At 41.3% G+C, this 144,179-nt stretch overlaps 3 protein-coding genes across 7 annotated transcripts; 1 reads left to right on the forward strand and 2 right to left on the reverse strand.

Moving 5' to 3' along the window:
* Positions 1 to 27,234: 27,234 nt before the first annotated feature.
* On the reverse strand, positions 27,235 to 74,982 carry Tmem67 (transmembrane protein 67). Of its 3 annotated transcripts, none has more exons than XM_055603242.1 (29): positions 74,739 to 74,982; positions 73,947 to 74,035; positions 68,907 to 69,000; positions 64,936 to 65,035; positions 63,168 to 63,237; positions 63,000 to 63,074; positions 61,047 to 61,109; positions 58,282 to 58,436; positions 58,057 to 58,165; positions 57,273 to 57,350; positions 56,723 to 56,788; positions 55,067 to 55,223; positions 54,432 to 54,555; positions 50,706 to 50,811; positions 47,154 to 47,210; positions 45,943 to 46,041; positions 43,469 to 43,567; positions 43,167 to 43,253; positions 42,690 to 42,789; positions 42,470 to 42,609; positions 40,367 to 40,507; positions 37,759 to 37,839; positions 37,045 to 37,161; positions 33,692 to 33,808; positions 33,484 to 33,588; positions 32,814 to 32,916; positions 29,502 to 29,644; positions 28,606 to 28,712; positions 27,235 to 27,515 (listed from the first exon to the last, which is right to left on the reverse strand). In XM_055603242.1, the coding sequence occupies exons 1-28, from the start codon at positions 74,959 to 74,961 to the stop codon at positions 28,632 to 28,634; spliced, it is 2,979 nt and encodes a 992-aa protein (XP_055459217.1). In that variant the 5' UTR covers positions 74,962 to 74,982; the 3' UTR covers positions 27,235 to 27,515; positions 28,606 to 28,631. The 3 variants fall into 3 exon arrangements, with proteins under 3 accessions (XP_055459217.1, XP_055459216.1, XP_055459215.1); XM_055603241.1 differs by having other exon boundaries at positions 27,235 to 27,594; XM_055603240.1 differs by having other exon boundaries at positions 27,235 to 28,712.
* Positions 74,983 to 81,132: 6,150 nt separating this feature from the next.
* Positions 81,133 to 88,166, forward strand: Rbm12b (RNA binding motif protein 12B). 3 transcript variants are annotated; one of them, XM_055603243.1, is made up of 3 exons: positions 81,133 to 82,850; positions 84,414 to 84,463; positions 85,010 to 88,166. In XM_055603243.1, the coding sequence occupies exons 1-3, from the start codon at positions 82,824 to 82,826 to the stop codon at positions 87,576 to 87,578; spliced, it is 2,646 nt and encodes an 881-aa protein (XP_055459218.1). In that variant the 5' UTR covers positions 81,133 to 82,823; the 3' UTR covers positions 87,579 to 88,166. The 3 variants fall into 3 exon arrangements, with proteins under 3 accessions (XP_055459218.1, XP_055459220.1, XP_055459219.1); XM_055603245.1 differs by having other exon boundaries at positions 81,133 to 81,581; XM_055603244.1 differs by having other exon boundaries at positions 81,133 to 81,314.
* A 2,883-nt stretch (positions 88,167 to 91,049) lies between these two features.
* On the reverse strand, positions 91,050 to 116,022 carry Cibar1 (CBY1 interacting BAR domain containing 1). The gene is made up of 9 exons (XM_055603248.1): positions 115,684 to 116,022; positions 114,998 to 115,232; positions 112,834 to 112,902; positions 112,127 to 112,228; positions 109,967 to 109,972; positions 108,397 to 108,501; positions 97,672 to 97,785; positions 93,410 to 93,529; positions 91,050 to 92,198 (listed from the first exon to the last, which is right to left on the reverse strand). Exons 1-9 carry the CDS (start codon positions 115,914 to 115,916, stop codon positions 92,115 to 92,117), a joined length of 1,068 nt encoding a protein of 355 aa, XP_055459223.1. The 5' UTR covers positions 115,917 to 116,022; the 3' UTR covers positions 91,050 to 92,114.
* Positions 116,023 to 144,179: the final 28,157 nt, after the last annotated feature.

A 144,179-nucleotide genomic window follows, 5' to 3' on the forward strand; every position in this document is an offset into this window, starting at 1 on the left:
CACTACACTTCTTTAAAATGCACCCTATCTGCTCTGTTGTGCTATGAGCAATTAAAAAATGGCCTAAGGCATCCACCAAGCCTAAGCCTTGGTGAAACATGGGATGTTTGAGAAGTAGCATAAGAGAATTTATGTTAAGGGATCAGCTCAAGCAAAGGCACAGAGTCACGTACAGTGAGTTCTCATAGCGAATCTTCCATCTGATGAGCATATTCATTGGGGGTGTTTTAGTTGGAGCTTTCCTACATAGAGGGAATACAGCGTTGAGTTCAACAGAGTCCTGCTTTCATGGAGCTGCTGTTTTCCCAGCAGAGTAGGTAAGCAAACAGAAGAGTAAAGAATGCAGCATGTTAGGTGAGGTGTATGAAAACAAAGGAAAGGAAAAAGTAGAGCCTAGTGGGGAGATAGGGAATGTCCAACTCATTTAATGTTTCTAAAGGACGATATGCAAGAAAGGGGGTCCATTCACAGTCATTTCTTCCCTTCCCTCTTCACTGTCCATGGGCGTGCCCTTCTTTCAAATGTTTGCCTGAGGGATCATTCAGAAACCAATCACATCCCTCCTGTGATTATAATCATTTGGAGTTCACTGGGTTTAAACAACTTTTTTTTAAATGTGGGTGTATGATGTGTGTGTGTGTGTGTGTGTGTGTGTGTGTGTGTGTGTGTGTGTCAGGGCTGTGTTTGGGGGGCTAGGTATATATGTCACAGATTGCAAGTGAAGGTCAAAAGAAGTTGGTTTTTTCCTACCATGAACCTCGGGTGGTCAGTCTCGTATCCTGTCCTGAGCAGTTTTTATTGTCAACTTGACACAATGTAAAATCACCAGGAAAAGAAATCTCAATGAGGGATTGTCTAGATTAGGTTGGGCTGTGGGCAAACATAAATAAAGGTGGAGCCCTCCAATGTGCTGGGCCCCGGACCAGATGAAAAGGAAGGAGTGTTCCAAGAACCAGCAGGCATGCCTTAGTTCATTGCTCTCTCGTGTCTGTGGATGTCATGTGACAGCCCTCTTGCCTTCCCCACAGTGAGGTACCATACTGGAACTGTGCTAAATCCTTTCTCCTTTAAGTTGCTTTCATCAGGGCATTTTTATCACAGCAACAGGAAACAAAACTGAGATGTACCAAAACCACTTTTATTAGGCCAGTCCCGTTCACTGGCTTAAGGGTCATTTCCAACCTCTTCAGCAAGCATTTGTGATGTATTCTTTCCCTACCTCAAGCGCCCCTCCTTCCGGGGCAGACTGTCTTCTTCCTTTTCACACTTCCCCTCAGGAGCCAGGTAACTGGCTCCAAAAAAGGGAGCCACCGCAGCCCTGGCAGCAGAGCCTACCAGCCAATCCGCATACCCACAGCTAGCCAGCGTGTGAGACTGTGAGGACTGTCGATTCAGAAGTGGTCCAGTTAGGACTGTCCCTGGAATGCCGGCATGTAGAATCCTAACCACACACTGTGCATGAAAGAGACTCCTCTTAGGGAGACATCGGTCACCCCGGGGAAAGTTACAGGAAGAGTCAGAGTATGGAGGGAGCCAGTGTCGAAGCTTTGAAGACGCAGAAGGTGTATGAGCGGGTGAGAACATCTGGGTCTTGGTGCAACCCCGACAAAAGAGCAACGGCTAAAAAAACAGATTCTCAGGCCCCACCCCAGTACTGCAGAACTAGAAACCTGGGAGCAGGGTCCAGCCACCCGCATTTCTATAAACTGAGCCAGTCAATTCTGATGCTTGTTAAAGTTTGAAAGCCACGGTCTTTTTCAGTTACCTCATCCAGTAGATAGGCTTACTGGCATAAGGCAGCTGAGTTGGGCTTTTACTTCCCCGTGTCACCTGTACTTTGAACCCGTAGGATTCTGATGATGCAATGGCTGCAGCTGTAGTTGTGTCCTTCATGTCCCTAGGAATCTGCTCAGTGTGGGGCTATGCTTTTGCCTCTGTGTGGAAATTTAGAAGAATAGCATTCTCTTCGCCTTTATTCTTCTTTTCAAGAGTTTTGCTTATTAGCACAAAATATACATACTATAAAATTGTATCCCGCTGGCATGGGTGTACAGATCACTGGTATTAAACTTTCTCAGTGTTGTGGAGATGGTATTACCTTTCACCCCAAATAAGTGACTTCCTATGTCTCCCCTCCCTAGTGCCTCGTAGCCATCATTCTCTTTCCCTTCTCTGTGTCCATGTGTGTCTTATGTCTTGGAGTTTCTTGTCTGTTGGGAGGCTGAATGACAGTCTGCTCTATGCACACTCCACATTTTGTTCATCCATCTTTAGGTCAACACATGCTTGGCTGGCTTCCAGCTCTCGGCTGCCAGGAGAACACAGGCGCAGATGTCCTCTGGCCTCTTCGTCCTCATCCAATCGTTCTTTCCTCAGATGCTTCACAGATCCACTCTCATCCTCTACCCTCTTTCTCTTTTTACTCTTTACCTTTTTACTCTTGAGTACTGAAATTGGTTCTGGACACTTAGAATATTTTTATTCTAGTTTTAAAAGACTTTCAGAGTAACTTGGTGCCCTGTTACTAAACTGAAAACACATGCTATCCTGTTGTTATAGTTCTTTAAGTGTGAGTCATAGCCCTACCCTCAAAGAAGGGAAACTCATAGGTACTTAGGAAACACAGCGCTGGCCCCAGAAAGGGCTTTCTGTGTCTTTATCTTATAAAATAGGTGTAACAGCTTTGCCAAACAAGGTCTCTTATCTTTTACAGATGAGGAAACTTAGTTTCAGAGAGGACAAATAGCATCTCTGGTCCCACAGCACCAGATCAGAATCCTAACACAGTTCTGTGGGTCTGCAGAGCAATTATGTAATATTTTCAACCTGCTTCAATTTTATGTCCAACTGGAGAAATGAAACCAAGTCACAGAATATTGATGATAAATCTTTTAAAAAATGTTTACAAAGATCTATTTTAATTTTGTGTGTACAAATGCTTGGTCTCCATGTATGTATGCACACCATGCACAAACAGAACCTTTGGAGGCCAGAAGAGGACATTAGATCCCCTGGAACCAGAGTTACAGATGGTTGTGTGATGAGCACACTGGGAACTAAACTCAAGTTCTCTGTAAGGGCAGCCAATACGCTTAACCACTAAGCCAGCTCTCCAGCCCAGTGATCATAAATATTAGGAGTGAGAATTCTTACTCACGGGTTGGAGAGTAATGTGTGTGTGCTGGAGGCTAAACTCTCTCAGGACCTGGAAGATTCAGTGACGTTTATGTCAACAGCAGTTAAGAGAGAAAACAAGTCTAGGGTGAGGACTGCCCTGGGGCGAATGGGGGGGAGGAGTTAGCAAGAGCTACGTGAGGGCAGAAACTGGCCCTTCCTAACTGGAAGACGCCGATTATAGAACACTGTGCAGTAAGTTTCCATCACAAGGTCCCGTGAACGTGAGGTCAAAACTGGAAGTTCAGCCGCTTTCAAAGCAGCATGGCCCACACCTGCATCAGCTGGAGGACTGCACATAGGACCTCTGCCTATCGAACTGGAAATCTTGGACGAAGTCATGAAAACACACATATCTATTGTTTCCTTATCTGAGAGATTAATAGCCACTCCGAACCCTGTTGTAAGAATCTGTGATAACGGGTGACTAAAGTGTTTGTTCCAGGCCTGGCGCATAACCGCTCAGTCGCTGGAGAGGTTGCTGTTGCTGTCATCAATGGGCTTATACACAGCAGAGTATGCCAACCGGGAAGCACGGCACTTCCTGATCTCAAGAATATTGACCCAGTGACATTTCAGGGAAACTTCTTGATGACAGATGTCAGGCTGGAGTGTAGAGGTGACATCAGTGTCAAAGGGGACATAGAGGGAGCTTTATGGTTACCAGGATGTGAAGTTGTTAGCAGGGGGCTAGAGAGGGTAGAAAAAGCTGGAGCAGAAATGGAAGAGTTACCGGAACCCTCCAGAGCTTGGGAGTATAGCCTTAAAGAGAGGAAAAGTCTAGGATAACTCCACACTCCAAGCAAGACAGGAAGAGGAAGGACAAGTTGGGGGAAAAGGAGAGAGGACGATGAGAGAGGGCGCCACTCCCGATGAGTGGCGTCAGGAACCCAAACTAAAGTAGGGGAGCTGCTGGTCTGGAAGACGAAGTGGGCATCACAAGGACATTGTCATAATCCGTTCCAGAATGTTGACTTTGACATGATGACAGGACACTGAAAAGAGCAAAGGGCATTTTGCTTCCACACCAGGAATGAACAGCTGATACCAGAGACTATGACAGGAATCCAGCGCTCGTGAGAGACAGAGCACAGGAAGGACACAGAGGGCAGAGCTACGAGAAAGGAAAGCAGCACTCTTGACTTGCCTAAAATAAATACAACAGAAAAAAACTGGGCGGTTGTTTCTCTTGTGGGGAAGCCACAGAGACCTCATGCAGTCATTCTTCATTTACTTAGCTCATAGGATGGCTCCGTGAGGCAAAGTGCCAAGTGGTCTGTGCTTCTGGATGAAAGAGGGAAGGGGTATTACAGCAAGTTGCAGGAGCACTGATATTTGTCTACATATTCCTCGTGTGTGAGCCATACGATGAGACATGAATATAGCACCTATTCTCATGCTGGGATGCCAGCATTCAATGAATATTTTTGACTGGAAATTTCCCGAACATTTTCTGGTTGCTAGGCTACTCATCAGAGCTACTGCATTATGTATTTCTTCAAGTGTTCCTGTGTATCCACCCGTGATTTAATCATAGTCCATCATTTTTTAAAAGACAAAATGGAATTCATTTGGTTTAGCCATATGATTTTAGTCATATGATTTTAACATCTTAGCGTGTGTATGTGCATATGTGTTTGTCTGCGTACAATTGCACTCTTGCTCTGCATGCCTGCCACGATGTGTGTGTGGAGATCAAAGGACAGCTTGTGGGAATTGATTCTCTTCTGCCCTGTGGATTCCAGGGATGAACCTCAAGCCATCAGGCTTGGCCACAAGCACTTTGTTTGCTGAGCCTTATCTACAGCTGATTTGGCTTTTCAATCAAATTCTATTTTGGTAAAAATTACCCAACCCAAGAGTTATTCTTACAGTGAAATTTCTCTTTTGCTTTTCAATCGTGTCTGATTATTTCCATGTAAATCACAATGTTTATCATCTCTCTAAGGTCTTAGAACACCACAATGTAGTCCATTTCTTATCTGAATGAAATAGCATGCATCACTAGTTGAATTCTTGAAGTGAGTCTCACTGCTATTACGAGTTAAAGCAGATGGCAAATGAAAGTGATTACATCTTCTGTAAGCAAAGGTGCCTTCCGGTAGGACGGGGGGGAGGGGGAAGAAGAGATTGTATTCCTGCTCTGGTTTCAGGACCACACTTGACTGAATCCCAGCTTTTAAGTCAGCAGTGTTCACACCACTAGCGTTTCTGTTTAATGAAGGTTGAATTATCCTGGGCTAGCAACCTAGGTGAAGCAGAACACCAAGCCCACAGGAGAGTGTTTTGACTTTCATTTACAGAATTTGAGTAATACATCCAAGGTTTACAGATGGTGATCCTCACAGGCACACTGCCTGGCACAAAACACCGTCGTGTGTTTATGTTTATTTCACTCTTCTTGTGCCTCATTGTTGGTTCTATAAGGAAGAGACCATGTGTGCCCCGTTCAGATACTCTGTTCAGTTCTTGGGTCAATAGGATCATGCGATACGTGTTTGACTATCGAAGTCAGTGAGTGAGGATAATAAGCTACTTCACATCATACATATTTCTTGATTGTGTCAATGCAGTCATTGGCATCATCCATTAGAACCAAAGCCACCTGCATCTATAAGGCCTCAACGAGCTATTTGGCTAAGTGTTTCTCAACTGTAGATGCACAGTGGAATCACCTGGGGGTGATGCAAAGTATAGCAATGCAGCTGCCGTGGGCTGTGGTCCACGTTCCCGCAACCATGAGCTTTCCCCGGGGGTTTGTAACAAACAGCCAAAGCTGAGATGTCCAGGCTGATCGTAACCTTTTGTTTTATGGATAGAGAAGCTGAGACCCAAAGAACTTAAGTAATTTGCTTTTCAGTGAACTTGTGGCAAAAAAATGAAGGAGCACTGGCTCTCAAGCCAGCGTGCTTTCTGCTGCACTTCTGTTTCTCAGATTGGCTCAATCAGAAGCCGCTTGTTCTTTTTAAAACTTTATATTTGTTATACACATGTTTATACTGTGGTTGAGCTAGTTAACATACGCATTACCTTCACACTTACAGTTTTGGTCATGAGAAGACTAAACATCTATTCTTAGCATGTTTAAAGTTCTCTTATTTGTGTGTGTGTGTCTGTGTGTGAGTCACTCAGGCCACAAGAATGATGGAAGGTCAGAGGATAACCTAATTTGGGGGAATCTGTTATCACCTTCCATTTTGTGGGTACCAGGGATTGAACTCATGTTGCCAGGATTGGCAGCAATCACCTTTACCTGCTGAGCCATTTCTCTGCCCCCTCTGTTTAAGCATTTTTAAAGAACACAATGTATTGGTATTCACTATAGTCACCATGCTATACAATAGATCCTAACTGGAATCTTATAGCCTTTGACCTCTTAGTCCTTCACTCTAGCTGGGGGTCGGGGTAGGGATTTCCATTTTATGTTCTTACTCTATAAATTCAAGAATTGTGGATTCTGTGAGATCTTGTGGTGATTGTCCTTTAGTGTGTGGCTTATAGTATTTTGAATATTGTCCTCCAGGTTCATCCATGTTGCCACAAATGGCAGGATAGGATTTTCTTCTTTTTAATACTGAATAATAGTCTATTGTGTGCATACGCACACACACACAGATAGACACACAAACACCATTTTCTTTATTCATTCTTTCATTGCTAGACGTTTTTCTGGGCCCTGTAGCTTTTCTGGCTATTGTACTAGTGTCGTACTGAAGATGAGGCATGGACATCTTTTTGTTAAACCGGTTTCATTTACTTTTGATCTATATCCAGAACAGAATTCCTGAAAAAACACAACACAACAAAACAAAACAAAACAGTTGTTTTCTTTTTAGATTTTTGAGGATGTTATGAAGTTTGTGACCCCCCTGGGAAAAGATAGATAGATTCGATCCAGTTATAGTTAAAATACTTTTTAATTGCTGCTAGCAGGATGGATAATCTCTGGGCCAAATTTGAGACTGCCTTGAAGGAGGGGTTCAGGTCGTACAGCACTTTTCCCCATGTCCTCACAACACTGTTGTCCATTTGGTGAGCCATTTTAATATTTGTGAAGTGCTATCTCATCCATCGTAGTTTGAATTCTCACCTCTGTGATGGTGGGTGATATTTTTTTTCCATTGACCTTCTGGTCTTCTTTTGAGAAATATCTACTTAGATCATGGTCCAATTCTAGTCAGGCCTTTTTTTTTTTTTTGAGGTTAATGTATAATTTTGGCTAACTACTTCTCAGATGTATGGTTTGCAAGTGTATTGGGGGGGGGGCTGGTTTCATTGGTTGTTTCTTCACTCCCTTGGTTGTTTCCTTGGCTGTGTATACTACTTTTAAGTTGCAGAAATCTCACTCATAATTGATTTTTGCTTTTGTGGCCTGTGCTTTGGGATTTGGATTAAAATTTAAAAAAAAAAAAAAGAATAAGCATCCAGATCAATATCACAAAGATTTTCACCATGTTTTCTATTATTGTCCTTAAAGTTTAAAGTCTTAAGATAAATATTGAGTTTATTTTTATGTGGTATGCAGGAAGGGCATTAATTTCTTTGTTTTGCTTATGGATATTCACTTGTTTAGTGACAAGATTATCTTCTGTAAAGACAAAATGACTGCGAAAGCACGTGTTTATTTATTTTTTATTTTATGTGCATTAGTGTCAGATCCCTTGGAACTGGGGTTATAGACAGTTGTGAGTTGCCATGTGGGTGCAAGGGAATTGAACCCAGGTACTTTAGAAGAGCAGACAGTGTGCTTAACCACTGCGCCATCTCTCCAGCCCCTGAACACATGTGTTTATTACTGGGAATTCTAGTCTGTTCCATTGGTTAATATGTTTGGTTTTAGTCTGGTACCATGCTGTTTTGATTACTGTGGATTTAAAGTCAGGTAGTCTTATACTTCTAGATTTCTTCATCTTAAAAAATGCTTTCTTTTTATTATTTTGAGTTGTGTGTATATGTGCATAAATGCAGGTGCCCTATGATGCTCTAGGCATCGTATCCCTTGGAGCTGGAGCTATAGACAGCTATAGACTCCTGGAATGGGTGCTAACTCCAATCCTCAGAAAGAGCAGCCTGCACTATCTCTCCATCCCTCATTATTGAATTTGATTTGGTGATGTTTTCTTGAAGAGTTCATATCCAGCGTCATCAGGGGTATTACTCTTTAATTTTCATTTACTATATACAATGCTTTTTGTTTGGCTTTGGCATTTGGGGAGATTTTGGAGTCCTAAAATTGGTATTTCTTCAATTTTGTGGGGAGCCGGTAGAGGGGGCCCATGCCTGTAATCCCAGCACTCAGGGAGGCAGAGGCAGACAGATTTCTGTGAGTTCGAGGCCAGCCTGGTCCACAGAGCAAGTTCTAGGACAGCCAAGGCTACACGTAGAGATCCTGTCTTGAAAACCACACAGAACAAGCAAAAATGAAAAGAGAGAGAGAAACAATCCAGCGGATACCACAGAACCACAAAGGGTCCTAGGAGAACCACCACCCACAGCTGTATACCAAGAAACTAGAGAATAATACATCTGTGGGCCCAGACGGCCTGCCGACTGACGCACAACAAAGCGTGTGAGATAATCTGAACAGACCGCTAATGAACAAAGAGAATGAATCAATAATGTCCCTCCTAAAACAAACACCTAGAATCTGATGACTCCACTGCATGTGTGTGTGTGCGTGGGGGCATGTGTGTTCTATGTGTTTCTGCGGATTTGACATACAGTCTTGAACCCTTCCACTGAAGTTATAGCCTCAGCCCCACTGAGTTACATTTATTTATTTATTTTTACCTGCTTTTATTGAGCAGCTGGGATTGCACATCATGTGCTCCCCGTCACCACCAAGCTTGTCTGGGAAAGTCTTTATTATTATTATTACTGAATTTAAAGCTCTCCAAATTATTAAGGACTCAATTCAGATACAGACCACAAATGTCTAAGCGGTGTGTTCCTCTGTTCAGTCAGAAAGAGCAAAAATACTGGGTAGAATGAAGGCCAGAGAGGAGAATGGATGACCCTGTTCTGACCCTCCACTAAGTTAAATTCGACTAGGCCATGTTTTTTTAAGGCACAGTTTTTATTTTCTGAAGCAACATTTTTCTTATCAGATATAACTTCAGGGCTATGAACCAATGGCATATGACAAAGGGGAAAAAACTTAGTGTTTTTTTTTTTTCCTCTCTCTTTGGGACATATAAAAAATTATGTCCCACTCCCTAGCTGGTTCATTTCAGGAAATGCTTCTTGGAGAATTCCAGATGATAGCACGTTTCCTGGATTGATCGCTCTGTCCATAGGATGCAAACTTACTGGCCCTTATTCTACTTCTTCTTTGAGGGATAAAGAGTCCTTGTCTGCTGCTGCTGCTGCTCAAAAGCTGCCCAATAGACATCAGCTCTGTGACCTGTCCTCTCTGCTGAAAGCCAGCTGAGACCTGGGGTTCTGTCTCCAAGCATGTGATAACACAATCACTTTCCTTTCAACGCTTCGGCCAGGAGCTCTCCCCTGCCAAGAACTGAACGCTTTAATTCTGTGATTCATCAAAGCTGTTCCCTATACATGGTGTCAAATAACCCTTCTTTTCAGGAGGTCTCACCCAAAAGCCTCACAGACCGCAGGATGAAAGCGAGTGGCATGTACATGGAGGGCAGGAAGAACAAAGGAGAAACACTTTCAAAGCCGAGTCACACGTTACATAAGGCCTTGTGTTAGAAAATCCATGACCCATAAAACATTCACCTACTTTGTGAGGTTTAAATAAAGCAGAGTGGTGTTCCTTCCTAAAGAACTACTTTCTGTCAGAATTCCAGTTATTCTATGACTCAGTGGGTATGTGTCTCGCTTTTTAAAAACTCTTTTTTTAAAAAAAATATTTTTGGATAAGAATGAAGAAGTTTTCATATGAAGTTTGTAAAGGAAAAGTTTATGTAACAATGCGCTGCTTCATCAAACACATACACATTTTATTTTATGTTTGAATAAATGTTTTAAACGATCTTTTAAGAATTGAGGCTTACCCATAAAGGGGAGGGTCATTTTCTTTGGTCCATCTATCCGAATGGGCAGTGATTCATTCCTGTCTAGAAAATGATTGACGTCTGTGGCAAGGATGAGGGTAAAATATTTCTCCTTACTTGGGTGTTAGGATAAAGCCCACCAGATAAGAAGACTGATCCATTAATGTACACATGAGAGGCGTTTCCCCCGCTTTTCACACACCTTGTCTCTAGGCCCTGTTAGATCTCGCCTGCAGCAGAGCCTGGCGAGCTGCTCGCCTTGTAGACCTCCCTGGGCCCTCAGCTAGACAGCCTTTCCCAGAGTCCCAGCTGCTTCTGCAGCCCCTGACCACTCCTGTTCAATGGTGTATGTTCAGGTACATCAGGCATTCATGCTCCTCTGACTTGAGAGTTCTGTGCGATTCTCTCTCCTCAACAGTCCTCTAAAGAGAGCTGAAGTCACAAAACAAGTGGCAACATGCCAGTCATCCATGGGCACATGGCTGTGAACTTTGAGAAAGCGAGAAACAAAATTTTGTCATCCTAAATGGCTAAAGTTTGAGTATTTGCGTCGTCATTTTAGCAGCAGCTCCCAACGCATTACCATTGGCCTGCTCGTCTATCTTTGGGCCCCCCGTTCTTGTTTCTATTTTTTGTCATGATGGGCTCCCCCCTGACCACGCCCCGTGTGTGTGTGTGTGTGTGTGTGTGTGTGTGTATGTGAGTGTGTGTGTGTGTATGTGAGTGTGTGTGTGTGTGCGTATGTGTGTGTGTGTGTGTGTGTGCTTGTGGTGCCAGAGGTTTATACTTCGTTCCTTCCCTAGTCACTCTCCCTTCAGTTACACTGGCTCGCTATCAGGCTCTGGGGACTCCACCCAGGCAGGCTTGAACATCCAGATGTGTGCCACTGGGCCTAGTTTTCACATGAGTGCTGTGGATCTGAACTCGGGTCCAAATATTTTCACAGTAAGCATTTTACCCGTGCGATCATCTCTCCTTCGTGACTAAATGAAGGTTTCTGGAGGTGGATGTAGGATTAAAGCCTCTGCTGTGTTGTAATGATAATCAGGCTTGATTAATTAGGAGAGAAAGTTTAACCAACTCAACTTTTTAAAAAGCTTACAACTTAAATACTGAAAGAGACTTTTGTTGAAAAACTGTTTGTGTGGATCGTAACACAGACAATGTGATTCCCTTGTGGGAACCACAGCAACTATGGCTATCTCCACGCAAATGAGCCAGCAGACGTGTTCAGCACAACCCTGAAGCAGGAGCACCAGTGTAGACAGAACAGTGTTAGCCAGGGTCACTGGGCTGACCCTGATGGCTATGTGGCTTGTGGACATTGTGGCCTGTTGTCAAGCTGTGGGGGAAGACATCAGAACGGGAAAGGCGTCAGAACAGGGTGTGACTGGACAAGGCCTCCAAAAGAATTCAAGTTTCAAGAGAGCTTTAAAGAGCAAACACAGCTCCCAGCTAAAGTTGCAGTCTGACCTTGCTCAAGACCTTGCAACCACATTCTTTCAGCTCTGCGCAGTAGTTAACCCTTTCTCCTCCTTGCCTCTAGCCCCGAGATAGAAGCTCTGAAACTGGGTTCAAGGTAACCCCATTCAAAGTCTACCTCAAAAAAAATGGACCCCTAAGCAAATTACTCTAGAGTTAAGTAGAGACACTTAATGCTACTGTGCTCTGCAAATTGTGTTTTGACATAGGAATTTGTTTTTGTTTGAAAGTGGGGAGACCCCCACAGCCTTCCAGGTTTCAGACCCTCAAGTGAGGTTTCGTAAGAATCCACATCAACTCCTAGTTTTAGTCTCACCAACGCCCAGTGCTGTCCTCATCTGATCTATAGCACGTCACTTCCTGAGTACCCCACATGGTCCCACTCAGATCCCACCATCTTCCCTTGCTGGATGTCTCATAGACACCTCCTCCAACTATTCCCGGAATAAACCACATCACCCTGCCCACTCTTCCTTCTTAATTGTTGACATCACCATCTTCTTGATGATTCAGCATAAAACTCTGAACCTCGCTGAACTCTGTTATCAACTTTCTCCACGTCTAGCCAGTCCTGTTGGTAAGCTGTCCTAATTACCTCTTAAGAATCTTCTTCCTCTCCATCCCCATCACCCCTGCCTTGGTTTGGGATCTGGTCATCATCCACCATTACAAGACTCCAATCAACTCTTAGAACACTCTGCCTGACTGTTGCCTCTAAATTACAGCAGAAATTATAACAGTTGCTATTTAGTTGCAACTTTGTAGTTAACGAGCTGCTTACTTGTATATTTTCACACTTAAATCTCATAGTATTCTATTTTTAAAGCTCTCTTAATACTATATTTGGATAATTTCTGAGATTTTCACTCAATGTATTTTGATCCTGTTCACCTTTCATTCCTCCCCCTAATTCCTCTCAGATCCTCAGCACCTCCCCACCCCTCCTCCTGCTGGCTGTTCCCCTGCTCTCTTCTTAAACATGATCAACACAGTCAGTTTGATCCAGGCCTCCATTGAAATGTGGTCAGCCAGCAGGGGCCACACTGACGCTGCCTGTGGTCAGCCTAGCAGGGGCCACACTGACGCTGCCTCCTGAAGAAGTTTACTGTTCCTAGGTAGGAGTGGAGGCTCCTGAGCCCCTCCCTCACTCGATGCTACAATGTCCACGAGGCTCAATCTTTGGCAGGTCTTGTAGAGGCAACCGCAGTGCTGTGAGTTCTTAAATACAGGCCCTGACGAGAAGACACTGGTTTTCTCTGAACCGCCTCAGCTCTTGGCTCTTGCAATCCCTTTGCCCTGTCTTCTGTCATGGTCCCTGAGACATTGTGGAGGAGGCGTGTGATCCAGATGTAATATCCAGACACTTATTCTCTGCACTTTGACCATTTGTGAGTGTCTGCATTAACTTTGTCTCTTCTGTGGTCTGGGAGCTGTACTAGTTTGTGAGTACAGAGAATCGAATAATAGGAGTAGGCTCACCCCAGGAGCCTGAGAGCTCCCCAACCAGTACATCTCAGAGCATTCTAACAAGAAGATATTGTCCTTATTCTAATTTAAAACAGGAAATTGAACACTAGGCCTTCATAATAAACAATATAAAATTAAAAAAAAATAAAACAGGAAATTGAGCCTTAAATTATTGCACTGAACAAGCAGTCTTACAAAGACACAAAGGGCTGAGATTTGAAGCCAGTCGTGAAGACTCTGTGTCTGTGGATGACCCCTGAGGCACACTTCCAAGTAGGCATCACCAATGCCTTTAGGAGAATCCCAATGCTGTCAGTCTGGAGAGGTCTTCCCAACTGTGCCTTAGAGCTCTCTCATGGGTGCATAGTACAGCTTGAGATGGAAATCACATTCTGGTGTGAAACCTTGGATCAGCTGCACAAGGTCTCTCAGCCTCAACTTCTCCATCTGCAGAAGCTGCCCGCCCCCGCCCCCAGAACATGGGCCTTGAACAAGGCAGGGTATTCGATGCTCTCCGCACTTTGCCTGTGCTGAAGTGCTTAGTACTTCCTGATGTTGGTACCAACTTAACAGTCTCATTGTGCTGTTCAGTCTTATGTCAACTTGACGTAAGCTAGAGTCATGTGTGAGAGGGGAATGTCTCTCAGGTTGGGCTGTAAGGCAAGCCTATAGAGTAGTGATTCTCAACCTGTGGGTCTCGATCCCTCTGGGGGTCACGTATCAGGCATTTTCATTGAGATTCATAACGGTAGCCAAATTACAATTATGAAGTAACAAGAAAACAATTCTGTGGTTGTGGGGTCGCCGCAGCATGCAGAACTGTATTAAAGGGTAGAAGCACTAGGAAGTTTGAGAACAATTGCTGAGGAGCACTTTCTAATTAGTCACTAATGGGGGAGGGCTCCACCCATTGCAGGTGGTGCCACACCTGGGCTGGTGGTGCCACACCTGGGCTGGTGGTCCTGGGTTCTATAAGAAAGCAGGCTGTACAAAAAGCACAGGGATAAATATAGAGCAGAGATTGAGGGAATGTCTAACCAATGCCCAACCTGAGACCCAGCCCATGTGAGAGAGCCAACCCCTGACATTACTAACGATATATATGCTAGACAGGAGCCTAGCATAGCTGTCCTCTGAGAGGCAGCAGATCAAAATGGATGCTGAGACTCACAGCCAAGCATTGGGGGAAGTGTAGGGAGTCTTGTGGAAAAGCATAGGAGGGACTGGGGGGAGGAATAGAAGGACCTGAAGGTGACAGGAGCTCTACAAGAAGACCAACAGAGCCAACTAATCACGGTCCAAAGGGACTTGCAGAGACTGAAACATCAACCAAGGACCATGCATGGACTGGACATAGGTTCCTTACACATAGGTTCCTGCCCATTGTAACCAATGGGCAGCTTGATCTTCATGTGGGTTTCCTAGTAAGGGGAGCAGGGGCTGTCTTTAACATGGACTCTGTTCCTGCTTTTGATCACTTCTCCCTGGTGGGGCTGCCTCACCAGGCCACAGGGGACGAGGATGAGTTCAGTCCTGATTGGGACTTGATAAGCTTGGATAGGTGAGTGAAGGGTGTTTTGAGGAATAGAGAAGAGGGATGGGGAAGAGAGAGGGGGCTACTATTGGGATGTACAGTGACTAAATAAATTAATTACTTGAAAAAAAAAGAAAAGGAAGGAAGGAAGGACAGAAGGAAGGAAAGAAGAAAGAAAGAAGGCTGAGCAGGACATGAGGAGCAACCCAGCACACAGCACTCCTCCATGGCCTCTGCATCAGCTCCTGCCTCTAGGTTTGAGTTCTTGCCTTGGCTTTCCTCAATAGACTCTGGGTTTGTAACCCAAACAAACCCTTTCCTGGTCAAGTTGCTTTTGGTCAAAACAACAGTAATCCTAAATGAGACTCATCCCACCCCATTTCCTTTCCCTCTTCTACCCACAGGCAGACCAGGTCACGATCTGTTTCTTTCTCTATGAAGCCTGAAATCATCATGACCAGCTCTCCCCCACAGCACCACAGGTATCAGCCTCTAGGGTTAGATACATGGTCCTGTAAGAAAGTCCTTAAGATCAGGAATTTCTTCTGAGGCTGGTCAGTGAGTCTTCAAGAACATCCCTGCCCATAACAGACTTGAATTGCTCTTCCCGCAAACTCTCCTAGTCTGGTTCTTTCTTGTTTATCATATCTTTGCACTGCTATTCTCTGACTCCTCCCACCTCTGACTGCACTTTTGTCCTTGAGGCACTTTCTTGCTCCAGCTAGCTACCCCCGATGCCTGACTCCATCTGGAAAGAGTTATCAGACCTTAGCTTCAGGCCAGCAATGTGTCCTCAGGCGTACGCTTTAGGGAAATGCACATCATCACCTCATTGAGATACTACAAACTCTGCCTAGGCAAATTATTCTTCATATTGAAGGGCACCACGGACATCATTGTTGGGATGTCATTTGGTACAAACTTTACATAAGGCAACTTGATAATATGTGTCACTCAAAATACATCTTTTGTTTTTTCAATTATAGGATAATATTTATTGTAACAATAATGTATACTACACAACATAATACAGTAAGTGAAAAATTATTTGTAATTAATATATAGTAAAATAAAACAAGAGAAATGTTTTGTAATACGCTTTTCTGGACTATGGATAAGTGGGGGTGGGAAGGAAGCAATCAAACAGAATGAGCTGGGTCCTGAGAAGTGCTTACTCAAGGCTCAAGTTCATAATCTAAAAGCATCACTTTGGGTGTCTCTGTTGGCTAATGGGGGCAAACTCATTATCTTTTTTGAAGAATTCTCATTTCTGGAAAAACCAGAATAATGCTATAAGTGGTTTGTAAAAATAGTTTTCAGTGTAATAATCAGGGGAGGGAAGGGGAAAGAGGAGCCCAATGTAGTTCTGGGAGTCAACTCCTCAGCTACACTGAAAACCACAGGCAGGAGAAGAGCTTGGTCCAGCCACATGCTGCTTCAGTCATCCTCCAGCGGTGGGTTTTGCAGAACACTATGAGTACTGGATGAGGAGGCTGTTCTGTTTTAAAATATGTCTTTTTAATATATATATTAATTACAGTTTATTCACTTTGCATCCCAGCTGTAGCCCCTTCCCTCATTCCCTTCCAACCTCACCCTCCCTCCCTTATCTCCTCCCATGTCCCTCCCCAAATCCACTAACAGAGGAGGTCCTCCTCCCCTTCCATCTGACCCTAGCCTATCAGGTCTCATCAGGACTGGTTGCATTTTCTTCCTCTGTGGCCTGATAAGGCTGCACCCCCCCCCCCCTTAAGGAGAGGTGATCAAAGAACCAGCCACTGAGTATATGTCAGAGATGGTCCCTGTTCCCCTTACTAGAGACCCCACTTGGAGGCCTAGCTGCCATGCCTCTGTGCAGGGGTTCTAGGTTATCTCCATGCATGGCTCTTAGTTGGAATATCAGTCTCAGAAGACCCCTGGGTCCAGATTTCTTGGTTCTCTTGCTCTCCTTGTGGAACTCCTGTCCCCTCCAGGAAATGTTTAATGTTGTTAGTCATCAGGGAAATGAAAATCAAAACAACCCTGAGATTTCACCTTACACCCATCAGAATGGCCAAGATCAAAAACTCAAGTGACAATACATGCTGGAGAGGATGTGAAGAAAGGGGAACCCTCCTCCATTGCTGGGGGGGGGGGGAAATGTAAACTTGTACAACCACTTTAGAAATCAATCTGGCGCTTTCTCAGACAATTAGGAAAAGCGCTTCCTCAAGATCCAGCTATATCACTCCTGGGCATATATCCAAAAGATGCTCAAGTATACAAGGACATTTGCTCAACCATGTTTGTAGCAGCTTTATTTGTCATCGCCAGAATCTGGAAACAACCCAGATGTCCATCAACTGAGGAATGGGTACAGAAATTGTGGTAGATTTACACAATGGAATACTACTCAGCAATTAAAAACAAGGAAGTCATGAAATTTGCAGGCAAATGGTGGGATCTAGAAAAGATCATCCTGAGTGAGGTATCCCAGAAGCAGAAAGACACACATGGTATATACTCACTTATAAGTGGATATTAGACATATAATATAGGATAAACATACTAAAATCTGTACACCTGAAGAAGCTAAGCAAGAAGGAGAATCCTGAGTAAAATGATCAATCCTCATTCAGAAAGGCGAAAGGGATGAACATCGAAAGATGGAGAAAAGAGGGAACAGGATGGGAGCCTACCACAGAGGGCCTCTGAAAGACTCTATCTACCCTGCAGGGTATCAAAGCAGATTCTGAGACTCATAGCCAAACTTTGTGCAGAGTGCAGGGAATCTTATGACAGAAGGGGGAGATAAAATACATCTTTTAAAACACAATTGTCTTTTCAATTCAAATAGTCTCCTTACACCCATACACACACACACACACACTGTAAAAAAAAAAAAAAAAAAAAAAAAAAGAAAGTTTGTGAATTGAGTAAAGTATCATTTCTTTAAAAAGGGGCCATGCATATTTGGGGATCCTGCTCTCTAAATAGGGTGTGCCTTGGCACATAACAGAAGAGGAATGTGCAAACGCTTATGGGGAAGGACCGCTTTCCTGGATCCTTTCCCCTGCTCCACTATAGGACAAAGCAGAGTCAATGGGACAGCTAATGATTTGAGCCAGAGGTCTGAAGAGCTTGGATGGGGTGAAAATGAGGGAGAAAAAGAGGGGTATGAGCCCGGCGAGTTCTGTGGAAGAGAGGGAGGAAGGATTGAGGGAGCCAGAGGGGTCAAGGACACAACAAGAAGACCTATAGAGTAAACTAACCTGGACCATGGGGGCTCACAGAGACAGACCTTCAAACAAAGAGCATGGGTGGGCTGGACCTAGGCCCCTTACATATATGTAGCAGATGTGCAGTTTGTTCTTCATGTGGGCTCCCTAGCAATGGGAGCAGGGGCTGTCTCTGACTCTGTTGCCTGCCTTTGGATCAGCTTCCCTTAGCTGGGCTGTCTTGTCTGTCCTCAGTGGGAGAGGATGTGCTTAGTCTTGCTGAGACTTGAGGTGCCAGGCTGAGTGCCTCTTGGGGGCTTGCCCTTCTCTCAGAAGAAGGAGAAGGGAGTGTATGAGGGTGGGACTGGGAGGAGGGGAGGGAGGGGGCTGGGATCAGGCTGTAAAGTGATTAAATAAATGAAGGTTGGGGAAGAGGTACTTCTCGGCCCATCTGAGTAGACAAGTTCCAGGATCCAAAGGATACTCTCTTGTGCCACCTTCTGAGCAGCACATATAAATGCATTAAACAGAGATCTTGTTCTCATGGACTGTACTTCTGCTCTTTAAATGGTTAGTATACAGGTAAGAGTTTCCTAACAGTATTCTGCTATATTCACGGACTGGTGTCTAGCCCGGTAGTCATCAGAGAGACTTCATCTAGCAGCGTCAGGGCAACAGATGCAGAGACCCACAGCCAAACATTAGGCAGAACTTGGGAAATCCTGCCAAAGATAGGGAGGAAGGACTGCAAGAGCCAGAGGTGTCAATGACACCACAAGAAAACCCACCGAATCAACCAGCCTGGGCCCATGGGGACTTGCAGAGACTGAGCCGATGATCAGGAAGCCTGCACGGGACTGACGTGGGCCCTCTGCAAATGCACAGTTGTATAGGGTTGTCTTCCTAACAGGGATGTCTCTGACTCTTCTGCATGCCCTTGGGACCCCTTTTCTTATACTGGGTTGGCTGTCTCATCCAGTCTTAATACATGAGAAGGCGCCTAGTCTTATTGCAACTCGATATGCCACGTTTGGTTGATGTCCGTGGGCAGAAGAGGCCTGCCCTCTTCTGACTTGAAATGGAGGAAGACTGGGGGTGGGCAGAGGGAGGTAGAGGGAAGAGACTGGGAGGAGTCAAGGGAGGAAAACTGTGGTTGGGGTGTAAAAATAATAATAAGAGTTTAGGGTGGCAAATAAGGAAAAGGCACAACATTGAAAGATGGTTCGAGAAAGTGTTTTAATGTTTGCTAACATGAAGAGAAATTTATGCAATATATGTATACATCTGAATGAGAAATGCAAGGGGAAAAAGTGCACAGTAATCTTATTTCTATAAAAGCCAATGCATACATCCATATCCATAGACAGACAAGCTGTGAAGTGAGACAGACTTTTAGGCACTGGAATTAGATATGATGCAACAGCAAATATACAAACCCCTCTCATAGAACCCTCATTCTCACAGGGAAATATGTGGCATAAAAATCTATAAAAATCAGTTAACTGGGTAATATCAAGTTAATTGATATATAAAGCTTGTACCGAATACTGTTCTCATGCTAGAGTTAAAATTTTGTGAACTAAGAAGCAGGCATGGCCTCTGCCCTGGCAGAGGTCTCAGTCTTTTGGAGGGCAGATAAAGCTATAAAACCTGTGGATATGAATATGTTATCACATATCCACATACGGATATCACATATGTGGATATGTGATAACAGAGATACAGGATCAATGGCCTGGGTCTGAGGTTCAGCAGTGGCATCCTTTGAGGCGAAATCAGACAAGTTAGGCAGCTGAAACAGGAGAGTTCCCCCATAACAAGACTATGATGGTTTGGAAGCTTCCCGTAGGAAGGTAAGCTGAACAGACAGACAGACAAGCTGCTGGATGGTTGTTGATTCACTCCAAGAATTTATTCTCTGTCTGTGGTGCTTAGAGTTTGAATGAATGGAATAGTAAAGAGAGGCAAGAATGGAGAAGGAGTATATTTCTGTAGTTCCTAAGACTTCTACAAAGAATATATATTATTTTGCAAGTTGAAGGACATTTAAATGTATATGAACTGTATACTTAGGGACAGAAAACAGTGTACTAAGGGTCAAAAATCATTAACTGATCTAGTACTGGAGAAGAGACGTGGACTTTTCCAAGGAAATCAGCAGACTTGGTGATGAGGCTTGGATGAGATTTCAGAGTCTTTGAGATTATTTTTTTTTTTACCTAGATGATCTGAATGATAATTTTTATAGCACTAAAGAGAGCTCTGTCTTTTGGCCACGCAACATAATTTTCTTATTTCCTGCTAAATCTTACCAGTGCTACTAATATATGTACATATGTTTGCATGTATAACCTTGTTATTGCACATGACTTGGACCTTTGAGTCTGCGGGTGGTGGTTTCTAAACTGGGCCGTGACCGCTTTGGGGCTCACATATCAGATACCCTGCATGGCAGACAGTTACATTACCATTCATAACAGTAGCAAAACTACGCTTATGAAGTAGCAATTAAATAATTTTATGGCTGGGGTCACCGCAACCTGAGGAACTCTGTTAAAGGTGGCAGCATTAGGAAGGTTGAGAACCACCACTGAGTCCTAGCCATGTTTAGGAGAATTCTGAGTCACACCGGCTGCATTTGCTGAGTAGGGTAAAAACCCAAATTATTTCAGTCCTAAGGGAGCTTTCCAGTGAGGGGCTTGCTGGTGACCTTGGGCCTCCCACAGCCCCATTCACTGCCTCAGTTTTCTGAGCCACTAGTGAGTGAGGTAAGTGGATACAGCATAGACCCAGTAAATCTCATGATTTAGGATATTAGCTTCCCCTTTGTAAAACTTAGCAGTATTCTGAAAATAGAGCAAAGACTGAGCCCTGAATACTAATAACGCTAATCCTACTGGCTTTACAGAGGAACGCCTGAAGCTGGACAGTAGGAGCAATGAAGCTGTTTGAGGCATACCTGGAGGTAACTTTTGATGAGCTAGGCAAAGAATATTCTGGAAGGAAAGGCTCTGCAGAGGAAAGTAGACAGAGCAAAGAGAGGGGACTGGAGTGGCTAGAGGGGGGAGGCTGTGTCCACAAAGTGCTGTTAGCCCTTTCCTCCGACTCATTATGCTTTAAAGTTTATTCCTCCAGCACACAGCACAGCTGGACAGTTCCTCTCTCCACTCCTCCCAGTACCCCCATGAGCCCCCAACAAAAATTTTGAGGGAAGGCTAGGTTGGGAGAGCTTTAAAGGCATCTTATCCCATTTGGCAAGGACTTAAGAAGACAAATCTCTGGAGGGGGAAGGGAAAATGCAACTGTTTGTTCTTAAAAACAGTACCAACATATCTAGAAACTGTATCAAGAAGTCTATTCTACAAAACAGAACTGGTGCTCCCCCTAGGAAGAGTATTATAGTGGAGTAGCATCCTGACTGCTAATCAAGCAACCCATAAACTATGATGTAGCAAAGCAAAGTGCCAATTTACTAACCACCTAAAACTCTAGGATGATTCTTAAGTCCTTCAAGACAGGCATGGGTGTAATATTTGCATAATTTTAAGAGACTTTAATATGGCAGAAGGTGAATAACCATAAAATAACCAGTGAAACATAAACTTAGCATCGAGTGTTAGTTATAATAGGAGAATTAGATAAAAATGATTGTATGCCTTCTCAGCACTTAAATGTGGTTTTATGAGGTAATAAATATAACTCTTCAAAGCACCATTCATGGAAGTTCTAGTTGCTGCTGTCTTGGGACTGGATGCATGTTCCTGAATTAAGTGTTGCTGAAAGCCAGTTGGTTAAACCTGGTCCTGCAAGGAACACAGTAGATATTACTTAATGCTTCTGTTATGCCATTGTTGACAGTGATAACAATTAAGATTTCGTTTTGGAATTCGGTGAATGGTACATTGTTACATCAAGCTTGGAGTTGAAGAGGGCTCTGAAAATAAAGGGTTGACTGAATGTGACCAATGCTACAATGTCTCCAAGCCACCAATCGTGTGGCCAGAGAGCAGATGGGAGAATGTCCTCAGGACCAAAGGGTAAGGGTGTTATATGGTGGTTTGGGGGAGAAGAGGTACACATGGTTTACCTTGAACCTACATAGGCTACATGTAAGAGGGTCAGGACAGCCTGAAATGGTCAGCTTGTCCATGAAGAGGTGGTTTGCCACTTCTTGCTTGGTTGTTCCTGAAAGCACAATGCCGTGTCATCTTGATGGACAGCCTTCAGCACATTGGAATGAGTGTGGGAAAGCCTTTGCTTCGTTGTTGATTGAGTTTCATGCTGTGCATTACAATGGACTTCTTTTGGATCTTTTATCCCTCTGTTCTCTGCCTGCAACTCAACCTAGGGTACCTCTGGACCCTCTTCCATGTAGAGAAAGAGAGGAGAGGTAAAGCACAACAGAGGCAAGCCACGACCATTGAATGTTAGAACTGCATTGACCCAGCCAGTCAGACCTTTCCTAAACATGATGGGCTCAGCTTTGACTTTTGAGTTGGGTCTCTCTGACTTCTAGATAATGGTCTGTTAAAGCCATGTAGTGATGACCTTGAGGGAGTCTCTAGAATAAAAGAACTACTCCGTGTATCGAACCGCATTTAGCTAACTACAAAATCCAACCCAAAACAAAGTCTCCCTCTGTTTGTTGCAATGGGAGAGGCCAAAGGCACAGAATACATGGATAAAACACTTTTCTTTTTTTTAACTGCTTTAACATTTTCTGCTTGACTCTGAGCAAATTCATTCTCTGATGTCACTCAATGTCAAACAGTTCATTCAAGCCTCTGCAGGCCTTTTCATAAGTTGTTCCTACTATATGGAAACCTTCAACCTTATTCTCCTCACTTTGCTCATCTTTTGTCTCAATTAAAGTAACTCTTTCATGTCCTTTCCAGGCCACTCAAACTATTCAGGAATGCTGACTTCATATTTCTATCCTTGTATTCCACAGAAATGTTACACTTCTGATGGATAGAATATTCCCTCCCTTAAACAATGCCTACATTATAATCTCAGAATCAGTAAACATGTTATAAAAGTGACTTTACAAATGTTAATGGGGTATAGAGCTAAGCAGAGAATTCTCAATAGAAGAATATCGAATGGCAGAGAAATACTTAAAGAAATGTTCAACATCCTTAGTCATTAGGGAAATGCAAATCAAAACAACCCTGAGATTTCACCTTACACCCATCAGAATGGCTAAGATAAAAAACTCAAGGGACAACACATGCTGGAGAGGTTGTGGAGAAAGGGAAAGCCTCCTCCACTGCTGGTGGAAATGTAAGCTTGTACAACCACTTTGGAAATCAATCAGGTGCTTTCTCATACAATTAGGAATAGTGCTTCCTCAAGATCCAGCTATACCACACCTAGGCATATATCCAAAATATGCTAAAGTAAACAACAAGGACATTTGCTCAACCATGTTCATAGCAGCGCTATTCGTAATAGCCAGAATCTAGAAACAATCTAGATGTCACTCAACAGAGGAATGGATACAAAAATTGTGGTACATTTACACAATGGAATACTACTCGACAATTAAAAACAAGGAAATCATGAAATTTGCAGGCAAATGGTGGGAACTAGAAAAGATCATCTTGGGTAAGGTAACCCAGAAGCAGAAAGACACACATGATATATACTCAGTCATAAGTGGATATTAGCCATACAATATAGGATAAACATACTATAATCTATACTCTTAAGAAGCTAAACAACAAGGAAGACCCTAGGGAAGATGCTCAATCCTCATTCAGAAGGACAAATACGATAGACATTGGAACCAGGAAAAGACAGGGAACAGGAGAGGAGGCTACCACAGAAGGCCTCTGAAAGACTCTACTGATTGAGATATAGAAGCAGAGGCTGAGACTCATAGTCTTTGGGCAGAGTGCAGGGAATCTTATGAAAGAAGTGGGAGACAGAAAGACCTGGGAGGGGACAGGAGCTCCAAAAGGAGACCAACAGAGGAAAAAAAAAAAACACCGGAACCCTGGGAGCCTTGCAGAGACTGATACCCCAGCCAAAGACAATACATCAATGCATGGAGAGGACCTAAAACTCTGGCTCAGATGTAGCCCATAGACTCAGTGTCCAAGTGGGTTCCTTAACAATGGAACAGGGACTGTCTCTGACATGAACTCAGTGGATGGCTCTTTGATCACCTCCCCCTGACAGGGAGGTGGGGGGCAGGGGCGGGCAGCCTTACCAGGCCACAGAGGAAGACAAGGCAGACAGTCCTAATGAGACCTGTTAGCCTAGGGTCAGAGGGAAGGGAAGGAGGACCTCCCTTGGGGAGGGGCATGGGTGAAAAAGAGGGAGGGAGGGCAGGATTGGGAGAAAATTAGGGAGGAGACAAAAGCTGGGATACAAAGTAAATAAACTGTAATAAATTTAAAAAATGTGAAAAAAAAAAAACCCAACGTGGATTAGAAAGAGCAGGGACCCGTGTCTGGTTAGCTGAGGGGCCCAGCCCTGGTGCAGTATGGAGAGAACCAGTGAAGTGAGGATGACAGGGTGGGGAAGCTGAGGACAGGAGGGCGGCCAGTTTCTGTAGGCTCCGTAGCCCAGTGAGCACATCCTCCACGGATTGTTACTATTATTTTAAGAAAAGCCTCACCATGTCCTGAAAAGCGCCATGTGCTCTCCGCTGCCACCTGCTGTTGTGGGGAAGGCCTCACAGTGGTCGAATGGAAAGTTGCAGATTAAGATGACCTTTTGCTGTGGAAATAATATGAAAGCACATTCGTTCTAACAGCTCCGACAACACACGGCAATCCTTGAAAACTTGCCATCTCTGTGGCATCCTGGTGGTACCTTCTGGCTCTATCCTGCACTGTCATGCTCAATAAGAAGGTGAGCACGTCTCCATGCACTTACGCATACTTGCACATAAGCTACTCGGATCTTACCTACCACAATGTAAGCAGTTGTTAGCCTGTATTGTTTAGGAAATACGGAAAAGGATAAAGGTTATGTGTGTTCAGCCTGGAGACAGGAACTAGACTGAGACACATTGCTAAATCTTTGGATCTCAGATTTGGAGGGCTGACTGTATTTATTTGAAGGTGGAAAGGTTTGTTGGTTTCAGCCACCGTGAAAAAGTATTCGAGAAAGCTTAGAGGAAAGATTGGTTGGGTTTCCAGTTTCAGAGATGTTATTTCCCAGTTGGCTGGACTCACTGTATGGTGTTGGATGAAATGAGGCAAAGCATCACGGTGGGGGCCTGCAATGGCAGAGAGCAGCCAGGAAGCCGAGGCTGGAGGTGGCTGAGGACCTTTCAGAAGTACCCTTCCCTGCAAAGATGCCTCTCCTGATAAACCATGCTGCATCAGTTCGTCAATGGACTAAGCCACTGATAAGCTAAGACTTGCATGATCCAGTCACTTCTCAATAGTATCACCACTGACAACCAAGATTTTAACACATGGGCTTTGGGGGTGGGGGTCATAGTTCATATCCAAACCATCTAGGAAACTTAGCTTGACTAAGCTCTGCATGTGATTGACATGAGGCTTGATGCAGGGATCTTTAATGACGTGCCCATGCCTTCCAACCTCATCTTCTTCCCCAACCCTCAGACTGCCCTGTGCTCTTCTGTGCGATGGACAGCCATTAGGGTAACACATGGACATTCTGCTGTCAGGTTCTAGAAACAGAAGGCACAGTGCAGCATCACATGGGAAGGCACCAGTCAGGAGCACACACTGGCAGGGATCAGGGGAGTCACAGTTTTATTGGGGGTTTCTAAGGAAAAGGCAATGCAAGGCAAGGCAGCTGGTTCAGGAGAGCACAGGTTGAGCCATTGCAGGGTTCTAAGCCATCTGGGTGATTCCTCGTTTCCTGGCCTGGGGTGATCAAAGTAGAGCTGCCTCCTGAGGTGTGGCTCAGGATGAGTTAGTCTGTATAATACAGCCCAGGAAAGCTTCTACCTAAATCACTTGTTCTAAGCACTGACTCCAGGATGAACAGCAACTCCCAGCATGAAAGATTAAGATGCTTATCATAGCATAATAATAATAATAATAATAATAATAATAATAATAATAATAATAATAATAATAAAAAAACACCAATTCAAATTACCGTGCCGCCTTATCCATGCCATTCTAGTTCTGTTCCTCTTCAGAACCCTAACACACTAGGCAAGTCCTTCTAGCACTGCCTTACAGTCACAGACCCCTGTTACATGCACAACTGGTATAAATTAACATTTTAGTATACTCATCTTTGGGACACCCGAAGTGGTGAGCAAAGGGTACTACTTGTGGTAAAGATGTAGCAACTTTCCGGGGGAGGGAAAACCCTCTCAATTGAATTCAGAGCTGCTTCTGGTAAATCTGGAGCAACTTCCTTAAGCCATTCTGCTTCCTGCTCTCTGACTCAGATGTACTTTCTCTCAGGTGCTACTTGTTAATATTTACATATAGGAAAAAGACACAAGCTTCCTGCTTGAAGGCACTGAGTTAAAGTCATCCTGAATGCACCATATGCGGTTCTCCAGGACGGCCTTCCGAAGGCAGCAGCCTGTTTACACAGTATCTTAGGGGGTTGTCTATGAGAAGGATACAAGGTACAGAGCAATTTAAAGGAGCCCTCTTGGATTTGTTTCATTGTGAAGTCATGTGAGTAGGAAATGCAGCCAGTGTTCCTAGGGAATGCACAAAGCTGTTAAAGATGCTACAGAAATACACAAAAGGAAATGAACAGAGGGGGAAACCACGCATATGAGTACAGACTTAAAGTGGGGCACTGAGAACAATGGCTGCCACACTGTGTAGGACTGGAACATAGCACCTAACCGAGGTTTAAGAAATACTTTGGGCAGAGTGCAGAGAATCTATGAAAGAAGGGGGAGATAGAAAGACCTGGAGGGGCCAGGAGCTCCACAAGGAGAGCAACAGAACCAAAACATCTGGGCACAGAGGTCTTTTGTGAGACTGATACAAACAAGGACCATGCATGGAGATAACCTAGAACCCCTGCACAGATGTAGCCCATGGCAGGCCAGTGTCCAAGTGGGCTTCCTAGTAAGGGGAACAGGGACTGTCTCTGACATGAACTTATGGGCTGGCTCTTTGATCACCTCCATCTGAGGGGGGAGCAGTCTTACCAGGCCACAGAGGAAGACAATGCAGCCAGTCCTGATGCGACCTGATAGCCTAGGGTCAGATGGAAGGGGTAGAGGACCTCCCCTATCAGTGGACTGGGGGAGGGGCATGGGAGGAAAAGAGCGAGGGTGGGATTGGGAGAGGCTCTAGGAGGGAGCTACAGCTGGGATACAAAGTGAATAAACTGTAATTAATAAAAATAAAATTAAATTTAAAAAAGAAAAAATACAAAAAAAACTGATTCAGCATGGATTTTAAAGTAGTTTCCTTTTTATTCTCAGCAAGTGCAGTACAGATCCTGTATTTTGAAATATATTTAAAGCACTCACCTTAGCAGTAACTATTTTGGAAAGTAACTATTGTGGAAAGCAGGCTGAATGACTTCTGAGTAGGTGGTTTTAAAACTCTGTGCTGTTTCATTTATTCATCTCTGTAGCTTTTATAAAGACATCCCTGTCTTGTGGCCCTTCAGAAGCTACAGTTCCAGAGATTCAACTTTTTCTCCTTCCTTTTTCAGTCAACCGCAAAACTAAGGGAAAATCAAAGATTCAGCTCAGGCAGTGTCTGGAGTCCCTGTCCGGACAGTATTGCGTTCCTGAAGGCTAGTTCTTTTGGCATATGCAAATCAAACAGAAAATAGAAATACAGAATATTTTATTATACATTTTCACAAATATATGCAGTATGTACATAGCATTGCTTCTAGGCGGTTACACAGCGTCACCGTAGAGAGCAGTCAGACATGCTGTGGCGGGACAATCACCCTGCAGAACCAGGGCCTTTCAAGTACACGGTACGCCATGAAGAGAATTACTTAAGAGTATATTGACGGGAAAATAGAAAATGATTAACTCTATGGTTCAGGACTTATCTACTGACTCATGGAGCCTTAGTTTGCCTTGAATAAATTGGTCAACGTAAGATGATGTGTTTATAGCCTGTTATTTATAATATTTACTCATAATTGAACAGCAACACTTTGAAGGAGTACTCTTAAAATATTAAAATGTGTGGAAAATCCTATTTTGGAAAAAAATATCACCCAGTTTAACAAATGTAAATGACACGAGAGACCAGGTACATAACAGACTGGATTTGTACCTCTCCATGCTGTGTCTGACAGGGACCTGCCCACTACATAGAGGGTGAGTTATTAGAAAGAAGCCCACTCAGTCAGCAATAATACAAACCCACATTTTAAGTAAATATGAAAATATCTTTTAGAGTTTATTTAACCATAAATATAAATAAAACATACAAATACTGACCAGAACACTAGCTTTGAACCTAGTACCAAATAGATTTAAAACTCAGAAAATGTAGGCAGGTCATTTTCTGAGACGATGGCAGATAATGGGGATGAGTGTACTATTAAGACATCAAGACTGTCTCTGGAAGGCAGCATTGGCTTTTTTTGTTTTTTTTAACTCATGGTCAGTGTTAATGTATTATTTAGTAAATAAATATAATACATAATGGGGAAATAATATGTTCTACTATATGTCATATTTTACAAGCTATAAAAATAAGTCTGTTGATAAAAAATGAAAGAATAATATGTATTACAAGTTTTTTTTAAAAAATATAACTTGACATCACAGCTTGTGCCACAATCATACTTAGTCCTTAAGCTCTGTATCTCAGGTTAGATCAGAAATCTTTCATCCACTAGTGTCTTAGTTGCCAAATTCTTTTGTCCGACTGCATTGCGGATAAATCGAAAAATCTGGAAAATAAAACAATTGAAAAGGAAATTAAACATTCATAAAGCAATTAAATACATGCATCAATGTAAATATCTAAATTAAATTAGCTCATTTTCTCAATCATTTCTTGTCATGAGTGAGATACTTTAATTACTAGATACAATTCTTTTAAACCATAAAATAGTAGAAAATACTTTTATGCATTAATATATATTCATATTCATATGAATATACTTTTCAATACTTAAGAAATTTTTAAAAAATCCCTGCAGCTACAGAAACATCAAAAGCATCTTCCCAGTAAGGACAGAATTAATCCATGATTCTAGATTCCAGGTTCCTTTATGCAGGGGGTATTTGGGTGCTATTAAGAATGACATTCCAAGCACCGCTGCCATTTTTGAAGTGTCCGTCTCAGAGGTTCTACCCACCCGGTCATCCAGTGCCCACACAGTGAGGCGGTGTGAGCTTGGAGGGCATCCCTAAATGGCATCTGCAGTGCTTGCAGTCTGGGTCTGAAAGGGACTCTCAGAAAAACTAGTGCTCTCTTTAGGCCTGTGGGGACTGCCGGCTAAGTGTCTTCCCAGCTGCCCAGAGAGCCGCTTCCCACTGGCTGCTCGCACTTTACTGTCCCCAGGGGCAGAGTGTGGTCTGTTGAATGGCTCTTCCTTCCCTTGGTAGGGTTGCTCACATTCTAAACATTCACCAAGCCCTACGGAAACGGATGCTCTTTATATTCTGTTAAAATAAACACCCACACTTCTAATATTCCTGCTTTACAAGAAAACAGAATATGTTTTTAGACTTACCTCTTGCTGCAGGTATGTGAGGAAGGATGCTAAAACAAAATTCTGGCAAGCCAAGTCCACAACACAGAAGAACAACAGATCAAAGATAAGGAGCATGGCCTCATTTCCATAGTACAGCACACTGCTGAAAGAATGCGCTTCATCTGCAAAAACCATGGAGAAGACGTGTCAAACGGTGACAGAAGAGATCTGGCTACACTGGACGCAGGGTAAACATGCGGTGCTTTATGGCTTCCACCAAAGCAGGAGGTCTACAATGCTAGTCAGAGAACTCAGAAAAACTCAGAATCAGCAATTTTAACATCAAAGCAAATGCTGATAATTGTGAGAAAGGGGAGCGCACTATGAATGCCTTCCACGGGGCAGCAGCTGAGTGTCTGTTCTCTGCTTATTTAGCCAAGGGCTAAATTAATCTTAGAAATATTGTCTGAGATGAAGAATGAAAGATCAAATCCAGCAAAACATAGCATGAGTATTGTGGAATTTCTGTCTCAGTTTCCTGAGATGGAAGTCTTGCCCTCTTTGAACTCAGCACACAATTCTGTCCTTTCTGGGATGTGAATACCCTTTAAAGGACCTGGTAAGTGCTCCAGGACCCTTTACGAACGACCGGCGCCACCATCGAAGTCCAGTAAGGAACTTTATACAAGGTGGTGACATCAGGTGCTGTTCTGTCATGTTCAGATGTTAGAAGCAAGGATGATACAATTTGTGGAAATTTACTGGTCTGTCAACAATATCCTTACACTAAACGTACTTCTCTACATGCATGCGGGCATGTAGCACATATATAAGCAAAACAAAATGGATCAAGTTCACATACTCCCCTGGTGACCGCTATTTGTTCTAGCAGTGACACCCAGAATGGCTCCCTAGCTGATTGTGACCTTCTCTTTCCTCCAAGAGCTGCTCCCTTCTATTTTCTTAATGGCATCTTCCTAGATGGCCCAAGTTCCTTCAGGTACAACACGGCTCGCTCTCTTTCCCTCAGACCTGTCCTCACCTGCGTTTCCTGAAGGACATCACTATCAACCATGAAGTTCATCACCAAGAAAGATGGTTAACTTTTGTATTATTTTCCTTTCCTTTCTTCTAGCTCTTTTTTTTCTTTTAATTTGTCACGGGTGGTGGTGATGTGTGTGTGTGTACTCCCACGTGTGTGGGAGTACACGTCTGCATGTGCGTGATGCACATGGGTGCCAGAGGATGCATAAGGTATCCCGTTTTCTTCACTCTCTGCCTTACTTGCTGGGGCCAGGTTCCTCACTGTAGCCAGAGCTAGCCTGGTGACTGGGAAGCCCCACCACCTCTGCCGCAGCAGCAAGGTTACAGACATGTATGTAGTCACGGTCCGGGGGTGCCATGGGTCCTGGGATCCACACGAAGGCCCTCACGCACACACAGCCCCTTTCTTCTTTATTGATGAGCTCACTGTGTTGCTCAGGCACCTGAAACCTGGGTTCTCACCTCAGCCTCCTGAGCAGGTGGAACTACTTGAGTGGACCAGCTCTGCCCAATTTTTCTTTCCTATGCCTTTTCTCCTAACATCTCTGGTACCCCCCCGTCCTTTTTCTTTGTATCTATTCCTACTGCCTTAAATTATACTATCATCATCATCTCCTAATGAAGATGAAGACAGAGAAATGGAAGGTAGGAAAAGAAAGGGAAATGGAGAAAGAGCAAGTGAAAAAGAAGGGAACAGGAAGAACACGAGACAGCAACTGTCCTTTCAGAACAGCCCTCCCTGGGCAAATGTCCTAACATCCCCCTTGAAGTGTGCACTCTAGCACCCCTCTCCTGGCACCTGCCCATAACAGGCTCAGCTTTAGGTTCTTCACATATGATAATTCCACAAAATCTTTACAAGGTCATGCTTTACAAAGAAGTTCAGAAACGATAAGCAACATTTTGAAGTTCACAAAGATAGCTGAATTGGGTTTTAAGCTTAAGGCCAGAAGACTTTAAAGCTATATTCTTTTTACATACACACACATAAACACACACACGTATATATATAAAAGATTTGTGTATTTATTTTATGTATATGATTGCTCTATCTGCATGCACACCTGCCTGCCAGAAGAGGGCATAAGATCCCAGCACAGATGGTTGGGAGCCACCATGTGGTTGCTGGGAATAGAACTCAACATCTGGAGGAGTAGACAGGCTGCACTTGCTGCCAGCCTACATACTGGGTCAGTTTACACATGACTTCAACAGTCATGCTCATTAGCAGTGGCTTCTGAATTGCTTTTGCCATGTGTTCTCTTCACTCAATACACTCTTACAACACACATATCTTTTTACCTTTTATATTATAACCCTTAAAAATCCAGGTTAATAACGGAATGATACATTTATGAAATACTTTTAGTATTTCACACTTCCATGGATCAATTTACATATAGCTGGTGGTACCAGCTAAATGTTTTTGACTAGTTTAGAAGATAAAGGAAAACTCACAAAACAATTGTGTTTTTTTTTTTTTTTGAAGACAGGGCTAGAGCCAGGCGAGGTGGTGTTTACCTGTAATTCCAGCACTCTGGGAGGCAGAGGCAGGCAGATCTCTGTGAGTTTGAGGCCAGCCTGGTCTACAAAGCGAGTCCAGGATAGCCAAGGCTACACACAGAAACCCTGTCTTGAAAAAAAAGAACACAAAACAAACAAACAAACAAAAAACAGGACTGGAAAGATGGCTCAACAGTCAAGAGCCAGGCTGCTCTTTTAGAGACCTGGCCTTGAGTCCCAGCACTTATGGGTGGCTCACAACTGTCTGCAGCTAGAGGGTCTGCTGCCCTCATCTGCCCTTGGTAGGTAACAGGCACACACATGGTGCACAGACATCAAGCAACACACCACAAACAAACAAACAAACAAACAAACAAACAAATAGAAATATAAAAAATTTAAAAATGATTCCTAGTACCAATGTCAGTAATTTTTAAGACTTTGGCTAAAAAATGAATTAGATACAGAAGATAGGCCACTCTTTAGACATTTTATAAGTCTGCTCTTTAATGAATATCCCAATAAAGTCTAAATTTAATGTATTTGTTTTATGATCTGTTTGGGAGGTAGGTTAATTCTGAAATTTGGCCCTTTGGCTTTCTTGTATGTCTGTTTGTTTTTTTTTTTTTTTTTTTTGTTACAAAATAGAACCCAGGAATGACTATAATTTCAGGAGGTTGAGTTAATTAAGTTCCTGTGTTTCTATATAAAATTAAAGAAAGCAATGGAAAAAATAACTGCAAGCACTCGCCCCTCCACCTCTACTGAAAACAGGACAAAGCTGAGCAAGAGCATGGACGTCACCATTGTAGAAGATGCTCTTCTCCATGGGCTCCATGAACTCCATCCCAAGGATTCTCTCAAGAAGCAACTTGTCTTTGATAAAGTAATCCATTTCCTTATGAACCTAGTTGGAGAAGACAGTCATGTAAAAACCGTACCAATTAATGCAAACTTAGAAGCAGAAAAAAATAAGGAATAATATACAAAGAAAAACTTTTGTAAAATAAATCACTACACTAGTATTTATAATAAAAAATTACTTTAGAAATGTTTTAAATCTTAAATTTTATTAATATATTTAAGGCTAGAAATACTGAAAACTGACTTATAAGATGCTTTTTAAGAATACAATCATAGTGTAAGGATTTCAATGAGTAATAACATTTTGGTGACATAAAATTCTAGTATAGTATAAAGTTCAGTTTTATGGGATATATTTAAGAGAATCATCATTTGCTAATGGGTACATGAAAATCACACTTTTTTAAAATGTAATTTAACTTGATCTCTAAACCATAAATTGTTAGTGACTATAAATGTTTAAAAATTTTTTTTTCCTAAGTATTAATTGTGGCAAAAAACAAAAACATGGAGTTCACTGACATGGCTAATTGAAAATATACCCGAAATCCCATTTAACCTTTAAAAACAGCAGGCGGCCCTGTTTACATACAGACACTAGCGTACATACATGGTCAATGAAAGAGCCAAGGAACTTATTCATTGCGTGGTATGCTTTTATACTTTGTTCAAAAGTGCTTGCTGATGAACTCAGTAGTCTGGCAGGGCCATTTCTCTAGTATGAGAAAGAGAATGTATAAATATAACACACCTTATGCTTTGGAATTTAAATGACCTTAAATATGGCAAAGTGCATGTGAATAATACGATGTACAAACCCTTGTTAGTGTCTCATGAATTCTGTCATAGTGCTGTCTCAGCTGACTAGAAACCGCAATCTGAAAAGTCTGCCCATCCGTGTTGGGTACCAAACCCCTTTGGCTGCACAAATTTTCCTAAAAAAAAAAAATAAATAAAAATAAAAAAAATTAAGGATTTAAATTAAGATAGAAATGTTTGTAAAAAGCTTTTCTTATAGAAAGACCTGGAGGGGACAGGAAGCTCCAGAAGGAGGACAACAGAACCAAAAAAATCTGGGCACAGGGGTCTTTTCTGAGACTGAGGACCATGCATGGAGATAACCTAGAACCCCTGTATAGATATAGCCCATGGCAGCTCAGTCTCCAAGTGGGTTTCCTAGTAAGGGAACAGGGATTGTCTCTGACATGCACTCAGTGGCTAGTTTTTTGATCACCTCCCCCTTATGGGGGAGCAGCCTTACCAGGCCACAGAGGAAGACAATGCAGCCAGTCCTGATGAGACCTGATAGGCTAGGGTTAGATGGAAGGAGAGGAGAACCTCCCCTATCAGTGAACTGGGGGAGGGGCAGGGAGGAGATGAGGGAAGGAGGGTGGGATTGGAAGGGGATAAGGGAGGGGGCTACAGCTGGGATACAAATTGAATAAATTGTAATAAATAAAAAAATAAATTCAAAGAAAGGAAAGCATACCATTTTTCTTTAGTTAGTAGCACAATGTTACAAGACTCATTAACCTAGTGAAATGTTGCTGATACTATACTTGAGACAAAGACTGTAATATCATCCCAGACCCCAACCCCAGCTCTGAGCACATTCCATCATCCCAGCTTCCCTGCCGGTCTACATGCAGTCTCCTTTACTCTGCTCTACTGGAACCACCTAGTTCACTGGGTATGCGGGATTCCTAACTTTCCTGTGACTAACCTTACTGTTCTGGAATGTTCGTGAGAGAAGACTAAACAGTGACTGTTATGGACAGGTCGACTTCTCACGGAAGTGCACACTGACAGTCATGACACACACTGTTTGCCCTAGCTTACTGCCCAGACACTTTCCACTGATGGCTCATGGCTCCATCAGATTCTGATTCCGTGACACTTCTCCATTTTAAATAAAAATTTAAGTTATAAGAGGAGAGGCAGTTGTGGGTATTGTATAAACTATGAAGAGGTACCAAGAGAAAGAGATTAGCTACACATCTCAACATCTGGACTAAATATATTTAAAGCACTTCATCTCTAGCCCCTTTCTAAGCCATAAACGTAAGGACAACAACAAACCTGGGCTAAGAGTGCAGTTTTTTATTTACATATAAAGTGACATCACAGAGATAGCACCCATGTACTGTCTGAGAGCTCTGCTCATGGGTGATGATGAACACCCCACAGTCTTCATAGCCTCCCCGTGGCAGGTAGCATTGGGTAAAGACGGGATCTTTCGGACCTTGAGTTCCTTCACTGCAATGAGCGAAGGTCTGCCTCCCCCTCCAGCTCTATGATCACTGGGCACACATCAAGACGTGGGGTCCCAGGGGCCCAGCACCCCGTGGTTTGCTAGTCCTTGGTCATGTGTGGAGTGCAGCTAGTGCAGCTGCTGCCTGCAGTCGCTCCCCAGTCCTCCTAGGCATTCTCCAAATCATCTAGGCCTTCCCCCCCACATCTTCAAAACGAAATTGTCCTTTTTGTCTGACACTGTGTTCTCATCGCAGACCGGACAACTATGCACCTCAGCCTCCCAAGGCAGCACATGTGGTCTCCCATTTTTAATATAAAGTATTTAAGCACTTACCTCAGAGATTTTTATTGTAAAGATAAACTAATGTACATAATAATCTGTAACTTTCACGTTTTCCTCTTGTGTTAAAAATCTAGAGTCTAATTATCTATTTGTGTTTTGAGTTTTCCTTGAGTTAAATCTACATAATCAGTCAAAGACTATGAAGTCCCAAGGAGCTCCTGATGTAGAGTACTAAACCTTTTTCATTTGTAAAAACTTACAATGTTCTATGGGTGCCCATTCTTTAATGTTATTAACTACTAGCTTCAAAAAAGCATGGTGAGTTGAAGAGGGAAACCATGTTTCTGGATATTAATATCGCTAACATATTTGTTATAGGCACTTTACCCTAATTTGCTATCTTTTACCATGACTGAGATATGTGTACTATGACACTGAAGTAAACTGGAGTAAACTCAATCACTACTGGCTTGTTAAGGCTTTCTGTTATGCTTTTAATGCCATTCCTCAACTGGACATATCTTTTCCAGGGGCTTTTGGTTTAAATTATTACAGGTGACCTTCGATCTCAGTGTCATTTCGTAGAGCTAAGCTCCTAATTCTCCAAGTCACCATTCTGATGAGTAAGTGCTCACAAGTCACAGATGTGGGCTCAGTAAAACCCGAAGGCTTTCTTAAGTGTTCTGTGCCTGTTTGTTTGTTTTCTGAGGAAGTTATCAGGGTATACAGCAGAAAGAAGAGCAAATCAGTCACTCAGATTTTAACATCACCAGTATTTAACCAATCTTTGTTTCATTTATTGTCCCAAATTTGTTTTCTCTTAGCATATTTCAGAGCAGACTTCAGATCCTGTCATTTCAAATGTGGCTCTCTAATAAGGACTTAATAGAACATCTGCCATTGTCATTTTTATAACTAACAAAGTTAATCATTGCTTCATATATATAAGTTGACATGGAATCCATTATGTCAGACTTTTTCCAAAGCCTGATGAGGATCTGAAGTCCACACCTTGAGCTTCATTGCTTTGTGTCTTAGGCGTCCCTCAGTACACGGCATCTTCTCTCTCACACCATCTGCCCTCCTCTCCTTTCCTGCCATTGCTGTGCTTGGAGACAGTCATTTGTTCTGTGGCATTCCACACTCGGGATCTGCTAAGCACTTCCTTCAGTTCCATTTAAGTTATCCCTTAGTCTTTGCTACTATAAAACTGTAGCCAGAGCTGGAGATTTGATAATATTCAGGCTCAATTTCTGCATCATCCCAGGAAGTGCATAATGTCCTCTTGCTTCATTTTTAACTTACTGTAAAGGAGTCATTGTGTTCCCTGATTGTCAGCCTGACCCTTCATCACGATTTCCCAACTGACAGGCACTGGCTTTGACATCCGCTGGAGAGGGCAGCTTATACTCAGTCATCTATTCGCCACAGTGAAAGGGTGATTTCCTAACTCAATGTTCTGCTTTCCCTGCTGCCTATGTTATTGATTACTGTCAAATGCAGTTCACATGAAAACCACAGGACAAAACTAGACTCCTCTGACACTCAGGTGCATGACTTGGCATCCCTGCAGCTTTCAAGTCATCTGTGAGGACTAAGTTTTCAACTTAGAGAAGATGCAGAATACATTCCTACCGCTTCTCGCTTAAGGTTCATGTTCATTTCCTCCATGTTCGTGTCCGCATGGCCATGGACTGACCTGCCGTGGATGTAGTATCCGAAGCATCTGTGGGACAGCAGAAACACTGACACCTGCAGAAAGAGGAGGAGGAGAGCAACTTTATAGAGGAGAAGCTCCTCCATAAAACTACAAAGTGAGCTTTTGTTAAAATGGCTCCCCTCTTCCCAAAATAACAAGGATTAAGTTCTTAGGAAGTATATGAAGTGGAAACCAAAGTAGGCAGGATTATAAAGGTGCCTTTTTGTTTGTTTGTTTTATGTAGATGGAAAGAAGGCTGGAGCTCTTTTCTAAAGAAGGAAGACATTCTGATATATATATATATATATTATATATACATTATATATATATTCTGATATATATATATAAATATATAAAATTTTCAGGGGCTGCAGGATGAAGGAAGCATTAATTATTCATAATTGAGAACTGCAGATAAAGAAGAAAAAGCTATGGCAGGAGAATTAAATTGTAGAGCATTATATTTAGTCTTCATATTAACAGCTGGTTGAAAATTAGATTACTGATCTGGGCATCATAAACCAGCGTACGAGCCTGCAGCAGAACTGCTTCGTGACATATATGGACACACATGTAATGCTACTCTACGCATACTTGTCTTTTCAAAGTGGGGAAATAACAGTTGCAAGACGACCCCACCAAGTACTCACGTTACTCATGGAACACAGATCAACAAACTGCCGGATCTTGTCTTCTATGAATCTCTCGTAAAAGGCAGCAAAGAAAACAACCTGAAACAGCAAGTCACGATCATGGTTAGTTGCCTCCTTCCAACCAAGAACCTCTACAGGGCTCCCATGGAATAAAATCTGTGACTCTATCCTCAGAGGAAGGAAGACTCAGAAATATGCTGAGAGCTACCAAGTGAGCCCATTAAAACATCTGTGTTGATGAATCAAGGAAAGATGAAGGTGGGAAGAAAGTCCTTCAAATTCAGCATGAGTTAGTTCTGGGACTGGGCACGGTCTGAACTGTGCACGCTGCACTGGCACGAGGATGTGGGTTTGGACCCCAGCTCCTGCAAAAAAAGCCTGGTGTGCAACTGGCCTCAGTGTGCTGGTGCACGCTGGTGGATGCCTGGCTCACTGAGGGACCTTCAAAAGTACAGTGGAGAGTGGCTGAGGAAGACACCTGGTGCTGGTCTCTGGCTTACACATGTGCACACGCACCCATACCCACATGCACACCCACACACATGTACACACACACACACACACACACCCACACACACACACCCACACCCACACACACCTTTAAAGAACAGGAAAATACCAACAGTTGAGTGTAAAAATGAAGTGCACACTAAAGGCTGACTAGAATCCAGAAGAGGTTGCACACACTTGGGAAGCAGTAACAGGTAAAGGAACTCACGAGGATATCCGAGGGATGACCGTAGGACAGAGAGGAAGGCTTTCTTATTGGGGTGGCCTCATGACCAAGGTTCCAGCCAAGAAGACACTGACTGGTACTTTGCAAAGACTCCATTTTATTTTTTGAATGTGTGTGTGTGTGTGTGTGTGTGTGTGCGCGTGTGCTGGCGAGTATGTACATCACATGTGCATGCGGGCGTCTGCAGAGGCCAGAGAGGCCATCGTGGCCTCAGACACGGAGTTACAGCAGGTTGTGAGCCACATAATTTGAGTGGTTGGACCAAATTCTGGTCCTCTGCAAGAGTACCGCCTGCGGTTCTAGCTTCAATCGCCAGCTTGATATGGCCTATCACCTGAGAAGGGGTTCCAGCTGGGGACTGCCTAGGTCAGAGTGGCCTGTGGGCGTGTCTGCTGGGGACTGACTTGATTATTAAATGATGACGGAGAGTCGCGCCTATGCCCAGTTACCTATGGGCAACAGCACTCTGTGGGTAGGTGGCCTTGTGCTGTGTGAGAACCCTGGTTAAGCACGGGCAACTGGCAAGCAGCCTTGCTCCATGGGAAGGCTTCAAGTTCCTACTTGGTTTTCTGCCCCAACAACCCTTAGTGAGTTTAAGTTTAAGTCCAATCAATCTTTTCTTGTCCTAAGTTGTTTTTGTCATTGGTCTCTGTCACAGCAACTGAATCAAAGGGAACATGTTCTTAACCACTGAGCCATCTTTCCAGCTCCAAGACTTAAAAAGGGGGACAGACAAACTCGACTCATGATTTCCTCCTGTAAGCCCATCAGCCATTATGGACCAGGAGATGAGCTCAGGGGTGGGGGATACCACATGGCAGAGAATGGGTTCTGGGTCCTGAACACACCACCAAGCCACCGCTTCGGCCTCTGCTCTGGCTTCTGCTCTTCTTTTTTCATGAGCAGGAAGCAGAAGGCGAAGGAAACGGTCTTCATTTCTGACACTCCTATTTTGCTTTGTTGTTACATTTAGTGAAGTGGGGACTGCTCCACACAGCATTCCATGAAACGACCTACAGTGATGCTACCTTAAAGTCCGATGCAGCAGGCTTGGCCACAAACAAAGGGGCGCACGCGCAGCACTTCCAAACAGCAGGCCCACACTCATCAAAAGATCTCATTTCAAACGCTATCGTCCATGTGTCCTTCCTGCTAGCACATTTACAAGCTCTCAAAAGCCCCAGTTCTGTAACTTCAGGTTTGAACAGTGTCATCAGTGCTCAAAAGTCAGTTCTCGGGCTGGGAAAGTGGTTCAGTGATAGAGCAAATGAGCCTGGTATTTATGTAAGGCCCTGAGTTCAATTCCCAGCTTTGGGAGAAGAAGTCCACTGTGGAATGCCACTTAAATCCAATCCAAAGAAAAAAGATAACTTAAAAAGACACAGGGTAAAAAAACAGCATATAAAGAAATATAAACAAAAGAAAGAAAAGAAAGAATCAAGAAAGAATCGCAGTGCTTCTGCCCCTAGTTACATGTAAACTAGAGTCTGCCCTGGGACTGAGTCTTCAACAGCCCCTTCAGAATCCACAGCCGCCGACAAGTGAACTCTGAAACCAAACCGCCTGGGTTCAAATTCCAGTGCTTCCAACTCTAGCCATGTGACCTTACGCAACCCTTTAGCCTCCAGAGCCTCAGGCTTCCTCGCTTGTGACATGAGGACGCTGACTTAACCCATCTCTGAAGGCTAAAGTACAGACTAACTGGTTAATGTGTGTAAAGCGACTATTGATTCGCACAGTGCCTGGACCATGATACAACACAAACAGCTATTATTCCTGGCTTGGTCACCTTCTTCCTGCTGCAGAGCTCAGCATTTGAGTGAAGGGTTACAGACTGGCAATATGGCTTACGGAACAATCTCTTGTTACCTGTATTATTCCAATCACCAGCCAGATAGCAGTAGCCACGGCATATCTCAAAATGCGGCTGTAAGGAGCTATGTAGTCTGACGGGTCTCTAGAAAGGCTAGAGGATGGATCCATTAATGCTAAGTTTTTGAATCCCACAACCTAAAGGAAAAGGAAAAACGAGAATTTAAACAGACTTTGGTGAAGAAAACGCTTCTAGACTCAACATGAAATACTCTTCTCCACCTGCCTTGAAAAATGAAAACACACAAGCTTATGAAAAGTAGGAAAACCCAGACACAAATTACAAACCTAAAACTACCAATAAATTAAACAAACACCTAGCAATTCATGAGTACTTCACAGGCGTCAGGCACTATGCTAAACACTTTCTGTATTTCAAAAGAACACATCCGCAAATGTCTTCCCTCTTGGAAGAAGTGAAGCAGCAGTTAAGTAAGTTTGATGGGTACATTACTTTGACTGCTGTGTCTCTTCCCTGTGGAAAACAAATCTGTACAGTGAAGTTCCTACACAATTATATTTACTCTAGTGTTTTACAACGTTAACTGCAGACACATTTACTATCTTTCCAAGCTCATCAAATATTCAAATCCTTTTTACTTTCCTTTTGTGTTTCCTTGTGTGTTTCCTTTGCTTAGGCTAGGTTGGAACTTGCTATGTACATGGGCATGACCTTGAAGTTTTTTTTTTTAATTTTTATTTTCTTCTTTTTTTTGGGGGGGGGGCTGTCTTTGTTTTTAGCTTCCCATGGAGACACTCTAGATAGGTAGACATGCTGTTGTCACTAACCACTGAAAGAACAGATGTGCTTCTGTTAACAATCTCTAGAGCCTGTGACATCCTGCAAGCTCGTATCATCTCTATTTCTCACACTGTTACAGAGTATGATTGCCAGGTTTGAAAGTGCATTCAAAAAAGCAGGTGTTGGAAACTGAATCCTCAATGCAACAATGGTAGAGTGAGAGGCACAGAGGAGACATTTAAGACATGATGGCCATAAGCGGGGGGTTGGGCCAGCAAGATGGCTCTCTGGGATGGCCTTGATGCTTGATTCTCTTCTGCTTTCACCTTTGCAGAGTTGGGGAACAGGACTGCACCACCACGCCTGGCTCACCAAACAGTATTAAAACGCAAAACACTGCGGATCTGAGGCAACAGAATTGTTGATTAGTTTAATTCGGCCATTCTGCAATAAACACACACTCGTAAATCAGGCTGAACACAATAAACATATAATTTGTGTGGAGGGGATGTGCTAGAGAGGAAACTTGGGGCCTCATGGATGCTGAGTGAGTGCCTTATTACTGAGCTATATTGTCCTGCACAACACACACCCTTCCTATAACTCTTTGGAGACAAAGTCTTGCCAAGTTGTCCAGGCTATCCTTGAACTTACTCAGAAGCCCAGGTAGGCCTTGAACTTGTGACTCTCTCACCTCAAATTTCCAAGTAGTTGGGAGATAACAAACGTACAATGGTGGTCAGTTCTGAGGCAGGGGTGAGACTATGAATCATACAGAAGGGAGAATTTTGAAAATACACAGATGGAATCACCTAAAAGCTACTAAAGATAATCTGCAACGATAAGGAACACAGGTATTTCGCACAAGTTCATCAGGGAACTCTGCAGCAGGCCACTGGTGCAAAAGCTGGCCCCTAAACCCAGAGTACTCAAATTCCTGGGGACACAGAGTGGACCCGTGGTAACCCCAGCGCTGCTGGAAAGAGGAAGAGGTGACGGGTAACACGTGAACTGTTGTGTATGAATGGAGCGTCTGGCTTGTGCACGGTGAAGAGCTCTGGAGGGAGACGGTGGCGAGCATTTGTTACAACCAAGCGGACACCCACAGCACTGAACTTCGCTTTTAAAGCGGTTCAGACCGCAAACCTTCTAAGTGCCTCATCACAGCGCATTGAATCTTTTTGCTTTTGTTTGTTTTATATGGAAAGGTAAAAGGTGAAATGTAAAAGACATTTCTTTATACTGTTTGGACAATACTTCACCACAGAAAGCTGTTGCGCTGCCTGAGAACTTGACAGTATAGTAACATTTATGAAGCGCTAGGAAGCTACATCAAGGAATTACATTACAGTTTATACCTCCAAGAAGAAGAGCGTGGTGAGCACTTGAAAGAGCGGATTAATTTTTCTCACGGTCTGAATCTCATTCCATTCATTTGCTACGAAGTATGTTCTCCATATGCTCACCGGCACAGTGGCGCTGCGCACACCGCCCTCACCTGGAAGCAAGGCTCGGTGAGTAGAAGGCCTTTGCTCACCAAGGCAGCGAGAGTGCTGCGGCAAACACTGACCCCCGTACCTTCAACAGCTTTGAGGACTTTTCCTTTTGGGCGTTCCCAATCAATGAAGAATATATCTATGGTAATCTGGGATATGAGCTTATGCAAAAACTGCAAAGCCTAAAAAGAACATAACAAAACACCTGAGAAGAATCATCATTTCAGAGTAATTATGAAGCCTATATTTTTCTTGCAAAGCACAGCACCATCGTAAAACCATAACGTATGCTCAGAATCACCAAGAATACTGTCAAGTTAGCTGCAACTCATGATTGCCCAGGCCAATTTATAACTTCTCTGAAAAAATAACTTAAGGCCTAACTTTAAGTGGGCTATTATAAATGAAGACAATTTCCTGTGTAAGATAAAATAACTGATGCTTTCTTTCAAAACCAAACAAATTTTATACCCCAAATCTTAAAAGTATCTGAATTTAAAAGACTCACTAGCTTCTCAGCAGGCCTTTGAAACTGAGTAACTTGTCCTTTGAAACGTACCTTCATAGCAAAGGCACACCCCACGTAAGTAACAAAACGTTCTTCCTGAACTGGCATCGGCAGCAAAACAGAGACAGATTTCTGTGCCTGTAATAACAATCACATGAAGCTTTTTGTACACAATTTATAAGCCAAACGAAGCATCAGTGCAGCAAATAGAGATGTCCTAATACATGAAACACCACAGGGTGGAGAGATTAGCAGCTGTCTTAATGAGCTTGAAGAGAAATAGTTCTCTTATGAAAACAGATTGCCAGTTATTCAGACATTGACATTTAGGTTTAATTCAGAAACTCACTCACTTTGAAGAAAATAAGCCAATAAAGACCAGTTCCCACTGTGATGATAAAAAACACATTGGCCAGATCACCAGCGTAGTACACCAAGAATTTCATAACTGTCTGCAATTTAAAGAGAATTACAGGTGTTAAAGATTCCATTTGTTACCTGCTTATTACCTTTATTTCTGCAGAAAATTGAGCAGAAAATATAAGTTCTACTTCACTTTCATCACAAAATGGGAATAATAGAAGTATTACTTTTAAGAACTTATAGTATAAAATACTTTCTTCTTTGTGTGTGTGTGTGTGCGTGCGTGCATGTGTCCATGATCTGGGTGTGTAAGTGTTGAGTAACATGGAATGAATTCTGAGGTCAGAGGGAAACTTTATGGTGTCGGTTTTTTCCTTCTACCTATACCCCCAGGAATAGAACCCAGGTCTGAGAGCTTGTGTGGCAAGTGCCTGCACTTCACTGAGGTATTTTATTGGTCCATGAATATTACTATTTATTTATTGATTTACACATTTATTTTTATTATTTTTAACACTGTGTGTGTGTGTGCAGGTGCCTGCAGAGCCCAGAAGAGAGCATCAGATCTCCTGCAGTTCCATGTGGTTGTGAGCTGTCCAACATGGATGCGTGGGACTGAGCTCGGGCCCTCTGCAAGAGCGGTATACACTCATGTCTTTGAGCCTCTCTGTCTCACTGAGTATTATTTCTAATAATACTAATCTGTTGTTCCACTCATTTCTCAAGCCTGAAGCTTTGTTTCACGTGTCTATATACTCCCAGTTACAAAGGCCAACTGCATTTGCCTGATATATTTCTCCCGAATCCTTTTCATTCCATCCTCTTTCATCTCTCCCTTTATGAGAAAGGGGAAGCTGCTTTCAAATTTTCTTAGTTGGCTATTGCTACTTAAATCTATCTTGTATGTTTTCACAGTTATTATTATGTATTCTAATTATTTGTTGCACAAAAGGATTGAAGGTTTCTCATGCTAGGTATATACTGAGTGACATCTCTGGACCCTAGAGTTAGCTTTCTCAGATGTAAACTGGATTATGTCATGTTTTTCTTAAAAAATGTAAAATGATGACTCACTAAATTCTTAACCCACAAAATCCTTCAAGGCCAGCTTTCTTCTTGGCTCATATGCCAGCTTCAGCCTCTTGCTCAACGTTAACTGCGTCACAGTTCCACCTCAAACACTTTGTGGAAAGCAACTGTCTTATTGTCATCAGTCTTCCCTCTCTCCATCATGAGCTCGGAGGGCAGCCTCCATTGTATGTGCTATTCTCATGCTGCCCAGTACCTGGCGTTCCACAGCAGACGCCCGTGACCACCGTGGAATGAGCAGTCAACGCCAGCTTTGACTGTCCTGACAGCAGACGCCAGTGACCACCGTGGAATGAGCAGTCAACGCCAGCTTTGACTGTCCCGACAGCAGCGCCGGCCCTCCTGCTCGGACTCCGAGTACTGGCTTTGGGGTGGGGAAGACACCTTGGCTACACAAGTTACTACGGACCCTTTCTCATATTCTTGATTTGCAGAATGGTAATAACAGCTGCTGCTGAGTTACTGCAAACCTTAGCAGAAAGTCTAAGCCCTACCTCACTTCTGTCCTATGCAAAATGGGAATAATAACAATGCCCACCTAGACAGAGCTTTGAGAAGATTAAGTAAACTATATGCATAAAACAAAAAAACAGTAAATCTTCAAATATTCGGTCAATGTTAGGCAAAAAAAAAAAAATTCAAAGATTAAATGAAAAGTAAACTATAAAGTTAATGGAGTAAAATGTGGAAGAATATCTTTTTTGGTGTTGAGATGAGCAGGTTTTCCTAACAAAATGAACATGATATATATAACACACAAAATTCACGTGATAATGTGGAAACTAACTAAACGTTAAATGCTAATTATATGTTGAATGTTAAAGGTGTGGACGAATAACGTCCATAAATTTGCTCATAAATTCGCACAAAATATTTCAACATGAAAAACCAAAAGAGAATTAATATTTTGAGAAGAAAAACTCCATGAGAATAAGAAAAACAAGAAAACTAAAAAAAAAAAAAAGAGCACGAGATGTAACTAGTTCACAAAGAGAGCCTAAACATTTAAAAAGCACAGGTATACACGCAAGCAGAAAATCACATACATAAAATACAAATTTTAAAGCATATGAAAAATAAAACAAAGAAAATCAGTAATGCAATCCTAGTGTGTGCCACTGTCTTGGGCAAAAATGGAAAGGTTAAAAAGCATCAAGCACTGGCAAGGACCAGAATGAAAACGGCGGTGGGGACACTGTCAGCTCCGTGATGCTGGGAGGACCGGGAAGGTGCAAATGTTTCACGAGCTCAAAATCATTTCCCTAACTTAACTCCGGAAAAATCAAAAATTAACTTAACTTCTTCCTAGATCTTACGGGAGAGATCTCGAAGAGGAAAAGATTAAACAAACGTCCTTTAAAAACTGCGCGTGTACCTGTAAGTCGATCACGGGGCTCCCAATGCGCCTCTTCCACCCCGCTGTCTTCAGGAGAGACGATAACACAGCCAGCCCGCCCAGCACACCCAGCGCGATCTAAAGGAGGAAAAACAGAACAGAAAAGAAAAAACACTTGAGGACTTACAATTCCGCTCCTTGGTGCTAAAAACTACTGTTGCTAGAAAGTAAAAGTACTCCAAAACTGATGGGTAGCGGTGGAAAGCTGAAAAAAAATTCAATTGCTAAGTTTGGGGAAAATTGAGCAAGAAAAACAAATAGTAATGGATTATAAAATCACCTACATTAAATATCCATAAGATCATATTGACTTAAAAAATAACTGAGTAAATAATTAGTGAGGGCAAAGGGAAAGCTCTGCCTTAGAATAAATTTCCAATTTATAAAGTCACAAGAAATTAAGAAAATAGAAAAATCGCCAGGCAAATGGCACAGTGATGCTCTCTGCAGCCACGCATCAGCAGTGCACGCTGGGACTGGAGAGCAGCGGCTAACAGGACTGCTCAGTCCCCGCCGCGCAGTCACAAGGACTTTAGTTTGGGTCCCCAGAACCCATGTACACCCACATAAACAGCATGGCGCATGCTCCCGCAGGCCCAATGCGGCGGGGGCGGAGCCTGAGGACCCCACCAGCTTGCTGGCCAGCTAGTCCTGCCAAATCTGTGAGCTCAAGGTTCAGCGAGAGACTGTCTGAAAAAATAAAAACATGGTGGAAATCTATAGAGGAAAATATCTATCTAAAGTTGCTCCCTGGCCTTCATATGAACATATATGTAATATGTAGACACACACACACACACTCACCACTCCTGACCCCAGGCACTGACTACACAAACTCATACCCCAGGCACTGACTACAAAACCCAAATGGATGGTCGAAAAAGGTAAATAACAAACGCTAACAAAGTATCAAGGCCATGAAAGACAAAGAAACACGGGGCCACTGTCACAGACTGCAGGACACTCAGATCTCAAAACTGAAAGCCATGTAGAATCAGAAAAATGACAGAGACAAACCCAAACCAACTCGGGTTAGTCCACAGGATTACATCAATGCTAATTTCCTGGTTAGCATCACTGTGCCACGGGAAAGAGCACAAGGTAAATCTATTCTCACAACTTTGTTTTACATCTGAAAAATTTAAAATTAAAAATGTAGCGTAAATATTTAACAAGGAAAAGGTACTCACATCTGTCTGAACAAATGCGTCTCCTTGATTCATCTCATATTTGACTGAGAAAGAAACCTGGTATTTAAAAGAGAACAGATCACTCATACTAAAACACTAGATAGCTGTTTTTATAATAATAAAATTGTAGCTGGGTTTTGTCATATTTTTAACAACCACTTTATGGATGTTGGCCTTTATTTACAGAAATAAGCTTTTTTTATTATTATTATCATTTATTACAATTTATTCAATTTGTATCCTGGCTGTGGCCAGCTCCCTCCTCCCCTCACAACCGAACCCTCCCTCCCTTATTTACCCCTCCCCTGTCCACTGATGGGGGAGGTCCTCCTCCTGACCTTCCATCTGACCCTAGCCTATCAGGTCTCATCAGGACTGGCTGCATTGTCTTATTCTGTGGCCTGGCAAGGCTGCACCCTCCTCAGGGGAAGGTGATCAAAGAGATGGCCACCGAGTTCATGCCAGAGAAAGCCCCTCCTCCGATAGGCTTTTTTAAAGAACAACTATGCTGCATTGGATCTCTCTCTTGAACATGCATAAGAGGAAAGAGGAGTTGCTTGGGAACTGAGGTTGCTGACAGTAGCTCTAGCCAAGCTAATCATATTGCATTTTCAAAAAGGTTTTTGTCACTGAGAAATATGATTGACCTTCTATCAAAAGTTTATCAGCTAGCTAAAAAAACCATAACCTGAGGCAGACTACTCAGACATTGGAACAGGGATCCTTGGGACATCATGATGTCAAGAAACAAGAGAAAGCATAAGGGCTCACAGAGACTGCAGCGACAATCACGGACCCTGGATGGTTGAGTAGGTCCTCTGCATATACGTTACAGTTATTTAACTTGGTGTTCTTGTGAGACTCTTAACACTGTGTGTGTGTGTGTGTGTGTGTGCGCGCGCGCGTGGTGTATCACTGATGCTTTTGCCTGCCCTTGGGACCCTTTTCCTTCAACTGTGTCACCTCGTCTAGTCTTGAGATGGGAGTTTGTGCCTAGCATTATTTGTTATGCCACGTTCGGTTGATATTCCTGGGAGCCCTGCTCTCTTTTGGTTTTGTTTAAAGGGAAACTGAGGAGGACTGGATCTGGGGGAGAGGGGAGGTTGTGGTGGGGGAAGACGAGGTGGGATGGAGAGAGGAAACTGTGGTCAGGATGTAACATATATAAAGAACATATATAATATAACATAACATAATATAAATAACATACATATTATGTATAAAGAATCATAGAAGAGTATAGGTGGGGAGAGGCGTTACCTTGGCTTTACCATGGCTATAGAAGAGTGGGTTTGGGGAAGCATAAGGGAATCAAGAGTACAGTATCAGATGCACAAATACCAAGGTAAAGATGGCTGGCCTTCATGAGAGATTTTCAGTGAAGAAAAGTGTCAAAAGCTGAAGTGGGGATAAGAGTCAAATGGCTGGAAAATGGAAGGAAGGGAAGCTCAGGAGCTAGCAACATGGAGGATGATCTAACGGCTATTAGTGGCTTTAGGGTGTTTTTAGGGTAAAACACTCCACGAGTTTCACAAGCAAAGGATTTATGAGAGAGGCCAGCTGAATACCAGCTGGGGAGAAAGGGTATCACACAAGGTTACTGGGGGGGAGGGGCAGGCAGGAATGGGAAAGGAAAGAAAGTGCAGAGCGCCACAGTGGATGGCTGACCTGCTTGGTGAGGGAGGAGCTGAATTCAGCTGCTACAGCCACAGAGGAAAGGAGCAGCTGGATGCTCAAAACTCAAACACAACATTTTTTTATGGCTGCCATAAGGAATGTAAAAGGACATAATTACGTTTTAATTAAAATGTATTAAGTTTAGAAATGATCAAAGAACTGTGTATTTTGTACTTAAAATAAATTTGAGGTGCGCTTCAGCAAATCAAAGTAGTTCATACCTCTAAATTTCCTTTTTTTTTTCTTTTTAAAATTTATTTATTTATTTGTTTTGTGTGTATGTGTGTGTGTATTTGTGTGTGGGGGCGCATGTCATGGCACATATGTGAAGGTCAGAGGGCAGCTTTGTATAGTGAGTTCTCTCCTTCCACTGTTAGTTCTGGGACTGAGCCCATGCTGTCAGGCTTCTGCCTAGCACCTTCATCCTCTGAAAAACCCATTAGTACTCCTCTTTTATTTCTTATGTTTGGTTTGCAAGTTGTGGATGATAATAATATTTAAAGAAAGAGTGCTTACATTAAGATAAGAATACTTACTAGGAAGTTTTAATCCAGGCAGCCTTATTTGTTATTTAGGATATTTCTGGATTTTCATCTCTCATTATAGTACATGTAGGCCCAGTGAACAGAGACTGATTTTACATAATTGTTTTAGGTACGACAAATAAGGACAAGACATCCTTTAGCTTGTACCATGTGCCTCTACGGTCACAGCATTAGGAAGGTTGAAAACCACTGTTCTTTTGTTTAATAACAGCCTGGTCATAAGCCCAGTACAAGTACCACAAACAGGACCAGAGCACCACACCAGCTAACCAAAGTAGAAGATTAAGACGATAACAATAAAAAGGATGACAGAAATTAAGTTATTAGTGAATGCTGCTATAAGGAAAGCTTATCTCCTCCTTCCCATGTTTTCAGAGGACAGGTAATTCGCTAGAAATCTTCAGGAGAAGATGAAGCATCCAGGATTTTCCGCTTCACTCTATCCTCTCTCGTTTTTGGTCTTCCATGCAGGAATGTTCTCTCTGAGGGACAGACTGAGGAGGCTTGGCCATGTATGACCAGGATTTTCCAGGCTTATTCTTTGGTCCAGCCTGCATTTTGAATGTTCAAGCTGTCTTTCACCCAGGGGGCGGGGCGGGGGGGCTCTCAGACACAGAGGGCCTTCAGTTCTTTAGTGAATTGAAGCTGCAGGTCTGAACTTCATTCTCTAGTCCATCTTAGTACTACTAGTTATAAAGCAGACATGTTAATCTGTCTGTTGAAACATCTCTATCCAGGGGTCCATGGAATGTTGAGCCCACATATAGCCACTGTAATTTACGAGTAATTAACCAGGCAAGGAAACACAAGGCAAAATGATCAGAAAAGGCAGGGCCAGATGCTAAGTGCCTCAGTGTAACGCTATAGTAGGGGTACTTACTTGTTGGTAAGCACCATTCTTGGGGCTGGAAGAAGGGCTCAGTGGTCAAGAGTGCATACTGCCCTTGCTCAGGACCTGAGTTCAATTCCCATTTCCCAAGAGGAGTGAGCCATCCTTAATTCTAGATCAACTCCTGCTCAGTTACTGGGGGATCTTACGGCTCTGACCTCCCTGGGAACCTGCACTCACAGGCACATACCTGCCCCCTCTACTACACACATACACATAAATAAAAAACAATAAAAATTTCATTCATTCTTGCCCTTCAGTACTCAACATCCATAAGAGCTCAGCTTCTTTCTTATATTAGACACTGCTAATTAAGATTTGACTATATAAGGAAAGATATTTGTTTAAAACTTTAAAAAGAGTATCTTTTGACCATAAAAGCCACATCAGTATTATATTAATTATTTACAGATACAGGGCACCAACTAATAAAGACCTTACCTTCACAGACTGGCTGTTAACATTTTTGATGTCAATGTCATTGTAGGCAATGGTCAGTAAGGGAGTATATATGTTTCCGCTTTTTGTGTTGGGTACAAGGCGTATGCTAGTAAAAGAAAAGACACTCAAATTTACAACTATATTTAAACCCTTAGGAATATATTTATCATTTCATTTGCATTCCGTATAGACTGTCTTGATATTTTAGAATTAATCAGTTAGTATGGACTAGCAGAGGCTAAGTACAAACTAAGAGTTAAACTATAGCTCATCTTCATCGGTTAAAAACTTTAACACTAGAAAAATGCAAATAGATCCATATTTATCACCTTGCACAAAACTTAAGTCCAAGTGGTTCAAAGATCAAGTAGTTCAACATAAAACCAGACACACTAAATCTGTTAGAAGAAAAAGTGGGGAAGAGCCTTGAACTCATTGGTATAGGAGACAACTACCTCAACAGAACACTAAAAGCTCTGCTCTAAGATCAACAATCAATAAATGGGACCTCATGAAACTGAAAAGCTTCTGTAAAGCAGTATTGTCATAACAAAACAACAGCCTACAGATTGGGAAAGGATCTTCACCAACCCTACATCTGACAGAGAGCTAATATACAGAATATATAAAGAACTCAAGAAGTTAAACAGCAACAAATCAAGTAATCCAATTAAAAAATGGGGTACAGAGCTAAACAGAGAATTCTAAATAAAGGAATACTGAATGGCAAAGAAACAATTAAAGAAATGCTCAGTACCCTTAGCTATCAGGGAAATTCAAATCAAAACGACCCTGAGATTTCACCTTACACCCATCAGAATGGCTAAGATCAAACTCAAGTGACAACACATTATGGAGAGGATGTGGAGAAAGGGGAACCCTCCTCCATTGCTGGTGGGAATGTAAACTTGTACAATCACTTTGGAAATCAATCTGGCGCTTTCTTAGACAATTAGGAAAAGCGCTTCCTCAAGATCCAGCTATACCACTCCTAGGCATATATCCAAAAGATGCTCAAGTATACAACAAGAATATTTGCTCAAACATGTTTGTAGCAGCTATATTTGTAATAGCCAGAATCTGGAAACAACCCAGATGCCCCTCAATTGAGGAATGGATACAGAACTTGGTTATATTTACACAATGGAGTATTACTCAGCAATTAAAAACAAGAAAATCATGAAATGTGCAGGCAAATGTTGGGAACTAGAAAAGATCATCCTGAGTGAGGTAATCCAGAAACAGAAAGATACACATGGTATATACTCACTTTTAAGTGCATATTAGACATATAATATAGGATAAACCTACAAAAATCTGTACACCTAAAGAAGGTAAGCAAGGAGGAGGATCTTGGGTAAAATGATCAATCCTCATTGAGAAAGGCAAATGGAATAGACATCAGAAGAGGGATAAAACAGGGAACAGGACAGGAGCCTACCACAGAGGGCCTCTGAAAGACTCTACCCAGCAGGGTATTAAAGCAGATGCTAAGACTCATAGCCAACCTGTGGGCAGAGTTCAGGAAAGTTTATGAAAGAGGGGGATAGAAAAACCTGGAGGGGACAGGAGCTCCAAAAGGAGAGCAACAGAACCAAAAAATATGAGCTCAGGGGTCTTTTCTGATACTGATACTCCAACCAAGGACCATGCATGGAGATAACCTAGAACCCCTGCACAGATGTAGCCCATGGCAGCTCAGTCTCCAAATGGGCATCCTAGTAAGGGGAACAGGGGCTGTCTCTGACATGCACTCAGTGGCTGACTCTTTGATCACCTCCCCCTGAAGGGGCAGGGGCAGACATAACAGGCCACAGAGGAAGACAATGTAGCCAGTTCTAATGAGACCTGATAGGCTAGGGTCAGATGCAAAGGGGAGGAGGACCTCCCCTATCAGTGGACTGGGGAAGGAGCATGGGAGGAGATGAGGGAGGAAGGGTAGGATTAGGAGGAGACAATGGAGGGGTCACATCTGGGATACAAAGCGAATAAATTGTAATAAATAAATACAGTGAAAAAAAATAAACTTTAACACTAAAGTATATTCCAGCAGACAACATTGAGGCTCTGACACACACAAATGAAACCATTGAAGCACTGTGAACCATGTTTAAGAAACAAATAACAGGACAGGAGCCTACCACTGAGGGCCTCTGAAAGTCTCTACCTAATGCCTCAGTATCAAAGCAGATACTGAGACTCATAACCAAACCTTTGGCAGAGTGCAGGGAATCATATGAAAGAAGGGTGAGTTAGTATGACCTGGAGAAGACAGGAGCTCCACAAGGACCAAATATATCTGGGCACAGGGGTCTTTTGTGAGACTGTATCTCTAACTAAGGACCATGTATGGATATGACCTAGAACCCCTGCTCGGATATAGTCCATGGTAGCTCAGTATACAAGTGGGTACCCTAGTAAAGGGAACAGGGACTATTTCTGACATGAACTCACTGGCTGGCTCTCTGACGCCGCTACCCCCCCACCCCCCGGGGCAGTCCTGCTAGGCCACAGAGGAGGACTTTGCAGCCAGGCTGTCCTCCCCTATCAGTGGACTTGAAGAAGAGTAGGGAGAAGATGAGGGAGCGAGGGTGGGATTGGGAGGGAATGAGGGAGGGAGCGGGATACAGTTGGGATACAAAGTTAACAAACTGTAACTAATATTAAAAAAATAAAAGTTTAATTAAACAACAACAACAAAAGAAACATTTGAAAGAACTACACTACATGACACCTAAGGAAAGGCACAATTAGCCAGGCATGATGGCAAATGTCCTTAATCCTAGCACTCAGGGAGGCAGAGGCAGGTGGATCTCTGTGAGTTTGAGGCCAGCCTGGTCTACAAAGTGAGTACAGGACATCCAAGACTACACAGAGAAACCCTATCTTGAAAAAAGCCAAATTAATTAATTGATTAATTAAAAAAGGAAAGGCACAATTTGGCAAGTACAATGTATTAGTAACATACAGTTAGTGAGTCCAAAAAGAAAAATCCCAGCATGGCTTCACCAAGAACAAGTCTACCCTAATTAGGGCTGATTTTGTTTTTATTAGGGATTCTACACTGGCAAACTGAGCAGATGTTAAGACATCGCACATATGGATGTCAGCATCTCCCGACAGTGTCAACTCATATAATTGTTATGAGAATCCATATGAGCAGTGAGAAAATAATGAGCATACGAAATGCTTCAATATGTAAAATGAATGTATTCAAAGCATACATTATAACATATCGGGAGGAGGGACTCAGTTAAGAGCTTAATAGTACATGGAAAAGGGCAGTACAGGCTGCATCGTGCCACTGTAAGGCAGGGGATTTTAACAAGAGGGAGATGCTGGCTATCCTGGGTCCATCTCTAGATTCTCGAGAGAGCGTACAAGGCAATGGGGTTGGAGAGGCTGAACTCACTCATTCCTCAGCTCTTACTAAAGGACCACTTCAGCCACTGGTAATGCCTTCCTTCCTCTTTCAGTCTACTGTAATTCGCAAGGTACAGAGTAGCCAAGAACATAAATTTGTGCAAACGCTGGAGGCCATCTGATACAGGTCTCCAGCGTTAGCCTTTAACCTTTACTGGTCTATGCCAATCAGGACCTATCTAGTCTTACGTATTATTTCAGCGCAGTTCTCCCTATTTCAGTCTGATAATTCTGGTAAATTACTGGCATTATCTCATATGCCCCCAAGTCATCAGGCAGCTTTATTTATTTGTTTGTTTTTACCTCAGTGATATCTGGGTAGCAACTCGAATTACTCTTGGCTGATTTCCTAGGTCATTTTCTCGACCACTTATGGCATCCACTAAGAAAATACGCCGAGTGAGAAGCCACTTGCTGGAGCTACTGTCTTTCATAATAAAAAGGAAAAAAAATGGTATTAGGAAGACTGCTTTCAAACTGACACAACATTTAAAAGAAATTAAGAAATTAAGATCAAAACTTAGCATTTTGTTTTAAGCAAGATGGCCACAAAGAGCTACTCCTGTAAGAAATTATCAGCCTGTTATACTTCATGCCTAAGTCACATTTTGTAGCATGGGTAATGACAAAAGAAATTAGTTTGTCCCAACAGCAGGTCAAGAACGGTGAAGAAAAAGTCTCAGTTTTCAATTTGACTCATTTCCCTCAGGATGTACACTCAGCAAGGGTATGATTTCTTAAAGTCCTGACAATCAAATTAATAAAAAGCCTAAACATAACAGCAATCTCACCGCTTGCTTTTACCTTGGCTTGTACTGTAAAAAAATCACACACTAAGAGGCTCCACAGTCATTATCACCACCACTGGCTGACTAAACTATCATATTGGTTTACAGCTATTGATTTCAGCCATGAGAGAATGGTGTTGACTGTCTTACCTTGGTTCACAAACATTTTATTGTGTTGAAGATTTAGGTTTAACACAGGTATAGCCCAAAGGTAATGGTGTTGATCCTCATCAGTATATTCGAGGTAAACATCATAAAATACAGGACTGGGAAAGTCATCCAGGATTTTAGAAAGAGAGATTTCACACTAGGAAAATAAAAATAAAAGCACCACAACTCAAAATTAGAAAGCATATGTTATCATTAAGCATTTCTTTTTTTTTTTTAAATTTTGTGAAGTAAAAGTATCTTTAAAAAAAAAAAAGGCCGACCAGTAAAGACCTTTTCTGTTTTTAGTCTATACCATGAGGAGAAGATTGGATTTTACTTCCAATACTAAGTGCATAACAGAAGAGGCTTAAAAGCTAGCCTAGTCCTACGGGACAAGGACCAGTTCTTCCTCCTGATGTGCAATCATGTGTGAGGCTGGCTCCCTTCAGGAAGGCTAGCTCATCTTTCACCCTTCACCCAGTCTATGCTCACCCCTTCATACTGACCCATTACCGTTCCTTGCCATGACCGTGCTAGGCCATCCTACCATCCCAACATTCCAAGTGTGGGTTCTGCATAAATTCCTTTTTTTACTGTGTTCTGTCCAACTTCTGTTCATTATATAACCTGAGTATCACTGACTCTTGAGTCCTTCTGTATTTCCTTGAGAACTGGTACCTTATGCATACCTACAATATAATACTTTGACAGTTTCTGCCAGTTCCTGTCTACATAGCTATTTTGTTCACTGAGCTGTGCTTTGTGAGTGGCAGTCAGTTACACTGCAGAAATCATGGTTTTAGACCTATCAGAGTATTTACCTGATGCAACAGTTTCAGTATTCACCTCCTCTTAGTGACTCCCACTGAAGCACAGGCACCAAGTCCCTCACACAGCTGTTTTATGAACTGAATGGACATCACTGATAAAATGCTGAGCATATATCATCCTGTACTTATACCCAGGCTCCCTGCTCATTGTAGCTCATGTTGTTATGAAAAGATGATGATGAAACACCCTACAAGTCATTTCAGATCATAAAATTCATGTTCATGGTAGAAAATTTGGAAAATACAAGAAATAAAACAAAAGTCACTTCTGGCACAATTGTCTCAAATTAATCAATAAAACATGTGTTTTCTTCCAGTGAGTTTCTCACAAAGACATTGTTCACTGTGGTCTTGTTCTATGAGTATGACATAGAAGTTGTTTAAGAAGTATTTTTACATGGTAGTGAGGATCTTTCAAATGTTACATGCCTCACAATCTTCCTTTGTCTAATACTGTGATGTCAAAGTGAAAGAAGGTCATGATAGGAAGGAGAAAGGGAAACGTGGAGAGAGGAGAAGGAAGCATTGTTATCTTACTGGGCAATAAAGTAAGCAGGGAATTACAGTTTTAGTAGCCTCTGAACAGAAGCTTTATTGTCAAGTGCTCAAGAACAGCATTATGTTTAAGATACATATGCCTGGATGCAGACAATTGACTATAAAAATCTAACATTATAAAATATTTAAAACTGCAGATGTCAGTGTCCCTTTGTCTTGATGATTAGAGTTTTCTGTGCCCAGATAATATAAGATTTATTAATTAGTGATATTGTTCATTAACATGAAAAAATTTCTGAATTAAAAAACATTCACTTCTCGCACTCACATCTTGCAGGTACGTTGTTCCGAAGGAGTACGCGGCGTCCAGTCTCCTCTCTGTGTCTGGACAAAGCTTCAGCAGAGAACACAATTGATAAACATCTCTCACAGATGATTCCTTTGCTGAAAGAGCTCGCTGGTTCCCATATGAACACAGGCTCCATTTTCTACTTATTTAATGCATGGAGGCCACAGAAAGCTAAAGAAGCATGTTTTGTTATAAATTAAAGCTGTAACTTGAAAAACAGTTTTAAGAAATTCCAACTCGGGCATGGCATGGTGGCTCAGCAAGGAAAGGCACTTGCCACCAAGCTTCAGTCCCTGAGACCAGGAAGAGAGAAGTGACGCCCACAGCGTGTCCTCGATCCCCCACACATCCCATGTGTGCATGGACACACACACACACAAACACACATGAAAATTTAAGAGTCTAATCTAAAGCATCAGGAGTCCTCCCAGCTGGTTTTCTTCAGGCAACACTCTAGTCTGCTCCTCCTATCTTTGCCTCAGATGAAGATGAAGTACGTTTGCAATCCTTTAGCTGGAATCACGCTTACCTGTAAAACGCCGCCTTCTAAAGTTTGCCATTTGATAAAGTTTCCTCTTATATCATAGGAAGCAGCAACAAACTTCAGCTTTATGTTTTGGTTCAAGAAAAACAATAGTAAAATTATGTCAGATAGTCTATGGAGGGTATTTTTCATTCTGTCTTTTCAATGTAAACACTGTCTTTGTTGAAAAATTAAACTCAACTATTTTATTTAAATGTAAATTAACCACATATCTAGACAACTCAATGCACCTTAAAACAGGACTGACGTTTTGCTGAAGTACTGTTTTAGGACAGAGAGCAACCAACATTCATGGCAGAAACCTTCTTCCTCTCAGATCCGCTACATGGATGAGTGTGGAGGAAAGGCATAATACTGCATTCTGGAGATCTCAGCAGTTAGGGGTGAGAACCGGGAGCTGTGGCACGCTGCGAAGTGCAACGGGACCTCTGGCAGTTTCTGGAAACTGTCTTAAAACTGTGGGCATATATGACGGAGACTCATTTGCATCTGGTGATGAAACCACTCTTGCCAGCCCTCAGAGTGCCAACACACCCAAACAATCCAGATATTTACACAGCTGGGTGAGACAGCCCAATCCTGCACTCTGCAGTTGCCGTGGGCAGCTGATATATAGCTGAGGATGTAAACTTAACTGTCTCTTTCCTGACACTGGAGCCTGGGGGATGGAGGCCAGGGACTGTGTATGTCAGGGAAGCATATCACCACCGGGGTCCATCCCCAGCGGAGTTACTTTCGTATCTTAAAGTCAGGAGGTCATGTGTTGTACCTGGTTTTGTCCTTTAAAACTGAAATTTGTTGGAAGAGGGGTCGTACTGAGAACTTGGGGTGCCAATCCTGGCTGGTCTCCATAAAACAGCCAAGGAAGGTTCTGTCTCCTACAAACAATTAGACTCTTGTTAATAAACAGAAGAAATGCCTCATATTATTAACATTCATGAAAAAAGTACACTGAATTCATTTTGGAGAATTCCATCAACCCAAATATCCTCACCAGAACGGAATAGAATGAACACTGATCAATCCAGCAGTACTTTCAAAGATATAGTGGAACAGCCAACAGGCATCAAATGTGGTGGAGTCGTAAGAGTTCATGTTCATCACGCACATATTTCCAAGAGCTTGGCAAGATGTCAGGTTGGCGTGAACCTACGCGAGGAAGTGGAGCGACGGTAGCGGTGTGAGCAGAAGTTGACAGAAAAATTGTGTCTCATTCTAGTTGTATCTAATCTTCTAATTGCTTTGTATTTTCTTTTGCTTTGTAATACTTTGTCTGTAGCTTAAGTAGACAACAAACTTTTAAATATTTTAATTTATATGTCTGTGGGCTTTGCCTGCAGCGGTCTGCACCCTGTGCCTGTGAAGTGCAAAGAAGGCTTCAGTTTCCTGAGACTGGAGTTACAGACGGTCGTGTGTCACCAAGGGGGTGCCGGGAATTGAACCTGGGTCCTTTGCAAGAGTGGCCAGTGTTCTTTAGTTTTATTTTTTTATTAATTACAGTTTAGTTACTTTGTATCCAGCTGTAGCCCCTCCTGCATTCCCTCCCATTCCCACCCTCCCTCCCTCATCTCCTCCCATGCCCCTCTCCAATTCCACTGATAGTGGAGGTCCTCTTTCCCTTCCATCTGGCCCTAGTCTATCAGGTCTCATCTGGACTCGCTGCATTGTCTTTCTCTGTGGCTTGCAAGCAGCCAGTGTTCTTAACTGCTGAGCTGTCTCCCCAGCCCTCCAAAACCACTTAGGACATAAAGATGAATAATAATATTTTAATTATAAGTTTTAGGTAAAATATAGTGTGAGTGTCTGAAAGGAGTATGAGAACACAGAATGATATCTTAAAGAAACTATTAGAATAGTTATATATATATATATATATATAATATATATATGTTTTTAAAGATTTTCTTAGGTTTATTTATTTTATTTTATGTATGTGTATTCTGCCTGCATACATGTCTGTGTAACACATGCTGTCTGGTGCCTTTGGATCCCCTGGAACTGGAGCTACAGATGGTTGTGAACCACCATGTTTGTTCTAGGAACCGAACTCTGGTCCCCTGCAAGAGCAACAAGTGCTCTTAACCACTGAGCTGAGAATAGTTATAGTTTAAGGAATACCATGATTGTATATTACATCTGAAATAGAATTTATTTCACTTTGCTTGAGTAATTTGCTTTTATGAACAACAAAGTAAGGTCATTAGTTAAGTTTACTCTCAACTTTCTTTCCCAGTTCTCCCTATCTAGAAAAGAAAAAAAGAAAAAAAACAACCCTTGTTTGTTATATTTTGTTATTCAAGTAAAACACTTTCCCCTTCCCCTATCCAATTTGTGAGTGAACCTTGTTGCTCAGCCTTCGCATAAGAGGCAAAAGCTCAACATTCCCTTTTTCTCCATCTCCACCGGCACCTGTGTTCTCCCTCACTCCAGTTTAGCACGACTCTTTGCTCCTGCTGTTGCCGCAGCCATGCTATCCTTCATGCTACAGCAGTGCTGTCAAGGCCTGAAGCCACGCCAGGCCTTCTTTTGTAGGCCTCCTCCTAGATCCTCTTGAGAGCCGCTCACACTCCAGCTCCGCTTCCCCTGCCCACTCTGCTCAGCCACTCCCGCCCACTTCCACAGATCTCTGACTCTGGGATCTCTGTTCCCTACTAGTGTCCTCTTAGAACACTCTTCCCCTTCCTCTTTGTGTGGCTTACTAGCACTTCTTTCAGGTCTTGGCTCAAGCAGCATCTCTAAAGCATGTGCACCTTTACCATTCTGGACAACACAGCACAGGCCAGGTGCTGGTGCACAGATTTAATCTTAGCGCTCGTAGGCAGACGGAGGTGGGTCTCTCAGTTTGGGGCACCCTCATCTGTATAGCGAGTGAGTTTCAGAGCAGCCACATCTTCATATTGCGACCGACCTTAATCCAGCACACACATGCACATGCACACATGAACCCAGGCATACCTGCCTGCACACACACAGGCACACACTTACTTTCTTTGCTCTTTATTCTGACATAGTACCCTCATACACTATCAACAGCCTGACATTTACTTAGAGCAAAGGTAGAGCAATAAGTACCTTTTGATTATCTACATGAGGGAGCTTTCCTGCCTTCTTGTGAATGTCAAAGCTGAGAACAGGCCTGGCACAGAGCATGTCACCCTAAGGTACTTCCAAAAAAACATTCGCTTTCTCCACACAGTAAATTACAACTGTGGAAGATTTAATGAGAATGGGCCCCAGAGACTCATATGTTTGAATACTTGGGCCCAGTTAGTGTAACTGTTTGGAAAGAATTAGGAGGCGTGGTCTTGCTAGAGGAGCGTGTCATCTGGGGTGCCTTGAGATTTCAAAAGTCTCCTTGCCATTCCCAACGGTCTCTCGTTCTCTCTCTGTCTTCTACTTGCATGTGAAGATGTGAGCTCTCAGCTGTTCCTGCCACCGTGCCATGCCATCATGAACTATACCTTCTGAACTGTAAGTCCAATTAAATGCTCTCTTTGATAAGTGCCTTGAAGATGGTGTTTTGTCACAGCAATAGAAAACTAACTAAATCAACAATCAAATAAACCTGGAGACAATCAGCACGTGTAAACTGCAAAATATTTTATGTACTCTTATTTCAATCCAATGGAAAGGCTTTATTTTTTCTTATAGAACATAAATATAAAGGGCTGTGTCTACTTAGAGAATTTTTATCCAAGTTAAAAAGAAGACGCTACAATTCATGAATGTAAAATTAATTTTAAAAATAATTATGCTTACCCGGCATGCAGCTGCTGTTGCCTGCAAATACTTTGCAAACCATTCTGAATTTAATGACAGGCCCTATAAATAGAAAGATAGGTTTAAATTCAAAGGAAGATTCCTTAACTTTATGAATCAGGAAGACACTAATACATATATTAACTGAGAAATGACCAATGTTGTTGTCTTATTGCTATTAGAAAACTAGAGTCTAGTAGAATTTAAAAAATGCTTTTACAATTAAAGCTGCATGACAAAATGATACTTAGGCAAAGGATATAAGATGACAGAATATGTACACATTCCTAAAATACACATGCTAAATTCACTAATACAAAAAGTGTCAAAACGAAAAATGATAGAGTCTGACTGAGCACTAAATGCTTAGCATTTATTGACAGGATTATTATAAGTATATCAAATTGACGGTCACTAAGAAATTAAAAAAATTTCTACACAATGGGAAAGTTGGTATCTACAGAGTAATATTTAACATCTCCAAAGTGGTGCTTTGTAAACAATGAAGGACATCAGAACAACCTTTGCAATGTCCTAAAACCAGAAAATACCTGATTTAACCAAAATCAACCAGAATCGCCAGGAGACAAAGGCAGGCATACATTTGTTTTGTTTTATTGAGACAGGTTTCATGTAGCCCAGATTGGTCTCAAACTTACTACATAGTCAATCTGTGACTTTGAACTCCTGATAGTCCTGCCTTTCAAATTCCAGGAGTACAGGGTTGTTTCATCAAACCTGCTTTCATAACTGAATCCAGAGAGCTATAAACCTCTGTCCAAGAATCAATACTTAAAGGTTTACCTGTACATCTTGCTAAAAGCTAAGATGTTGAGAACATAAGAATAGTAAGAGTGAGTTAAAGATTAGCAGAGGAAACACAACCAAATTATTTGGAGTATAGCATAACAGCTATCAAATACATTTAAAATTACAAAGGCACCATTTCATTTCTTCAATAAGCAAAATTTTCTTTTTTAGGAAAATAAATAAATGCATAGGATAAGGCTGAAGACAAACACATACACTGTTGCACTCACGTACATGCTCACGCATGCACAGATGTTCTTTATGATAGAACACCAGTGCATAAGTGCGGAAGGTTATTAAAGGAAAGAATCACAACGGGCGAGCTGGAGCTACTATGTTAAGAGCCAGTGAAGTATGACCTTTGAAATTCTCCTCACGCCATCTGTGGCCATACCACCTTGACTGTGCCTGAGCTCAGAAGTTAAGCAGAGTCAGGCTTGGATAATGATTGGAGAAGATCTCCTCAAAAAAAAAAAAAAAAAAAAAAAAAAAAAAAAAAAAAAAAAAAAAAAGCACTATTCAGTTACAAGGGAGGAAATGGTGAGTTTCAGGTAATCATGTTAATTTCATGGCAGGTGTTCAAAATTAAGTCTTAGAGAAGGGACAGAGACAGACAATGTACATCTCTGACAGGATGTAAGTACTTCGTTGAGCACACAGTTTTTTCTTTAATGGATTTCTACTGTGCACACATCAAATTTGATAAAAATCAAGGCGGATGCAGTCTGGGGTTATCCCACAGATGGGAAGTCTTAGAACCTGAACTGCCAAGTTCATGAAAGACAGGGAAAAGACTGAGGACTTGTCTCACACTAGACACAATAAGAGGACACAAAAGGCCTGGCGATTTCAGGAAAAAGGAACATTGTTGTGACTTTTTGAAAAAAAGTTGTTTTTTTTTCAGTTTTAATTTTGTGAAAAAGTAAATCCATGTCAATTAAAGGAATGAGCTAAGGTATAGAAGGGAGCAAACTTTTAAAATACTTTGCTGAGCTGTCAGACTCATGTTTTTATAATGATTTTACACTGTACTTTAAAGTGAGTTACAAATAAAGCGTTCTCAGTTCGTCCGAAATTATTCAAAGGAAGAAACGCAGTACCTTTCTCAATCACACAGGGACAAAAAGAACTGAACATACTCACAAGTTCTCCGTAACGTGCAGTGGAAATTACACGTTGACGAAAATTCCCTGTGTTGCTGACACATAGTCCACCTGTCTTCACAAACCGATAAGAGAAAAGTACCAAATTATCGAAATGTATTATCTATTGAATTAAAAAGATATCCTTCATCCACTTGATGGTCCTTACTAAGATGTGAGGCTCCGAACATGCACAGGACCTGCTTGTATTCACGAATGTTGGTTCGCAGCGGACACACCTGGTCAATATAATAAACTCAGTTTTAAATGTTAAGGAATGACACTGAGCCTAATTTAACTGAGAACTTATCTTCCTAATGACTCATTGGAACATAGTTAAGTCAGCTAAGCAATTAACTATATAAGTTTAAAACAGCATGACTTTAAAGAAGTTTACATCATTTTTTGTTATAAGGTAAAGTATAAATGAAACTAGCTAATCATAGAGCACTACATACATGAAAATGTACAGAATGAGTAACACTAAATAGCAAAGATTATAAAAACATTAACTAACAACAGAGCCCAACAAACTCATATAAACATTACTAAATAGTTTGTATAAGTAGGTATGTCAAATATACCTTTTCAGTGTATGCTGAGAACATGAATTGGTTACCATTTCACCAAACCTGAAAGGACACTTTAACCTACCATCTCTGTTATTTCTGAGTAAGCATTGAGATAGACAGAGTGTTCTGGGCTAGCATGGGATTCGTGGGCATTAACTTACTATGATATGGAGAGGTTAAGAAGCAGGCTATGGCATGGCATGAGACTCAGATCAGGCTTGGAGAAGTATTAGAGGGAAAACTTAGGAGTCAGCCCAGGAACAAATTTTGGATCTTTTAGGTCAAGTCAGTGTGAGAGAGTAAATAATCTGCTGCTACATTTCACAAGAAGATCTGTTATTTTCAACGATCAATTTAGGAAGTGAAGAGAGAAACAGAGAGCTTAGAGGCAAATTATCAATGTATACTTTAAAAACACTGAAAATGCTGGACAAGGTAGAGGGTGTTTATACTACAGGAATGTGTGTGGAAAGGGATGTGCTTATGAATTTATCTGCATGGGGCAAATGCATACATAAAAAGAAAACAATCAATACAAAACTGGGCTATATATGAGTGGAGCTGAGTTGTGACGACATTTATTAATATGCCCTTTGTGCAGCTTTGAATGAGAATGGCCCCACAGACTTCTATATTGGAATGCTCAGCCATCAGTGTGTGGGACAGTTTGGGAGGAATTAGGAGGTATCGCCTAGTTGGAGGAGGTGTGTTGGTGGGGGTGGGCTCTGAGGTGTCAAAAATGCAGGGGAGCGTACTGTCTCTCTCTTTGCCTGTTGACTGCATATCAGGACCCAAAACTCTCAGCTACTGCTCTAGCACCAGGCCTGTCTGCTTGCCACCATGATAATAATGGACTAAACCTCTAAAATTCTAAGCAAGGCCTCAATTAAAGGCTTTTTTTTATGATTTGTCTTGGCCATGGTGCCTTGTCACACCAAGAGAACATTAATCAAGACACCTTTCTATGTAACACTGCAATATAAAATGGCTTTAGAATCATACTCTACACATATTAAACTTATGTATATTTATTATACATGTATAATATACATGTTATATATGAATAGCTTACGTGCAAATTACATAATACTAAAAGATCTTTTGCTAAGCAATTACTAAAGCACAATGTTCAGACCTTTGCATAGTTATTTTAAGGCAGGACAACTTATGAGAGATACGAAATGAAGAGTATTAGGGCTACCTAAAGTCAAGCTAGCAGAAGGCTAATCCAAGACTTGAACATAATTTTTGTGGATTCTTGGTCACAGCTCCTTTAATGTCTACTCATACTCTTTCTTGGGATGTACAAGTGGTACATAAGAAAAGGATGATGTTAATGGATACAGGTTTTGGTACCCTACTCACCTGGTTCCTAAGGCGTTGGCTTTTGTAAATGAGTTTGCATTTCCATCACAAAGCTCGCACGTTGCTTGGGATAACAGAGACCCACTAACATTTCTTTCCACTATAAAAGATAAAGAAAACGGTGAATGTTGCATTATACACTCTGAAATATTTGCTTATGTCTATAGTTATTAGCATCATAAGAATTCTCAAAGCAACATCATTTGCTTGAAAGGCATGTCAAGCATGTATACAATAAAATATTAAAAAAATTTTCCCCATTCCAAATGAAAACATATAGGAACTAGTTTTCTAAGTATTATAACAATAAATCAACATTTCTCCTAAATAAAATTTCTAACATGTTTCCTGTCATACTAGGATGAGAAGACATATTATCTTTATAGATTACTGCCAAGTTTCTAGAGTGAGAGGGTTGCTAATCACCTCAAAACCCACGTACTCCATGCAGCACTAATAATCACCTCAAAACCCACGTACTCCATGCAGCACTAAATTTTATTTCCAGACACAAAACCTACATAAGCACTTGTACCAGTATAAAACAATATTCATGAAAGTGTTATTTGGTAGAGCAGAACCGAAATATCTAAACTAGCAGAATGGAGATCTCCTACGGTTAATTTTTCAAGTTCTAAGAGATTTTGTCTCTGACTTTTGTGACGCTTGGATATTTTAAAAAGTGTAAGCCATAGGCAAGGTGGCACGTGCCTATCATTCCAGCATGGGGAGGTGGAGGCAGAAGAACCAAGAATTCAAGTTTGTCTCTGACTACACCCTGAGTCTGAAGCCAGCCTGGTCTACATGAGACCCTGCCTCAAAACAAACAGGGTATTATGTATTTATCTGTGTGGAGGAGGGAGGGGCTACCATTGCAAGAGAGGTAAAAACGGCTGGAGGCTAAGTATAATTAGAATACATTATATACATGTATGGAATTGGCAACCAATAAATTTAGCTAATAAAAAGTAAAACTATTACATTTCTTAATAATTTGTAGGATGATCCTTATACTTATTGAAAAACTTGGACCTCTAAGTATTGTCCAATTTATCAGTTTTCCCTTTTATGGCTTTGGTATTGGGGTCTTTCTATACTTAGAAAACCCACATCCAAAGAATGTAAGTTTATCTTTATTTTAAGAAATGTCATGCTTTGCAGTAAATATTTAAATATTGGATGTAGTTGAAATTTAAGGATTGAGGTAGAAACCCAATTCACTATTTTCTTAGTGCCAGTTACCAGCTCGTCAGTCTGCTTCTCACTGACTGAAAATGCCAGTCTTTCACAGCAAATTGCCACATCGATCGACTCATTTTGACTGTGTCTTAAGTTCCACAGATGCTGTTTTTGAAGGCATAAAATATACATGGTATCTGGCAGTATAGCTTCCTCTTTCAGAAATTTCATGTAGTTTGTAGCATAAACTTGAGAGTCTGTGTATGATTAATATCATCCCTTAATATACAAGTAGGTGGGACAGCTGCCAGTTTTGTTTTTTGGGTTTTTGTTTCTTTTTAAAAAATTTTAAATAATTTTTTTATATTAATTACAGTTTGTACACTTCGTATTTCAGCTGTAGCCACCTCCTTCATTCCCTCCCAATCCCACCCTTCCTCCCTCCCTCATCTCCTCCCATGCTCCTCCCCAAGTCCACTAAAAGGGGAGGTCTTCCTCCCCTTCTATCTGACCCTAGCTTATCAGGTCTCATCAGGACTGGCTGCATTGTCCTCCTCTGTACCCTGGCAAGGCTGCTCCCCCATCAAGGGGAGGTGATCAAAGAACCAGCAACTGAGTTCATGTCAGAGACGGTCCCTGTTTCCCTTACTAGGAAACCCACTTGGATACTGAACTGCTGTGGGCTACCTCTGTGCAGAGGTTTTAGGTTATCTCCATGAATAGTCCTTGGTTGGAGAATCAGTCTCAGAAAAGACCCCTAGGCCCAGATATCTTGGTTCTGTTGCTCTCCTTATGGAGCTCCTGTCCCCTCCAGGTCTTTCTATCTCCCCCTTCTTTTCTAAGATTCCCTGCACTCTGCCCAAAGTTTGGCTATGAGTTTCAGCATCTGCTCTGACAGCCTGCCGGGTAAAGTCTTTCAGAGGCCCTCTGCGGTAGGCTCCTGTCCTGTTCCCTGTTTTCTCTCTCTTCCGATATCTGTCCTGTTTGCTTTTCTGAGTGAGGACTGATCATTTTACCCAGGGTCCTTCTTCTTAGCTTCTTTAGGTATACAGATTTTAGTATGTTTATCCTATATTATATGTCTAATATCCACTTATAAGTGAGTATATACCATGTGTGTCTTTCTGCTTCTGGGATACCTCACTCAGGATGATCTTTTCTAGTTCCCACCATTTGCCTGCAAATTTCATGATTTCCTTGTTTTGTTTTTTTTTTAATTTTTTTTATTAATTACAATTTATTTACTTTGTATCCCAATTGTAGGCCCTTCCTTGTCCCCTTCTAATCTCACCCTTCCTCCCTCTTCTCCACCCATGCCCCTCCCCCAGTCCACTGCTAGGAGAGGTCCTCCTCTCCTTCTATCTGATCCTAGTCTATCAGGTCTCATCAGGACTGGCTGCATTGTCTTCCTCTGTGGCCTGGCTGCACCCCGATTTCCTTGTTTTTAATTGCTGAGTAGTATTCCATTGTGCAAATATACCACAATTTCTGTATCCATTCCTCCATTGAGGGACATCTGGATTGTTTCCAGATTCTGGCTATTACGAATAAAGTTGCTTATGAACATGGTCGAGCAAATGTCCTTGTTGTGTACTTGAGCATATTTTGGATATATGCCTAGTTTTGTAATATTTAATCATGAGGAGTATATTTTCATCATGAAAGTTTGCTTTGGCAGTCCTTCCAACATAGTCACAAAGGTCACGTGACCTGCAGTTTTTTGCTTTACTCTTTCTTGGCTCTCTTTTTTTAGGTGCAGGCCAGAGCCACGTGGCTGACTTCTCAGCTTACCTCAGCAGCATGGCTGGCGTGGCTCTTCCCTTCCCTCTTCAGTTCTCCTCCTCAGGGCAGCAGTGGAGAGTTGCAACTTGCTGGCCCTCAGGTGATTTCTATTATACTCTAATAAAATTGTTTTCAGCTTAAAAAAAAATTCTGCTTTCAAAGTCCATTTAAATATATCTTTAATTTAAATTTAGCTTGTACATTTCTTCTAGAGTTTGTTTCAGTTTTTATTCTTTCATCACATTTTCTAATGACTTGAACTTTTTACATAGAATATACCTTTTTAATATTAATTTTGCAACTGAAGGTCTGTTTACTGGAATTTTAAATTTCTTTGGGTTTTCAAAACATGCAGTGACTTTATATTGAAGTAATGACTTTTAAAAAACTTCTATTTCAGAATACCTTCATCTCTTACGTGAGTACAACAATCTCTATCCCTTTCCAAGTATGGGCATTAACAGACATGCTTACAATTATTCCCTATTAGAAATTAGGGGTGTCATGCCTGGTGGTGCACACCTTTAAACCTAGCCCTTGGGAGGCAGAATCAGGAAGAGACTGAGCTATAGCCCTGGACAGCCAGGCCTATATAAAGACCCTGTCTCAGAAAAAAAAAAAAAAAAGAATTATGAGCCAGCAAGATGGTTTGGAGTGCTCTCTGAGGACCCCGTGGTGTAAGGAGAGAATTGCTCTCAAGCTGTCCTCTGCTCTCCACACAAGCACACAATACAGAAGTAGAAATCTAAGTGCTTGTTTGCACATGTGCACACAAAAACAGATGTAATATAGATATTGTATCATGTTTTATTAAGGAAATATCCATCTAATCTTGAATTGGAAATAATTCTTATAATTTTTCTTTTCAGTGTCTGCTGTATTACACATCATGAAATTTTGCACAACTTCTTAGACAACTATAAAGTCACTTAGATTAATGTCCTTTATAAAATAAGCACAAATAAAAATTCATCACTACTATTTTATAAATATTATAATATTATTCTTACCTAATATATGACCAGTGGGACAGTGGCATTTTCCTTCAGCAGTTAAGCCACTAGGGCAAGAAATACAGTCCCATCCATCTTTGGTAACACCTTTCTAAAGTTAAAAATAAGGGAGATTTTCTTCTTAATTGATCAGGTAAACTCAAAATAAATTTGTCAACTTTGCATTCACAAATATAAAATACAACACAATACAAGATAATTTAATAAAAAAGCCAGTTAACAGTTTAATTTTACCTGTTCCAAAATATTCTAATTATTAAAAATGCAATTTCATTGGCTTTTAAAATTTAAGTTATATTCTAAGTGGGTTAATGGCATGTTAACTATATGGTTATTAAGTTGATTCAAGAGAACACAATAGAATACTGATCTTGTTCATTAAAATGTACAAGCAAAGGTTTTAATACAGTTTGAAATTATGAAGACTTTACCTTCTCAATCACATGGTTTAGGAAAAATCCGGAATAACAGGCATTAAAAATACAGTTATTCTAAGTGTTACAGAGATGTGGTGAGGAGAGAAGACAGTAATAGGTGATCTCAAAGGTTCATGTATACGAAGGTCAGCTGCGGCCAGAGGCACAGTCCTGTATGTGAATGCATGGAGGTGAGGCTTTAACACCTTATTAAACAAGCATTCTTTTTACATCCTAGCTTGTAAACTGACTCCAGTGACCAGAAAACACAGAGATAAATTCTGAGCTCTGGCCATCAAAGCAGCCATAGCAAACAGTGTTAGCAGTGGTGGCTGGCAGCTGGCAATGTCAAAGAAAGCAAAACCAACCAACACACAAAACAGGAAGCTCACACGCTCAAAGATGACCAGTCAGAACAAACATGCAGTGGTCACTGTCATTCAAACACTCAGCTGAGCTTTGCCTATTTCCATGTTGGCTCCCATGATTACAACAAAACATACGGATACACCAGAAAACACAGAACCATCTGGTGCACTGCATCTCGCCTTCTGCTCTGGATGGGAGGACAAGTGTTTTGTAATTGGATGAAAGGGGAACCATGCTTGCCCATCCAGGGGTTTTAGGTGTCCCATACCCGGGATTCACCTGCAAGTTGGCAAGAAAAAAGGTGTGTCAAATTGTGTAGTTTGGAGGAGGAGGAGGAGGATGACTTAGGAACCTGGGATCAAGTGGATGTGGAGAGCAAAAGAAATAGAGGCTCCTACTTTAGCTACAATGTCCCTCCCCAGCAAGGGAATAGGATGGGTTGGTACCGCTTTGAGGGAGTGGGCAAGGAGAACACCCCTAAAAATACAGCTAAGTGGTAGGGCTTGGTACAGCTCTCCCTCTACTCCGACAATAGAGGAATGAGGAGAGGTGGGTCCCAAAAATTCCATCAGGACTGAAAAAGTAGCTCTGGTGTCCAGAAGGAAGGAGACGGATCGCCCTGGTACTGTGGTGGTGTCGCAGACCACAGTGGTCAGTCAGGCCAAGAGAACCAGGGCCCTGTCAGTCATTAATGGCCAGATCTAGGAGGTTGGCTGAAGGGTGATTTGGGCTTAATGTCATCACACTGAAGGACATCAGGACAGTCAGCAGCTCAATGTCCCTCTTGATGGCACGTGGGCATGGTCAGAATGTTTAGCAAGCAACGGTTTAGACAGACCTGGGCCCAGTGACCCTCTGACTACATTTGAAACAGGGACCCAGAGGTCTTGCAGCTTTGGGAGCCTGGGAAGCTGCTATAGCCAGCTAATAGGCCTTGGCCAGTATCAGGTATTTTTTTCCCCAGGGTTTTCATCTCTCTCATAGTAGAGGAATCATCTGGTTTGGGCTTCATAGCCAGGAGGAGCTGTTTTTACCTTGGTTGGCTCAGGCCATGTGGTCCCTTTTAATCAACATGGGAGGAATGAGGTCACATGGCAAAATCTATTCCTTTCAACCTTAGCAAAGATGGCTGTCAGCAACCGCCTCTATCCTGATGGGGACACAACAGCTAAGGTGGCAGCAAGCCATATAATCCTTAAAGATTACCTATGTACAGATGTTTAACTATCGACACAGGTGTTACCAGTTTTAGGTTAACCCCTTTATTACAGATTTTACAGGCTTTTCATCATACCCAATATGCTTACAAATATTGAAGTAAGATTTAAACCTTAGCAAAAGTTTTAGAGAGCTAAACCAATAATGAAAAGAACATGCGATCAGTAGTAAGAAAAATTTTGGAGGAAACTTTTAAACAAGCATGCTTCAGTCTAGAGGAGGGAGAGCCATACCCCAACTCCACAGCCAGCTTTTAAGAGCAGTGGGACAGCATAAAACAACAGACTAATGCCACTCATACCTAAAAGACGTGGCTTTCCGTAATACTGAATCCAGTAAGCTGAGAACAAAGAAGGCTTAGAGACAGAAAATTTTTGAGCCCAATAGACAGAGGACGTTGTAGGACAGAAATGAGAGACACCAGCCAGCTAATAGTGTGTGTATGCTTTCTTCCCTTCAGGTAGGTCCCGCTCATACTTGGCAACAAACTTACAAATCCATCAGTAGTAACTTAAAAGACAGCACGTTTTCACAGTGTGTAAAGGCAAGACTAGGCAAAACCAAACAGGGCTTGGAGCAGAGAAAGGAGAAACAGGGAAACCAGAATCTCTCTTCAAGAGAAACAGGGGAAATGGAATCTCTTTTCTTTTCCCCTATTGCTGACAGTATTTATAAAGGTCCTGAATAATATTAGGATCTAGGCTGCCATTAGGCAGCTATTTGGATTGATTATCTAAGAAGTACCGAGGCCAAATTTGATCGTAAAAGTGAACAAGATTAGGGCCCTTCAGGCCTGGCATCAGGCAGAGAGGCTGAGATTTTCTAAAAGGCACCCCAAGGGGGAATGAGAGGGTATGTGGGGCTCTGTTCCCATGGATGAGGGGGGAGGAAAAATGTCACTGCAACCTTAGTTGCGAGCACCCCGGGACGCAGTGGGGACCGGAGGAAGACACAAGCCGTTCAGTGGGTCATCACTGCACTCCACTGGGGTCAGGAGCTTAGCCTGGCTGAGCCCGAGGAAAGACCGACACCTGGTAACAGGGCCAGAGGAAGATAACCAAGCTGGGGGAAGGAGGTTCTCCTCCACAGGAAGAGGTTGGAGAATGGAGTCACAAAAGACAAGAGGCCCTTAGGGGACCTGTGGGATCACCAGCAGCCCCAAAGGGAATGTGGAAGAGGGCAGGAAGGAGTGCAATAGCCCAGCAGGGCCCGAGGAAACTGCAGGGTAGCAGCACCGAGGGTGCTGGGGTAGGGTCAGGTGAGGAGGGCCAGCTGTAGCCTTAAAGACCATGGCTGAGGGCATCTCCACCCCCAAGGTAACAGAGTGATGTCAGACACTCAACGGCCACTTCCTCAGAAACAGGGAACGTTCCCACCAACCGAAGGGGAAACTTAACTAATTGCAGCTGGTGGGTGAGGAGCTGAGCTATCTGTGAACCAGGTGAGGTCTGTTGAGGGTGTATTGGCGAGGCATACGGTGCCAGTGAAGCTTAGATCCCACGGGGAGATGCATGCACCAGGGGAGCCCATCCAATCACAGAACCAAAGCAAACGCTACAGCTCTGCTCCGAACGGCGCCCTGGCTGGGGTACCGCACAACAAACCTCACGTAAGACACTGGGAGGGAAGAACTCGGGAGGGCGCCTGCCTCTGCCTGTGAGAGAAGCAGCAGAGAACTGGGCAAAAGTCTAGGGTTATATAACATTTCTTGGGACAGGGCTTTCCAGGGTTGGAGCTTTTCAGGATTGGGATGGGTGGGATTTCAAGTCCTGAGCTTGGGACAAGGCCAGGGATTGGTGGAATTTCAAGTCCTGAGCTTCGGCTTTTTTCTGTGTAGGGTGGGGGGCTGGGTCTAGCTGTTAGGGCAGTTAGAGTGCTCTGTGGGTGGAACCTGGTAGTGGCATGTCCTCAGGGGAGAGGCCTGGCCACTCATGGGACTAGAGGGTCTCACAGTTATACGCCATAAACTAATGGCACAAACTAGACCGCGTTGAAGAGACTGGACTTACTAAGGAATGTTTCTATGTTTGCATGCTTCTATAACACTAAATAGCTTCAATAATGTCACTGAAGACTAAAGTTGCCTCCAGAAGTACATTCTATCCACAGCCCTTCATTTAGCTACAAATAGTTCTTGTAAAACAAGGACTATCATAAATATGATAATCAGATCTAATAGGACAAGTAGTTCAGAGGATAACTGCGAATGATATTAGATTCTTAGACTTAACTTTCTAATAGAATATGAAACAACATTTCAATAAAACCCAGAACTGTTGGCTAGGTACAGGTGGCATACGCCTTTAACCCCAGTACTCAGGAGGCAAAGGCAGGCAGATCTCTGTGAGTATGAGGACTACTTGGTCTATAAAGCGAATCCAGGACAGCCAGGGCTACCCAGAGAAACCCTGACTCAAAAAAAACCAAAATACAAACAAACAAAAACTCAGAACTGTTACAGAGATTCCTAAGTAGCTTTAATGTTTAGAAAATATATTTCTATTAAATAAAAATTAGCCCGTGTAGCAACTACTAGTTGAGTTCCCCTGAAACAATATGTAATGAAGAGGCTAACCAAACTGCAAATCGTATTTAAATTTCTATCAATGAAGCTGGTATCACAGAAACTTATTGTACCTGGCATTGCACTTTAAATATCAGTCATCTTGTCAGACCACTGACCCTTTAGGTCTAAGCCACTGAATGCCATCTGTACCAAAGAGTATTTACCCTGAATTGTTCTACATTTGTAACACTCATCTTCTCTTCTTTATGGCCGAGTTACTCTATGAGGAAAGTAGAAATATTTTTCCACAGCTTTGTACTTTGGAATATCTGATTCAAAGCTTTCATAACAAAATTAATTTTCATGTAGTTTTACTGATCTCTCAAAATGTACACTAGTAAAGTTAGCTTAATAACTTTAAAGTTTGTGGACAAATGGGAAAGATTATATTGAAGTTTGAGAGAGAAAGACATTACTTTTAAAACAAAACAAAATAACAAGCATTATTTTACAATAAATTCTTCATACCATGTTTTCTGGACACTTTTTACACATAATGGCAGGTCCTCCATTATTAGAGATCAGATGATATCCTGGCAGGCATACACATGAAGTTCCTGAAAAGAAAAAACAAGACTAAAACTCCAGGACAGGGAAACTTAACTGTTCTTGAGGCCTTGAAGCTGACAGTGGTGGTGTATGCCTGTGACCCCAACACTTGGGAGGAAGGGTCAGAAAGATCAGGCTGGACTTCAAGGCTATCCCCACCCCCACTCACAGAGAGAGTGGGAGGCCAGCCTGGGAATTATGTGAGACTGTGTGCCTTTCTCTCTTTCTCTCTCTCTCTCTGTGTATGTGTCTGTGAGGACTGAGTGAGTCACTAACTTTATAACTTGGCTACCTAATAGGTCCAAGACTTAGAACAATATCTGGATTACATCTGGTATTCTGTTGCCACTTTTTAAACTGCAGTTATTATTAAACTATGAAAACTACTTGCCTAGAAATTGTATTTCCAGGTCGTTAAATCGTATGTGTGGCATGAGTTTTAATTTTGCCAATATCTTATTGGAAAATTATTTTCATTCAAACGTACCACTGTTGTTCTTTGTTTGGAAAGGCAGTAAATGTTATTTGGAAATTACAACTCAGCTTGGCTAATTAATGAAAGCATTCTCCAAGGACCCGAAGTAGAAACAACACTCATAGGAGTCTAGGCATGGTGGCTGTGCGTTTTCTGAAACGTTCTTCTAACAAGATACCTGGCTATGAGGAGAGTGTCATTTTGGTCAGGGTCCATCCACCCCCAAACCGCCTCACCTAAGGCATCCCGCTTCTGGTTGGCGCCACAGGGGGCACAGGAGAGGGCGGAGATGTCGAAGTACTGGTTGAGGCCACACGTCTCTGGCCGCCGGAAAGGGAAGGAGAAGATCTGGGCCCAGGAGACTTCGCAGAGAACCAAGAGAAGGAACGCAGTGCCAGCCCTGACTGAAGAGCAAGACCTGGCCGCCATGCCCGCCGCAGGCCCTGCAAGCGTCGCCATGGTATCTGCACCCTTGGTGCACAGTCGCCGTTTCCCCAGCAGCCTCCGCGGTGAGTCCGCTGAGCTGATTGGACAACCGGGTTCAGGAAATCTCAGCCTCGCCCCGCCTGGTTGCTAGGCTACCACGCACGCGGGGAAAAGATGGGTCAGAGACTAAAACACTGTTTCATGAAGGTGGCAATGGCACCCACACGAGAATTTATTCAGGCAATATGATTTTCACAATAAAGGAGCTATAGTATGTATTATTTTTTAAAATCCCACTGAGGGCAGGGGTTCTCTCAGGTCCTGAGCTTGATTTTTCAACAAAGCACAACAAAAACTCATTGATTTTATATGCAACACCAGAATATCTTTATGACAAAAGACTGGGGGAAACCCTTGCTTACTAGATCTTGTCTGTTTTTTGTTTGTTTTTGTTGTTGTTTCCTTTTTAACTTTCCCTGTTTTGTGCATAGAGCGTTCATGAAAAGCTCATCTCACTTGGTTTGAACAAAATTTGTGCATACATGAATGTTGTCTTTTAAAGTAGACACTCTTGCAGAATGTTAGCTCATTATATTCACAGATAATTTAGGGCTCCCAAGACAAAATGGTTTTTTTAATGTTTAAAGCACAATTCTATTTTGCCGTACATTTTTTACACTATTGTATTTTATCTGTTTATCCTTTTCTCCCCAATAAAATGTTTTATTTTCATTTTTATTTACTTAGTTTTTTTAACTTATAAGTAGTAGCCTGCCCTGATTTTTGTTTTCTCAAAAAAAGTTAACGTTTGGTAATAAAAATGGTTCTCTGCCCTTAGTAATGATGGTATATATATATCCTCAGTGGCGTGGGAAATGCATGTAAAGAAGTTAGATAAGTTAGTTAGATATCACTGACTTTCTCAAAAGACTTATAGATTTGGATTATAGAATGTATGAGAGGAGAGTTGTATGTTCTTAAGTAGATCTACCCCCCCCCCCAAGAAACATCTTTTTTTAAAAAAAGCCTTTTAGTCATTATTTTATTGAACTGGAAATAACTTCCCTGGATACACTTATAAGAAATGAAGATTAAGAAAGGAGAGTTCGAACGGTTGGAATTAACCCGTGAGCGTGCTATGGGTGTGTCCTGACTTCCGTTTTGCTTGCTGAGGTGCACACTTGTGGTGGTCTCTGGAGGCGACCCCAGCAATGGTGTGCCCTTCCTGCCCGCTGTGTAAGTATAATGAAGAGTTCCCATCCATGATGGCCTCACACGTTGCTCTGTGCCAGGCACCTGATAACTTTAGTCTTAAGTTTTCAGATCAATTTTTGGAGGAAGTCTTATTCCCATTTTAATACGTGGAAATGGGAATATCAAACTTGGTGAAAAAACTGGGATTTATCTTTATTTTTCCAGTTCCCAAAATGTGTTACCTTTTCACTCCATGAAGTGGCTGCAAGATAAATAGGTGCAGGAAAGAAACGGCTCATTTGCATGCATCCTCTCTAGCTAACAGTGAAGCTACACTCACATACCGCTGACACAGAATGTAACTGTCTGGCACCTTTGGCCACGGAACCTAACAAAACATGTAAGAAATAAAGAGTTTATCTGTAGTACAAGGACATGCCTCCAAAATAATTACACTGTGGGCTCTCCAGGCAATAGGAATGTTAAGAAAGAACGTAAACTAAAACCATTACGCATAAAGTTGAGATTGTATCGTTGGCATTATTTTTGTTGCAAGTATTCGAAGACCATGCAGCTTGAGCCAATTCATAATAGCTTAAAGGAACATCAAAGCCTAAGCCTGAAGGTTTGTGGTTGATGTTTGCTCAGTGTACTGGCTCATCCCTCTTAACTGTAGATGGCTGCCACGTACCAGACATGAAGTTTCAGATTTAAGACAGGAGTAAAGAAAGGAGCTGAACGGCAGATATTTCCTGCCTCCTTATATACATACATACAGCATTAAAGTCACACAGCACTAATGAGACATAAGAAGGAGCAGACAGAAATATTTTGAGAAATTATGCAAAAGAAATGATGGGGAAAAAAAAGAATTAAAAAAATTTAATTATATAGCTCGGCATGGTGGCACAAGCCTTTAATCATAACACTCCAGGTGGCAGAGGCAGGAGGATCTCTGTGAGTTCGAGGCCAGCCTGGTCTACAAAGTGAGTCCAAAACAGCCAAGGCTACATAGAGAAACATGTCTTACAAAACCAAAACCCAAACCCAAACCAAACCAAACCAAAAAACTATAAAGGCAATATATCTGTAAGTGAAGAGGAGATGCTCAACAGGAGAGATTTAAAATAATTACTGAATTTTCTCTTGTTCAGGAAAAGAGTAAAAAACCTAGATGGAGGGCAGGGAGGAAGAACTTCACAGGGATGAAGATTCATTCTTTCCCAGAGCCCCCAAAGAAAAGGGGAGAGATGAATGAAGCCAAAATAAAGCCCGGAGTGGAGATGAAAGACATCCAGCATGATCAGTTTTCTGAGAAAAGAACATGAAAACAAGTAAGAAAAAAATTTGAAATAACATGGTGAGCAAATCACTTTCTGATTTTAAAATATGGCTGTATCCTATAAGGCAGGAGTAAAGCATGTTGGCTTGGGAGGATAGAGAGAGAGCAAAGGAGGCGAGTCCTAGAATAGGGGTGAACAGTGTGTGGAGAAGACAGCGGTGGTGTGCTTACCTCCTAAGGTCGGGAGGAAGAGCAGAAATGGATGTGGGCCAGGTCTGGCGCTTGGTGAGGAGGTTGAAAGCGGAAGTTATGCTTGTTCACAAGGTTACACTGACTTAGGAGATATACTCACCGTAAATAGAGCCTACATGACAACTCAGAAAGCCACTTAGCCTTGCAGGGGCGTTCAGTAATTTTTGGAGACATTTATTCAGCATTTCTGTCATATCGACATTTGTTCCTAAATGTCTGGAAAGAACCGAAGAATCTCTAGTTCAGTGTGGTTACTTTATCTTACACTCTGTTTTGCTATTCTAGAAACTTTGTTTTCTATTTGTAAAAATGCTTAGGTTCGATAATAAGACCACTATGTGGTATCCTTCTTATATTATAATGGTAAAACTGACAGATATTTACCCTGGCATCTTTTTGGGAAAAGTATGTGTGAACCGAAGGGGGATGGTCAGCCCAGAGCAGTGAGGGAGGTAGTTGGGGCCTGGTAACGGCTGTCAAGTATGTTGAGAGTCTATGAGCATTCTTATCCAGGTGAATTAAGTTCTCATTAAATCTTGGCTGTATGTAGAGGAATTTTAATGTAGAACATGGCTGTTCTGGCAGAGATCACATCCAAAGACCATCTAGGTCTGTGTGATCCAGCTACAATACAAACATGCCTTTAATCCAGGAGACAGAGGCAAGAAGATCTAAGTTCAAGGCCAGCCTGGTATAGAGCAAGTTTTAGGTCCAGGCATGGTGGTACATGCCTTTAATTCCAAACGATGAAGATAAACTTAGTTTGCAGAAGAAAGCACCCATGTTTGAAAGTGATGTCTAATTGAGGGACAGAAACCGTGATGAATCAGAGAAAGGCTTGACAGAATAGGATATGCCCAACTCTCATGAGAACAGAATGGAATGTGAAGCCATTTAAGGGGCAATGAGAGAGAGGAGGCAGTTTTACCAGGACTGTAATAGAGAGATGGGTTGCAGAGAGAGAACTCAGGTGAAGACAGAAGGAGCCAGAAAACAAGAAGGAGCCAGAAGAGTAGAGCAGATTGCTGGAGACAGTTTGAGGCCAAGCAGAGAAATTCAGGGACTGAGAGAAAACCCAGACTGAATAAGTCAGCTGGGAGAGGAGTCTGAGCCAGAACACCTGAGTTGAACCAGCCAGCTCAGAGTTCAGAAAGAACAAAAAAGAGTGAGCTTATTCTGCAGTAAGTCTCTGGGGCTGAAAACATTCGAGGCCTAGGTTATGTATGGAGGTTAGAAGCTTCCAGGATTAGGCCTAGAAGATCATTATCTTCTGAGACAACAATTGAAGCAGGAGAATAAAAGTTCCTTTTACAGCTGAAAGTTCTGTGATCATAGGTGTAAATCACTACAAATAGCCTTAACTGACACACACACGTACATATTCCTCATCTATCCTCAGCTCTTGTCCTCTTCTGCCCTGCTATGGTTTTCTTCCTTTTTCCTAATAGGACTTTTTTCTTACCTAACATGCCTTTCTAACCTTACAGACTAACATTTACAAATGTGTGTATGTATGTAAGGCCTAGGCATGCCACAGCACACACATGGAGGTCAGAAGGCAACTGTGTGGAGTTGGTTCTCTTCTTTCATGTCCATGGGCTCTGGGAATTGGACTGAGGTCATTGGGCTTTCCTGAAAATATTTTTCCCCACTGAGCTATCTCACCATCCACTGGGGTCATGTTTTGAGATGTGGTGTTCATATTCCACTTCCAGTCTTAGTAGCACTTCTCTAACGATTTACTTCACATAGAACACACATAAAGAGTAGAGGTGATCTCCACTTTGCTTTGCCATTGTTTCTTCTTGTTACTCAATATTGTTACTTGAGATTACCAACTAACTAGGACTGTTGTAAGGAAATATGCGGTACAAGTTCAGAACCCCCTCTACAGCGGACTCTGGAAGCAAATCACTAGGGTTCAATTTCTGGATATATCTTTTACCATTCATATTACCTTGGGGAGGCTGTATAATTCCCTACATCCCATTTTCACTTATACATAAAATAAGAAAATAGTATTTACATTTCAACAAAGTTCTGAGACTAAAATGAGATAACACACAGGCCTGACACATAGGACCTCAATAAATGTTAGTAAGCTTTTGAGATTAGGGTCCTGAGCCCTCAACTCCAGGGCCAAAGCAGGGGTAAGGTATCTGATCCTTAGAAAATGAATCATGCCTCTCATGGCATCCTCTGCTTGTGTTTTGACCAACTTGACATTTCAGAGACGTCACCAGCAACTTTAATACTGTTTTACATTGCCAATGTTTTCATTAAACCTAAGAGGCAGGCGCAACTGTATTCCCACTTTAGGACAGCGAACCAAAGCACAGCAGCAGACAGCCCAGAAATTTCTTCTATTCACTTGTTCCGCCACCTCATTTCTTACCACACATCATTTAGGACATTATTTTACAGTGTCAGAAATTAAAATCTTGTTTTCTTCTAAGATTTAAGTGTGTTTCCATTTTCTTAGTGAGATGTGAATCTACTCATACATACATGTGGTTATTTTTTAGCAACTAAGGAAAACCAAACACAAAGCAGGCATCACTCAGCATGCTTGTAGTTATACTTTTCATTTCTCAATTTTTAGAAGCGGGCTACCCATTTTGTTTCAAAAACTCCAGATGAAAACAATTTTATAAAGGCACCTACGAACGTTATGCCTATTACATTAAGCATTATTTATTAAGCCCATAGCTACTCACACACTGTACTTGTGCACAGTTTACAGCAGTAAAATGAACATTGCTGGGGCTTTTCAGAAAGTTCAGGAGCCTTTCAGAAGACACACCCGTGGGAACGTGAAACCAAAACAGGAGCCACATTGTTATACATCGTTATTAAGTCTCCGTACCTTACAAGAATAAGTTTGTTTCCTAAACTCAATGTAGCCTAAAAACCATGTTTTTCAATTTATGTCGAACTTGTGACCTCATGATGTATACCCACCCTTTCCTTTGCTAAACTCCTGAGTCTGTGATACTCGATTGGCCTTTTGCCTTACGAAAACGTGTCTTTCCAGAGACCTTGATGACTCCCCTTCTGCGTGATGTCTTCTTGCACTTATCTATCCCCCCCCCCCCCCACCCAACCCCAGGCAGTCTTGAGCCAGGAGCTCCCCACTCTTCTGTCCGGGTGCTAACAGGCCACTATCTCGACAGCAGTTTTCTGTCAGCTCTAATCCTTTCCCATAAAAGCGACCTGGAAGGCCCGTGAGGGGCTGCTCTCTCAAATACCGGCTTCGGGAGAGGCAGTGGGCTGGCCAGTTCCTAGTGCAGCTTGCTTTAATCAGACAGTCGTGGAATTGTTCCTCTCCGCTTGGGTCTGACAGAAACCGTAGCCGTGAAGGACAAAGACATCTCCAGCTTTCCTCCTTCCTTAACCTGAAAAGAAAAAGAAGGAGACACCTGTCCGGTTTGCGCATTTTTTGCACTTGTCTCCAGCAGATGAGAATTTCGCAGAGGGCAGGCCGGGGCTCCGGATTGGCTGGGAACAGAGCTCGCCCAGGAGCTCCACGTTGCCCAGGGCGCAGCCTCCCTCGCTCGCGGCCCGCAAGTCCCCGCCGGCGCCGCTGGGCGTGTGCGCACGCGCGGCCCGGGCGCCCGGCTTGCTGGCCGTGCCCGCAGAGCGCATGGGCGGACTAACTGTACGTCGGTTTGTCCCGACGGGAGGGCAGCGTGGGCGCCATCTTCCTCGGGGCCGACGAGGAGCGTCCGGCCCCCGCGGGTGTGGTGTGTGCTCGCTGCCCGGGGCGAAGCGCCCGTCCTCGGGGCGCCGGGCGGGGCGGCGGGGACGCGCAGGACGGGCGGGCGGGGCTCCGGGCGCGGCGGCGGCGGCGGCGGCGCGCTCCCTGACCGGCCCCTCCCGGCAGCCCGCGAGTGCGGGTGTGCGGAGACCCCGGAGCGTCGCTTAGGTATTCCTTCTCCCTGCGGGGCCGAGTCGGGCGCGGAGAGGCCCCGCAGGCCCGCTGGGCTCGGGCTGCAGGGCCGCAGGGCGGTTCCGTGAGGTCGGGCGCCCGCTGCGCTCGGGCGAGCTGGGGTGGAGCGTTTGCCCCGGGAACCCGGAGCGCCGAGGCACGTTGGTTGGGCGGTCCTGGTTAACGTGAAAGCCGTTGGGGCTCCAAGCCTGGGGACAGCGTCAGACCCGACCTAGCAAGGTGGCCTGGCGCTAAAAGAAGGAGGCCCCGATCCTCGGGAGCGTCGGGCTGTGGAAGCGATGTCTTCGGAGGATTCCCCATTGATAATGGTGGATGACGTGGGAAGTGTGTGTCCTGGAATCGTCCTCACTTAACAGTTCCTGACCCGGGACTATGGCTCTGTCTGGTCATGCATTTTTTTTTTTTTTTTTTATTTTAAACATCCACATTATTAAAGGCAGATTTTTATCATAGAGTATTTGTGGACTGGGGTAGATTTTCTGCAAGGAAAGTTTATGTTTAGGATTTTAGTCGTTCTTCATTCTGGGCAGTAAGGTATAGTTGGAGGCATATAGTAAAACTTTTGTCTCTCGTACAAAAAGGTCTGGACTCTGTTAGTTAAAATCAAGTGGGTCAGAAATTATAGCTCTTAAGTTTAGTCTCCCGTTTTTCTCTGACTCTTGATTAAAAGATTCCCCACTTAAGACCATTTAATTAAGTTGATGATTTAAATGTAAGGATGGTGTGGTAAAATTAGCAAGGTTGTTTAAAATGTGTTTATCATTAGATGGATTTTTAGGGATACCCTCTCTTCTCATAGCAGCTCATTGTGGCATGACATCAACACTGTCGCTAATCGCTTTGGTATTCGTAACTGAAACAGGGCTATTTTGTGTTTTGCTCTTGTGCAGTGGCATTCAAAACTAGATAAGGACAATTTGTGTTTTGACTTTGGTGCAATCTAATGCGTCAGTAGACTTTCTGGAGATGGTAAGGAAAATAGTGTATTGTGAGAAATACTTCGGGTCTCTCAGCTGTTCAAGATGTTACCATCTGGGTCAATGACACCTTACCCTACTACGGCAAGGGCACAAAAGTTTAAACATTAACTTTTATTTGGCAAATTAGAACAAACTTTAGGTCTCTTGGTTTGGAATTCGATAGCTTTGTGCCTGTGAAACTGATTAATGAAGGTGGTTTTAGTTAAGATGGGTAAGACAAAGTGGTTTTTAAGCTAGGATGTGTTGTGAGGACATTTTGAACTTGGTATGTACTTATTTCCTTCAGTGTCTCTGAATTCATGTACCTGTAGCTGAATTTATATCCGCAGGGTAAATCCCATCTGAAGTTGAAAAAGTTTAAGGACAGACAACTTAAAAAGCAGACAAGTCGGCTTATATAGGAGTCTTGGAATTTGCATGTGGACAAGTGTTTCAAGGAGCCATTTATAGTTTTTGTTCAAGTGCTGGGTATGAATACTGATTTGTTGAAATTAGGTTTACAGGTTTTTTTTTTTCTTTTGTACTACAAAGACATTTTAAGAATAAATTTCAAGAAATTTCAAATGTAGTGTGTACCATTATTTTTATTAATGCCTAGTTTGAAAAGTTTAATCTGTAGACCCCTCCCCCTTTAAAAGACAACCTTTTAAACTTGGAGGCTCTTTGTGAATAATGGCACTTAAGTTTAAGGGAACAAACAATTATTTACACGTTAATATTTTAACGATTAACTTGGCACATTAAAAAGTTATTTGATAAATATTATTTGGTGGTTTGTCAAAATGGTACAAGCAAGTTTCTGTAAACAATATTGAGTTTATTTTCCCTACGAATGAATATTGGCAATCCTAATATTCCAAATTAGTAAGTCTTTATATTGTTTACTCTTGTATTATATTACTTTTATTTCAATACAATATATTATTATCATATTATTAAGGTTTTCATAATGTAAGTGTGAAGGATAGTTTTTTTTTTGAAGTGCCTATTGGCATAATAAAATCACAAAGTTGGTACAGCTTTTGTGTGTGAGTTTGCTTGGGGTGAATTGTCGTAGTCTGCTTACTGTTGTAAACATTGGATAAGGAGTAGCATTGTTCTTTCTCTTTTGTATTTTAGGGGTACTGTAGTATTTGCCTTAATTATGTCACCGTAGCATTTGCTTCTGCAGTTGTAATATGTACCCAGTGGCAGTCACTACCTGGATTAATTACATAAAAACTGATAGTCTTGAGCTTTGGTATTTTTACTATATCATTTTGAAGTGTTGCTTGCTTGCTTGGCTTCTTGATATGTTTGAAGGTTGGAGAGTGGCAAGGGACTTGGGTGTAAGTGTGAGCTACGTGTTTGGATTGCCAATGGGTGAAGTGATGCGAGGCCTTTAAAGCTACTTGAGTTTCAAATTGATGTTGTACTAATAAAACAGTTTTTAAGGACATGTACAACTTCTATTTACCAGCATGTGATAAGCTTGGACTTACTTGCTAGAATTCAGCGTTCATATATTTATACACATGTAACCATCACTACACTCAAAATATCTAATATTTCCTTCATGGCGTTTTCATACTAATTCCAATCAAGTAATATAATTTTCAGATCACATTTTAATTTTTTAATACTTCTCAGCTGTGTGCTCTGGTTTTATATTTCCTTATTTTTGCAAAAGTATAATTAATTTCTTTTTGGGATAAAAAGACCTTTTTGTCATGCCCGTAATTGTGATGCCTTTTATTCTTTCACTTCAAAAGTTAATTCTGAAATGGCTGTCAGGCATTGAGATCGAGTAGAGTTCACAGATTAATTATATTTCATTTTCTTTCCACAGTTAAGTTGCTTTTACAGAATTAACAGGTCTCCAAGAAATAAAAGGAAAAGGTAAGACCTCGGAGTTTAAGGCTTTGCGCAGACGTGTGACAAAATCAGACAGACAGTGCATCGTTGTCCTGGTTGTTCTGTTCTTGCCCGGCCAGTGCTACAGTGCTAGGCAGCTGCACATGAGCAGAGACTAGAAGCTGACCATGGATGGCTTTTCTGAATATACAAACCTACTGTGGTCAGTAAAGACAGAGCAGTGGGAGTCACGTTTCTAAAGCGTCTGAAAGCAGTTTTGTCTTGTTGTGAAGCAGCATTTGGCAGACTTAAAACGGAAGGTTTGATTTTTTTTTTTTTTTTGGTGTTCCTATTGAATAGGGTAGGTGATGTGAAATGTTCCTTTAAGGCAGTTGGTTTATTTGTATGTTTAGATAGGAGAAAGTGTATTTGTTTTCTTTAAGAATTAGATAAGATCAGGTTTTTCTGTGTGTGAACTTGTTTCCATTTTTTAATGCTAAAGGAGGCAGGAACCAGGTAGTTATTAAGCTAGTGTGTGCTAAGGTACTGCAAAAATAAGACTTGCTATTCTGTGTGCCTTTTTGTCTGCAGGTCATTATTGCTGTGGTTTGAGTTCAGCATGGCTGTAGTCATCCGTTTACTGGGGCTTCCTTTTATTGCGGGGCCTTTGGAGATCCGTCACTTCTTCAAGGGATTGAGTATTCCTGATGGAGGAGTGCATATAATTGGAGGGAAAGTGGGGGAGGCTTTTGTCATGTTCGCAACAGATGAAGATGCAAGGCGTGCCATAAGTCGCTCAGGAGGGTTTATCAAGGACTCTTCTGTAGAGCTTTTTCTTAGTAGCAAGGTAGAAATGCGGAAGACGATAGAAATGCAAAGAACTGCTCATGTAGGAAGAGGGCGCCTGCGATCTGGGGCACCAGGGGTTGGCAGCCTTTACCATTGTATTGGTGCTTTGAAGGAAGAGGGAAGTTATTCTGGATATGGCTCTTCAGTTAACCAAGATTCTGGGTTTCATGCTAATGGTACAGGACTTGATTTAAGGCCAAGAAAGACCAGGCCATCAAAGGCTGAGAATCCTTACTTGTTTCTACGAGGTTTGCCTTACTTAGTAAATGAAGATGATGTACGTGTCTTTTTCTCTGGTTTGTGTGTGGATGGAGTAATTTTCTTGAAACATCATGATGGCCGAAATAATGGTGATGCGATAGTAAAATTTGCTTCATGTATTGATGCTTCAGGAGGTCTTAAGTGCCATAGAAGTTTCATGGGTTCAAGATTTATAGAAGTCATGCAGGGCTCAGAAGAACAGTGGATTGAACTTGGTGGTAATGCAGCCAAGGGTGGTGACATTCCTCGAATGAGAGCTGAAGAACATTCTCCTTCAAGAAGGATCAGTGATAGACAGCTGCGGAAACGGTCTCATTCAAAATCTCCTAGAACACGCTCTCGCTCTCCTCTTGGATTTTATGTTCACTTAAAAAATCTGTCTTTAAATATTAACAAAAGAGATTTAAGAAATCTTTTTAGAGATACTGACCTGACTAATGAACAGATTAAATTTTTATATAAAGATGAACGAAGAACACGGTATGCCTTTGTGATGTTTAAAAATCTAAAAGACTATAATACTGCCCTGGGTTTGCATAAGACTGTTTTACAGTATCGTCCCGTTCTTATTGATCCAATTTCTAGAAAGGAAATGATGAAATTCATCGAATGCTATGAAAAGAAGAGACCAGGGTCTGTAGAGAGAGAGAGGCCTGGGCGTGTTTCACAGAAGTACACTGAAGAAGGCTACTCTGGTCGGAAGCTGTGCATATATATACGAAATTTTCCATTCGATGTTACAAAAGCTGAAGTACAGAAGTTCTTTGCAGACTTCTCTCTTGTTGAGGATGACATTTATTTGCTCTATGATGACAAGGGAGTTGGTTTGGGAGAAGCACTGGTGAGATTTAAATCAGAAGAACAGGCCATGAAAGCCGAACGTTTAAACCGACGAAGATTCTTAGGTACGGAGGTGTTGTTAAGACTTATATCTGAGGTACAAATGCAGGAGTTTGGTGTGAAGTTTTCCTTCATGTCCAATGAGAAGACACAAGCCCGTTCCCAGTCACATGATGGAGATGACCATTCCCATCTGTTTGACTTAAAAGATCCACAGGTATGTTCGTTTAGCCCATCTGAAAGCGTTCATTATCAGCCAAAAGATGTAAAGAAAATGGGTAATTTCAAGCATCCCCTCAAGTATTTCCAGCAGCCTGACAGACACCCTCCAGCAGACTTCCGCCTCTCCCCTGAGGACTTCAGGGTCCCCCCAGAAGACTACAGGCTCCCCCGGGGGGAACACGGCAGGCGCTCCAGGGAGGAAGACTGGAGACGGTCTCTTGAGGATTGGAAATGGCCACCGGAAGATGATTTCAGGCAGTCGTATGAAAAAGATCTTAGGCATCCACCAGAGGAAGATTTCAGTTGCCCATGGGAGGAGGACTTCAGACGACCACCACAGGAGCACTTCAGGAGGTCACCCCAGGAGCACCTCAGAAGGCCACCCCAGGAACATTTCAGGCATTCCCGAGAAGATCATTTCAGGCATATGGCGGATGGAGACTTGAGGCACTGTTCTGAGGAGGACTTTAGGGCCTCCCAAGAAGATCTGAGAGGTCCCACTGATGAGGACTTGAGGCAGCTTTCTGTGGGAGACCTCAGGGAGGCCCCAGAGGAGGACCTTAGACGTCCTGATCATCTTAGACCTCCCGGAGAGGATCTTTGGACCACATCTGATTTCAGGGGTCACCATCCTTTTGTGAACTTTGGTCACCTAGAAGGTGGAAAGTTTGATCTTGGAAAGTATAATATGGGAAGTTTTCCTGAGGGAAAATTTATGCCTGATCTAAAATTAAATTGTGGTTCAGGTAGAATAACTCCTATTAAGATCATGAATCTTCCATTTAAAGCTAATGCTAATGAAATTTTAGACTTTTTCCATGGTTATAAAGTCATACCTGATTCAGTTTCAATACAGTATAATGAGCAAGGATTACCTATAGGAGAAGCCATTGTTGCTATGATAAATTATAATGAAGCTATAGCTGCTATTAAAGATCTAAATGGTAGACCAGTTGGTCCCCGCAAAGTTAAGCTCAGTTTGCTTTAGAGAGCCTTTGTAAGTCCATAGTTTTCCCCACAGTATTGATGCCATGAAGATACAGTTTTTATTATGTTTAATTATCTAATTAAAAATTTTAATTTTGACCTGTGACTAGGAAAAATGTGTTATATAAATCTGGGTTTTCTCTAGCTTACAAATGAACATTCTTTCCCCCCCCCCCCCCAATTTAAAATCATATATGCTGTTTTCTTTGATAGGGGAGAGAACAAGTTTCCTGAATTATTTACTTTCATTGATGTTATGGATAAACTTCAGAGACTTGTAAAAAGTGGAGTTATGTTTGGGAAAGTAAATTATCTTTGATTGTTTTTTTTTTTAATATCTTTTACTCAGACTGTATAAGGAAATGATGGATGACTGATCCAGGTTTGCCACAGTTATTGCTGCTTGCCTGCAGAATTCCAATTTGTCTGAGATATTGTGTTAAGATATATATACCCTATATAGCTCAGAAAAATAAACATACTGTGTGAACTTGAAATTTACTTATGTGAAAGGCTTAGGAAGTTCTCAAAATTTGTGTTCATAACATTGAAAAGTTTTATAAAAATAAAATATCAACTGAAATACTTATTAACTTGTATTTGTATGACAAGAACAAGGACAAAAGAATTGCCACTGGGTATTATAGAGTTCCCCAACAGCTATAAAAGTATGTGGTGAGTAGGACCAAATAATCTGTAACTAATGTACACGTCTGTGATTTCTTCAACATCATTTTGACGCTAAGCACTGGGACCTAGTGCTTATCCTAACTACATTGCTAGGACGACACAAAATGTTCCGAAGACTCGAAAGTAATTTGTTCAGGGCAAAAGGGGGAACTCTGAGGTTGGGAAGAATATGTTAACAGGATATAGTTTTTCTCAGAAGAATTTACTGGTGATTCATTATATTAGGTTCTCTTTTTAGCTTCAAAAGTTTATATTTACTCAGACTCACAGATACAAGATTTCTGAGTGGGTTTTGACTTCTTTGGCACTCAATATTTATATTTTGCTTGTACTCAGATTTTCCTTATCTACAAAAGCAGAAGTAGCTGACAACGGGTATCTTCATCAGGCACTAAGCACTTTATATGTATGACCTCAGTGTTTATCATCGTTTACAAAGAAGAAGTAAAGTTTAGAGAGGTTAAACGAGTCGCCTGAAGTCAGACTAAGTTAGGCAACCCATTTCAACCCCAGAAGACCCCTGATTCCACCCTGTCCATAAATATTTTTGCTGTGTCACTTTCTTACATGGTATTTTTAACTTTAGTAAGACAATGATAAAAATATTTTCAGAAGTAAATATTTTCTTGTTTGCTTTTAAAGTTGCATTTAAAGAATGATAAAAGTGTGATTCTTAAACATTGTTAGCTAAATTAAAGAGAAGGTAACTTAAGAGTTTATAGTTTCTCTTGGGATACATTATATATATTGGTTTCCAATTCAAAATTAATTTTCTCTAATTTGATTTATGATTTTATAGTTGATAGGAAACAAAGTTTTACCCACTTCCTTCATCCAGACATTTCCCACACTGAGTAATTGTGAATAAACTTATTTTTTCATATGGTGTATCATTTAGCTACTGCAGAAGAATAGTTTCCGTATCCTGAATTAACATTCAGTGATTTAAAGAATTTGAAAGCCTGCATAAGTTGTTTTTAATAGTTAATATCCTACTTAATAGGATAAATTGGTAAATTTTGTTAAACAAATACATTGTAAGTCTTAAAACTAGTAAGCTTTTACAGATGGAATGAAAAATTTGGAATATCTAAGTCAAGCACAATGATACAACTGATATAAAGCTTAAAGTGAAAGATTATTGACTATGTAATTGTCTCTCAAACTGGGCTAGGGTGGGATAGTGATGGAGGGAGACAGCGGCTAAACAAAGGCATTATTGTCTTTTCATTTTCTTAATATTTTATATGTGTGGGTGCTTTGCATGTATGTATGTATGTGTGTGCACATGTCTGCAGAGCTAAGAGGGTGCATCAGTCCTGAACTGGAGCTACAGACAGTTGTGAGCCGCCTTGTGGGTGTTGGGAGTGAACCTCTCCAAGACCAGTCTGTGCTAACTGTGGAGCCATTTCTCCAGTCCTGTGCCTTGATTTTCAAATTAAGTGGCTATTTTATTTCCTCTCAGTTGTCAAGTTTTAATATATGTTGATTGGTGTGTTTGTATGGAGGCTGGAGGTTGATGATGTTGTCCTGCTCGAACACTACACTTTTTGTGAGGCAAGGTCTCTTGCTAAAGCTGGAATTGACCAGTTTGCTTGATTGACTGCCCTGCATTTCCCTTCCCTCCCCGGTTCTTCCTAGATTTGCCTCCTCAGCACTTTCAGGTCCTTCTGGATGTGCAGCAAACACTGAGGCATCTCCCTCAGCTCCAGGCTTAATATTTTGTAAACTTCATTATAAAAATTTATTATAGAAAACTTGTTCCCTAAACAGTAGTATGGGAGTTATTTGTCCACATCTCCTTCTAATACTGTCTTGAGTACGTGTTGATTTAACTTCAAGTGGCCATGATAGTAGCTGCTATTTATATCATGGAACTTAGTAAACGCAGCAAGTCAACAGTATTCCCTTTGTCAGCTGCAGGGAACTGTGCACTGCAGTCCACACACATGAAAGAATAGTCCTAAAGCCTCGTGTTTTCATTGACCAGTCTAGCGACAGTAGGTACACTGGGACTGTATGTATTCTTTTAACAAGACACCCAGTGTTAATTTGCATTCAAGTCATACTTTGTTTTTCTATTCAGAATGAATATAAAAATAGTAAAACATATCTAGAAAGTAAAGTTAATACATAAAACCATCCTAGAAGTGTTCATCTACCAAGCAGCTGAGAATATTTGCAGTGGATTTTGATCCGATTACCTGTTAAGCAGTGACTTTGCCACTTTTATTTTTATATTACATATTAGCTGTTGATGTTCATAACTATCAATTATGATAATTTTTGTTAAGGATGCTAAACTATTGGCTATTTAACATGGGTTCTTGGCCTGTTTTTTAGTGGTGTGGGATTGTACCCAGGGCTTTGATCATGCAAGGCCAGCGCTAACCCCTAGCTCGGTCTTCATTTCCTTAAATGTAGTTACGTCCTAACTGGGTGTGTAAATTGTCATACAATTGCCTTGTTTTTGCCTCACTGCCCACAAAATGTGATATGCCTTTTGTTTTTATAAACCTACATGTATGTAAATAATCTCAATGTTCATTGTTTCTTTGACAGTCTCATGTAGAACATGCTGGTCTTGAACTCACTGAAGCCAAGGATGACCTTGAACAACTGATCCTCTTGCCTCTTACCTTCCCAGCAGTGGGAAAACAGGCTTGTACCACCACACTTAGCTCTTCTTCTTAGGAACAGCCCCTCTCCAGAACTGTTTGCTGCATTAGGCTGTAACTTGACAGATGATGAGGCAGGTGATATTTGAGAGAAGTCACTATTTATTGAGCAGCAATAGAAATACCACAGCTGTTTTCACCTGTCAACTCTAACATCAAATTTGAATACTGACCAGGAATATACGATTTTAGTAATAACCTTACTTCCTTAAGACCTACTTAGGGCTTTAAAGCATTTGGAGTATTTCATCTTAAAAAGTACCAAAGTAATTTTAAAGGTATGCTCAAGAAGCAACATTTTGTTAAAAACAAATTTTTCTTTTTTGATAAGTGCTTTGAGATTCCTAAAAGCATAATTCTTTACCAAAAGAAAAAGAAATGTCAGCTATAACTAAAGTTTTGTAGTTTTAGGAATAAAGTATGTACATATTTATTGACTGTGGTGGTCTGATAAGACAGGAAAGTGTGTTTAATGCTTTATGGCATTCTATGATGAGGCAACATTTCTAACAAATTACCTGCCTTCCAAGTATTAATGATTTATACAAGTAGAATGTACAGGGTTTTAGAATGAGTTTTGTTTAAAACCATGGCCTTTTTAAATTAGAAATTTAATCGTGTGCATTATAAAACCTGATATCAATATCCCATACCTTTATTTAGTTACATTCTTGTTGAAAACACTAAATTTACATACCAAATGATGAAACAATAAGGTTATAATAAAAGTAAAAGAAGAGATCTTTTTACTTAAGGCATTAAGGCATAGAATTATTAACTGACCTCTTCTGGTAGTCAAAACCCTAGACTTTTAACCTAAAATAAACTAAAAGGAATTATTAAATCTTTTGTTACCTACTTTTGATACCTTTAATATATATGTATATGTATACATGTTTATGTATAGCATTAAATCTGAAATGCTTTGAAATCCATAATCTTTTTTTAATAGAACATATTCAGAAAAATCATACACTACTATAGGTAGGACACTGAAACACTGGTATGTAATTAAAATTTTTTTTCTTGTCAGCATAATTTCCTCTAATCCCCCTCCCCCATTTCATAGTAATATTTCACTCTGACGTTTAACTTAGCAAGTGAGTATAAAGTCATCCTGGATTTCAAGTCATTTGACATGAGAATGGAAATGTGACATTTTCTTAAAGTTAGTTTTCATCTTCTGTAACATCTAACTCTTCATCATCTTCATCATCTACTTCTTGATCCTTTCTTGTTCGACAAGTGGCTATCTGTTAAAAATCAACACATTGAAAAATAAAATGTTTTTACGTGTTCAGCACCTTTTTACGTGTTCTTACAGGTAAGGGAATACAGAACAATTATTTCAGAGAATGACTAAATTCCCTGTGAATTTTTAGTTGAAGTCTCTACCAATGTATATGGGGTTAGCCATAAGTTCAGTAGTATGCTTCAGTAACACAAAATACCATTACTATGTATTGTAAATTGAATGTTAAAGTAGGCTAAACAATCCCTGGAATATTTGAATGAGAATCATCAAAATGGATAGTAAAAGCAGATTATGTCCATTAGACAGATAGCAACACTGACAAATGAGTCCAAAACCAGCTCACCAGCTAGACATCTTACTCTTAAGATATCCAAGGGAAAACTTCTCTGAGGCTGATTTATACCATCCAGGAGACACTGGGCAATGTTTGGACACCAGAGATGGTCACATTGTGGATGTGTGTTGCTAGGGACAGATGTTGCTTTACGGTATAAATACAGGCAGTATCTCCACCAACTTCCAGGTACCTGATCTCAAGTTAGCAGGGCTAAGTATTAAAAAATCATAGTATACAAGATTCTGAATTCTAAATAGAATTTAATATGGAATAGTGGAATATAAAGACTAAATTTATGGAATACATGTGTCAAGGCTAAAAATCTTAGAAATATAATTTTGCTGGGGGAAGAGTTGAATAAGAATAGAAAACAAACAATGCACAGAATCCAATGACAGGATGTTTTAACTTTAGCAATTTTACTTAAAACTGTATTTTGAGATTGTTTTATCCAGTTTTAAAATTCTGAGGCAATATTAGATTTTGGCACACCACAATTATGTTATGGCTTTGGCTGCTGATCTAAAGAGCTATGTGCCTGGGTCCATGAGCTATGCTTAGAAAAGGCCACTTTGAGGTACAATTTCTACCCAGATTAATTAAGCTCACTCACTTTAGAGTTTGTGCTCATGTCAGACACAGCAAATCTAGATAAGCATTATTCTGTCTTTCCATCTGTTTCTTTAGGGTTCTGCCTCAGGAAGTAAAGTGTGATTATTGAAACTCTGCATCATTTTCAGAGGAAGAACCACGGCTGGAGATAGTACGTCATATGTGGTCACAAGGGAAGCCCTTTTACTACTGAACAGTTCCAAAGGCAACAATTCAAGTTCCTTTCCAGTTTATTTTTTATTTTTATTTTTTTAGCTCACCTGCCCAGATCCAGTTGTGCACTTAGTTGAAAGTGATCTCTGAAGAGGTGACTTTGAATTTGCTCTTACAATATCTAAACGAGATGGATAATCTGGTAGATACAGAGAATTTCGGAAAACCTATTGCAATATAAAACAACATTATAAAGTAGATACTAAATGAACATCTAGATAAACAACTTACATTATTAGAGTTATTGTAAACTAACGAAAAATTACAAATGTAGTCAAATCGGAAGAGTAAAAACTTGTACTAGACCCATGCAGACTGGTAAAAGTGCACAGTAGCCATGAAATCCTCTAGCGGAGGCCGCTGCAAACAGTGTGCTCTGTTTGCCTTTGCTTGTTTTCTCGCCCATGCTCAGCGGTTACCGACCTCACCGCAGGAGTGCCCCTGTGCACAGTGCCCTCTGGAGCCACCCAACCGCACATGGGCACCAGCAGCATTAGAATCTGACTCGCCAGTACTCTCAACTGCTGTCAGGGTTTCTCAAGCCTTCCTGTCTCTGACACTTAGCCCATATTCCTAACACAGATGAGGAGTCATTAGGTGTGAATTTCAAACACCTCCCTACAAACGCTTTATTCTACCTTTTTTATAAAGCAAACGTTCTAATTGTCTCCAACGTGTATTTTTCTTTCATTCTCAAAACTTTAACAAAGATTTTGATTTCCACAGGTTCTCCCTAGATAAGTGGTTCTCAACTTTCCTAATGTTGCTACCTTTAATACAGTTCCTGATGCGGTGACCCCAAACCTTTCTACTCTATAACTGTAATTTTGCTAGTGTTATGAATTATAATGTGAATATCTGTTTTCTGATGGTCTTAGTTGTGAACTCCATCCCCAACGTTGTGACCTATAGGTTGAGAACCTCTGGGCTAGAAACAAGCATCTCCTCAGTCTTTTTCTTATTTTCATTATTTCAAGGTGTAAGTTAAAACACCTGATCAGTTACTTTACCTCACCTCCTCCCCCACAGACTAGAATTACACTTATCCCACAAGCGCTGCTCACCGGAATCCTTAAGTCTTTATCTTCCCTGACCCCAGCTTTCCTTTCTTTCATGCCATCACAAATCATTGCTAGTTGGCTGGCCTCTTCCATTGCTTCATCTGTTCACAGCCACAGCACAGAGAAAGAGCCTGCCTCTGCTGCTTACATCTTATACATGTTTTAAGGGTTTTAGTTGCTTAATGTTTCTTTTCTCTGCAGTGTTTTTTTTTTTTTTTTAAATGTTGGATGAATTGTTTTTTGTATTACGTATATAATATCTGCATGTGTGCCTTCACATCAGAAGAGGGCACCAGATCTCATTATAGATGGTTGTGAGCCACCATGTGGTTTCTGGGAATTGAACTCAGGACCTCTGGAAGAGCAGACAGTGCTCTAAACCTCTGAGCCATCTCTTCAGCCCCTCTGCAGTGTTTTAATGTCAACTAATGATTTTCTGTGTAATTCAGATGCTGTGTTTGGACAGCTACATGCATTTTCCCATCTACCTTCTATTATAGACTATCACTGTGTAATAACATGTTCTGAGAAAAAGGAAATGTTTGATGTGCAGAGTTTCCTGGCTATGTGTGGCTGGTAGCCACTTGGAATGGTTTGTGTGTAATTTTGATTTTTTTTTTTTCCAATACTAAGATAGCTTTATAATGAAAGGCTTTCTACCTAGCAATATGGATATTCTACTTAATTCCTTACTTGAAGTACTTCTAAATACTGATTCTACATACCTTTCTTTATAGTCTACATAATCTCATATTACTGCAGACAAAATATTCTCAACTAAACCCCCTTTTTTGGCTTTTATCTACCAGAGTCATATTTTAGGTAATCTTCAAAGACCTAATGTCACTCAGACTTATCTGACACCCTTTATTTGAAATGATGATATACTGTGTTTCTTAAATGCTGGTTTCTCAGTAGGATATCTCATCAGTCCTTAAAAGCCAAGTCAAATGCTCTCTTTCCCCATTCAGTAGCCAGCAGTGCCTGTTCTTATTCTTGACCGTAACTGTAATGTTACTATTTTTGACCAGATGACTCCATGCCTAGCTATAAGTTCCTCTAGTGAAAGGAACCCTGCTTTATCTTTGCAACTCTTCCAAAGAAATGGTGCCAATTAATTCGCTTTTGCCCAATGAGTGCTACACATGAGTGCTACACAAAAACATCCATTTTGTGGAAAAAATAAACCAAACTAAGGGCTGTTCTCACACATTTCTGTAAGCCAATGGTTCTCAAGCTTCCTAATGCTGTGACCCTTTAATACAGTTCCTCATGTTGTGGTGACCCCCAACTATAAAATTATTTTGCTGCTACTTCAGAACCATAAATTTGCTATGGTTATGAATCATAATGTAAATTACTGTTTTCCGATGGTCTTAGGTGATCCCTGTGAAAGGGCTGTTTGATCCCCAAAGGGGTCATGAATCCCAAGTTGAGAACTGCTGTTGTAAGCCTTCCAGTAGTGCAGGGTACAAGTAGAATCAAGGGATTCAATTTAGGATATAAGAACTGTATTTTAGGAGTGTTCAAGGATAATTAGGGTGGCAGATTTAACTTGGAGGTCAGTGAGCACTGACATCCAGGTATAACAGATGGGTGGTTCATGGGCACCTGTATTGAGGGAATATATTTTTGTTTGAACATTCCTGTGTAAACTTTTCTAGTGAAGAAAAATAACGTGATATAGAATCCTTGAGATAAACATTTAAACCATATTAAAATGAACCCTTTTGGTAAAATAAGTGTTTTGGCAATGTATTTTTCAACATGATCAAGTAATCATAAGCTCCGGTTATGCATAGAAATTATTTTTGAAGGAGAAATGGGCCTGAGCTATTTGAAGAACAAGATGGTTTGTAGTAAGTGCAAAAAGTTAGCTGCTGCTTGCTATAATTCTTATAAAGTATGACTATGAAGAAAACCAGGTTATGTCCTCTTCATTTTCTTATTTTCAAGAAATTTTTCGGTTATATGAACACCTTTCATATTTCCTCTGGTCCTAGAGTCACAGATGCCAGGTGTTACAATAGAGGGGTTCAGGGTTGTGTTTCCATTCATTCTATGCTAAATATTTAAAGAACACTGTTCTTTATTCACAATGGCCTCAGAACCTTTGTATAATCTATGCCATCATAAAAGTTTGGCTAGGCATTCTCATCTCTAGCCTTTTTGGCTTCTTTTTGGCTTTAAGACTGGAACCTTCCATCACACACACACACACACACTGATTGCATTATAAAATTTTAATACTACTAGAATTTTTGTTTTCTTCTCTGATATCACTGGTAGATTGTAATTTGCCTTGACAAGATAGACTACTTCTTACGTATAATCCCAGCACTTAGAATAGTGCTTGGCTTAATAGGCGCTGCAGTTGCTCAGACATCTGAGGAGGTAAGTAGCATAACTTCCATTTTATCACAACGACGAAGTCTGGTCAGTACTATTCCACTGGAATGTATAAGAAGATGTTCAGGAATACAAAAGCAGTGGTAAGTTATAAAGAGTGTAGTGGGACATATCTAGGGCCTCTGGAATGAGGTGAAAATCTTAAGGACCAACAAACTTAACTTGAATATCAGTTCACAGCAGGAATGATGGGAAAAGGAGACTGACGCTTGTAAAGGGGACTCCAGATTTGCAGGAAAAGTACAGGGGTCACTTGAACCTGCTACTAAATGCAGGTTTGTTTGTTTGGTTTTTTTTCCTTGCAGGAAATGCTGCAAGTCATTCACACTCAACTGTAGTTGTAGCCTTATGTACAAAGCATTAAGATCAGTGTTGTAATAGACTTTTAGAGTTGACTTCCCCCATGCTACTAACTAGCTATTAGACCTCTGGGAAATTTCTTTACTGTGTTTCAGTTTTCTCATCCTTAGAGTGAGGAGGTAAGTGTTTAAAGTTGGTGGATTAATTAGCATAGTTAAAATACATAGATCTGTTCAAAGCAATGATTACATAAATACTTGTTATTTTCTAATTGTCATGTAAACATTCAATAGTTTTTTTAAAAAAGAAAACATGGAAAGGAGTGAGAATGAAATGTTAGCTTGAGTACTTGAAAGTGACAGTCATCTGTTAACAGGAAAACTACAACAGATCACGTACAAAAACGTACAACTCAGAAAACATACAACTCAGTATCAGAGTTATTTGGTTTACACACGATAACATGGATTATTACCCACATAAACTAAAGCTCTTAAATATCTCCACAATAATAGAACTGAGTTTAAATGAAGGCCTACCTCTAGATCTTCATCCTCATCAATCTTCTGTATATTTTGGTAGGCAGCAGTGAAGACCTCTAAAGCTTTGCCATGAAATAACATTTCAATTGTTATAAACTCCGAAAATATGTTCTGAAAAACACAAAGTTTGAACTTTAAAGTCATTTAAGTTGTTTTATGTATTCATGAGTTTATTGTAGAACCACTGAGTTTTATATTCTCCATTATATAGTCTTAATGTTTTGTGTTACTAAAACCTAGGAGTCAGTTTTTCAACAGGACAGACATAACAAAAAATATTTGTGAAGACTTTCAGCAAAAATTTAAATTGTGAAAAATGTCGCCTTAACCACTATTCAATTCTCTCTCTTTCCTTTTAAAATTTTGTTTTTCTTTATACATGATAGCTGATACTTGGATGAAAAAAGTGACTAAAATGTACACACCTCCATACTCCAATACTACACGCCTATAAATGTGGTAAAATTTTAAAACATTTTAGTGACTTCAGCTGATGTAAGAGAAGACTGACCAGCAGCACTTGTTACTGTATGATGAGCATCACGGGCAGCTACACTGCTCTAGCACGTACAACTGAGTATCAGAGTCCAAAGCACTGTGTTTAGTACCTAAACATCTCCAGAGATACACAGGGATACCTGAAGAGACCCAGTGGCCTCTGACGAGGACTAGGGATTAATTCCTTCATTTTCAGTGTTCCTAATATAGGGTCAAAAACATCCATAAAAGAATGTGCTACTGTTTAAGGGCAGGGTGAGATCATTAAGACTCCAGGAAAATCGAAACATTTTCAACAAAGGTGCCTGCCAAAGCCATTCACAGAGTATATAAAAAGAATGACACTAACCCCTGAACTCATACAATGCAAAAGTAAGTGCATCACTGACTTTTTATGAATAAAAATGATAAAATTATTAGTGGAAAGCTGAGAGAAATCACTACCTGATTTGACAGTGGAGTCTCAGCTGTAACACTGAACCACAAGCAACAAAAGAACCTGAAAAGATGTCACTAAAATTGAAAATATGTGTTCACATTGATGCCATCAAGAAAGCAAAGACAGCAGATAATGTGAAAACAAAACAAAACAATGACGTCCACTGGAACTTGTGTCTAGAACGTGATTAAAAACAACCCTTACACCCAGTAGCAAAGACCACCTAACTGAAACAATGGAGAAAGACTTGAATGGGCATTTCTCCAAGGAAAATATACACAAATGGTCAGTAAACATTGAGGTTTTCAAATCAAACCCACAATGATATACTACTGTATAAACACCAGTATGGCTACAACAAGAGTTTTTTACTAGGAACAAAGTACTGAGGAGTCAAAGGAATATGAACCATTATACAATGTTAGGAAGGCTGTACAATTACAAAGCTACCTTAAACAGACTGGCAATTCCTCAAATAGTTAAACATTTACTGAATGACCCAGCAATTTCATTCATATATATGATATGTGAAAATATATTTCCACACAAGAATGTGTAATATGAATGTTTAAATTAAACTTATAGCCAAATGGTGGAAACAAAGTAGACATTAACTGATTAATGGATAGACAATATTGTATGATCATATTTATTTGGTCAAAACCAATGAAATAGTGATGCTTGCTACAATATGGATAAGCCTGCAAATATGCTGAGAAATAAATGACAAAATATTATTTCATGGTGAAATGTCCAGACTCACCCCATCCATAGAGACAAGATTAATGGTCTCTTGGGCTAGTAAGCAGGCAGAAAGGTAAAGCTAAAGGGTACAAGGTTTAGGTGGTGAAAATGTTCCCAAAGTGCTATGGTCGCACATAACTTAAGCAGCAGTCAGTTGTATACTTTTGATTTATATCTGCTTCTTCACAGGTGAAGTTTCTCCTGCTCCTTTCTCCTTGGAAACGTCAAGAGACTTTTTCAAGAAGGACAGTATTGCAACAAGGAGAGGAACTTGGACACACTCTGTAGCTCCTCCATCTATTTCAGAGAATCTCTGGAAGCAGTCACTAAAGCTAGAAATTCTGCACTTACTTTCTTTGCTCCAGTTTTGTACTCAGTATTGAGCAGGAAATTTATAATACCTTAGAGGTAGATGGGATACATAAGGAAACCCAAAGATCATAGATTACATGTGAAAAACATTTGCAGGTCTGAGGAAGGGTTAACTGTTAAGCGGCAAGGGAATAATTCTTGATTCTCATTGTCAGATTAATGTTAATTTTCTTAGAACTCTTAACCCCGAATTTGACAGAAAATGTCAGCAGCTGTAGAACTTCATATCTCCCCATATTCTCCCAGCTTGGAAAGATGTTTATTTCAGAACTGCCTTTTTAAACACTGAGCAGTATTTGCACAGCTTTTATGTAGCACAGTGCAAAGCCTGAGACTTAATTCAGAGGCCAAAGTTCTGAAATGTTTTGAAGCTATGATTAGGAAATCTTCAAACGAATTGCTTTCAGAGATGGATTTCCTAGTTCAACTATCACATAGTTCTTATTTTATTGGTAATATAGCAAAATACAAAATTAAAAAAAAAAACTGTTACAGGAAAATTTGCAGTGAGTTAAAAAAGTCCTTAATTTTTATTTGCATATAAAATGATCATTAAGCAATATTTAAGATCTTTCAAAGACACCTAAAACACTGTTGTCAAAGACCTGTAGAAAAGTCAAATCTGCATGTTTCTCACATAATAAAGGCAATTGTGAATATTTAAACCAAATTAGTTTATCATTGTGGATACAAATTTATGTTAATTTCCTAGTTAGGGGTTTCTATTGCTGTGATAAACACCATGACCAAAGCAAGATTGGTAGGAAAGGGTTTATTTGGCTCCCACTTTTACATCTTAGTCCATTATTGAAGTTGGCAGGAACTAAGGGCAGGAACCTGAAGGCATGAGCTGATGCAGAGGCCATGGAGAGGTAATGCTTACTGGCTTGCTCATCATGACTTGCTCAGCCTGCTTCCTTACAGAGCCCAGGACCACCGCCCAGGGATGGCACCACCCACAATGGGCTGGGATCTTCCATTAATCACTAAGAAAATGCCGTACAGCAGGATCTTAAGGAGTCATTTTCTTAATTGCGTTTCCCTTCTTTCCAATGACTAGCGTGTATCAAGATGACATAAAACTGGCCAGCACAATTACATCCTTGAAAGTAATGTAGCTATTTATTTTAGGCTATAGATATTATTATCATAATAGATAATATTACTATAATGGAAATCACAAATTAAAAAACAACTGGTTTATACTTCATATTTTCAGTTGGGGTTCTCTGACAAAGTTACGTTGTACATCAGCTTATTTTTAGTAACTAATTTCAACAGAGGAATGGATGCAGAAACTGTGGCACATTTACACAGTGGAATACTACTCAGCTATTAAAATCATGAAATTTTCAGACAAATGGATGGGACTAGAAAAGGTTATCCTGAGTGAGGTAACCCAGAAACAAAAAGACAAACATGGTATATACTCACTTGTAAGTAGATATTAGCCATATAATATAGGATAACCATACTAAAATCTACAGACCTAAAGAAGCTAAGTAACAAGGAGGACCCTAGGGAGGATGTTTGAATTTCATTCAGAATGATAAGCAGGATAGTCACCAGAAGTGGTGAAAGAGAGGGAACAGGAAGGGAGCCTACCATAGATGTTGTCTGAAGGGCTCCACCCAACGGGATCGAAGCAGATGCTAAGATTCACAGCCAAACTTTGGGCAGCACGCAGGGAGTCTTATGGAAGAAAGGGGGATAGAAAACCACGGAGGGGACAAAGAGCCCCACAAAGAGACCACAAAGCTAAAAAGTCTGAGCCCAGGGGGTCCAGCAAAAACTGATGCACCAACCAAGTACCATGCATGGAGAGGACCTGCTCAGATGTAGCCCAGAGGCAGCTCAGTCTCCATGTGGGTTTCCGACAAAGGGGAGCAGGGGATGCCTCTGTCATGAACTTGGTTACCTGCTCTTTGATCACCTCCCCCTGGCGATGCAGCCTTGCTAGGCCATAGAGAAAGAGGATCCAGGCTGTCCGGATGAGACTTGATAAGCTAGGGGCAGATGGCAGGGGAGGAGACCCCCTTTCAGTGGATTAGGGGAAGGGGATGGGGGAAAGAGGGAAGGAAGGTGGGACTGGGAGGAGTTGAGGGAGGGGGACAGGGTAACAGAATGGATGCAAAGGCGGGATCCATCATTCTGTTGTACACAAGGACATCACCAGCAAAGACAGACAGTATCTCAGTGTAAAAGGATAAAAAAAGATTTTTCAAGCAAGTGGACCCAATAAGCAAGCAGATATAGCCAATTTAATATCTAACAAAATAGACTTTCAATCAAAATTATTCAAAAAAGTTGGAGAAGGACACTTCCTACTCATCAAAGGAAAAATCCACCAAGATGACATCTCAATACTGAATATCTATGCCCCATATGCAAGAGCACCCACAGTTGTAAAAGAAACATTACTAAAGCTTAAATCACACATCAAACCCCACATGTTAATAGTGGGGGACATCAACACCCCACTCTCACCAATAGGCAGATCATCAAGGCAGAAACTAAACAGAAATAATGGAACAAATAGACATTTGACTCAAATGGGCCTAACATATCTACAGAATATTTTACCGAATGTAGAAGAATATATCTTTGTCTCAGCATTTCACGGAACTTTCTCCAAAATAAACCATATATTTTGTCATACAGCAAGGCGAGTCTCAACAGATACAAGGAAATTGAAATAACCCCCTGTATCTTACCTGACCACTATGGATTAAAGCTGGACTTCAACAACAATAGAAAGAACCGGATGCCTACAAATTCATGGAAAATGAGCAGTTATCTACTCAATGACCACTGGATTAGGAAAGAAATTGAAGACTTTCTAGAATTCAATGAAAATGAAGACAAACTTATGGGACACAATGAAAGCAATGTTAAAAGTAAAATTCATAGCACTGAGTGCCTTCATAAAGAAATTAGTGAGATCTCAAACTTAAAATTTAACACATACCTGAAAACTCAAAGCAAAAGAAACAAACATATCCTGACGAAGTACAGGGTAGGAAAAAGACTCAGGGCTGAAATCGGTAAAATAGATACAAATAGAATAATATAAAGAATAAACAAAACAAAGAGTTGGTTCTTTGAGAAAAATCAACCAGACAAACAAACCCTCAGCCAAAATAACTAATAGAGAGACCGTATCCAAATTAATAAAATCAGAAATGAAAAGGGCACATAACACGACAGATACTGAGGAAATTCAAAGAATTACTAGGTCTATTTCAAAAATCCATTCTCCACAAAATTGGAAAATCTAAGTGAAATGGGTGATTTTCTTGACAGATACCCCTACCCAAGATAAATCATCATCAGGCAAACAACTTAAGTACACCCTTAATCTCTAAGAACCTAGAATCAGTCATTAAACATTTCACAACAACAACAAAAGCCCAGGGCAGATGGCTTTAGTGAAGAATTTTACTAGACTTTCAAAAAAGAGCTAATACCAATACCTCTCAAATTATTTCACAAAACAGAAACAGAAGGAACACTGTCAAATTCATTTTATGAGGTCACAGTCATCCTGATACCTAAACCACACAAAAACTCAACAAATAAAGAAAATTTCAGATCAGTTACCCTCATGAACATTCAGGCAAAAATACTCAATAAAATACTTGCAAACCAAATCCAAGAACACATCAAAGATACACCATGATCAAGTAGGCTTCATCCCTGGGGTAAAGGGATGGTTCAATATATGAAAATCTATTAATGTAACCCATCATATAAATAAAGAGAAAAAAAAACCCTACATGATCATCTCATTAGATGCTGAAAAAGCCTTTGATGAAATCCAACACCCCTTCATAATAAATCTTGGATAGATCAGGGATACAAGGCATATACCTACACATAATCAAGGTAATATACAGGAAGCCTATAGCCAACATCAAATTAAGTGTAAAGAAACTTAAAGCAATTCCACTAAAATCAGGGACAAGATAAGGGTTTCCACTCTCCATATCTATCTAACCTGTATAGTATTTGAAACTTTATCTAGAGCAATGAGGTCAAGGGATACAAATTGGAAAGGAAGAAATCAAAGTATTGCTACACACAGATGGTACATTGTATACAGCACTGACCCCAAAAGTTCTACTGGGAAACTCCTCAATACCTTCAGTGAAGTGGCTGGATACAAAACTAACTAAAAAAAAAAAAAATCAGTAGTCTTCCTATATACAAACAATAAACAGAATGAGAAAGAAATTAGGGAAAGAACACCTTTCAAAATAGCCACAAATAATTTAAACTATCTTGGTTTAACCCTAATCAAGCAAGTGAAAGAAAATATGACAAGACCTTAAAGTCTTTGAAGAAATAAACTGAAGTATCAGAAGAGAGAATGATCTCCCATGTTCAGGGATCTGTAGGATTAACATGGTAAAAATGGCCATCTTACTTAAGCAGACTACAGATTCAATGCAATTACCATTAAAATACCAACACAATTTTTTACTTAACACTACTTCATATGGAAAAACAAAAAAACCCTGGGTATCTAAAATAATCTTGTACAATAAAAGAACTGGAAGCATTACCACCCCTGATTTCAAGTTGTACTACAAAGCAGTAGCAACAAAAACTGCATGGTACAACAACAAAAACAGGTTGATCAATGGAATTGAATCGAAGACCCGGAAGTAAAGCCGCACACCTATGGACACTTGACTTTTGACAAAGAAGTCAAAATTATACAGTGTAAAAAAAGAAAGCATCTTCAATTAATGTTGGTGGTTTAACTAGATATGTGCAGTCTTCTGCACATGGAAGACTGTAAATTGTTAAGAGCGAGGTTTTACATCCATGGGGTCCAAGGGTGGTTGAGGCGGGATGGGGCATTGGCAGTAAAGGATAAAGGTCCACAGGCTTTGCTTTAGGCCTGTTGGGGCTAGTACCTGACTCCTCCTAGCATTTTTCTCTGTACTTCAACTCTCAGCCGATTTGCGGCCACTGCTCCCGGCAAGAAACTGAACTTTCTTAACTGTTAGGACTTTAACTCTTAAACTTTCAGGCTGATAGCCTTGCTATTTGGGGCTCCTGGTTGCAGTGAGAAGAAAGAAAATAGCATACATTCACACGAACATAGGGAGCTCCAACAGACCATTCTTTTTTTTTTTTTTTTTTTTAACAATATATGAGTAAATCTTTATTAACTTGAAGTTGGGAATAGATGTGTCAAAAAGCAAAAGGAAAGAAAAATATGTTCATTGAGTTTCAAAAATCTTTTTTTTTTTTTTTTTGTTTTCTTTTTTTGGGGCCATGTTATACTTTATTTTAAAAAAGCAGTACACGCATCTCCCAGAAGCTCTATCAGTTTTTTTTTTTTTTCTTTTTAGTTACATTTTGTTAACTCTGTGTCCCAGCTGTATCCCGCTCTCTCATTCCCTCCCCAACCCTACACTCCCTCCCTGGTCTCCTCCCTGCCCCTTTCCAAGTCCACATAAAGACAGACAATCAGGCAGACAGACACATATTTGCTGGATGGTGAATGGAGGAAATCTTCAATCAACCAACAACTTTATTTCTGTCCTGTGTTTTATACCCTCTAAGACAAAGGTTTTCTATGTAAAAGAAAAATTTACCTCATTTAGAATAGATATAATCATTACACAAAAAAGGAGTTACAGTAGTTCTACTGATTCTAAGTTTTCATTAGAAGTATATCTAACTATATACTTTTGTTTATTATAAGTTTTATCTTTTTCTATTTGAAATGTATGTTATGTGTTCAAAGCAAGAGTTTTTTATGTCAAAGTTTTTTTCTAAAAAAGTTATCTGTCTTGTCTAAGTAACCATTTATTCTTTCTTTCTGTATTCATATTGTCTTTCTTATCGTGTTGCATTCCTGGGCCTTATGGGACTAAACCTAGAATGAATGATTTCCTTGATCATTAATTTGTTTCAATCTTGTTTTCTTTGTTAGTGTAATTCACATGGAGGTTTATAGCATTCCTAGCAGTTTTTGCTATACTGTAGGAAGGTTTAGAATTATTTGAATCAATCCACAAATCATTATCAGGAATTATAAAAATCACCTGCAGGAAATCTGCCCAACAGAGAATGGTCCCTATGGAGGAATAATATTATGCTATAGGCAGTGAGGGTCTATATGCTCAACTGAATTATGCCAGGCATATGAGACAAGCATAGGAATACAAGCAATACAGCAAAATAAGCAATCTTGAGGCAAAAGCCTTTGGGACTTTGCCTAAACCAGGGATATACCCATTCGTCAGCCATGCAAAAATGAGTGGGCTGCCTCCAGGAAGCTCACCTGTTTGCTTTTGCCAATCCAGCATGCAATTGCTCCCAGCAACAAATAGATCCATACTTATCTCCCTGTAAAAACTCAAGTCTAAGTGGATCAAAGACCTCAACATAAAACCAGATGAACTAAATCTGATAGAATAAAAAGTGGGAATTGTCTTGAACTCATTGGCACAGGAAATAGCTTCCTGAACAGAATACCAATAGCTCAGACACTAAGATCAATAATTAATAAATGGGCTCTCACAAAATTGGAAAACTTCTGCAAGGCAAAGGACATTGTCAAAATGACAAAATGGCAGCTTTCAGAATGGGAAGATCTTCACCAACCTTGACGGAAGGCTGATATCCAAAATAATAAAGAACTCAAAAAACTGATCATCAGCAAACCAAATGATCCAATTACAAAATGAGGTACAGAGCTAAACAAAGAATTCTCAACAGAGGAATCTTGAATGGCTGAGAAGTGCTTAAAGACATGTTCAACGAACGTCCTAAGTCATTTCCTTAGGGACTCTGAGATTTTCTCTTCACACTTGTCAGAATGGCTAAGATCATAACCACAAGTGACAGGTTAGGCTGTTGAGGGTGTGGAGCAAAGGGAAGATTCCTCCATTGCTGGTGGAGGTTCAAACTTGTAGACAGCCACTTTGGAAATCAACATGGCAGTTTTTCAGAAAATTAGGAATAAATCTACCTCAAGACCCAGCTATCCCACTCCTGAGCATATACTCAAAAGATGATCTATCATACCACAAAGACATTTGCTCAACTATGTTCATAGAAGCTTTATTCATAACTAGAAACAACCTAGATGTCCCTCAAACGAAGAATGGATAAAGAAAATGTACATTTACACAATGGAACACTACTCAGCTATTAAAAACAAAGACATCAGGAGGTAGGGTGGAACTGGAAGATGGGCGAGGGGGCTACAGCCAGGATAGAAAGTGAATAAATTGTAACAAATAATAGATTTTAAAAAATAAAAACAAAGACATCATGAAATTTGCAGGCAAATAGACTGAACTAGCAAGATCATCCTGAGTGTGCTAACCCAGACCTAGAAGGATGTCTTCACTTCTAAGTGGACATTAGCCATAAAGGATAGCCATGCTGCAATCCACAGACCCAAGGAAGTAACAAGGAGGGATCAAGGAGGGGATGTGATCTCACCGAGAAGGGAAAATAGAAAAGACCTTGTGGGTGTGTGAGGGAAGGGACTGGATGTGGTGGGGGTGGATGGACACAGGAGGGATCAGGTTGGGGAGGACAGAGGGAGAGAATACTGGGAGAGACAACTGGAATTGGAGGCGAAGTCATGTCTGGGATAAGCTAGAAACCTCAGGCAATGGGAACTGCCAGGAATGAGGGTGACCTAGCTAAGACTCATAGGAAGGGGGATATGAGCCTGAACTGGCCATCTCCTGTAACCAGGCAAGACTTCCAATGGAGGAAATGGGACACCAGCCCAGCCACAAAACCTTCAGGCCTACAATTTGGCTGCACACAAGATGTGCAGGGTAAAGATGGAGCAGGATCTGAGGGAATGGCCAACCAATGAGTGGTCTAGTTAGAGACCCATCCTGTCAGAGGGAGCCCACACTGTTAATGATGGTCTGCTGTACTTGCTTTACATACCGCTATATATGCAGACAGGAGCCTAGCAAAACTGTCATCAGAGAGGCTTCACCCAGCAACTGATAGAAACTGATGTAGAAACCCATAGTCAAATATTAGGCCGAAGTTGGGGAATCCTGCTGAAGAAGGGGAGGAAGGAGCCAGAGCGGTCACGGACATCTGAAGAAAATTCACAGAATCAACCAACCTGGACTAATAGGGGCCTAGAGAGACTGAATCGCCAAGCAGGGGCATGCACGGGGCTGACCCTCTGCACAGAGGTAACAGTATGCAGCTTGGTTTTCATTGTGGGACTCCTAACAGCAAGACTGAGGGGCTGTCAGCAGCTCTGGTGTCTACATTAGGGACCCTTCCCCGTTTTGGGCTGCCTTGTCTAGCCCCAAAAGGAAAAGGCGCACCTAGTCTTAATGCAACTTGTTACACTAGGGCTGTTTGATGCCCATGGGAGGTCTTCGCTTTTCTGAAGAGAAAGGGAGGAAGAGTGTGGGGGTAGGTGAGGGGGAAACACTAGGAGGAGAGGAGGGAGGGAAAACTGCAATCAGAATACAAGGTAAGCAAATTGAAAAAAAAGAATATAGCCCCTTTAATATGCCATTGTGCTTATAATAACACTTGATAAATTTTGGTCTATAATTTTTTTTTTTAAACTTAAGCACTCTGGGCTAAAATTCAGTACATTATTCTTTCTCCAACTGTAAGCAAGGTTAGAAAACATTCTATGTTAAGTTGGGTACCTTTATGTCCTTTATTTTCTGCTTTTCAAAATTGTCAATAGTTTCCTCCAAATGACGGCTTGTGCGGGTAGCATCAATTGTGGCTCTCTGTAATTCAGTCTCTGCCTAAAAAGTGAATCCCCCAACAAAAGAAAAAGCCCATCAGAATCCATGTAGTTGAATCTTTTGGTAAAAGTTAGCATTTCAATGCTGACCTTCTGGCCTGAAACCGTACACTGTTCAAACTTACCTTTTACCACATACACTGAACTATATTAGATAATATGCACAATATAGGACTTTTAAGTTTATTAAGTGAATTTCTCAAAACAGAAGTTCTTTCTTTAACACTATTTTCCCTGTTGCCCTGGGATTTGCTGTGCAACTATTTTCTGTTTTCTACTGCTTCCCTCTGTTTTAGTCTGTAGCATTTATTACAGTATCTGTTTTCTAATATCTGTCTCCTTAACCCTCGTCCTTCAAAGAAAACACGTGGAGTTTGTTAGTATCTTCAGTGCTCTCAACACTGTATTAACCTGTAAAATACAGATTATCTCACAAGATTACTTTATAGATTAAATGAAATAAGTAAATCTTTGTGAAGGACTAAGAGTATACACTATAAAGACCAACAATTATAGCCCCTTTCCACTACAGAAAATCTAATTTTTATTAGTATAACATGCAAGTGCTTAAGTCTATTGATATTCAAGTATCTTATCACTGTATACTTTTAAGAGTTCCCTAAATCACTAAATACACAATATCTAATTTTGAGACAGGGTCTCTCTCGGTCTAGCCTGTGCTATATTAGGATTCTCTAACTCGGGCTGATTGTAAACTCATGTTCTCCTGCCTCTGCTTCTTGACTGCTGTAATTACAGGTGCATGTCGTCCTATCTTTATGTCTATGTCTGATGTAGTTTTCCAAGTAACGGGATTACAGGCAAGTACCATCATGCTCAGCTTAATCAGCTTTTGATAAGCCAACAACGCTGCACTGTTTTGGTTAGTAACGAATACATTAAATGACAAGTTTAATGTTTGCTTTATACTTGGTGACATGCATAAGATGTAGATCTGTGTTGCAAGTCAATTCTCACGGACACGATCACGGACACTATCATGGACACTATCTAAATATTGCTATTTCCTTGTGGGCTGAACATAGATTTTTTTTTTTCTTTTTAAAACATCAAGAATTCAGGTACATGCAGGTACATACAGAAGCCACGGTATTGTTAAGTGTAGAAAATTCCAATTTAATCATGTTATTTCTCTTTACGCATCTTTTCCTTTAGGACAGTAGTTGCTTCTACACATTAAATATTTTCTTAAGCAGTACCAACAATTAAAAAAGACATACCTCAATTTTATGATTAAATTATTCCTGACAAAGTTTTGTTCTTTCTACTAAAATTATATTTTCTCTAAATTCATTTATCATTTAATATGAATCTTTCATCAAAATTTCGAGATGTACTATTCTGACATTTAGCTATTGCTTTCTCTTAAAAGAATCTATAAATTGAAACAAGTAAAAGGGTTTACTCTCAGGATCCATTTCTGGAAACACCATTTTATTGCCCACCTGCGACTGAAAATTTTCATAAAGGAAAAATACATTTCAAAGAGGATTGAACATTTTAAAATAAAATCATATACCTTTATAGAATTGCTCTTACAATTAGCATTTATAGCTCTTGTGACTTTTATCATGTCTTTGCCCGTCTTATTTCCTGGTATTTTAAAGATTTGGAGCCTCTGTAGGACTGTTTAAAACTAGGAAAGCATGGGGAAGCAGAAGCCAAAGCCAGGATCTTTGCATCCCAGCCTCCAGCAGCCCCCATCCATTTCTAAAGTCTGAAATCCTCTTCCCGAGCACAGAACTCACCCAGAAGTCAGCCTTTGAAAATATACGTGATAATACTGAAAATTGCTCAAAATCCTTCAGTGAACCAATCTCAAATAGGCAATATTAAGAACAATTAGCAGCGTATCCAGCAGAATCAGCCAAGACTTTCAAATGGTGATGAAAAGGGAAACCAGACTGATACTTTCAAACTGTGTTAGGGCTTGTTCAGAAGCTATTTGGGGCTTTGGGGGTGATAGCAGATCCTAGGATTATCCTCATCAAAAGACAAGACTCTGCTTGATTTACATATTGGACCTTAGCATACTTTTGAGTAGAGAGTTGAGTTCTAAGGGTCTATCTGGTAAAAACACTACAATACTCTTGACTGAGTGTTTTCTATTGAATAAATTAACATGTAAACTGTCACTCATGCTCTAGTTTCAAGCTGTCAGAATCCTTAAGTAGAACCCATCTAGTGAGCAGAAATTCGCCTGTAACAGTGACTTGTGTTTTCCCCACCTTGCTTGAGGTGGGCCAGAAAGTCTGCCTCCTACAGCAGTTAACAGCATTTATAGGTCAGGTAAGTGTGAGTTAGCAGTGCATTTACTTCTGGTTAACGATCAATACAAATACTTATGAATCAATCAACAACTACGCAGAATTCTAGATGTCAAATTTTGCCTGCCTCCATAGACTCTTTTCCCCCAAGAACAAAACATATTTTGATTACTGACTTAATTCTTAAACACTGGTGACTTCCTAGTCTTGACAGAGATTTCTTGTTGGCAGTCATGAATTTGTAGCTTTCTCTGATTTGTCCAGCTTGCTTAAAACACACTTTGGTTTAAAAATTTAAACTGCAATAAATGTCCCACAAATGTTCCGTGCCAGCCCAACTTAACTGCCTCTTTGTTTTTGTTTTTTTCTGTTTTTTCTTTTTTAAAATAAAAGGTTGGTCTATGTACCTTTGGTCCAAAGAAAGATGGACCAGGCAATTGATGAAGTCTGAAATCATTTAGGGGTCTCCCCTTCAGGAATGGAGGGGTTCTTCAACCTCCAATGCCCCCAAAGAGACACTCCTTATGTGGTGTCTGGCTGAGCTAGGCAGTATCAACCTTGAGTAGGCAGGAGACCCAGTGAGATAGAATGGGGATGGAATCAGGGAGATGTCAGTGCTTTTCACACATCTCTCAGCAGTGTATATACTTGTTGGTCATCAATGAGACAATTCTAGCTCAGGAAGGAACTGTTCTCTAGAAGATTCTTTGTACAACAAACATTACTATTTAGATACCATGTGTCCTGCTATGACCATAATCATACTGAAATCTCCTGAAGGTTTGACATTAGTATTTACTTGTTAATTTACCCTGAAAACATTTACACTTCTGAGTAGATTGGGGGATAGTCAATCATAAAAAACAAAAGGACTGGGTTAGGATGTATAACAGCATTATAGCTGGCTAGTTTCTTTTTTTTTTCTTTTTTCTTTTTTTTAGTATTAATTACAGTTGATTCACTTTGTATCCCAGATGTAGCTCCCTCCCTCATCCCCTCCCAACCCCACCTTCCCTCTCTCTTCTTTCCCTATGGCCCTTCCCATATCCACTGATAGGAGAGGTCCTCCTCCCCTTCCTTTTAACCCTAGTCTATCAGGTCTCATCAGACTGGCTGCATTGTCTTCCTCTGTGGCCTGGTAAGCCTGCTCCCCACCCCAAGGGGCCAGTGATCAAAGAGAGCTGGCTAGTTTCTATTGTGAGGATTCCTAAATATGTTTCTTTTTGCCACCACCATGAAAATTCTCTACACACTTAGAACTACAGATCCATATACATTTACTTTTGTACTGTATAACTCACAAAAAAAATTTTTTTTAAGACCTAATCCAAAGGATACAATTACATGTCGATCAGATGGGTTTCGTTGCCGTGTCCTTTCTAATTGAGATAACTGTTTGGCTTCTCGATTCCTTGCTGTTAATGTTGCTTTGAGATCATCCTGTAAATAAGCATTTTTGTTAATAAAACTTTCTAACATAAGAAATAAAACATTCTTAAGAATGGAAGAATACTTCTTGTTTGATCCCAGCACTGGGAGCTCAAAAGGTATGAGCACGGTAGTGTGTGTGCGCGTGTGTGTGCAGGAAAGCATGGACATTTCAATGATATTATCTCCAGATAAAACAATATGAATGGAAAATGAAACATACAAATACATGACTATGGTGCTTACAGGAGCATATGTATTTATAAAAAATAAACACCAAAAAGTAAGAATTTTTTATGTATAAATTTTACTCCAAGTTGATTTCAAAAACAGTTTCTCAGATTTTAAAAATACAGACACCAGCTTTAAAACAAAGGTGTAAAAACATATTCATCAAATATTATAAAATTTTCCACAATAATGATTTTGACTGCTAGAGCAGAATATTGGTATACTTAGCAAGCTTGGTAAAAATGCTTCATCATTTTTAAAGATCCAAGAAAATATTTTTCCAAAGTGTGTAAAAAGAATACTTGCATGGTATTTGTATTTGTTATGAAAAGGAAAACTCATTCCTTGTCAGTATACCAAGAGGATAAAAACAGGGATTTACTTACTCGTTTCATTTTTACTATGGTTCCATAAGCTTTCAAAGGTTCAACTACTTTGGCTTCAAGTCTTTCAACCTATTAAAAATTATATAAAACATAACTGAAAAGAAACATAGAAATATCAAAGTTTAAACACTGAAATCAAATCTATGCTACTTAATCTGAAATAAATATGGTACAGATTAATAGTTTTGAAAATTTTGGTTAAGATGATATTGTTTATGATATTTTAAGAGAAGGATAATCATCTAGGTGCTGCTAATATTCAGATTGTTAAGTCAGGCCTTGATGCGTAAACGGTGCAGCCACAGCAGCAGACAGCACCTGGAGCACAGCCTGATGGGAATGTGCCTGACACTTCTAACCGGCTCTCCCTTGAGAAGCACAGAATTTACCTCACAGTTACAGCTTTCAGAAAGTCTGAAGACATTTATAGTTTTAGTACAGATACCATTTTCATATGTTCAAGCACATACTGTCAGCTAAAACAGATATGGACTCCTAATTCTTATAGCTCAACTTTCCAGATACAATGAAAGATACGGTGTTACTGGGATGAAAAGCAAACAGTTTAGGGATTATTGTATTAGCTGCATTTTTTTTAAGCAGCCACTTATGATTTATCAAAGCCCAGAGAACAAGACAAATAGGCTTAGTGACGCTGATCTGCCAAACTGTACAACTGATCTCTTTTTATCTAGAATTAAACAGTTTCTCATGCTCATTTCAGTTTTCATTACAAAGTAATAGCAATTCTGTTAACAACACTAGTAAATAGAACTAAAGAAAAAATTTTATATAAAAAAAGGAAACGACGAGGCACTGAAACTTTGTCAGGGTGGGCAAGCAAATGATATCTATTGCTTAAAATAAACATATAAAATGTTTTTTTTAAATGATACATGTTTATCTAGTCAATGCATTCCATTTCATATTTATTCTTTTGTTTCTGGAAATGATGTTATATGGATGTTTCATTTTAAAAGATTTTAGGAAAATGCTAAAAACAAGTTCCCGTCAGTCATTTCAATGTTCAGAATTCTGAAATCAAGGCTGTGACGATTCAAGACAGATTAATATATACCGTGTCTATCAACACACACTGTGACTGTTATCCAGGTCTAGCCTATCAGAGTCCCTTCGCTTTCCCTTGCCTACCTTTGTCATGTTCATTAGCATCTCCACCATGTGGCAAGCAGGGAAACAGAGCAGAGCAAATGCAAATCAATTCACTTTGCTATGTGAAAACTAGCATAAAAATTTTCTAGAAAGGGGAAATTATTGGTGAAATAGGACTTCAGGATTATCTGTGAATTAAAAGCTACGTTTGGAACATAAAATCTCCAGTTACCATGTATAACTGAGTAGTGCTTGCTATAGAAGAAATGTATGCCAAGAGCTCGGTACTTTCCTTACGGGCATCTCTGAGTGGTTAGTACTCAAATGTATGCAGAATGATGATAAGGTCAAAGATTATTTCTCCTATTTTAATTTTTGGTAACTGAAATTTGTTTTAGGCTTTAAAGATGAAAAAGAGCAGTGGTACTTGTTACAAAAGTAAAAAAGCGATGGAGTGTAAACTTGGCAACTTTTGTAAGTTAACTGGTATCTAAAAAAGTATATCAAAGTGCTTATGCAGTATCCAAAGTAATAAAAATATTGGTGTTTAGAAAGCTCTCAGGAGAGCAAGACTCTTGAGCACTCAAAGCCAATCTCTCATACTTATTACCTGGCTTGTTCCTGTGTTATAAAATGTACTTTGTTCAACTTTCAAGCCAGGCAAGTATCAGCAATACGCTGCCCATTCGTTAGTAATTTGTTCATTTTGCCATTCTCAGCATTGCCATCTCTAGCCATTCTTTAAAAACCACTTGGTGCACACAGAATAAACAGGCGCCTTCCTTTCCCATGGGTGCCACCTTTTCTGAACACCGGCACCCTGTTACCAAAGTTGGCAAATGCTGCGGTAAACTCAAGACTTAAAACACACCTCAAGTTTAGTTTGAAAGTGTCAGGTCATAGAAAGGTTTCCTACAATGGACTTACCGTGTTACGGACATTTATCAAGTGTGCGTTCGCCACCGTTGGGTAGGCGACAATGAAACGTCGCCCTAATTCCTACACATTACTTCTTGGCTTAGAATGACGACACCAGAACCCAATTTCATACCTCTGCTTGGCGGTAATCCTGAAGTTTGGCGAACTCATCTGCAAAGTTTTTCAGACCCTGCTTTAGATTTGGGGTCTCGGTAGAGGCATATACGTTGATCTCGTTCACCAGGAGGTCAGCTTTGTCTCGCAGCCTGGCAGTTTTCCGTACATAAGCAGCAAAGATTTGGCAGAGCTCTCCGAAATGCTTCTCCACGTTTGTGACCGCATCCTGCAGCTGTTTTGTCTGAGCGTCTCTAGAAAGAAAAAAAAGGAGACACAGAACACTGTTCTTAAAACAGTAAGATAGTGTCCGGCTAATTATATATGCAGACCTTAACGGGGCAGCCTGGAGCTCTGAAGGGAAATATTCCCAACTCCCCCGGAGGCCCGCCTCCTCCGGGACCCTAAACAGGGTCTGGTCCTGCCCTTGGACAGCGCAGGCCCGGGAAAGGTCCCGCCGGGAAGGGGAGGCAGCTGCCTCTGTGCGGCCTCCCCGGGCTCGGCACCGCGGCGGGGCCCGGCCAAGCTCAGCGGGGTGGGCCGGCCCGGGACGCTCTCTCGGGCCTGCACTAGCTGCAGAGCTGCGGGGACCTTGCGGCCTTGTCCCTCCCCGGCCGGCGGCGCGGCCCTCGGCCCGGCATCCCTCGCCCGCCCGCCCGGCCCTCTCCCTCGGGCGGCCTGCACGACGAGGCCCCTGGCGGTTACCGGTCTTCCAGGTTGCGCCTCAACATCTTGCCTTGCGTGCCGCCGGGGACCCGGAGTGGGAGCCCAACGAGCGTGGCTCCGGGGCGCCAGGGCGCGCGGGAGCGGGAGCCGCCGCCACTTCTACCGGGAGGTGAGAGCGCGCCGCGCGCGCCGCCGCGCCCGCCCGGCGTTTCCGTGGCAACGCGGCGCGCGCCCCTGCGGTCAAGAGCGGGGCAAGGGGGACCGGAGGGCATAGGGCGGAGGGACCAGCAAGCATCCTCCTTCCGTGCAGCTCTGGAGCCCTCCCAGGCCGCTGCAGGCAAAGGAGGAAAGGCAACCCACCAGCAACCGGAAGGGGGGACGTGAGAGTAAAGGTGAACCGAGTCGCGGCTCTGCTTCTGGATGCGTGGATTTAATGCCGTGCCTGTCGCCGAGCCTCTCTGCGGGGCGTGACAGTGTGCGCGCTCCTGGAAGCTGCCTTTGGAAAAGAGCCGCTGTGTTGGTTAGATTTCTGTTGCCGTGACAAGACCCTGACAGAATCAAGTCCGTGAGGTTTCTTTAGTTGGCGCATCCCAAGTCACTGTTCCTGAGGCTCTCAGGGCAGGAACGTGGAGGCCGGAGCTGAAGCAGAGGCCGCAGAGCGGCACTGCTTGCCAGCCTGTTCATTCGGCTTTCTTAGACACCCAGGACCTCTTGCGCAGGGGTGGCGCTGTCGACGGTGAGTTGGGCCCCTCCACATCGATCATCAATCAAGACAACTGCTGCAGGACAAGTTTGTCTATAGGCTAGTGTGAGGGGGCATTTTCTGGATCCAAGTTGCACCTTCTCAGATTTGGTCAATTTGGCTCAAATTGACCCCCCCCCCCCAAAAAAAAAGAAACTAAAAAATAATACAACAACAACAACAACAACAACAACAACAACAACAAAAAACAAATCCAGGCAACACAGTATTGCTTACTGCCTCTTCTTTCTTTCTTTCTTTCTTTCTTTCTTTCTTTCTTTCTTTCTTTCTTTCTTTCTTTCTCTCTCTCTCTTTCTTTCTTTTTCTGCAGTTAATTGAGTTTCTACTTTGTGAAAAAGATTATGTTAGACCCAAGGAATAAATCAAAAGTAGAGGCCTGAATGAAGGTGCCCAGTTTGAAGGGACACAGATAACCCAGAGCTTCTCCTTTAACCACTGAACACCCATGGCTTAGAAAATGTGTGTAAGAGTGAGGGATGGGGGGGCAGTGACAAGGGCAAGAGGAGGGCAGTAGGAGAGAAGGGGAGAGAGAGGGAGAGAGAGAGGGAGAGGGAAAGAGAGGATACAGAGAAACTTCTCTTTCATGTGAAGTTGGGGTCCACGTTCAAGCTTTATCTGTTTCCCTGGGCTAATCCAGGACTTGGCTCAGACAAACAACCTCTAGCACACTCCTGGTTTTGTACTGGCTCCTTGACGCAGAGGAAATGCGATTTTGGTCTTGTGTTCATTAGTGCAGTCCTGTGCAGCTTCTGCTTTAGAGCCCCCCCCACCCCCCGCTCTCTGATGGTGTAAACTCTGTTTTAGGACCCCCACTCTCTCATGGTGTAAATGCCTCCTTCCTCCCTTGTAATACAGCAGGCCAACTGAATACCCACAGTCTCTGACAATAGAGTCCTAACGTAAGGTCAGAAGGTCAGAACAGTCTTTGCTGTTTCAGAGCCCACAGCCTTGGGGGAGGGATGAAGCTAGCCAAACAATCAAGCACATATAAAATACAACCAAGAAATGTGCGTCTGTGTCAGCTTTTGTTGCATAGCAAACTCTAAAACCTAGTGGTTTACAAAAATGCATCAGACAGTTCAGGATTCTGTGAATGGGATGGATGGTTCTTTGGTTCTGTTCACCTGGACTCTTTCCTGCCTTTCTCTCCAGGTGAATCTGCTAGGAGATGTGTAATATCATTAAATGTTATGGTTTGGATATGGTTTGAGTGTGTCCTCCAACAGTTCATGACTAAGAGGCTTGGTTTGCTCCTTAAAGTACGATGAAATGTGTAGTAGACATCTGAAACAAGGAAACATGGAGCCATGGGGACTACCATCCTTGGAAGAAATTAAGGTGGTATTTTTTTTAATCCATTATTAATCAATTCTCTGGAGAGGGTGGTTAACTGGAGTCTGGCCCCACTTGAATGTGCTCTTTTTCACCCATACGGGGTGCTGCCATTATGACCAAATCTGCTATATGAAGTCTTATCAGAGCAGAGCCACTAGCACCAGCCCTTGGATATCCAATATTGTGAACCAAATAAAACTTTATTTGTAAGTTTGCCAGCCTCAAGTATCTATTCAATATAGATTGCTAGAGCAATAAGACAACTAAAAGAAATCAAGGGGATAGAAATTGGAATGAAAGAAGCCAAAGTATCATTATTTGCAGCTGATTTGATAGTATACATAAGTGACCCCACAAATTCTACCAGAGAATTCCTACAGCTGGTAAATACTTTCAGCAAAGTGGCTACATACCATGTAACTTAAAAAAAAAAATCAGTAGCCCTTCTGTATAAAAACAATAAATGAGCTGAGAAAGAAATTAGGGAAACAACACCCTTCACAATATCGACAAATAATATAAAACATCTAGGTGTAACTAACCAAGCAAATGAAAGACCTGTGTGATAAGAAATTCAAGAAGATATCAGGCTCCCATTCTCATGGATCAGTAGGATTAACATAGTAAATATGAATATCTTACCAAAAGTAATCTACAAATTCAATGCAATTCCCATCAAAATATCAACAAAACTCTTTATAGACCTTGAAAAAAAATCTCAACTTCATATGGAAAAACAAAAAACCCAGAATAGCTACAACAATCCTGTACAATAAAAGATCTTCAGAAGGTATCTCCACCCCTGATCTCAAGCTGTACTATAGAGTAACAGTAATAAAAATTTCATGGTACTGGCATGGAAATAGACTGGTGGATCAATGGAATCACATAGAAGACCCAGAAATAACCCACACACCTATGGACACTTGATTTTTGACAAAGGAACCAAAACTATACGATGGAAAAAAGATAGCATCTTTAACAAATGGTGCTGGCCTAACTGGATGTCTACATGTAGAAAAACGCAAATAGAACCATATTATCACCCTGCACTAAATTCCAAGTGGATCGAAGACCTCAACATAAAACCATACACACTAAATTGGTTAGAAGAAAAAGTGGGGAAGAGCCTTGAACTCATTGTCACAGGAGACAACTTCCTGAACAGAACACCAACAGCTCAGGCTCTAAGATTAACAATCAATAAATGGGACCTCATGAAACTGAAAAGCTTCTGTAAAGCAAAGGACACTGTCATCAGAACAAAACGACTGTCTGCAGACTGGGAAAAGTTCTTCACCAACCCTAAATCTGACAGAGGGCTAATATTCAGAATATATAAAGAACTCAAGAAATTAAACACTAACAAACCAAATAATCCAATTAAAAATGGGGTGCAGAGCTAAATAGAGAATTCTCAACAGAGGAATATCAGAATGGCCAAGAAACACTCAAAGAAATGCTCTTTTCTATAGTCATCAGGGAAATGCAAATCAAAACTATGTTGAGATTCTATCTTATACCCATCAGAATGACTAAGATCAAAAAACAAGTGACAGCACATGCTGTCGAGGTTGTGGAGAAAAGGGAACCCTCCTCCATTGCTAGTGGGAGTGCAAACTTGTGCAACCACTTTGGAAATCAATATGGCCCTTTCTCAGAAAATTGGGAACAACTCTACTTCTTCAGGGAATATACCCAAAAGATGTTCAACCATACAACAAGGACATTTGCTCAACCACATTCATAGTAGATTTATTTGTAACAGCCAGAAGCTGGAAACAACCCAGATGCCCCTCAACTGAAGAACAGATAAAGAAACTGTGATACATTTACACAATGGAATAGTATTTAGCTATTAAAAACAAGGACATCATGAAATTTGCAGGCAAATGGATGGATCTGGAGAAGATCACCCTGAGTGAGGTAACACAGACTCAGAAAGACACACATGGTATATACTCACTTGTAAGTGGATAGTAGCTATGCCGTGCAGGATAGCCATATTACAATCCACAGATTTAAAGAAGCTAAGTAACAAGGATGCTTAATTCTCATTCAGAAGGGCAAATAGAATAGGCACCAGAAGTGGATGAAGAGAGGGGAAAGGACTGGAGCCTTTCATAGATATCCTCTGAAAAACTCCACCCAGCAGGAGATTGAAGCAGATGCTGAGATTCATAGCTAAACTTTGGGCAGAGTGTAGGGAGTCTTATGAAAGAGTGGGGGATAGAAAGACACAGAGAGGACAGGAGTTCCACAGGAAGATCAACAAGGCAATAAATCTGTGTTTAGATGGGCCTGTGGAGACAGATGTGCCAACCAAGGACTATGCATGGAGAGAACCCAGGCCCGCTGCTCAGATGTAGCTGATAGGCAGCTCAGTCTCCATGTAGGTCACCTAGCAAGGGAACCAGGGACTGGCTCTGACATGACCTCTGTTGCCTGTCTTTGATCACTTCCCCCTGGGTGAAGCGGCCTTGCCATGCCAGAGAGGAAGAGGATGCAGGCAGTCTTGAAGAGACTCAACAGTCTGGGGTTGGTTGGTAAGGGAGGAGGACTCCCCATTTCTGAGGACTGGAGGACAGGGATGGAGGGGGGAAGAGGGAGAGAGGGTGTGACCAGGAGGAGATGAGGGAGGGGGCTATGATTGGGATGTAAAATGAATAAATTAATTAAAAGAGAAAATGTCAATATTTATTTATTTATTGACTATGTTTATGTGAATGCATGTGATGTATGCTCTTGAGATGTTCACAGGAAGGCCAGAGAGGGCATGAGATTCCCTCCCATGGGAACTGGAGGGAACTGGAGTTGCAGGCTATTGTGAATCACCCTGTAGATTCTGGGAATGAAACCAAATCCTCGCAAGAGCAATAAGCACTCACAACTTCTGAACCATTGCTGCAGCCCACCAGCCTCATGTATTCTATAACAGTAATACAAAGTAGACAAATACAGATGGCCTAACTAACATGCCATGCTGTCGGGAGCCTGTCAGTTGGGGCAACGTTTTTTATTTTCCAGCGGGTCAGGCAAGATTCTTCGTAGAGCTTCTTTCTAAAGTAGCCAGCAGGACATGGTAACTCCCACTGTGCAATGTCTTCAACGTGTCTGTCTTTGCCATGTATGCCTCTGCACTATTGCTTGATGTAAGTTACATGGTCCACGCCAGAGTGGCACGCTAATTATCAGGGACCTGGGTAGTGGCTGCTTCTGGTTGCTAGCCCATGTACCAACTGAGCACGTGCTTACAACAGAGTTTTGTTATGACCTACTTGAAGAACTTCAATGAAAAGGAGACATTTAAGCTGATTCCCAAACAATGAGAAGGAGTCACTAGGTGAAAAGAGGATTAAAACTAGAGTAACGAGAGGGACAACACAGGCAAATTATCTCCGTTTGCAAGGCAGTTCTTTTTTTCTTTCTAAAATTATATATTTCAGAGAATGATATCATCTGCCAGCCAACTGTTCAGTAAAAACTCCAGGTGTTAAAATTTCGTTTTTCTAGCCATGCTGGCCATTTCCACGTCCCACCTTTTCAAAAGCATATTGTGACACACTTCTTCATTTTTGATGTCTTTTTAATTAACCCTTATTACCACCTCCCAGTATTGTTCACTATCCTGCTCAGGACCACTGTTAGGCTGAAGTACAGTCAAACATGCACATCAGATCGCGGCAACTTTTCAAAGCTTCTGGTGTCTTTGAAATCAGCTTTAAAATTCTCACTCTATTAAGGCTGTGTCTCATTCCTGCCTACCCATGTACCTTCTCTTGCTGTCCTGTAGGCCTCTGCTGCGACGTCTTTCTGTGCCTGGCACACACCAAACTTATTTGAGACTGGGTTTTGTGTGTGTCATTCCCTCTGCCTGCATGTTCCTTTTCCAGATCTTCACACAGGTGGTCCATTTTTAGAATATATAGAGTTGTGCTAATAAAGCACCTACCAAGAGAGGCTTTCTCTTTCTCAGATCTGCAGGTTGCTATGATATTTCCTATGATGTTTCTTTGAAGCACATACCACGATCTGAAATTAACCTGCTTGTGTGCTATTTTGCCCTTCCATGAGAATACTCTCCACGAAATTAGTTTTCTATTTTGTTCACATTGCGTTGCCAGTACGTGCCCCCTGCTAGACCATAGTAGGAACTCATTGATGAGAAGTTGTCTGTGAGTAAATGGGCGAATGAAAACCCCGTAGCTGAGTGTTTACCTTTGTGTGAGGAAGTGGCAGGAAGTCAGCTGGAGTGGAGGTGGCTGTGGGATGTGATGGAGGCTAGGTAGGGGTTCGGTCTTGCGGAGTGTTTTAGCTAATGCTAACGGATTTGGACTTTGGTTCTTGTGTGAGTCAGGGTTCTCCAAAGAAAAGGACAAATAGGGTATGTATGTGTATAGTACAATGTATAACTTAATTAAATGGAAATGGTTTAAGGGATTATGGAGGCTGAGAAATCTCAAAATCTGCAGCTCAGAAGAGACACTGGGGAACCAGTGTATAACATCAATTTAAGTGTAAGGCCTAAGAACTGGAAAAGGTGATGCTGTGACTATCACTATGGAAGGTGGATGTCTCTATTCTCAAAGGGGTGCTTCAGTGCTAGTCTGAGGGTCAGCAAGACCAGTGTCTCAGCTCACGCCAGAAGGCAGGCTCTATTATATTCAGCTCTTCCCTTTCCCTTCCCTTCCCTTCCCTTCCCTTCCCTTCCCTTCCCTTCCCTTCCCTTCCCTTCCCTTCCCTTCCCTTCCCTTCCCTTCCCCTCCCCTCCCTTTCCTTCCCCTTCCCTTCCCTTCCCTTTCCCTCCCTTTCCTTTCCCTTCACCTTCTCTTCCCCTCCCCTCCCCTGCCCTCCCTTCCCTTCCCTTTCCCTCCCTTTCCTTTCCTTCCCTTCACCTTCTCTTCCCCTCCCCTCCCTTCCCTTCCTTTCACCTTTCCTTCCTTTTCCCTTCACTTCTCTTCCCTTTTCCTCCTTCTTTCCATCCTTCCCTTCCCTTCATTTCCTTCCCTTCCCCTTTCTTTTTTTCCCCTTCTCTTTCTCTCACCTTTCCTTCCTTTCCCCTTCCCTTCCCTTCCCATCCCCTCCCCTTCCTTTCCCCTTCCCTCCCTTCCCCTCCCCTCCCTTCCCCTCCCTTATAAATCCATGCATTTATGGTCCTGGGCATGGACTCCCTCTGGGAGCGGGCCTCACATCCAGTCAGAGAGAGGCTGCTGAGCCCATAACAGTAGTGGCACTGTTGTGCAGTGGGCACCTCTTGCCTGGAAGGTTAACTCGTGGTTCATAGTTGGGTAAGACCTTTGATGCATTTCATCCTGCCATAGCCTGTTCAGTGCCATCTGGGACTGTGAAAGCGAGTTAGCACAAAGGAAGCTTCCATCTCCATTTCAGCTTGATTTCTACGCACTGCACCACTAAGGCGTGTGGTAACTTCAGCATATGATTTTATCATTTAGTTCTGGGGGAAACCAAGGAATTACAAAAGCCTGTGTGCTTTCTGGTATTGTCTCTGGGACCTTATTAACCAATAATTCATAAAGAGGTATCCCGCCCCTGGCACCACGTTCTTCTTCCTTTAACCGTCCTTGTCATCTAGAAGCATCTGTTCCCCAGCTACACTGCTTCAAATGCCTTTAAAAGTTATATTTAAAAATGTGGTTACGAGATAGTAGTTTTCACCGGGCTTGCTCTAGGAAAGGATACAGGGACTCCCTCTGGTGGCAACTTTAGCATATAAACTTATTTGGTCCAGTACTAACAGCCGAGGAGTCAGACTGATACTCGACATTTGTTCACGATGAGTTTTAAACAGAAATGAACTGAAACTGGCTTTCTTCTCGGGCCGTGGGTAGGGGTGTGTGTTTAATTAAGCACAAGGGCTTTGGTAAGCTCTTGTTTCTGTGATAAGGAATTAAGTTCTGGTTTCACTATTGGCACGTATCTGAATCTCCTGGAATGAATATTAAGATACACCTTCCTGAGCTGCAGAATTTGTGGCGGGAGAGGTCTGTGGTGAGGTCAAGCGAGTGCATTTGCAATGGTTTTTAGATGACTTCGTTCCTTCTGGTGCAGGGACCTCAGTTTGAATGTGAGGTTGATCTGGATTTCTGTCATTCATTGATCCAAAGTTTATTCGATCGATCTGCCTGGTCAGGTAGGTGGTCCACTGCTCTCTCACAGGTCTCTGTGGTCCCTCCTCAAGAGCTTCCTGACAGGAGAAAGGAAGACAGGTTTAGGCCAAGGGTGTGTGGGCAGTCGTACTCCCCGCCAGAACCTGCACACAAGCTCTCAGGGACCATGCTTTAAGAACAGCGGGCCGCCTTGCATCCGCAGAGCACAGCCGTGGGGCTGTTGTGAAAGATCAATGAAACATTCATTGTTAGGTGCTTCCATGATATCCATTACAGCAAGCACTCTTCAAAGTTAGCTCCTACAACTATCATGTACTTATCAACGGAAAAGGAGGCCAGAGGCCATGAATTCGACAGAGAGCAAGGCACATGGTTTATAGAGGGTGGAGATAATGCTCATAGGAGGGCTGGAGGAAAGAACGTGAAAGAGGGACTGAAGTAATTAAAAATAAGAACATATATATGGACCTAGGTTCCATTCTCAGTAACACAACAAACAAGCAAATAACTGTCAGAAACTATTAACATTTAAAAACTGTAGTAGAAGATAGGACTTTTGCAGACAGTGAGTAGAGGTAATCATAGAAAAACAGGGTGTGTGTATGTGTGTGTGAGAGAGAGAGACAGAGAGAGAGAGACAGACACACATCCAGAGAGAGAGAGACAGAGAGAGAGAAACACACACACACACACACACACACACACACACACATTATAGTGTGTGAGTGACAGTCACAGGAAAACCTCCGGTACTGGTCCTCACCTTCTACTTCGTTTGGGTCAAGGTTTCTTTGTTGTCAGGCACTGTGTATTCCAGGCCAGCTGGCTCACAAGCTTGTGTGGGATTTTCCTGTCTTCACCTCCTACCTCACGTGAAAGTGCTGGGATTAGAACACCCAGATTTGTGTGAGCTCCAGGGATACCACATTCCATTCATCACACTTGCACAGCAAGCGCTTTCCCCACTGGGCCACATTCTCAGCCATCTCTTACAGTTTTAATAATCAAAAGTCCTAGATAAGACAACTCCTCTCCCTTTCCTTACATGATAAATGCACCACCCTGACCACCACGTCTCAAAATCACAACGCTCAGTCTGCCCTAAGTGGTAGTCTCCTTTCCATGCCTGGTTCATATTTCTGCCTTATGTGTGCATTGTACGGTATAGTAGTTTTTGCACTGACGCTCTAATAACAATTGTTTGGTTTTTTAAATTTTTATTTTTTCTTATTAGTTACATTTTATTAACTCTGTATCCCAGCTGTATCCCGCTCCCTCATTCCCTCCCAATCCCACCCTCCCTCCCTCATCTCCACCCTGCCCCTTTCCAAGTCCACTGATAGGGGGGACCTCCTCCCCATTCATCTGACCCTGTTTTATCAGGTCTGCAAAGCCCTCCTCTGTGGCCTAACAGGACTGCTCCTCCCTTGGGGGTTGGGGAGGTCAAAAAGCCAGCCACTGAGTTCCTGTTAGAAATAGTCCTTGTTCCCCTTACTATGGGAAACCAATTGGTTACTGAGCTACCACGAGCTACATCCGAGCAGAGGTTCTAGGTTATATCCATACATGGTCCTTGGTTGAATGTCAGTCTCAGAAAAGACCACTGTGCCCAGATATATTTGGTCCTTGTGGAGCTCCTATCCTTTCCCCATCATACTACCTCCCCTTCTTTCATATGATTCCCTGTACTCAGCCGAAAGTTTGGTTATGAGTCTTAGTGTCTGCTTTGAAATACTGCTAGGTAGAGTCTTTCAGATGCCTTCTGTGGTAGACTCCTGTCATACATAACAATTGTTTGTAAACATTTTATAACTTACATCTTTAACACAACATCACATGTTCTGCTTAGTGTGATGCGGATTTCGTGTTGTTTGATTAAATCATAATGGTTGTACTCTTTTAAGAAACTGGTTACTTGCATTTTTTTTTTCTTGGCACACAGTGAGCTGTAACACACATGTACTTGATTTTCTCTGGAGTATCCACGTAGCTTGTCTTTTCATGTTGTTTCTGGTAGCTTTTGTAGGGCACAAGTTTTCAATTGCAGGTCATGGTTTGAATGCATTTTTTTATATATACTGTGAGGTAAGTTTGTAATTTTATCTTAAAAAATATGGTTAACCATTTGTATCAAGTTAATTTATTGGGTAATTCTTCTCCCAATTGATTTTCACTACCATTTGTCTCATATGCCAAGTCTATAGGTTGGCCTGTTTTTAGTCATTCTTTACTTTGGCCAGTTTGTTTATTGTTGTGCCAGTGCCAACGTGCATTAATTGTAGGTGCAATGCACTGGATGGATTAAATTACTTGAAACCGAGAAAAGGTTGTTTGGAGATTCGTAAAATGAGTGAAGCTGGCCTTAGGTGAATACATGGTAGGACAAGTTCACTTTGTACCGTCTGTGCTCAAGATGGGGATTGAACTGGGAGCAGTTCTACAACGAATCTGAGGTTTCATTTTAAAGTTAAAAGACAAAACAAAACAAATACCAAAAACAAAAACAAAAACCTGTCTAAATTCGTCCTTAGGTACCCATTCCAAGATCGCTTTGGGAATAGTTAATGCGATAAGGAAGCAACTGAGGGCACCTGCTTCTGCTGTTGATAACTCGGCCCCGTGAGACCGGATCCTCAGCTTTTTGTGTGTGGTATTTTGCTTGCAGGGAGGTCTGTGAGCCACTTTGCATGTCTGGTGTTCATCGAGGGCAGAAGAGGCTGTCAGAGCCCTGAACCCTAATTACAGGCAGCTGTGAACCACTGTGTGAGTGCTGGGAGTGGAAGCTGGGTTCTTATTCGCTGAGTCTCTCTCCAGCCTGGTCTTGGCTTTGGAAAACAGAGTATCGTGGGTGAAAACTGTGATTAAATCATAACTCTCCGTCATCATACTTTTGACCTGAAGTCTAAAATTCCAAAATTGACCTGCTTGAGGCAATGCGCTGTGCTTGACCTTGTTTATGTGGTAAACATACATGGTTTGCCTCAAGAGATTTGGTTTCTTCAGATTCTAGCAAACACCCTGCTTGTAGACATCAGCCATGGAGTCAGATGTTCTTTCTGTATCAGAACGTGTCTAGATCTAGATTCCAGGAGCACGCCAAACATTCAGACGCTATTCAGAAATATTCTTTTCAACCTAGATGCAGCAGTGTCATAGAAAAAGAGGTTCATTATTCAGAGAACGTAATCCCTATTTACGTTCTTAAAAATTCTTTCATATTTATTCCTTCATTTTTTTTACTACTATGGAAGCTCTTGATAAAAGTAAAAAAACAAAACAGAAAATGCCAAACACCCTGCAACACCTCACATTTTTTCACAGCCCTGGTCGTAAGTGCTCGAGTGATGAGCACAGCGTGTATTTCTGTCCTGCGTGTTGGTAGAGTGCATCCACACAGATACTAAGGCTGAGGCGTTCACCCCGACAGCCAGGATCTAGTTGTAATAGAAACCTTGACCCAAACGAAGTAGAAGGTGAGGACCAGTGCCGGAGGTTTTCCTGTGACTGTCACTCACACACTATAATCTGTGTGTGTGTGTGTGTGTGTGTGTTTTTCTCTCTCTCTGTCTCTCTCTCTCTCTGGGTGTTTGTGTGTCTGTCTCTCTCTCTCTGTCTCTGTCTCTCTGTCTCTGTCTGTCTGTCTGTCTCTCTCTCTGGGTGTGTGTGTGTCTGTCTCTCTCTCTCTGTCTCTCTCTCTCTCACACATACACCCTGTTTTTTTATGATTACCTCTACTCACTGTCTGCAAAAGTCCTATCTTCTACTACAGTTTTTAAATGTTAATAGTTTCTGACAGTTATTTGCTTGTTTGTTGTATTACTGAGAATGGAACCTAGGTCCATATATATGTTCTTATTTTTAATTACTTCAGTCCCTCTTTCACGTTCTTTCCTCCAGCCCTCCTATGAGCATTATCTCCACCCTCTATAAACCATGTACCTTGCTCTCTGTCGAATTCATGGCCTCTGGCCTCCTTTTCCGTTGATAAGTACACAGAACACTTGCTGCATATTGCTACAACGTGTGTGTGTATGAAATTTTTAATTTTCTTCTTTATATTTCAAACAGATAAGTGCATTTATGTGATCTGTTTAATGATATTTGCCACTGGAATTTACTTTTATTTAATGGAAAGCCTCTTTCCCCCCTTTTCTGTGTAACTTTTATAAGGTTTCACGTTATGTGATTCACCTTCTTTTTTTTTTAAATAATAATTTTCTTTATTTAAATATATATATACACATGTTTTTTTATTTAACTTTTATTAATTACACTTCATTCATTTTGTATCCCCCCATAAGCCCCTACCTCTTCCCCTCCCGGTCCCACTCTCCCCCCCTTTCTGCATGCATGCCCCTCCCCAAGTCCACTGATAGGGGAGGTTCTCCTCTCCTTCTTTCTGATCTTAGTCTATCATTCTCATCAGAAGTGGCTGCATTGTCAGGGTTCTAGGTTATCACCTTCTGATGCATCTGTTTGTTCTAAGTTACAGGATAATGGTGTTATATTTTCATCCGTAACTACTCATTTTTTTTCCCTGGCACTCTTAACAATCTGTATATTTTTAAAAAACTTGTGACCTCATGTATTTCTTATTGGTCTCAAAAAGATTTCATATAAGTTAACTGAAAAGGATAAACATATGTTCATAGAAATAGGACCAGAATCCTAAATATTTTAAAATGGTTTTTTGAAAATGGCATTTAACCTTTGACTTTGCTTTAACTGAAGATTGTGTTTATTCACTTCTACCTCCCTCTCTCTCTTCTTCCCTCCTTCCCCTCCTTTATTTCTTCTCTTCCTCTTTCCTTGCTCCCCTTTGCTTTTTTGACGGGGTCCTTCTAGCTCATGTTGGGCTCAAACTCCCTATGTAGCCAAGGACAACCTTGAACTTCTGAACCTTCTACCTCCTGTGTGCTGGGTCACAGGTGTGGCACCACCATGCCTGGTCAGCGTGGTGCAGGGAACTGAACCCGGAGCCTCAGGCATGCTGTGCAAGCACGCCACAACTGAGCCAAGTCCCTAGCCCTCATCTCATTCTATTTTTGATGGATACATATTTGTAGGTGTTTATGGGTACAGGGTGATGTTTTGATACATGTATACATTGTGTCCTGATCAAATTAGTTTATTTAGTATATCTTTTCCTCAAGCATTTATTTGATTTTCTCTGGAGTATCCACATAGTTTTTCAGGTTGTTTGTAATAACTTTCATAAGGACAGGAGTTTCCAGGTGTAAGTCCTACTTTGAATGCATTTTTATATATATTTTGTGGTATTTGTGTCAAATTAATTTATTGAATTATTCACCCTCCCTCTTCCTTCTAGTTATTTCCCTCTGTTCTCGTTACTTTAAAGCATACTGTTGTTGCTATAGTTACCATACTATACATGACATCAGAAGTTAACATTGTTCTTGACCCTTTTCTTCACCATGCGCAGTAGGAAGGCTGACTCTGCTAGGTATGGAAGGAAAGGTCATTTGTTCACTTCTCTGTCCCATAAAAGATGCGCAGAGGTGGGCTGCCTGATGATTGACAGAGCATCCACAAAGCTTTACAGAAAACATTTTTTTTTTCAGGTGTTGTAACAGAGTTTCGGTTCAGCTGCTTCACGAGGATTTTTGGTTTCTGCATGTAATTTTTGGAAAAGAAAAGGCTTTTAAAATACACCAAGTTGGGAGAGGTTGTAGGAGTGGATCTGGGAGGAGTTAGGGTGAGGAGTGGGGGTATAAGTATGATCAGAGTATGTTCAAAGTACATTGTAGGCATGTACTTTCCACAGAAAATAATAAAAAACATTATAGTTACCAATGCTTTTCCATAAAGGTCTCTGTCTCTTTGAGGACTTAAAAGAATGTCTCACCGGATGACTGGCTCGCATCAGTCAAAGACTGATTCTGTGGCAACATCAATCTTCAAAGGAAGCTAGAAGATGTGAGCTAGTAGAGAATTTTAATTATCAAGATAATTGGGGTTCTAGTAATAAAGGGGAACATGACTCTGGCATGGACAGTAACATTCACTGTTTTCAGAGTCCTTGGCAGGCTTTATGTCCCATGGACTTCCTGTTGTATAGGGGTTTTTGCATTTACTTGGAGTTCTTTTCTGGGAACGCCAAGTGTTCTTGGAAATCACCTAAGTGTTGCATTGTTTTTCTTGAGATGATATGATCAAACACAGCCTCACCTAGACAGAGCCCCAATGGCAGATCAAAGAATTGATTCTATCCAAGTTCTGCTTGATGAACGATTGGGTTTGTTGTTTCTACTTCCAGGAGTGTGAGTGAGTGTGATGGCTACTTTTGGTTGTCAACTTGATTACACCTGGAATTAACCAAAGCCCCCAAATGTAGAGGCATATCGGAGAGGGATTTTGGCTTAATTTGAAATGAGAAGATCCACTTCTCATTGATAGTGCCGAATTGCTCACAGAAAAAAGGTTCATTTTTCCATCAATATTTGTGTGAAGAGAGAATATTAGTTTCTCTGTAGCCTTTCTTTCATGGAGTATCATTCATTCTTTAAAATACTTCCAGTGATTTGTACTGTTTGGTTCCAGTTTGTTTCTCTGTTGCTTTAGTAAACATCATGACCAAAGGCAACTTGGGGAAGAGAGGCTTTACTTTCAGTTATAGGCTCCAGGCCATCATGTAAGAGAAGCCGAACAGGAACCTGGAGCAGGAAGCCCAGAGGATGCTGCTTGCTGGCTTGCACTCTCTGGTTTGTTCAGGCAGCTCTCTTATCCATGCCAGGCCCACCCGCTGGGGATGGTGCCGCCCACAGTGGCCAAGGTCCTTCTACGTGGATTAGCTATGAAGAGGATAGAGATTTGTAAAGAGGAAATGAAAAAATCCTCTAAAGAAATAAAAAAATAAACACAGTTGAAGGAGATGACTAAAACTGTCCAAGACATGAAAATGGAAATAGAAGCAAACGCAAACTGAGGGAATTCTGGAAATAAAAAAAATTAGGGACTAAGAACTGGAACTACAGAGGCAAGCTTCCCCAATAGACTACAAGAGATGGAAGAGGGAATCTCAGTTTTTGATGATAAACAAAATAAATGCACACATCAGTAAAAAAAAAAAATGTTTAATCTTAAAAAAAATGACACAAAACTTCCAGGAAATTTGGGATGCTATGAAAAGAATCAAACCTAATAATAATAGAAATAGAGGAAGGAGAAGAAACCCAGCTCAAAGTCCTAGAAAATATTTTAAACAAAATCATAAAAGAAAACTTGCCTAATCCGAAGAAGGAGATGCCTATAAAGGGACAAGAAGCACAGAGAACACAAAAATACTGGACCAGTAAAGAAAGCTACCCTACCACATAATATAAAAACACCGAACACTTATAGAACAAATAAAAACATTAAAAGCTGCAAGGGAATAAAAGGCCAAGTAACATATAATTGCAGATCTATTAGAATTATACCTGACTTCTCAATGGGGACTACAATAATAAAAACCACATGGCATTGACATAAAATCAGATAGATTGATCAATGGAATTGAACTAAAGACCCAGACATAAACCCACACACCTATGGACACCTGAATTTTTGATGAAGAAGCCAGAAATACACACTGGAAAAAGGACAGCATCTTCATCAAATGGTCGAACTGGGTATCTGCATGTAGAAGAATGCAAATAGACCCATACTTTTTACCATGTGCAAAACTCAAGCCCAAGTGGATCAAAGACCTCATCATAATGCCAGGTACACTGGACCTGACAGAGGAGAGAGTGAGAAACAGCCTTGAACGCATTGGCAAAGGATATGATTTTCTGAACAGAGCACACACTCAGATCATCAATGAATAAATGGGACCTCATGAAACTGAAAAGCTTCTGTAAGGCAAAGGGCACTGTCAATAGGACAAAGTGGAATCTTACAAAATGGGAAAATATTTTTACCAACTCTACTTCTGATAGAAAACTAATATGCAAAATATATAAAGAATTAAGAAACTAGATACTAAACCCCCCAATAATCCAATTAAAAATGGGGTATAGAACTAGACAGAGAATTCTCAATAGAGGAAACTCAAATGTCTGAGAAATACAGTGTTCAACATCCTTAGCCAATAGGTCAATGCACATAAAAACTGCTTTGAGATTCCATCTTACCTGTCATAATGGCTAAGTCAATAACAAGTCACAGCACATGCTGGCAAGGATTTGGAGCACGAGGAACGCCCCTCCATTTCTGGTAGGAGTGCAAACTTGTACCGTTACAATGGAAATCAATATGGTGGTTCTTCAGAAAGTTGAAAATTGGTCTACCTCAAGAACCAGATATGCCACTCAAGGTCATATACCCAAAGGATACTCTATCCTACCACAAGGACACTTGCTCAACCATGTTCATTGGAACTTTATTCATAATGGTCAGAAACTAAAAACAACCTAGATGTCCCTCAAGAGGAGAATGAATAAAAAAAACTGGTGTATATATATATATATATATGTATATGTATATGTATATGTATATGTATATGTATATGTATTACTCACTCCGCTGTTAAAAACAATGACATCATGAAATGGATAGAACTCGAAGGAAAAAAAAGAGCATCATGAGTGAGGCAACCCCGACCCAGGAAGATAAATACAGTATGTATTCAATTATAGGTGGGTATTACCATTGAGTAATAATAACTAACCTACAATCTGTAGACCTAGAAAGGTTGGGTAAAGAGGAGGGCTCTAGGAGGGAGAGGAGTGAAGGGGTCTCCCTGAGAGGAGGAAATAGAATAGACTTTAGGGTCATGGGGCATATGTGGATGGGAGCTGGGGGAAGTCAACGGGGAGACTGAGTAGAGGGAGAAAGTGTGGTGAAAGAAAGCTAAAACTGAGGGGCCTTAGTGTGGGGGGTTGTGAAAACCTAGTGCAGTGAAAATTGCTTGGAATGTATGAAGGTGATCCTAATGAGGACCCTAGTAATGGGGATATAGAGTCTTTCATTGCCAGGTGAGGCTTCCAGTGGTGAGATTGGGTTGCATTCAGTTGAGTTGTTGTCCAAGGGGATCCCATGGAGATCCCAAACATCTCAGGCTGTTGCTAAGGCAAAAGGTTGTTCTTTGCAAATGGAAAGTGGGGTCCTATTGCCAGGACAATATCTACACAACTCCTTGAAAGTGGAGAAGTCATGCTGGCGCCTACATGGAGCCTTCATCCCTATATTCTAGGGTCCTTGGTGCAGCAGGGTATTCTACAAGCTACCTAAAGAGAAATGTGGGCCACAAGCCAACCACAAAATCCTTGACCTACAATCTTCTTCTGCCTGCAAAATATGCTAGGGCAATGGTGGCACAGAACTTGTGGGAGTAGCCAACCGACGTCTGATTTTACCTAAGGTACTTTCTACCAGAAGCAACTAGACACTGCTAGGGTAACCAAGAACCAGAGTCTAGATATAGCCCAGAGACCTAAAGTCAAACCAAACACTACTGGTAAAAAAAAAAAAATCAATAAAATTACTCCTGATGACATTCTGCTATACTCACAGACCAAGGCTTTGTCCACTCATCATTAGAATGTCTTCCTCTTGCAGCAGAGACCCACAGAGAGAGTGTTTAAATTGGAAGTCTCCATCAAATCCCTTTGCTCAGAGCTCAGGAATTCCCACAGAGACTGTAAGAGCCAGAGGGGATGGAGGACATAGGAGAACAAGGCTCTCTGCGTCAACTAAGCAAGGCACATATGAGCTCACAGAGACTGAAGAAGCAAGCATAAGACCATCATTGGTCTGCAACAGGTCCTCTGTGTGTGTACTACACCTTACTGTTTTTTCTACTTAGTATTTCTTTTTTTTAATTTTTAAAACTTTTTTTTTGTGAATTTTTTTTTATGCACACCAATCCGTTCATTTCCCCATCCTGTCCTATCCACCCTCTGCCCATGCAACTCCTTCACCAGAGAAAATAAGAAGAAAAAAAAGAATTAAAGCAAAACAAAGCAAAATAGTTCATCATGGAAGCTGTAGCGTGCCACAGTATGTCTCATAGGGTACTCTTTTGTGCACACGTCCTCACTTGCAAATGTTCACTGCAGTGAGTCATTGACCTGGCTCGAGGCCTCTGGCCTCTGCTGTTCTGTCAGTACTGTATCCTCACTGGGACTCCTCTCAGGTACCCTGTTGTTGCCCTGTGTCAGAAAGATATTGCAGCTTTGGATCTGCAGGACATGGCTCCTTCGTGCACTTTAGCAGTTCACAGATGGGGTAAATGCTGGTGTGGGCCAACTCAAAGCCCGGGATCCTGGCCTGGGTGGTAGCTGAGTTGATCACTTTTCCAGCTCTCCCACATCCAAACCACCAGAGTGAGTGCTGTCCCAGCTAGCTCACCCATTGCTGCACCCAGAAAGTGGCTTTCATGCCGGCAGGGCTGGCTCACCAGGACCAGCTCTACTGTGCTGCCCAGGTGAGTTGCAGGGCCCATTCTCCAAGTGCTGCAGCAGGCAAGGATGGGGCCAGCTCTCCTGCCTGCCACAGGTGGCAGGGTGTATCTTTTCCTGGCCCATGCCATACGCCTAACATTTTTCTTGGACTCCTGAGTCTGAGAATGGTGGGTCTCTGACTCTTGTGTCTGCTCTTGAGACTCTCTTCCTGTTGGGTTGCTGTGTCCAACTTTGGTATGATAGTTTTTGCTTCATGTTATTACATATTATTTTGTCACATTTGGTTCTTATCTCTTAGAAGCCTGTTCTTTTCTAATGAGAGACAGAAAGGGAGTGGATCTGGAGGGGAGGAGAGGTAGGGAGGAGTAGAGGGAGGGGAAACTTTAATCAGGATACACTGTATGAGAAAAGAATCTAGTTTCAATAAAAGGAAAAAGAATTTTAAAAATGCCTCCACAAGGTCAAGACTATACAGCTATATTGGAGTCTACAATCCCATAGCATGGCAAGCGAGCGCTTTCCTGAGAGTAATTGATGCTCAATCCGTATTTATAATATAAATAATGTTCTTTCTTCTTGTGTCTTTTCCCACTATTTTCTGTGAACTTCCAGGAATGCCTGTCTTAGTTAACTTTAACACAGTGACCAAGGCAACTCATAGAAGAAAACATTGAGTTGGGCTTACAGTTTCAGAGGGCCATAGTCCACGGCAGTGCAAAAACATGGTGACACGGGCAGCAGAGAGCTCACGTCTTACCCCGAAACAGAGGCAGAGAGGAAATGCGGGGTATGATGAGTCCTTTGAAGCCTCAAAGCCCATCTCAAATTGGTGGATGAAGACAACATAGCAAATGATTTCAGGACAAGTGACTACCCACTTGTAGAACCATATAATAATACAGTCACATCTCACTTTTACTGCTATACCCATATGGGGCTAGGAGAAAAAAAAAGGTTTTTTTTTCCTGTGATAGTGGCAGTGGAGTAAAGAATTAGAGAGCTATTGGACAGTGTAGATTTAGATAGTTATGTTTTAATTTTCAGTATTTAAAGCATATTCATGCATGGGACTGAGAATTATGTAAATATATTTCACAGTAGTGGCTCTAATAGCAAAAATGAGAAAACAGTCAAAATGTCTACCGATATAGAATGAGCTATATAAACCAGGATATATCAGTGCAGTGGTTTACTATGTATTTCTTTAAAACTGAGACATCTTTAATATCCTTACATAAAACTTACACTAGGATATATTGTTTAGAGAGAAAAAACAAGATGCATTGATGTAAGTTATGGGATTGCAAACACTCGAGGTCTTTTTTTTATTTTTGTTTTTTTAGAACATAGTTTTATTGGTACAGAGTCTCTCCTATTTTATTTTTTACACAAATCTGTCTAGTGAGTTATGGCTGCTTTTATAGAAACATTTATTATCTGTCTCTGTAGAAAAAAATGTGGTGATCCCTATTTGCTGTGATCTGTATTACAATAATGTTATAATAATTTCTGTTACAATAATATAGTAATGTTAGTTAAGATGACATATAAATCAATTAATACAACAAACTCTAGATATACCTGATTTTGCTATTGTAAACCTGAGAACATTCTCAACCTAATGCTAAATGAAATCCTCTGTCTTTAAGAAGATTAACATGAAAATCAAGGTGCTTTTTAATGTTTTATTGCTTCATTTTTTTTTCTTTTTAAAAAGTAGAAAACAAATTGTTTAAGATTTTCACACATGTATATAATGGGTTTTGATCAAATATACCTCTCCCTCTCTCCCCTTCAAATCCTTCAATACCCAACACTTTTTTCTCTTAATTTCGTGCCCTCTTCTTAAAGCCTGGGTGCTGCCAGGCTGTGTGGGTGCAGAACCATCTGCTGCGGTGTGGGCATCCTATCAGGTGTCGCAGTTCTGAAGAACACTTAGACATTCCCTCCTCTAGCAGCTACAAATTGCCAAGAGGTCCTCAGCTAGGGGTGGGACTTCACAAGCCCGTCCCCAGCCCAGGTTGGGGTTTCACCTAACTCCATCTTGTGTAGAGATCTTCTGTGTGGAATGAGCGCTGGGAGTTCATGTGTGCAATGCCACTGTCACATCCAGAAAACTCTGTCTTGTAACAGTCATACACTACCTCTAGCCCTTATAATCTTTTTGTACGATCTTCTACAAGAATCCTTGAGCCTTAGGAAGAGGGATGTGAAATCTAGATGTTCCATTTAAGACACTTCACAGCCTTTTATTTCGTGATTATTGACCAATTATGAGTTTCTGTAGTATCAATCACCATCTATGGCAAAACTAAAGTTTCTCTGATGAGGGTTGAGGGACTTACTAATCTATGGGTATAAAAATAATATCCAGAGAGCAGTTTGATACTGTGTCTATTTAGCATAATAATAATAGGTTCTCTCTTAGGGCCTATGGCTACCCACCCTTTAGCTTCGTGGCTCCATTAACACTACCTGGCATGAGTTCCATCTTGTAAATCTAGTTAGAAAGTCCTTAGTTACTCCTAAAGCACTATTACACCGAAAGACAAGATGGTATTGTATCTCCAGTTGGATGAGACTATTGATTACTTTTCTCCTTGAGTAATATGCAGAGCACTTTCTAGCATTGTGAAAGCTAGTCAGAAGATGTAGCTCCAGCTTCCTACCATCTGGATTTCTCTATTTGAACATTAAAAAAATGATTTCTTAGCCATTTGTATTTCTTCTTTTGAGAATTCTGTTTGATTCCATGTCCTAGTTTTTATCTTTGAGTTCTTTGTTTGTTCTGAACACTAATACTCTGTCAGATCATACTTGGTAAAGTTTTTATTTTTACTGTTCTGTGGGTTTCCTCATTTGAATGATTGTGCCCTTTGCTTAACAGAAACGTTTTAGTTTCATAAGATTTCCGTTTATCGATTGTTCTGAATTCCTGTGCTTCCAGAGTCCTATTCAGGAAGTTGTTATGTGTGCTTATAAGTTGAGTTGTACTCCCTATTTTCTTCTCTAATGAGTACCTTCAATACTGGTTAGCTTTGTCGATTTGACACAAAGCTATACATATATGGGATGAGGGAATCTCATTTGTTCTATCGACTTGATTATGCCCTGTCCAGTGGGAGTTCAACGGGTTCCTAAGGAGGGGCGAAAAGAATGGGGTAGGAACAAGAGACACGAAGAATGAGAGCAAGTCTATCATCTGATCTCACTCTTGTTTATTTGAAAAATTTCACACAACTTTATAGGGAGAAGGCAGGAAGGGAAAAATGCAACAGCAAAGTAGATTACAATACAAAAGATAACAGGGTGTTTGATGATGCAAAATACCGCAAGAATGTTTACTAAAAAAGGTACTACAAAAATGTCAGCTAAGATATCTCAAAATGTCTAGCCTGACGAACAGATGTCTCATAAGTTTCTGGAACATAAATCTCTCACCGTGACCTTGTTGCAGCTGTCGGTAACTCTCCACTAGCTGGCCTTGGCTCCTGGCATGATTAGATTATCCTGTGGGCATGTTTGCAGGTTATTTTCTTGATTAGTGTGAGTTGGAGTGGCCAAGCTCACTGTAAGTATTGCCACCATTGGGCAAGTGGTCATGGGCTGTATAAGAAAACAAGCTGAGAAAGCCAGGGAGACCAAGATAACAAGCAACACTCCTCCCCAGCGTTGCTTCACTTCCTGCTTCCAGGTTCCTGCCAGAATTTCCTGCCTCGATTCCCCTTCCTGATGAACTGTAAACTGAAATTTAAAATAAATCCTTTCGGAGCCAAGATGGCGACTAGCACACACAGTTTCCAAGCTGTGGAAGAGAAAAAGTTCTGAGTTGATGAGTGGAAGAACTTCTGAAGCCAGGGAAACAACGGAGAGACTTTCTAAACAACAGGGAACATCGCCGGAGGTGAAAACCTTGGTCTCGGGTCACCCAGGGACTTGTTTGGGGAAGGTGAGAAACGATCCTTTGATCTCTCGGCACTCCCCTCCCCCAGACCTCCCTCCTCCTCGGCACAGCGGACTCGCCTTTCTCAGCGCAGACCTAACTGCCTGGGGCCTGCAGCCACTGAGGCTGAGCCCCAAGTCCTTTATCGGCAAAGGCCAGCAGTACTGTGTCTCGGAGCCCCAGATTCACGCGCGGCAGCTGCACCATCCTCCCAGGGCCCGAGTCTGCTAGACGCCATACTAGCTCCGCAGGATCGCTATCACTGACGGTACGGCCCGCCCAATACCACAGTGACAGAGAATACGCTATATACTCACCAAAACCAGACAGAAACGCCATACAAGCTAGACACACCAGGCGCTGGGCCTCCGAAGCTTGGAGAGCACAGTAAAGAGACCCCAGGACTTCCCAGAAAGCATCTGGACTAGCAACCCAGTCTCCAGTTACAGCGGGACTTTCTAACCTGGCGGCGGAGCAGCACTGAGCTGGCGGGGCACATCAGCCCTCCAGTTTAAGACTAACCAGGGCCAAACCAGAGAACAGAAAGGCTGGTTACCCCGATTCCCACTGACGTGACCACCCTGAAATCTCCAGCTGCAGCAAGACCTCATAACCTGGCAGTGACAGCAGCACGGAACTGGCGGAGCACATCAAAGAAGCAGGGCCAAACCAGAGAGCAGACAGCCCAGATACACCGATCTCTGCCAAGTGTCCTGCCTGTAAGTGAGTGCACCCTTGAGAATCTGCAGCTCCACTGATCCTGGCTTCTTCTAAAACAGAAGCCAGGCATCGAACCCCCTCCCACCCATATACCCACTTTGGGAAACAGAGGGGCACTTGGAACATTGAAGTTCCTGCTCTGTGGGTCTAATTGAGGAGTTAAGGCAGTTAATGCCAGAAATTGCGCTGCGATCATCACTAGCGCCTGCGACATATACATTGCAGAGCCCCTCCCACACACTCAAGGGTTCAACATTAGCCATCACTCTGTCCCTCGAGACACACGCCCACACCCACTTACACACACACACACACACACACACACACATATACACACACACGCACGCACGCTTGCATTTGCCTCTGTTTGCGCCTGCGTACTTTCCTCCCACAGGTACAGCTAGTCCTCAGCATACGCTAAGGACACGGGACCTCTCTCAACTTCCTGAAGAATTCTCCAGACTCGAGAGAGAGACAGTACCAGTCTGATCGGCTGAATCCAAAAACAAACAGGGAAGGTCTCAGATAAGCCAATGGCCAGGGGTAGGCGAAAGAACATTTCCAACATAAATCAGGACATCATGACTTCACCAGCAAACCCCAAAATCGATGGATATTCCAATTCATCAGAAGCACAGGAAAATGACCTTAAAGCCATGCTTGCTCAATTATTTGAGGCTCATAAGGAGGAAATGAACAAATCTTTCAAAGAGATGGCCAGTCAATTGGAGGTAAAGAAAGAAGAAATAGACAAAACCCTTAAAGAAACACAGGCAAACATAGCCAAACAAATAGAGGCACAAGTAGAGAAGAAATTAGTGGCATACAAAAAGGAAATGAACAAAGAAATAGAGTCCATCGTAGAGAGACAGGAATCCAAATTCAAACACATAAAAGAAATGGTGCAAGGCATGAAAACAGAATTAGAATCAATAAAGAAAACACAAAGTGAGAAAACTCTTGAGCTGGAGAACTTGGAGAAAAGATCAGGAACCACAAAAGTAAGCATCACCAACAGAATACAAGAGATGGAAGAGAGAATCTCTGGAGCTGAAGACACACTTGCAGAAATTGATACTTCTCTCAAAGAAAAAGTAAAATCAGAAAAATTCCAATCACAAAATATCCAAGAAATCAAGGATGCTATGAAAAGACAAAATCTAAGAATAATAGGAATTGATGAAAAAGAAGACTCCAGGCTCCAAGGTCCAGAAAATATTTTCAAAAAAATCATAGAAGAAAATTTTCCCAACTTAAAGAAAGAGATGTCCATAAATATACAAGAGGCCTACAGAACACCAAATAGACTAGACCAGAAAAGAAACACATCACGTCACATCATAGTCAAAACACTAAATCTACAGAACAAAGAAAAGATATTAAAAGCAGCAAGGGAAAAAGGCCAAGTAACATATGAAGGTAGACCTATCAGAATCACACCAGACTTCTCACCAGAAACTATGAAAGCCAGAAGGGCCTGGGCAAGCATCATGGAGACTCTAAGAGATCACAAATGTCAACCCAGACTACTATACCCTGCAAAGCTTTCAATCAACATAGATGGAGAAAACAAAATATTCCATGACAAAACTAAATTTACGCAATATCTATACAGCAAACCAACCCTACAGAAGATACTAGAAGGAAAACTCCAATCCAACGAAAACGAATTCACCCAAGAAAACAGGGCATACAGATAATGTCCCAACAAAAATGAAAAGAAAACAAGCAATGAAACAAGGTAAGATCATCGACTCCATTACACAAGGAACTAACATGCATTGGTCAATATTATCTATCAATATTAATGGACTCAACTCACCAATAAAAAGACACAGGCTAACAGAATGGTTACGGAAACAGGACCCAACATTCTGTTGCATCCAAGAAACACACCTATGCAACAAAGATAAACACTACCTCAGAGTAAAGGGCTGGAAAAATGTTTTTCAAGCAAATGGTTCCAGAAAACAAGCTGGAGTAGCCATCCTAATATCTAATAAAATAGACTTTCAACCGAAGTTAATCAAAAAAGATAAGGAGGGCCACTATATTCTCATCAAAGGAAAAATCCAACAAGAGGACATCACAATTTTGAATATCTATGCCCCAAATACAAGAGCACCTACATTCGTAAATGAAACAATATTAAAGCTTAAATCATACATTGATCCTAATACCTTAATAGTGGGAGACTTCAACACCCCACTCTCATCAAGGGACAGATCAACCAGACAGACACCAAATAGGGAAATGAAAGCACTCACAGAATCCCTAAATCAAATGGACCTAATAGATGTCTACAGATCTTTTCACCCAAACTCAAAAGAGTACACCTTCTTTTCAGCACCGCATGGAACCTTCTCCAAAATAGACCATATAGTTGGTCACAAAGCAAGCCTCAACAGATACAAAAGGATTGAAATAATCCCTTGTATACTATCTGACCACCATGGACTAAAGCTGGACATCAACAACAACAGAAACAACAAAAAGCCGACACGCACATGGAAACTGAACAACTTACTACTCAATGACAGCTGGGTCAAGGAAGAAATAAAGAAAGAAATTAAAGACTTTCTAGAATTCAATGAAAATGAAGGCACAACATACCCAAATTTATGGGACACATTGAAAGCAGTGCTCAGAGGAAAATTTATAGCACTAAGTGCCTACAAGAAGAAATCTGTAACATCACATACAAACAACTTAATGGCCCAACTGAAAAACCTAGAAAAAAAAGAAGCAGATACACCCAAGAGGAGCAGACGGCTGGAAATAATCAAACTAAGGGCAGAAATCAATCAATTAGAAACAAATAAAATTATCCAAAGAATCAATGAAACAAAAAGCTGGTTCTTTGAGAAAATCAACAAGATAGACAAACCCTTAGCCAAACTAACTAAAAAGCAGAGAGAAACCATACAAATCAGCAAAATCAGAAAGGAAAATGGGGACATAACTACAGACACTGAGGAAATCCAAACGATTATTAGGTCATACTACAAAAGCCTATATGGCACAAAATTTGAAAATCTAAATGAAATGGATAACTTTCTTGACAGATTCCATCTACCAAAATTAAGTCAAGATCAGGTAGAAAGACTGAATAGTCCTATATCTCCCAAGGAAATAGAAGCAGTCATTAACAGTCTCCCCTCCAAAAAAAGCCCTGGACCAGATGGCTTCAGCGCAGAATTCTACAAGACCTTCAAAGAAGTACTAACACCAATTCTCCACAAACTATTCCATAAAATAGAAACAGAAGGAACACTACCAAACTCATTCTATGAAGCCACAGTCACTTTGATACCTAAACCACACAAAGATCCAACAAAAAAAGAGAACTTCAGACCTATCTCTCTTATGAACATTGATGCAAAAATACTCAATAAAATACTTGCAAACCGAATCCAAGAACACATCAAAGATATCATCCACCATGACCAAGTAGGCTTCATCCCAGGAATGCAAGGGTGGTTCAACATACGGAAATCCATCAATGTAATCCACCACATAAACAAAATGAAGGAGAAAAACCACATGATCATCTCCTTAGATGCTGAAAAAGCATTTGACAAAGTCCAGCACCCATTTATGTTTAAAGTCTTGGAGAGATCAGGGATACAAGGCACATACCTAAAGATAGTAAAGGCAATATACAGCAAGCCTATAGCCAACATCAAACTCAATGGAGAGAAACTTAAATCAATCCCACTGAAATCAGGGACAAGACAAGGCTGCCCACTCTCTCCATATCTCTTTAACATTGTACTTGAAGTCCTAGCCAGAGCAATAAGACAACTAAAGGAGATCAAGGGGATACAAATCGGAAAGGAAGAGGTCAAAGTGTCACTATTTGCAGATGATATGATAGTATACATGAGCGACCCCAAAGATTCAACCAGAGAACTTCTTCAGCTGATAAACACCTTCAGCAAAGTGGCAGGATACAAAATCAACTCAAAAAAATCAGAGGCCCTCTTGTATACCAAAGACAAAAAGGCTGAGAAAGAAATTAGGGAAACAACACCCTTCACAATAGCCACTAACAACATAAAGTACCTTGGTGTGACTCTAACCAAGCAAGTGAAAGACCTATTTGAGAAAAACTTCAAGTCTTTGAAGAAAGAAATTGAAGAAGATCTCAGAAGATGGAAAGATCTCCCGTGCTCATGGATTGGTAGGATTAACATTGTGAAAATGGCCATCCTGCCAAAAGCAATCTACAGATTCAATGCAATTCCCATCAAAATACCAACTCAATTCTTTACAGACCTTGAAAAAAAGATTCTCAGCTTCATATGGAGAAACAAAAAACCCAGAATCTCCAAAACGATCCTGTACAACAACAGATCATCTGGAGGTATCTCCATTCCCGATCTCAAGCTGTACTACAGGGCAACAGTAATAAAAACTGCATGGTATTGGCATAGAAACAGAAAGGAGGATCAATGGAATCGCATAGAAGACCCAGAAATAAACCCACACACCTATGAATTCTCAATATTTGACAAAGAAGCCAAATCCATTCAATGGAAAAAAGACAGCATCTTCAACAAATGGTGCTGGACCAACTGGATGTCTACATGCAGAAAAATGAAAATAGATCCATATCTATCACCCTGCACAAAACTAAAGTCCAAGTGGATCAAGGACCTCAACATAAAACCAGATACTCTAAATCAGCTGGAAAAAAAAGTGGGAAACAGCCTAGAATTCATTGGCACAGGAGACAACTTCCTGAACAGAACACCAACAGCACAGGCTCTAAGAGCAACAATCAATAAATGGGACCTCATGAAACTGAAAAGCTTCTGTAAAGCAAAAGACACTGTCATCAAAACAAATAGACAGCCTACAGATTGGGAAAGAATCTTCACCAACCCTTTATCTGACAGAGGGCTAATATCAAGTATATATAAAGAACTAAAGAAGCAGAAAAGCAACAAACCAAGTAATCTACTTAAAAAATGGGGAACAGAGCTAAACAGAGAATTCTCGAAAGAGGAACGTCGAATGGCAGAGAAACACTTAAAGAAATGCTCAACCTCATTAGCCATTAGGGAAATGCAAATCAAAACGACCCTGAGATATCACCTTACACCCATCAGAATGGCCAAGATGAAAAACTCAAGTGATAGCACATGCTGGAGAGGTTGTGGAGAAAAGGGAACCCTCCTCCATTGCTGGTGGGAATGTAAACTGGTTCAACCACTTTGGAAGTCAATCTGGCGCTT

This window comes from Psammomys obesus, unplaced genomic scaffold (assembly GCF_907164565.1).
Source record: "Psammomys obesus unplaced genomic scaffold, mPsaObe1.curated_primary_1811, whole genome shotgun sequence".
Classification (NCBI taxonomy): domain Eukaryota; kingdom Metazoa; phylum Chordata; class Mammalia; order Rodentia; family Muridae; genus Psammomys; species Psammomys obesus.

Excerpts from the sequence above, each read along its gene's own strand:
- Rbm12b (XM_055603243.1), top strand. The coding sequence starts at position 82,824 with ATGTGTTGTGAGGACATTTTGAACTTG. Across the intron at positions 82,851-84,413 it reads GTGAGGACATTTTGAACTTG|TTAAGTTGCTTTTACAGAAT; the intron begins GTATGTACTTAT and ends TTCTTTCCACAG. Across the intron at positions 84,464-85,009 it reads CCAAGAAATAAAAGGAAAAG|GTCATTATTGCTGTGGTTTG; the intron begins GTAAGACCTCGG and ends TTTTGTCTGCAG.
- Tmem67 (XM_055603242.1), bottom strand. The coding sequence starts at position 74,961 with ATGGCGACGCTTGCAGGGCCTGCGGCGGGCATGGCGGCCAGGTCTTGC. Across the intron at positions 58,437-61,046 it reads CAACAGCAGCTGCATGCCGG|GTTCACGCCAACCTGACATC; the intron begins GTAAGCATAATT and ends TTCCTCGCGTAG. Across the intron at positions 42,790-43,166 it reads GGTGTGCCTTTGCTATGAAG|GCTTTGCAGTTTTTGCATAA; the intron begins GTACGTTTCAAA and ends TGTTCTTTTTAG.
- Cibar1 (XM_055603248.1), bottom strand. The coding sequence starts at position 115,916 with ATGCCCTCCGGTCCCCCTTGCCCCGCTCTTGACCGCAGGGGCGCGCGC. Across the intron at positions 112,903-114,997 it reads AGGATTACCGCCAAGCAGAG|GTTGAAAGACTTGAAGCCAA; the intron begins GTATGAAATTGG and ends AATTTTTAATAG. Across the intron at positions 97,786-108,396 it reads AGAAAATAAAGGACATAAAG|AACATATTTTCGGAGTTTAT; the intron begins GTACCCAACTTA and ends TGTGTTTTTCAG.